Source organism: Musca autumnalis, unplaced genomic scaffold (assembly GCF_047663935.1).
Source record: "Musca autumnalis isolate F117 unplaced genomic scaffold, ASM4766393v1 scaffold_2, whole genome shotgun sequence".
In the NCBI taxonomy this organism is placed as follows: Eukaryota; Metazoa; Arthropoda; class Insecta; order Diptera; family Muscidae; genus Musca; species Musca autumnalis.
In genome coordinates, this window is record NW_027411755.1 from 15,777,341 (window position 1) to 15,921,519 (window position 144,179).

Genomic DNA, 144,179 nt, shown 5'->3' on the forward strand with positions numbered 1-144,179 from the left:
AATTCTTCTCGCAAGTCTTCTACTGAAGACCACAAAGTTCTCTCATAGAAGATCACAATGATTTCTTTCCATAGAAGACCAAAATATCGTTCTTTCCATTGAGGGGGTTGTGGGTGCGTATACGTAGTGTCGCAACGTATACGTCATCAGGTTATATGTCATTCGTTTTTAATGCTCCATTTCCTTTAATGCAGTCGAAGAAATACATCTACTTTTAAGTCGTTTACCTATTGTCACTTAGAATCTACCCAAGTCGATAACTAATTGACCACCGATTGTTCTAGTTGCGTATAAGTATTGTAATCAATCATACGCTCCTAAGCGCTAATAATCACTCAGAGGCAGTGTGAAATATGTTGCAGGTTCTAAAAACGATTAAAAAAAAAAAAACAAAATATTTCTATTGTGATATGGCCCCTGAAAAATATTTTTTTTTTTCAAAATCTCCATATTCAAGGGAAGACCACAATGATCACAAGCAACGCATCTCACACATAACATCAATTTTTCCAGATAACTGATAACAGAAAACCCACACGATTTTCTCAGATAATGCTACGAGAGGAGTTTTATTGTAAGACAACAGAATATTCATATAGAAGACCACAAGGAAATCCAATAGAAGACTTGGAACACTTCCAAATGGATCACCCTTAAGAGTTCTTATTCATACAGAAGAGCATTACATTTCCCTGTAAAAGGCGTTGATGTCTTTTCATTGTTGGTCACTAGGAATTCTCATAGAATATCTAAAGGTCTTCGCATTACAGACCCTATGACCTCGACCGAGAAGACAACAGGGTCTTAGAATGGTTGATCATGAAGTATCATAATATAAAACCACGCGTTCTTCCCATAAAAGACCATAATAAGATTAGGCATTTTTTTAAATGCTTGGATAATTGTCTAATGTATAAAAGGGAGAACTTCTTATAAAATACCCAAACTTTTTCCCATAGACGGCTACAAGAGATTTTTTTTAAAACGCAAGTCTTGACGGATTCGAATGCCTATTGGGTGCGTATAAGTATTATCGATACGCCATAAATATGAACTTGGTGGAGTTGACGACTTAAACCAGGTAATTTTGGGTGATAGGAGGTCATTGTATGGACTATTATTATACCCTCAGCCTTTAGGTATATACACCTCGATCAAAAATGTGGCTCATGGAAATAATGGTTTCGGACCCCAAGAACGTTTCGACCAAATCACTTTTAGACAATTTGGAATCGATTTATCTCTGTCCACCCGTCCGTTTCTATGGCTGGTTCGCGCGTAAACTCTCGAACGAATGACGTAATTTGGCCCACGCTAATATTTTATCCTTGAAGATAGGCCATATCGGTCGTCTTTTTCGCCCACATCCCCCAGAAATGTTAAAAAAATTCGCTAAAATGATACGCACCCTCTCAAAGAGGGGTCTGTTTATAGCAAACCATTCGAAAGGGGCTTATATCTGTAGATGACCCTTTCAAAAGGCCTTCTACCTACAGAAGACCCCTTGAAAGCTATGAAAGACCCTTTTAAAGGAGCTTCTGGGTATGGAAGATCTCTCGAAAGAGGCTTCTACCTATAGAATACCCCTTGAAACGATCTTCCATCTAAAATGTCCCTTGGACGGGATTTCCATGTATAGAAGACCCCTTGAAAGGGACTTCAATTTATAGAAGAAACTTTTTAAGCGGCTTCTGTCTATATAGAAGACTCCTTAAAAGGGAACTTTCTATAGAATATCCCTTGAAGGGTGTCTCTACATATAGAACACCCGTTGAAAGAGACTTCTGTCTATAGAATACCCCTTGAATGAGGCTTATGTCTGCAGAAGATCCCTGAAAAGGTTTTTTTATTTATAGAAGACTCCTTGAAATGGTCTTCTATCTATAGAAGATCCTTTGAAAATGGGCATCAGTCTATAGAAGAATCCACGAAATGGGGTTTATACCTATAGAAGACCTCTTAATGGTGTTTCTATCTATAGAAGGGGCTTAGAAGGGGCTTTTATCATTATAACAATAAATTGAAAGTGTCATCTATCTATATAAGACCCTTTATATGTCGTCTATCTATAGAATACCCTTCAAAACTGGCGTTCATCTAAAGAAGATTCCATGAAGACTAAGAAGACTCTAGAGAAGATCACTTGAAAGGGGCAACTTCTATAGTAAACACTTTGAAAGTATGGGAAGACTCCTTTAAAGAGATTTCTATCTATAGAAAATCCCTTGCAAGGACTTATACATATCTGTAGAAGACCTCTTGAAAGGTTTCTATCTTTAGAATACCCTTTGAAAGGGGTTTCCATGTAGAGCAGACTCCTTGTAAGGGCTTTATCCATAGCAGTCCCACTGAAAGGGGTTTATACCTATAGAAGATCCCTTGAGAGGGGTCAATATCGTTATAAGACCCCTTGAAAGAGTCTTCTATCTACAGATAACCTATTGAAAGCGCTTCTCTCTATAGAAGACCCCGTGGAAGGGGCTTCTATCTATACAAGACACCATGGAAGGGGCTTCTATCTATAGAAGATCGCTTGAAAGGGACTTGTATAGAAAGCCCTTTAAAAGGGGCTTTATCTATTGAAGACCCTTATAGGGGGCTTCTGTCTACAGCAGACCCATTAAAAGGGGTTATTATTGAAGATCACAATGATTTCTTTCCATAGAAGTGCATAATATCGTTCTTGCTATGGTGTGTCTATGGATGCGTATACGTAGTGTCGCAACTTATACGTCATCATATAAGACGACTTGAAAAGGGCTTCTATCTATAGAAGATTTCTTGAAAGGGTCTTCTATCTATAGAAGATCCCTTGAAAGGGGCTTCTATCTATAGAAGACCCTTGAGAAGGGTATATATCGATATAAGACCCCTTGAAAGGGACTTCTATCTACAGATAAACCACTGAAAGCGCTTCTATCTATAGAATACCCCTTGAAAGGGGCTTCTGTCTATGGAAGACCAATAGGCGTGGATTTTTAAAAGATTTTTAGGTGACCTCAAAGACACAAACAGGCGAGGATTTTTAAAAGATTTTTAGGTGGCCTCAAAGACACCAATAGGCGTGGATTTTTAAAAGATTTTTAGATGTCCCCAAAGACACCTATAGGCGTGGATTTTTAAAAGATTTTTAGGTGGCTTCAAAGACACCAATAGGCGTGGATTTTTAAAAGATTTTTAGGTGGCTTCAAAGACACCAATAGGCGTGGATTTTTAAAAGATTTTTAGGTGGCTTCAAAGACACCAATAGGCGTGGATTTTAAAAAGATTTTCAGATGTCCCCAAAGGCACCTACCTATAGACGTGGATTTTTAAAAGATGTTTATATGGCCCCAAAGACACCTACCTATAGGCGTGGATTTTTAAAAGATTTTTATATGGCCCCAAAGACACCTATAGGCGTGGATTTTTAAAAGATTTTTAGATGTCTCCAAAGACATCTATAGGCGTGGATTTTTAAAAGATTTTTAGGTGGCCCCAAAGACATCTATAGGCGCGGATTTTTAAAAGATTTTTAGGTGGCCCCAAAGACATCTATAGGCGCGGATTTTTAAAAGATTTGTAGGTGGCCCCAAAGACACCTATAGGCGTGGATTTTTAAAAATTTTTTCAGATGGCCCCAAAGACACCTATAGGCGTGGATTTTTAAAAGATTTTTAGATGGTCCCAAAGACACCTATAGGCGTGGATTTTTAAAAGATTTTTAGATGGTCCCAAAGACACCTATAGGCGTGGATTTCTAAAAGATTTTTAGATGTGTCCAAAGACACCTATAGGCGTGGATTTTTAAAACATTTTCAGATGTCCCCAAAGAAACCTATAGGCGTGGATTTTTAAAAGATTTTTAGATGTGTCCAAAGACACCTATAGGCGTGGATTTTTAAAAGATTTTTAGATGTGTCCAAAGACACCTATAGGCGTGGATTTTTAAAAGAACCCCCTTGAAAGGTTCTACTTTCTGTAGAATACCCTTTGAAGCGGCTTCTATCTAAATAAGTTCCATTTCTTTGGTATTCGTTTTTTTTGCTTGTTCATGACATTGATTGTTCATTGATTAGCAGCTGTCGGTAGTAGCACTCGACAACAGCTTATTGATATGCAATGTCTTTGACTTCTCTCGAAAAAAGAAACACCTAACGGTCTGCGACAAAAAAAAAATATATTTCTAGAATTTATTATTTAAGCAACAACAAATACCCTGCTCGTCGCTAATTTATTTATTATCAACAAACAAATCCGGCGAGAAGAGGTGAATTATTTGTTTGAATTGTTAAAATAATGCTAAAGGTAAATATTTTGGAGACTTTTTCGACTCTTTAGTAAAGAGTAATCAGAAAACTCTTTAGGAGACGTTTTTTAAATAGTGGGGGAGGGGACTTTTGGGGTGATTTATCTTCTCTCTTCGAAAGTGGTACTCATGCTCAGGGGTGCCAAGTTAGTGGTTTTCCCGCTACTTGTGGTGATTTTTGACGTACAAAAACCACTGTTTAAGCAGGAATGTCAACTGTTTTAAGGTAAAAATCGCTACAGACCTATGGTGCGTATGTAGCTGTAGCAGTTTTTACCTCGGAACAGTTGGCATCCCTGCTCATGCTCATGGTAGTTGGTTCTTTGTTCGTTTTGTTTGCGGTAAATAAAGTTCAAATGACTTGGTACAGAGAATATGAGAGAGAAAACTCTCCTTATCTCTTTGTGAGTGAATGACTGGTTGCTTGGTCGGGTTGGGTTGGTTTTGACTGGCTTGTGTGTTATGCCCCTGCCTGTCTTTTTCATTAGTTTACTTATGTATTCAGGGCGAGAGTGAGAGTGTAGTGTGCTTTTTCCTGTTCTTTTTGTGTTTGTTGGTGCCTCCGAACAAAATGTATTTTGCAAAGGCTTGTTGGCTAAAATTGTGAAAACTCAGCCGTCAGTCTACATCAAATGATGAAACTGTGCTCATCTTGCAGAAGCTCTAATCTGCTAAATATTGTGATTGATCAACGTCTTAGAATTGACACCTGTCGATATCTTATCGAGATACTATCGCGTCGCATAACGGGCGAATAAAGCCGACAACTTGACGAAATTTAAGGCACAAAAATACCAAATTTTTTGGCTAATTGAAATTGGTTATCAGCAACAACAACAACACCACGACGAATAGCACAAATCAAACTCAAACACATTCAGCGCAAAACACTTTTGGAATATACCGAAGCAGAAGACGACGAAGAAGAAGTGGCAGCAGCGGAGAAGACGGCCACAACGACCAGTATCGTTTGGAATCAACAGCAACAACAATAAAGTAAAGGAATTGAAAGTATTATTCCACCGTGTATTAGATTGTGAAAAACAAAAAAAGAAGCAACGAAAGAAAAAAAAAATTAAACGGCTAAAGCGCGTTAAGCTAACGAAGACGGGCGACAAGAAGAGAGTGCGTCATATACAACACATACGGCGGCCACCACTTGAATAGAAATGGAATTCTAAGAAAGAAGAAAGAAAAAAAAACGAAAACCATTTGAGCCAAAAAAGAAAAGTGAAATTGAAAGAAAGAAAAATTTAATAATAAAAATTAATTAAAAAAATCTGAAAACAAAAATTTCAAATTAACATAAAATCAAACAAGACAAGAAGTGAACCCCTAAATATCGAAAAAAAAAATTACAACAAAAATAATCCCAAGTGATTTAAAAAATTATTAATAATTAAATAATTTTAATTAAATTAAAATTAAATTAGAAAAAAAAATTAAGTGCACCCTGTAAAAAATTGAAAAAAAAAAATCAAAATTAATTTAAAACTTAAATTATAAAAATAAAATTGTCTCAACAATTTTAAATTAAAAATCTTAAAAAATACACCAACCGGAATTTTAATTAACTTCCTGTTACGTGATTATCATCGCCAATTTTTTGTTTCGTGTTCAATTTTTTTCCTGTTTTATTTTGTTTGGTTTTTTTTTTGTTTTCAACACAAAACAACAAGGTAATTAATTGTTAAAAATCGCTCATTGAAAGTGTGATTTTTCCTCCAAAATGGAGGAAATTCATAAATTAACATCATCATCATCACCACCATCAGCACCCACCATAATTACCTCGCACATGACCGGCCTCCTAATTTTTCATAGACCCCCGGTTTTCAGTTTTTTCTTGTTTTTGTTTTTAGTTTTTTTTCCTCTTCTTCTTTTTCTTTAAAGTGAAAGTTGTAGCATGTTTGCGGTTTTTTTATTTCTTTTCTTTGCTTTTATTTAAACATACAACATTTGGGTTTTTTTCGCAAACAATTTTCATTTTTTGTTTTTCTTTCGAACAAGATTTTCAATTTCCTGTTTCCAAGGGAGTGTGTGAACCTTAATGTTGGAATAACGACTACAAAACCGAAATTCATGTTGGCCAAAAAATAATTTTATACAAATCGGTAACTCTCTTCGGGAGATATCTGGCGCCCTAGTTGATTTTTGAAAGTTGATGGCTGAATGTTTTTTTTGCAGCTTTAGGGTAGTTATTTCAGGAAGTATGGACTTGCCTCCGAACAAAATTATACCGTCGCAATAGAGGGCTACGTGTTGTAGCCGAGTGTTACTGTTAGCTATAGTTTTGCGAAAAAAAAACAGTAAGGAAAGGATCAAAGTCTGGCGGGGCCGACTATATTATATCCTACATCACTGGAAAATATATATGGGAGCTATATCCAGATCTTAACCGATTTCAATATAATTTGGCACATTTATTTCCAGACCGAATTCAGTCACACATTCCAAATATCATTGAAATCCGACTTATATAACGTGTTTGGTGCAGAAAATACGCGAAATCGGGCGAAAATATATATGGGAGCTATATCCAAATCTGAACCGATTTCGATATAATTTGGCACATTTATTTCTAGGCCGAATTCAGTCAAACGTTCCAAATTTCATCAAAATCGGACATATCTAGCGTGTTTGGTGCAGAAAATACGTGAAATCGGCCGAAAATATATATGGGAGCTATATCCAAATCTGAACCGATTTCGATATAATTTGGCACACTTATTTCTAGACCGAATTCAGTCACACATTCCAAATATTATTGAAATCCGACTTATATAACGTGTTTGGTGCAGCAAATACGTCAAATCGGCCGAAAATATATATGGGAGCTGTATCCAAATCTGAACCGATTTTCCCCAAAAGCAATAGCGTTCTTCCTATGGCTAAAAAAATCGTAGACCCCAATTTTCAGCTGAATCGAACAAAAAATGCGACCTGTACGTTGCGAACAAAAATACATGGACAGACGGACGGACATGCATAAATCGACTCAGAAAGTGATTATATGTATATCCCCAAAAGGAACTATGGGTCTATTTCGTTTCCTTTAGTATGTTACATACAAATGCACAAAGACATAATACTCCTTACCACAGTGTGGTGTAGGGTATAATTAAATGTTGTGTGGGAGGTACTCGGAGAAGTCGAGCGAAATAGGTTACTCCTTATGAGAGATAAGAAACGATTTCAAAGGAGTTTTCTCTAGATGGAAGACCCTTTGTTGGGGTCTTCTGTAGATATACGCCCCTTTTAAGGGAATTTCTAATGATAGATGCCACTTACAGGGGGTCTTGAATAGATAGTAACGCTTTACAAGGGTTCTTCTACAGGTAGAAGCCTCATTCAATTGGTATTCCATAAATATTAGCCCCTTTTTATGCCGTCGTTACAGGGTTTGTTTTATAAATGGACGTCCATTTTGAGGTTTACTCTATAGATAGACACCTCTTTCAAGGGGTCTTTTATTGATAGATGCTCCTTTCAAAGGACTTCTATTGATAGAATCACCTTTAAAGGGGTCTTCTATAGATATAAACACTCCTCAATGGGTCTTCTATAGATATAAACACTCCTCAAGGGGTCTTCTATTTATAGAAAGTCCTTTCAAGTGGCTTCTATTGATAGAAGGCCCTTTCAAGGGGTTTTCTATAGATCTTTTCGAGGCGTCATCTAAAGATGGAACCCCCTTTTGAGGTGTCTCCTATTCATAGAAGCCCCATTTTAACGAAAACCTTTGTCGGGGATGTTTCGAAGGAGTGGACGGTTATGGACCATCTTCGAATTTTATACAATTTTGAACAAAATATTATACAAGGGGTCTTCTATTGATAGAAGCACCTTTCAAGAGGTCTTCTCTAGATAGAATCCCCTTTTGGGCGGTCCTCTCTAAATATAAACCCCTTGAAACCCTACGAAAGAGAAGCCCCTTTCGAGGGTATTCCATTGACAGAAGCACCTTTCAAGGGGTTTTCTATATAAACAAAACTCTATTCAAGGTGTCTTCTGAAGAAAAAGCTCGTTTCAAGGTGTCTTCTATAGATAGAAGCCCCTTTTAAGAGATTTTCTAAGGATAGAATCACCTTTTAAGGCGTCTTCTATTGATATAAGCACTTTACAAATGTGTATTCTTTAGATAGACGCTTCTTTCAAGGGGTCTTCTATTGATAGATGCCCCTTTTAGGGGGTATTCTATTAATAGAAGCTCCTTTGAAGAGGCTTCTTTTGATAGAACACCTTTCAAGGGGTCTTCTATAGATGGAAGCGCCTTTCAAGGGAACTTCTATTGATAGAAGCACCTTTCAAGGGTCTTTTATTGATAGAAGACCCTTTGAGGGGGATTCCCTAGATCAGAGCTCAGAATACTCGCTCTAGTTCGCTCGAATTCCACTCGTGAATTTTAGCAAGTTGAGGGGGGCAAATTGCCCCCCACACACAACAACACACACAACCTCCCCCCAAATTTTCACTCGCGAGCAAATCGGAGCTCGGAGAACCGCCTATAGATAGAAGCCACTTTCGAAATGCCTTCTATAGATAGAAACACCTTTCAAGGGGTCTTCTCTAGACAGAAGCCCCTTTCGAGCGGTCTTCTATAGGAAGAAACACCTTCCAAGTGGTCTTCTATAGATAAAAACTCCTCTCAAGGGGTCTTCTATAAATAGAAACACCTTTCAGGGGATCTTCTATTGAGAGAAGCACCTTTCAAGGTGTGTTCCATAAATAGAACTCCGAACTTACTTGGGTTCAATACCATTATTTGCATAAGGTAAATTGTTGGTCCTATCAGGGTGTAGATACTCTCTTCGTTAGACTAAAATCTGAAAGTTTAAGAAATTTTTTACCTACTAATATTAGGGATAATTTTGTAATATGGGCCCACGTTGGGTCATCTATACAATATTAAGCCTCATTTGAGCCCTTCTATTCGATATGAGGTCTCATAAGTAATTCTATTTAATACGACACCTACTCTTTGTTTAGCATGAAAATTCAAGGAAGGTTTCATAAGACAGCTTCTTTGGAGTACAAGGGCTTCTAGAAGCCCTACATTAAATACCAGTACCTCACACTTGGTCTTTAAATTTCCCTCATATGGTCCACGTTGATTATTCAATTGAATATGAAGCTACATTTTAGCGCTTCAATTCGATATGAGGTCTCATAAGATTTGCTATTTTATAAGCCAGCTCACTACGAGGTCTCTGTTTGGAGTTGTAAGGCCTCATAAAGGTGCAAGGCCTCATAGGACGAAATATGAGATAGAAGCTAGAGAATGGTAGGTCCTACAGAATAGAGATATATCCTTTGGAGTATGGGATCTTATATGACTTTTTATTCGGAATATGAGACCTCATACGACGTCTTATATGGAATATGAGGTATAATATGACGTTCATATGTGGCCTTATATGGTATATGCGGCCCCATATGAGGTCTTATTTGGTATATAAAGTTTCTTGTGAGGTCTCATGTGGAATATGAGCCCTCGAAAACCTTGTAATGATTAGGAGACCTCATACGAGGCCTTTAAAACTATACACGTGTTTCATGGCATATGACACCATATCGGAGGTATTCTATGGAATAGTAGGCCTCATTGGAAATGTTCTGTAGAATAGATAATCACAGAAAGCGTATTCCAGTAAACCGAAAAGCCAAAATAAGTTATTCTTTAACATATGAGGTATGATAAGAGGTTCTATCTGAAATATGATTCCTCGGAAAACGTTTCTATCGAATAGGAGACCTCATACGAGGTCTATTGGAGCTATTCAATGGAATAGAAGACCTCATGTAGGCCTTGGAAGAGCATTCTATGAAATATGTTACGAGTACTTTTAGGCATGCGAGAAGACTTAAGATTGGATGACCTTGAACAGACCCTTCTATGGAATACGAGCCCTTTTAACACGTTTCTAATCGATAGGGGACGGCATACGAGGCCTTAAATGCATAGCAGAAAATTGTAGACGTATTTCGTAGCATATGACACCTTATAGGAGGCATTCTATGGAATATAAGGCATCATAGATGACTTTGGAAGTGCCCTTCTATGGAATACGTGCCCTCGAAAGACCTTCATATGAAAGATAGTACAAGACTTTAGGCCGTTTTAAAGAGTATGACATATTATAGGAAATATTTTATAGAATAGAAGGCCTCATATCTGACTCTTCTATGGAATAAATGTGTCATTGTAAAATTTTCTAATGAATATGAGACCTCATTAAACTCTTTTTGAATAGGAGACCTCATAGAAAGACGTGTTTCATTGCCTATGACATCTCATAGGACATCTTACATTTTACAAAATAGGGGGTCTCGTATGTGTCTCTAGGTGTTGTGTCGAAAAGGAAACCACATACAACATATTCGATTGATTCAAAGGTCCTATAATTGTTCTTCTTCGCAATATGAAATCTCATAAGACGTCTTTTTAGGAAGATTGGGCCTAAAAATGCCGTAGGTCTTTGAATAGCTAACATATAATAAGTTTTATACAAAAAAGTAGTGAATTATAAAAGTCCTCTTTGCACTACACTGTGCTACCTCAAAATTGGAATGTTAGGTTTCATTAGAGCTCTGCTCTATAACAGCCACTTTCTTTCAAGTCTTCCCTTGATTCTATAAAAGTTTTTCTTTGGAATATGTAGACTCATAAGCTACCTATTAGAAAAATTTGGTCTAAAAAGAGGTCTTCTATGGAATGTAAGGTCTTTCATAGACTTGAGAACTCAAAAAGAGCTTTAATATGTATTAAGTTATTATAAAGGGCCCTTCTATCCATTATGAGGCTTCATAAGACCATCTGCTGAATGACATGCTACCTCATAACATGTGGCCCTACGATGTACTTTGCAATAGTAAATCCCTATAATTTTTTTAGCAATAAGATTTATTTTCGGAAAATGGGACCTAAAAAGAAGCCTTGAAATCGTTAAAAGATTTTTCTACATTACCATGTGGCTTATAAGATCTTCCTAAGAATTGTTTGAATATTTTTCTGGAATGAGAATTTTTAATTTTTTTAATATTTATTTTTTTTTATTGAAAAAGAGCAAATTTTGAACAAATTCTGTACAAACTTTGAACGAATTAATGGAAAATTCTGCATGAAAACTCCCCGTGAATTTTGTCTTTCTAGAGAGAAAGACTTTCTTAACGGAGAGAGTGAGAAAACTCACGGGAGTTTTCATCTAGAAAAAACCCTATTAGCTTTGGTTTTGATGGAATTCTGGTGCTGTTGCCGACTTTTGTTCGAAATTTCGTTGCAAATTCTGAAGTCATGTCAACATACATTTTCCAATTTACTCCAATTAATTTGTATAAAAATACGGAGCGAATGGTCGGTGGGAAATCGGATATTTTGCTGGAATTTCTCAATTCTGAACGAAATGATTAAACAATTTCGAATGAATATTAATTACACTTCTTATTACAATTGCCGACTTTTGTAAGAAATTCGGTGAGAAGTCTGTAGTGATGTCGTATATATTTGGGATATTTTGCCGAAATGTCATATTTTGCAAGTAATGAAAATTCCGAATGGAAATTATACTTGTCATTTCGATGGAATTCCGATGTATTTGACGACTTTTGTGCAAAATTCTGAAGTTATGTCATCATAAATTATTAAATTCATGTCTCCGGCAAGTCTTATGTTTTGCCGATATTTAGACTCAATTCTAAATGAAATTTGTCATTTTGATTTGCCGGCTTTTGTAAGAAATTCATTTCATTTTTTTCATTTATTCCTTTACTAACAATAATCAATAAGCCTTTAAAGGCCAAACAGGATTACAGAGATTTATTTCTGTGCGAATTCTGAAGTATTCTCGTTCAGATATCTTTCCTTAATGAGAATTTTCATGTGGAATATATAAAAATAATTCGTAATTCCAGTTTTTTAATTCATTTTTAGTATTAATTATTGTTATTGATTGAAAAAGTGCAAAGAATTGAATAATTTAGAGCAAATGCCGTTTTGATGAAATTTCAATGTTTTTGCCGACTTTCTTACGAAATTCGGTACAAATTCTGAAGTGAAGTCAACATACATTTTTGAATTTATTCAAAGTATTTATTCAAAGTATATAGACCGAAAGACAGTAGAGTTGGGCAATCTAGTTCCCGGAGCGGATCGATCTTTTTAGTTCCTTTTCCCAAAAGGAACTAGTTCTTTAAAGTGGTTCCATAGTTCCGAGATCGATATAGTTCAACGAATCTTTCTCTTTCTTCGTTCTTTTCATTCCAAATAGTTCCGAGACCGAAATAGTTCAACGAATCTTTCTCTCTCATCGTTCTTTTCGTTCCAAATAGTTCCGTGACCGAAATACTTCAACGAATCTTTCTCTTTCGTCGCTCTTTTTGTTTTTTTTTTCATTCCGAGTTCCGAGACCGAAATGTTGTCATTGTTTGGTGGATGAATTGACATAAAAATAAATAAATTGCAGCGAACAAACAGCAACAACGAAAGATCGACGTAGGCGTTAAATTGAAGGAACGAGAAAAACGAAAGGAACTATATGAACTAAAGGAACTATAAAAACGCAAGAGCTGGATATAGTTCCAATAGTTCCTTGTCCGGAATAGTTCCTTGGAACTAGTTCGTTTCGGAACTACACAACTCTAAAAGACAGTGGAACAGTCAGATATTTTGCCGGCAGTCGGAACCAATTCTGAACGGAATTTATAAAAAGTCCGAATGAATACTATAGCTTCTTTTGGTGCGAAAAGAAGTAGTCTCGCAAATAATTCGGATATTTTTTTCCTTGACCAGAAATTCATGCCGATAGTTAAAGAATTTTAATTTCAACTTTTTTATTTAAACTTTTAATATTAAAGAATGAATATTTGCCGACATTTTTACGAAATTCGTTCTGAATTCTGAAGACATGTCTACAGGACTTATCAAACCATGTATAATTTATCTGTATGTTTATATAAATTATATATGGTTTGATAACTTCTGTAGACATCACTTCAGAATTTAGAAAGAATTTCGTAAAAATGTCGGCAAATATATAATAAATACTAATATTGAAAAATGGGGAGGCTGTTAGTGAAATATTTTCTGAATGACATTCTGACTTAATTATAAACAAAATTTATAAAAAAAACCATTGAAAATTATAGTTGCCGTTTTGATTTCCGACTTTTGTACGAAATTCTGTGCAAATTCTGTAATATTATCTTAAATAACTCAGATATCTTTCCTGAATGCGATTTTTTATGACGAATATATCGTCACCTGAAATGCCCAAAGACGTAACCCTCAACGTAACGTAATTTGTAACAAATTCCGTACGAATTCTGAACGAAATTGATATAAAATTCAGAATGAAAAAAATAGTTGTCATTTCGATTGAATACATTGCAGACTTTTGTCCGAAATTCGGTGCAAATTCTGAAGTTAGGTCAACATAAATTATCAAGCCATATAAGCATGTTATTAACCATTAGACTCAAAGGATATGGGTAGGCAGATATATTGGCGAAATTCAGAGAATTTTTAAAATTATATAGTTGTAATTTCGATTGCCGACTTTTGTACGAAACTTGGTTTGAATTCTGAAGTGATATCGTATAATTTTAATGGACATAACCATGGAATTACATCAGTCGGAGCAAGTTATGTAGGAACTAAGAATGGAATTAAAGCTAAATAAATTCAGAATTGTAATTATAGTTTTGTCGTTTTTATGGAATTTCAATTTCTTTGCCGACTTTCTTACGAAATTCGGTAAAAATTCTGAAGTGATTAAAATATTTTTCTTGAATATTTAATTTCTCTTCGGAAGAAATAGTGAAATTATTGAAAATTAATGATAACTTATTGAAATTTTTTCTACAAATTTTTCGTCTAATGCAATGTCCGTCCTGCTTCTGGTAGTGGGTTCAAACCAGACATTTTCTGTGATGGTTTGCAAAATTTATTTTTTTTTGAAGTGATTAAAATATTGTTCTTGAATATTAAGTTTTTCTTCGAAAGAGATTGTGAAATTATTAAAAATTAATGATAACTTATTGAAATTTGTTTCTACAAATTTTCGTCTAATGCAATGTCCGTCTTGCTTGTAGTGGGTTCGAACCAGGCATTTTCTGTGATGGTTTGCAAAATTTATTTTTTTAGCGATGTGATACTATGTTTTCTCGTCTATAAGAAGATGCTATAGCATTGAATTAAAAATACTTTTTGAGAGAAATTTCACTCCGGATATTTGTGGGAATGTCCGTGTTAATGTCTGTATGTAACGTAGGAACCAAAGGTCATTGTTTTGCTGCGCATTGGGTGTAAATAAATATTTTTTTTTGTATTTTCGTTCCATATTTAAACTAAATACACAAAAAAACCTCACACCCACTCAAAATTTCAAGTCTTAATAAACAACATAATTTTTTTTTAAATTATTTTACAAACTTTAATTTCCATATAATATCTTCCAAACAACCACCACGAAGAAAATAAAAAATACAAAAAAAATGCAAAATAATGAATGAATGGAGGAAAAGGTCATTTACTTGAACTTGAGGCGGGTAATTTCAATGGACAGAAAAAAAAGAAAACCAAAATGAACAAAAAACTTTTTAAAATAGTTCATGTAAGCAATTGTGCTAACACAACAAATGCAAATTATAGAGAAAATTAAAAAAAAAAAAACTAGAGAGAAATAATAAAAAACTCATCGATTCATATGTAAATAATTTGTTCGACGTCGAAAGAACACCAACATCCACAACAACACAATTTACGCTTTAACGTTAAAATTAATATAAATTAATTGATAACGCGTTTCAGTTGTTCCTACCCCTCGCTACAATAGGTGGTTGTCTCTGTTTTGTTACGCTTCTAACCGCGCTCACCCTGTTCTAGTTGGCCGGGCGATCGGCACAATTGTGAAAAAAAAGATGAGAATCCAAGTCATTGTTCGTTTGTTCGTTCACAGACATGAAAAAATGATTTCATTTTAATGGAAATCATATGATTCTGGAAAAAAAGTTGATATTCATAGAGGAAAAATACAATTTCATAATAACAAATATATGTCATATTTGCAAAAAAATAAAGAAAAAAATAATAATAAGAAAATAAAACAAGAAATGACTATAAATATGGGAAAGAGGAAAAAATTGGGAACACAGGATTTTGATATAAATTTAGGTTGTGTCTTGCAGAAATTTATTTATCGGTCCTAAATTCCAAATTTCTGCAATGAAACATTGCCAGTATTTGCATAACTGAAAGTGACCCCAATGACCTTATTAGCTTGTACGTCATATATCGATAGGCCGTTTGAATTTCGCCTATGGGACTCCTCAATTGGTTCATCCATAAATATAAGAGATTTTGCAAACCATAAATGTACCCAAAATTTCTGTTACATTGGCCTAAGAATAATACATTTTTAAAAGCAATGTCGAAGGACCAAAACAGATATTATCAGTCAGATTTTCGACACAACACCTCGAGACACATACGAGACCCCCTATTCCGTAAAATCTAAGATGTCCTATGTGATGTCATAGGCAATGAAACACGTCCTTGTATGAGGTCTCTTATTTAAAACGAATTTTATGAAGTCTCATATTCTTAGAAAGTTTTACAATGATACATAATAAATAGAAGGGTCAGATGCGAGGCCTTCTATTTTATAAAATATTTCCTATAATATGTCATACGCATTAAAACGGTCTAAAGTCTTGTGCTATCCTTCGTATGAAGGTCTTTCGAGGGCACGTATTCCATAAAAGAGCACTTCTAACGTCATCTATGAGGCCTTATATTCCATAGAATACCTTCTATAAGATATCAAATGCTACGAAACACATCTAAAATGTTCTGCTATGCGTTTAAGGTCTCGTATGCCGTCCCCATTCGATATCCATAGAAGGGTCCTTCAAGTTCATCCAATCTTAAGTCTCCTCGCATGTCTATAAGGACTCGTAATAGTTCTCCTATTCAATAGAAACGTCTTCATTGAAAGATCTTTCGAGGTAACATATTTCATAGAATGCACTTTCAAGGCCTGCATGAGGTCTTCTATTCCATTGAATAGCTCCTTTAGACCTCGTAAGAAGTCTCCTATTCAATAGAAACGATTTCCAAGGAATCATATTTCACATAGAACCTCTTATAAGACCTCATATGTTAAAGAATAACTTGTTTAGGCTTTCCGGTTTACTGGAATACGCTTTCTGTGATTTCCTATTCAACAGAACATCTCCAATGAGGCCTTCTATTCCATAGAATACCTCCGATATGGTGTCATATGCAATGAAACACGTGTATAGTCTTAAAGACCTCGTATGAGGTCTCCTAATCATTACAAGGTTGTCGAGGGTTCATATTCCATATAAGACTTCATATGAGGTCTCATATTCCATATAGGACCTCACATGAAACCCAAATAAGAACTCATATGGGGCCGCATATATCATATAAGGCCTCATATGAACGTCATATTACACCTCATATTCCACATAAGACGTCGTATGAGGCCTCATATTCCGAATTTGAACTCATATGAGATCTCATACTCCATATTTCAAAAAACAAGTAAAAAGACGATAAGTTCGGCCGGACCGAACTTTTTATACCCTCCACCATAAAATAGTCTTTATTAAAATGGAATAATTAGGGTCCTTTCACAATTTTAGGTGGAACAACTTTTCGACAATGGATAGACTCCTACTGCCTCCCACTATAACGCTAATTCCTGATGGCCCACAGGGTCGCTAACAAAAATTTCATCACGCCATAACGCGAAAGTTCGACTCACGGCGGATCTGTCCTTCGGGGTTCATAATATACTCACCAAGGCCTTTCTTCCCCTAGAGGAATTTTCTGTGCCCCAGACTTTCACCTCCATTTTGTTGCACAGTGTTATCTAATCTAATCTAAAAAAATGTGTTCAGCTAGGTGAAAGGTACCACCTACGGTGCTATATCAAAGAGTCAACCTATCTTTAAATTTTTTGGCGGAAAAGTTTTATAGCTGCAGGGAACTTCAAGAGTCAAATTGAGGGTGGTTTCATCAAAACAATGTAGACCCTCAAAAATGGACCCATGTTGACGAATTTTAGTGAAGAAATTTCGTGACCACTGAGAATTCCCGAAAATCGGGAGGTACAGTTATATGGGGGCTATACCAAAACATGAACCTATGTTGACGATGTTTCGTTGGAGATGTTTTATGACCACTGAGAACCTCAAACGGCAAATTACAGGTAGTTCGGTTAAAAATTGTAGCTAAAATTCTCAATATTCCGAAAATCGGGAGGTACCGATATATGTGGGCTATACCAAAACATGGACCTATGTTGACGATGTTTCGTGGAGATGTTTCATAACCACTGAGAACCTCAAATGTCACATTACAGCTAGTTCGGTTAAACATTGTAACTAAAATGCTCAAAATACCGAAAATCGGGAGGTACGGTAATAAGGGGGCCATAGCAAAAGATGGACCTATGTTGACGATGTTTGGTGGAGATGTTTCATGACCATTGAGAACCTCAAATGTCAAATTGCAGATAGTTCGGTTACAAATTGTGGCTACAATTCTCAAAATACCGAAAATCGGGAGGTACCGTTATATGGGGGCTATACCAAAACATGGACCTATGTTGACGATGTTTGGTGGAGATATTTCATGACCACTGAGAACGTCAAATGGCAAATTACAGCTAGTTCGGTTAAAAATTGTAGCTAAAATTCTCAAAATACCGAAAATCTGGAGGTACCGATATATGGGGGCTATATACCAAAACATGGACCTATGTTGACGATGTTTGGTGGAGATATTTCATGACCACTGAGAACCTCAAATGTCAAATTGCAGATAGTTCGGTTAAAACTTGTGGCTAAAATTCTCAAAATACCGAAAATCGGGAGGTACGGTTATAAGGGGGCCATAGCAAAACATGGACCTATGCCCATATCCTTTGGGATATAAGTTTGTTGATCACTAGGAAATCTAAGTGCCAAATTATAGCTAATTCGGTACGCAAATGTGGCGAAGAACGTCAAAATACCTCAAATCCGGAGGTACCGTTATATGGGGGCTATACCAAAGAGTGGACCGATATAGCCCATCTTCGAACTTGACCTGCCTATGGAAAAGAGACCCTCGTGTGCAAAATTTCAGCACTCTATATCAATTATTGCGGACGCTAGAGTGATTACAACAGACGGACATGGCTAGATCGTCTTAGAATTTTATCCTGATCAAGAATATATATACTTTATAGGGTCGCAAATGATTAGTTCGATGTGTTACAAACGGAATGACAAACTTAATATACCCTCCATACTATGGTGGAGGGTATAAAAAAAAATTAAACATTAAACATTATTATTTATTTTAGTTATTCTTCTTCTTTGAAATTTATTTTATTATTAAATGACGTGACGTAAATTTGAGTAACAATTTTTAAACAATCTCCTTGACCTTTTTATTCCATAATAGAAATTATCATACTTAGCGAAGAGACAATTTATCAAAGACACACATGGAAAGGGTTTGTCTTTGATAAATGGTGTCTTTGATAAATATGAGAATCTCTCTTTTGGTCCTTCGATATAGCATTTCAATACTTTTAAACTTTACTTTTAATATTTTTGTAATTTAATTTTTTTTTTTGTTTTTATACGACCTAAGTAAATTTTAGTTATTTTTTTAATTTCTGTGACCTTTTAATTAGTTTTTTTCTAATTACCACACCACAACAAAAACATAATTAAAAATACAAATGTTTACGTTACAATTTTCCATTGAAAAAAAAAAAAGAAAAATAAAAACAAAAACATATTTTGTTTTCAATTCAATTTTATGAGTTTTTTTTTTCTTCCACAGAAAAGTAAACCCCCTCTAACAAGGAACTAAATTCCCCCCCGTCTAACAAAGTTTATGATTTGGCAACAAACAAATAAATTTGTAAACAAAACAAACAGTGTTTAAATATTTAATTAAAAATCCCCAAAAAGAAAACAACAAAAAATCACAACAAAATTACAAAAAAGAAAATCAAAATTATTGAGAAAAAAATTTTTGAAATTTGTCTAATATACTATTCAAAAAATAGTGGGAGAGAATTTTACAAAAAAGACTGATTTGTGTGTATGTTTGTATTTTTTTTTATAAAGAAAATTCAAAAAAATTACAATTTTGCAATCAAAATATTTGCTGGTTATAAAAGTGCAAAGCAAAAGTAAAAAAAAAAAAACATTTTTCTTTTGTTTCTTTTGTAAATAAAGAAACTATTATTTCGTTGTGTAACAAATGTGTAAATAACAATAAAAAATACACAATTAAAGTGACAAACCATAAACTAAAACCTCAAATCCGAGTAACAACCTCCGTTTATTTAACTCAGGGTTTTTTTTCTTTTTGGGTGAATATATCCCAAACCATATAACTTGTTAAGCTGCCTTTGTGCGATAATGGAAAGGTAAGAAATAATTTCCTTCCTTTCTTTCCTTTTTTCTTCTTTTGATAGTTTTTTCTTTAACATGTCCTAAAAGTATGCAACAATAAACCACAGATTCAAGGGGTCTTTTATAGATAGACCCATTGAGAGCACTTCCATCTTTAAATGGCGCCTTGAAATAGCCTTCTATCAACAAAATATCCCTGATAATGGGCTTCTATTTAAAGAAGGGACCTTCTTTATATGTAGAAGGCCACCCCTAAGGGATTCTTTATAGGTGGAAGACCATTTTATAAGGCCTTCTATACACAGAAGCCCTCTCAAGAGCCTTCTATACATAGAAGCCCACAAAAGGGCCTTCTATAAATCAAAGAACTATCTATAAATATATTCCTCCTCACCGCGAACTTCTGTATATAGGAAACTCTTTCAGGGCGCCTTCTGTAATTGAAAATCTATTTAATGGTACCTTTTCTAGATAGAAGCCCATTGCAAAGGGTCAAAAAGCCTTCAAAAGATCGAGCCCCTTTCAACACATCTACTATAGACAGAAGGAGCATTGAAAGGACTTCCATCATTAAATAGCTTTTTGAAAAAACCTTGCATCAACAAAATATTCCAGGGAATGGGCTTCTATTTATAGAAGGTCCCTGGAAAGGGTCGTTATGTGTAGAAGGCCAGCCTTAAGAAGTCCTTTCGTAAGGCCTTCTATACTCAGAATCCCTCTCAAGAACCTTCTATAAATAGAAGCCATCTCAAGAACCTTCTATAAATAGAAGCCCTATCAAAGGCCTTCTATGGATCGAAGTCACTTTCAAAGGACTATCTATAAATAGAAGCCACCTCCCCGTCCACTTCTGTAGATAGAAACATCTTTCAAGGAGCCTTCTATAAATATAAATCAATTTTTGTGGGACCTTCTATAGATTGAGTAGTCCATTGGAAAGGGTCAAGAAGCCTTTAAATGATTTAGCCCCATTCAAGACATCTTCTGTAGACAGAAGGACATTCTGTAAATCGAAGTCCCCTTTTATTGGTAGAAGTGCCTATTAAGAGGGTTTCTATAAATAAAATCCTCCTTCAAGGAGGTTTCTATAGATAGAGTTTCCTTTTAAGGGACCTTCTATATATGTATAAAAGCCCCATTCAGTCGGCCTTCTATAGATATTGGGCCCTTTCAAGAGATGTGCTATAATAAAAGCCCCTTTCAAGGGGTCCTTTATAGACAGTGGATCTTCTATATACAGAAACCCCTTTCAAGAAATCTTTTATAGATAGAATCCTCTTTTAAAGAGCTATAGAGGAAAAGCCTTTCGAGAAACTTATAAGATATATACAGAAACACCTTCCAAGGGGTCTTCTATATTCAGGAACCCCTTTCAAGGAGTCTCTATAAACAGAAACCCCTTTCAAGGAGTCTTCTATAGGCAGAAGCTCCCTTCAAGATGTCTTTTAGGGAGCTATAGAGGAAAAGCCTTTCGAGAAACTTATAAGATATATACAGAAACACCTTCCAAGGGGTCTTCTATATTCAGGAACCCCTTTCAAGGGGTCTTCTATACACAGAAGCCCCTTTCAAGAGGTCTTCTATAGGCAGAAGTTCGCTTCAAGATGTCTTTTAGGGAGAGAGAGAGAAGCCCCTTCCGAGGGGTCTTCTTTAGACAGAACCGCCTTTCAACGGTCTTCTAAAGGTTGAAGCCCCTTTTGAGAGGCATTGCATAGATAGAAGTCCATTTCAAAAGGGCGTCTATAGTAGGGCGTTCTAGTGTTTTTTTTTTTATAGTTACAAGCCACTTTCAAATGATCTTCTATAGAGAGAACTCCATTCCAAGAGGCCTGCTATATACGGAATCCCCGTTCTGCAGACAGAAGACACTTTCAGGGGGGTCTTCTGTAGATAGAAGACACTTTCATGTGTTTTCTGTAGACAAAAGTTCCTCTCAAGAAGAATTCTGTTGACAGAAGTCCTTTTCAAGGGATCTGTTATATATAGAAGCCCCTTTGAAGCGGCCTTCTATTGATAAAAGGCCCTTTCAAAAGGCCTTCTATAAATATAAGCCCATTCCAAGTACCTTATATACGTAGAAGCCTCTTTTAAGGGACCTTCAATACATAGGACTCCCTGCTATATATAAATATGTACATATGTATATAGAAACCCCTTTATACCCCTTTCATGGGGCCTTCTATACATAGAAGACCCTTTCAAAGGGTCTACTTCATGTAGAAGACTTCTATAAATAAAAGCCACTTTAAAGAGCTCTACTATAGGAGCCTTCTGTAGCTATTATCCAATTCGAAGGGGTCTTATGAAGCCAGAAGGCCATTTGAAGTGATTTCAGTTGCCAGAAGTCTCTCTTAAGGGATCTTCCGTAGCAAAAATCCCCTTTTCAAGTGGTCTCCTGTAGCTAGAAGTTCTAGAAGTCCATATTCAAGTCGTCTTCTGTAGCTAGAGACCCTTTCAAAGGGTTCTTCTATAGCTAGAAGACCCTCTCAAGTAGTCCTCTGTAGCTAGAAATCCCTCTCAATGGGTCGTCTACAGGAAAAAGCGCTTTCAAGGGGTTTTCTAGAGATAGAAGTCACTTTTAAAGGTGTGCCATTGGTAGAAGCCCTTTGAAGAGGTTTTCTGTAGCTAGGATCCCATTTCAAGTGGTTTTCTGAGGTTTGAAGACCTTTTCAAGCGGTCTTCTATATCTAAAAGCCACTTTCAAACGGTCTTCTGTAGCTATAAACCGTTTTTAGTGGTCTTCTCTGGCTAGAAGGTTCCTTCAACGGGTCTTCTGTAGCTAGTAAAAGATTATTTGTAGCTAGAAAGCCTTTTCAAGTGGCCTTCTGTAGCTACAAGGTCTTCTGTAACTAGAAGCCCCTTTCAAGCATTCTTATGTAGCAAGAAAAATCATTCTGCCCTTTTTACGGGGGAATTCTGTGTCTAGAAAGATCAAATGGTCTTCTGTAGCTAGAAGCCCTGTACCTACAAGCCCTTTCAATCGCCTTCTGTACCTTAAAGCTCCTTTTAAGAAGTCTTCTGCAGCTAGTAATCTCTTCCAAAGGGTCTTCTGTAACTGAAAGTTCATTCGAAATTGTCTCTGTGACTAGAACTCCCTTCCAAGGGGCCTTCTATTGATAGTAGCCCTTTTCAAGGGATATAAAGTTTTTTCAAGAGGTCTTTTTTTACGCAGAAAACCCTTACAAGAGGCATTTTGTACATAGCAGTCACTTTAAAGCAGTGACGACCATAGAAAACCAACAAAACGAAAGCATGTGTGAATGTATGAGTGAAAAAAGCAACAACCAAATGATGTTTTTTGTTTGTTTTTGTTCACGCACAGCTTACGGGAAGGAGAGAAGCAAATACAAATACAACTCAGTGGGATCACTGAGTATAATGTCATTGAAAAGAAGGGCATCCCTGCTTAAAAACGATATTCTATAGATAGAGCCACCCTTCAACGGTCTTCAATAAAGAGCAACCCCTTTTAATGGAATTTTTTATATGCAGAATCCCTTTTAAGGGACGTTCGATAGTCAGAAACTCCTTTCAAGGGGCCTTATATTGATAAAACCTCTTTTGAAGGAGTCATTTATAGCTGGATGTCCCTTTCATTCAGCCTTTCCACAGATACGATTCCCTTCCAAAGGTAACAAAATCGGTGTTTTTTCATTTCGTAACAAATTGAAGGCTTCGTATTTTATTCTCATCGTTGGTTCTTGAAATATTCAACTTACATTTTTTTATCGCATTTGGCGCTTGGTTTCGAAATTAGGACGATATAATATTTTTTGGTGAATGGAAGGTTCATATCTACGGAGATAATGGATCCGTGGGATTCCAAAATTCTGAGTTTATCTGAAGATTTTTAAGGGAATGAAATAATTATGCCCAGCCGTCATTGGTTGAGCTGTGAGTATATTTTTGTCGACAAAATTTACTGATATTTCGAAAAGTCACTTAATTCCATCTAAGTAGATGATTGGTCTCAGGTCGTCCTGTGTGATGGGATTCCCAGCTATCGTTGAGCAATGGTGTGAGTCCTTGATAGAGGTTTTGTTGTGCCATTTACCACTAGATGGCTCTAGCTACTGCCATTCATGTTTATGCTGAAGTCTGGTATTAAATCCCGAGGTTTTTTTAGAATGCCGGGGAACTTTGTAAACCCCGATAAAAGATTTCTTCTTCATCACCAAGGGTATGTTTTTGTCACTTCCGGCAAAACCGACTTATAGTTCCAAAAGTCACGTTCACAGCAGACCAATCATCTACTTAGATGCAAAGTAGCCTATCGTAGGCATTATGTGGATGCCATCTATCGGCTTAACAACATAACAAGATGGGACAGTTCCATCCCTACTATACATCGGCAGATGGCGCTGGAGGTCTAACATAATGTTAATTTACAATATGGTGACATGAATTTATGTTATTCTTGTTTTTGTTGCCGGCGTGTTCTGTTAGTTGTCTGTTATGCACAAACACCCTCTATGGTTTAATTGTAAAATTGAACAGCATCATGCATCTTGTCCAATCTTTACCATTTTATGTCTTTCACAACATCTCCCTGTATTTTTGTACAGTGGTGAAAGTCCTTGCTATTTTAATGCAACCATTTACCGTTAGGTGACGCTAGTTCCTGACCTTCATGTGAGGTGACCAACCATAGGACCACTATGGTTTTAATACCGAGGTTTTTGCAGAATATGAAGGAGTTGGGATGTATTAAATGTGATGTCTCCTTTCTGAATTTCACTAATAAGGCGTGGTCGTTTATTGTACTTGGAGCTTATCTTTCTTAGTATCCTCGAATTACGGTGAAGTGTTTCTCTTTACAGTTGTGTAATGTCATTATCATACCAGCAGATATTGGTTTCCATGTCTGAAGCAAGTTTTAATTGTGTTTGAACATTGTAATTAATCCTAGCTCCGCTTTCTCCACCCTTTAGGTGATGCGGTGCCATCTGTCATTGCCTAGAAACAATGTCAAGTACATAATAATATAACAACATGGGACATTTCCATTGCTACTATACATCGGCAGATAGCGCTATGTTACAATATTGTGACATGGAATTATCCCATCAAAATGTTCGAGTCCAAAGATGTCATTCAATCATGGGTGAAAGTTATCTGGCATGTCATCTTTTTAGCATCTTCATTGATGAATTTTATATGAGCGTGGACCCCAAAAGATGCTATTCATTTTTGGATCCAAAGCATGTCATTTACACCAATGCTTTGACATGTCATTTTCGCCAATGCTTTGGCATGTCATTTCCACCAATGCTTTGGCATGTCATTTTCACCAACCCTTTGCAATGACATTATCATTAAGACGAGAGTTTTAACAACGTTGGTTGTGTTTTCGAGTCTCCGACAACATCAAGCATATTGTAAATAATTTATCTTATATATTTAGAAAATTGTTTATAAATAAAAACACAAAATTCATCTCCATTGGATCGATGGAATGCGTTCAAATGCTGATGAAAAGATCGGATCTTTCACGACTTCCTTTGCCTTGGTTCAAACGCTAATGAAAAGATCGGATCTTTCACGACTTCGTTTGAACCAATGCAAAAAATGCCATGAAATCACGTCATCGCATGGAACCCCTTCCTTCAAATTTTGCTGGGATTGTATGTATGTCTTTGACAATGTTTCCTTATTCATTTGTGTAGTGGTGGATTTCCTTGCTTCTTTAGTGTTGTCCATTACCTCCGGAGATGGTGTAAGTTCCTGACATTAAAGTTTGTTTTTCCTCTGGTGGTAATATTAATGACGAGGATTTTTAAAATATCGAAGGAAAGGATTGATTATTTTGAGTATTTGTTGAAGGACTTGTTTTAATCGTGAGATTTAATTTTTTTAAGATTGTAGTAAATTCCTACCACATACTTTAAGGCTCTTGAAATAATAAAACACTATAGTATATTTAAGGGGATTCAACTAAAAATTATTAATTAATAAACTGAAACAATCCATAGTTCAGCAATTACAGTTTCACGACCTCTACATTTCAATAATAACATATTTAATAGTTTTGTATCTTTGTCATTGTGAGTTTGTAAATATTCCACTTTCCCATTGTGAATGATTCATTCAATCAAAGACGTAAAATAGAACAAGATGTGACATTTCCATTGCAACTATACATCGGCAGATGGCGCTGGAGGTATAACATAATGTTATGTTGCAATACGGTGACATGAATTTATGTTATACTTGTTTTTGTTGCCGTTGTGTTCTGTTAGTTATCTTTTATACACAAACACCATCTATGGTTTAATAGTAAAATTGAACTACATTATGCACTTTGTCCAATCTTTACAGTTCTATGTCTTTGATTCAATTTTAAAGTTAACTGACTAAATGCAACCCTGTAAATATTTTAATCTACTACTCTTGTAAACCAACTCATTATTGTTAATTACTTCTAAACTACATACATAACTCTGTACTAGCGACTTATACGTGCTTCTCATACTCAGTACCTAACTAGAAGAAAATTTAATAAATTCGCTCAGTTTGTGATTTACAATCTAACGCGTTACATAACCATCAGATAAGATCACAAGGGGTGCTCTCCATTATAACACATTATGTTACAATCAGATAAAATCGCAATGAGACAAAGTGCTCCTCCGGCAGTTACATCAATCTTCACTTGGGTTTTCCTGAACAACCTTCCCCAGATTATTATAAAACATAATTTGATAATCCAAACTATTTTCCCCCAAGATAAAAACCCACATATACTGCTGTCATAACATAATATCCTTTACAATAAATCCGAAAAGAAAGCCATCAGTAAATCTGTATTTCTGTGTGAGGTAGTAGATAGAATAGAAAACAATAAAATTTGTTATAAATTATTTTGTTATCGGTTTGTCTGCAAGCAATTTATTGTACATGTGACTACAGTACAAATCGCATGATGACGTTAAGGAATTTGTGGGGAGTCTTATACAATGACAGACAAACACACTGATATTCGATTAGAAAACGAGAATAAGACTATGGAATAGTTAACCCCCATAAAAGTGGTTCAAGTTTAGGGTACACGTGATATGTCAATAAATTTAAAAGAGGGGAATAAGAAGTGGAATTGCTAAGGCAACTAGTGGCTTTATCAATACGAGTACCTGGCAATTTTTGCTACCATCAAGCAAAGCGCTTGACATGTTAATGGCTTTTATGTGCCACCTAAAATGAGATATGCGCTTCTTTGTCGAACAATGTAATAAATTATGATACTAACAAAGAAATATTGGCTGCAGTTATTTTCCTTTGTTTCACATAAATCTCATTTCTACTTAGAAAAAGACGACGAAAATATATTTTTTCTTTAAAGGAAGAAAAACTAATTGCTTACATTTAAACTTGTTAATAGTTTCAGTCTGTTGGGCTATTAATAATTTCATATTTTCAAAATGGTATAGATGAAGACAAGTACCGATTTTTATGGCATCACATCACATTTATTTTGAAAAACAAAATACCCATCCGCCCGCCATATGAAATATTGTACAATTATGGCATATTCTTAATAATTCGCCATAAATTTTGCAATTGCTATTTGTATTTGCGAAATGTTGTAAGAAGAAGTTCCGTGCCATTTATAGATTTATATTTATTTTGAAATAAAAACAAAAATAATTGACAAACATGATTTTTGTGTTCAATGGATGACACATGTCAACGTTTTTATTATTTATTGCAAGTGACAATATTTGTCTTTTTCAAGGACGATTTTGTTGTGCACATTTCCTGAATAATAGTTGCAATTTGTTTTCCCGGCGGCTAAAAATATTATTTCAGCGTAGATTTGTGAGAAAAAAATCAATAAAAAATCGAAGGGGGATAATATTAAAGCCAGATATGAATGTCAGGAACTAGCGCCACCTAAATATAAATGGTAACACTAAAAAAAAGCAGGGACAGCCACCACTGTTCTAAAATGCAGGAATTTGTTGCAAAGACATAAAATGGTAAAGATTGGACATAGTGCATAATGCAGTTAAATTTTACTATTAAATCATAGATGGTGTTTGTGTATAACAGACAACTAGCAGAACACGACGGCAACAAAATCAAGAATAACATAAATTCATGTCACCATACTCATGTCACCTCCAGCGCCATCTGCCGATGTATAGTAGCAATGGAAATGTCGACACCGTAACGAAATCAGAATAAAATTCGGACGTACGTCCGATATGATCCGAAATCGTAACGATATCTTAACGAAAGTTTTATGAAGTGGTTGACATAATTTCGGAACGAAATGTCGGAGCGGCATCGGATCGATTTCGTAACGAAATCTGAAGAAAATCCTTGGGAAATTCGGAAAGGAAATTTTTTTCGACATTCGTTCCGATTTCGGTACAAAATCTGAACTATTTCCCCTCAGAAAACTCGTTTAGAAATCGGAACGAAATCTGAACGACTTTGTTTCCGAAATTGTTCAGACGTGTCGGACGTCAGACATTTGGTTTCTGGGATAATCCAGCGCCATCTGCCGATGTATAGTAGCAATGGAAATGTTTCATCTTGTTATGTTATATAGTACCTTTGGAGTTACAAAGACATACAATGGTAAAGATTGGACATCATTCATAATGGAGTTCAATTTAAACATTCAAGCATAGAGTGCGTTTATGTATAACAGACAATTAACAGAAACAAAAGCGTACACCAATGTGAACTATGTTAAATATAACATAATTCATGTCACAATATTTTAACAGACCACCGGCGCCATCTGCCGATGTATAGTAGCAATGGAAATGTCCCATCTTGTAATATTGTATGTCTTTGGGAGTTATTTCAAATCAACGATAGATGGCAATCACATCGCCTAGAACAACAATACCGGAACAATTGTTTTTGCTGATAACAAAATATATCCTCAACTTATTCAATACTCTAGAAGACCCCTGAAAGGGCTTCTGTCTATGAAAGACCCATTGGAAGTTACTTCAATGTATAGAAGGCCCCTTTAAAAGGGTTTTCCCTCTATAAGGGGTCGCTTGTAAGGACCTTTTGTCTACAGAAGACCCCCCTTGAAAGCGGATACTATCCATATAAGGACCCTTGAAAAGCCTTCTGTCTAAAAGGCCCCTTGAAAGGGACTACTTATCGAAAGAAGTTCCCTTGAAAGGCCCTTATATTTACAGGATATTCCTATTAAGGGGCTTCTACTTATAGAATGCCTCTTGTAAGGGTATTCTAGCTACACATGACTCCCTGAAAGTGGCTTCTAGCTATAGACGACCTCTTGAAATGGGTTTCTACCAATGGGAGACCCCCAGAAAGATGGTGCTATTATTAAACATCACAGAAAAAGGCTTTTATTCGTAGAAGGCACATTGAAAGGGCCATTTATTCATAGAAGGCCCCTTTAAACGGTCATTTATGAGGCTTATTTATATCTATAAACGAGACCTGAAGGGAATTTTATCTACAGAAGACCCCTTATAAATTTTTTTTCTGAAGCTGGCCCTTGAAAAGGACTTCTATCTATAGAAGGCTCCGTGAAAGGTGATTCTATCCATAGAAGGACCCTTGAAATCTATGTGTAGAATGACCCTTAGAAATTGTTTTTGCTGATAACAAAATATATCCTCAACTTATTCAATACTCTAGAAGGCCCTTGAAAGGGCTTCTGTCTATGAAAGGCCCATTGGAAGTGACTTCAATGTATAGAAAAAGGGGTTTCTCTCTATTGGGGTCGCTTGTAAGGACCTTTCGTCTACAGTAGACCCCCTTGAAAGGAGATTCTATACAAATAAGGACTCTTGAAAAGGCTTCTGTCTAAAAGGCCCCTTGAAAGTGACTACTTATCGAAAGAAGGTCCCTTGAAAGGGCCTTATATTTACAGGATATTCCTTTTAAGGGGCCTCTACTTATAGAATGTCCCTTGTAAGGGTATTCTACCTACACACGACTCCTTGAAAGTGGCTTCAAGCTGTAGACGACCTCTTGAAAGGGTCTTCTACCAATAAGAGACCCCCCAGAAAGATGGTGTTATTATTTAAATATAAAAGGCTTTTATCCGTAGAAGGACCATTGAAAGGGCCATTTGTTCATAGAAGGTCCCTTTAAATGGTCCTTTATCTATAGAAGGCCCTTGATAGAGGCTTTTATCTACAAACGACACCTTGAAGGGAATTCTATCTACAGAACACCCCTTATACATTTTTTTCTGAAACAGGCCCTTGAAAAGGCCCATTGAAAGTGACTTCAATGTATAGAAAAAGGGGTTTCTCTCTATAGGGCGTCGCTTTTAAGGAACTTTTGTCTACAGAAGACCCCTTTAAAAGGGATTCTATCCATATAAGGACGCTTGAAAAGGCTTCTGTCTAAAATGACCCTTGAAAGGGACTACTTATCGAAAGAAGGTCCCTTGAAAGGGCCTTATATTTACAGGATAGCCCTTTTAAGGGACTTCTGCTTACAGAAAGCCTCTTGTAAGGGTATTCTAGCTAGCTAGCTAGCTACGACTCCTTGAAAGTGGCTTCCAGCTATAGACGACCTCTTGAAAGGAGCTTCTACCAATTGAAGACCCCCAGAAAGATGGCGCTATTATTAAACACCACAGAAACAGGCTTTTATTCGTAGAAGGCCCAATGAAAGGGTAGAAGGCCCCTTTAAATGGCCCTTTATTTATAGAAGGCCCCTTTAAATGGTCCTTTATCTATAGAAGGCCCTTGAAAGAGGCTTCTATTTATAAACGACACCTTGAAGCGAATTCTATTTACAGAAGACCCCTTCTACATTTCTTTTCTTAAGCAGGCCCTTGAAAAGGACTTCTATCTATAGAAGGCTCCGTGAAAGCTCCCATAAAGTGGCTTCTAGATATAGAAGGCTCCTTAAAAGGGGTTTTATGTAAAAAGAAGACCCTTTGAAGCGGTTCCTATGCATAGAAGGTATCATGATAGGGGCTTCTACGTATAGAAGACCTTTCGAAAGGTATTTCCATGTATAGGAGGCCCTTGAAATATGCTTATATCTATAAATGGTCCCCTGAAAAGGCTTCTATCTATAGCAGAGCACTGCAAAGTGGCATCTATCTATAGGAGGCCCATAGAAAGTGGCTCCTATCTGCAGAAGGCTCCTTGAAAGACGTTTATATCTAAGAAAGCCTCTTTCTAGTGGCTTATATAAATAAAATACATCTTTAAAGGGGCATCTATCTTCATAAGGCCCCTTGAAAAGGAACTGCCTTTAATTGAAAACCATATAACGTGGCTTATAAATATAGAAGGCTCCTTAAAAATCGGCTTATGACGAAAATTAATAAAACACCCTTATATTTTCGGTACATTGACAGATTTTCAGCGACTCTTAATTTTTTTTGTGGGATTTTCTATAGAACACCAGAAGGTATTTTTTTATAGAACACTCCCCATAGTACACCATACTGGTTTCCTATAGTGCTAACGAAACGCCACCTACTGGGGGGAAATTGAATTCACAGACCCACACCTCTTTAAAGCTAACGGGTGGCACTGTTTCGTTGCGACAATATGCTCACTTTAGCCATGAAAAAACTTCTTTAGTGCATGATCGCTTCATTACGAAGAACATGTTTAATATACCCTTCCGTTTTTCGAACCATATACAGATTTTCTGAATGACTTTTTATAGATGCCCAGGATACCTTATTTTAGAAGATCATGCTTTAATGGTTTATACGAAAGTAGATGAATCGTAGGAATGGAGATAGATTGACCTTACCTGCACAAAAAATGTCCTAAAGATAACCAGTATGACACTTGAGTAGAAAAAAATAAAAAAAATGGACTTTGCAAATAGTCTATTGTAGATCAGAGGGCCTTCTATAGAAACACACAAGTTTTTATTGTAAATTTCCTAGAGGAGGCCGTACGATTTTATTATAGCAAAGTCCCAAACCACGCCATAACTAATGGGTGAGACTGTTTCGTTGCGGTAATACAAAGCACAGGGTAACATAATGGACAATTTGCCCATTTTAGCCAAAAAAAAAAAAACTGACGTCGATCATAATGATCGCTTCATTATGACAGACAATTTATAAAAACCCTTAAATGTATAAACCATTTCCAGTTTTTCTGCGACTCTTCAATTTTGAAATAGAATATTTTTTTCAAGAAATCCAGTGGACCACAAAAAATGCAAGACTCCCAAAAAGTCTATTTGTAGAAAATCCGCAGTTTTTTATAGAAAGTTCCCAATAGAAGACCATACAGTTTTCTTATTGTCCTAAAGAAACGCCTCCTATTGGGTGAAATTCAATTCGCTGGCACTAGTAAAGACCCAAACCGTTCTATAACTAATGGGTGACACTGTTGAGTTGCTTTAATTAGTCGCACCGGGTAACATAATGGATAATTTGCTCACTTTAGCAAAAAAAAAAAAAAAAAAACTCTTCGATCATAATGATCGCTTCATTATGAAGACAATTAATAAAAACCCCTTAAATGTTTAAGTCATTTCCAGATTTTCTGCGACTTTTCAATTTTGAAAGAGAATAGTTTTTCAAGAAATCCAGTGGACGACAAAAAATGCAAGACTCCCAAAAAGTCTATTTGTAGAAAATCCGCAGTTTTTTATAGAAAGTTCCCAATAGAAGACCATAAGGTTCTCTTATTGTCTTGAATAAACGCCGCCTATCGGGGAAAATTCAATTCGCTGGCACTAGTAAAGACCCAAACCGCGCCATAACTAATGGGTGACACTGTTTCGTTGCTTTAATTAGTCGCACAGGGTAACACAATGGACAATATGTTCACTTTAGACAAGAACAACTTCGTTGGAGAAGAAAGAATCTTCTTAATTCTTCAAACCATTTTCTGCGATTTTGATTTGAAGGACTTTCTATAGAAAAGGGCTAAAAATTAAGCAATCTTTATCTTTTAGAAGATTGAATGAAAGACATTTCTTGGGAAAATCAGAAGATCTTCGTGTAAAACAGTATGATGTTTCTTATAGAATCTCAGCAGATTTTTCCTCCTAGATGTTTTAGAAAATCTCTCTTGAGTAGAAGCCTCTAGCATCACGACATCGATAACCAAAAAAAAAAAAAAAAAACACCAGGCGAAAATCCATACCACTTCCAAGAGTAGAAAAGAACACAACCTCCCAGAGGATTTTTGAAATATATTTTTAAACTCATCTCCAATTATAGTTTTTTTGTGCTTTAAAAAATTTACAAACATTTAAAATTATCCTTCAAATAGTTTACTTAATTATTCTTGAAAATTCCATGGTTTGGTAATTTTGAAATTTGTTCTTGTTTACCTTAAATATTTATCAATATTTGGTTTCCTTCTCTTCCTCCACACAGCATTATTTTGGCATATTTTCCATTTCAAAAACATCTGTTTTTTTTTAAATGTTTTTTTTTTGTTGATGGACATATTTTTTCGAAAACAAATTAAAGAAATTGCTCATAAACGATTTAAAAATTCTACATTTTTAAATCTAAATACAGTTTGCCATAAAAGATTTTTTACAGGGACTCTTATGTGACATGAGGCGAACTTCTCTGAAGAAACTAAGTCTTGTGACTTTATAAAAACATATATGACTATACAAATCTAAATAGGCCAAAGATCTTGGACATTTCTCTAGAAATATCTTTCTTCTTCTGAAATTATATGTGTCTATTGGGCAAACACTTTTTTGATCCACTGTATTGACATATATTTTTTGTCCTCGTTAATGTTGTTGTTTTTCTTCTTTGTGGCTATTTTTAAGACATTTTCCACAGATTTTTTTTTCGTGTTTGCATTTTAAATGAGGAAAAAATACAGCTTTTTACCTATTATTGCGCGTTTATCATGAAAGCAGATTTTCTTATTTAAAGTCTAAAATTAGTTGAACGTTGTTTCTTATTTTTGCCTGAAATTCATGCTTGTGCAATTTTTGTCGAACATCAGCAGATTTCTTCTACTTTAAATGGATCATAAATTGTGATTTCTTTTATTGATAGCCATAATTGCAATTTATTTTGTCATAATTGTTGTTTTGGCTTTACTAATTTGTTTTAATTTTTGTTCTCTTTTTTTCTTGCAGCTGGTTCGACCTGTTCCTACATCTATGGAGTTTCATCTAGACAGTGCAGAATACTGCCAGGCACAGCACAAATAAAAAGTAAGTAGTAAAGAAATGTGGCAATAGAAATGTGGACTCAAAGACCCTGGGGAAATTGGAATATAAAAATACCAAGAAAAGTTTCGAGGCGTTTCTCCAACTCGGTGAATATTTGAGAAACGCCACCTATAGGGAGAAATGTAATTCACTAGTACCAGCAAATACCCAAACCGCTCTATAACCAATGGGTGACACGGTTTCTTTGGATTCATTCTGTTAGAAAAACTTGTGGATCCAAAGCCTAGAATGAAAAATGGAAATAAAAAATCACAAGAAAATCTTTCAGGAGTTTCTCAGTCATTAAATAATGGCAGTGATGCTACCTTAGTCTATAAATAAATATGAAGTTTGTTTTGACGTGTTTTTTGCGATTTGTATTATCCTGAAGATGCAATTTATCGAAAAATAAAGAACTAATTAAGTAAAAATTGACCTCGAACTTGAAAAATCCAATGAAAAGTTTCCAAGGAGTTTTTCCATCATCGAATGTCACTTGGTGAATAGTCAGGAAACGTCACCTACTGGGAGAAATGTAATTCACTATAACTAGCAAAGACCCCAACCGCTCCATAACTAATGGGTGACACTGTTGCTCTCCATTATTAAGTAGCACAGGGTCACACAATGAACTCACTTGAACAAACAATAACTCCCTTAGCATCCGACCTTTTCATTATGCCGGAAAAGGATTTCTAACCAATTACAGATTTTTTTCTGAAGATGCAATTCATCGATTTATGAAATATCGAAAAATAAAGAACTAATTAAATAAAAACTGACCTCGAGCTTGAAAAAATCGCATGAAAAGTTTCAAGGAGTTTTTCCATAATAGAATGTCACTTGGTGAAAAGTCAGGAATAGGAGAAATGTAATTCACTATAACTAGCAAAGGCCCAAACCTCTCCATAATTAATGGGTGACACTGTTGCTTTGCATTAATAAGTAGCACAGGGCTACACAATGAACTCACTTGAATAAAAAATAACTCCCTTACCATTTGACATTTTCATTATGCCGGAAAAGGATTTAAGACAGACACACAAAAATTTCTAACCAATTACAGATTTTTTTCCTGAAGATACAATTCATCGATTTGTGAAATATCGAAAAATAAAGAACTAATTAAATAAAAACTGACCGCAAGCTTGAAAAATCCCATGAAAAGTTTCAAGGAGTTTTTCCATCATAGAATGCCACTTGGTGAATAGTCAGGAAATGTCATCTACTGGCAGGAATTTAGTTCACTAGCACCAACAAAGACCTAAACCGGACTATAACTAATGGGTGACATGATGTATACAAGCATTCTTTTAAAAGAATTGCGGATACAAAACCCAGAATGGAAAAAATTCCAGAAAAAGTTTAAAAGAGTTTCTTCATCATTAAATACATATCGGTGAATAACCAAGATGCGTCACTTATTGGGTGACATTTAATACACTATAACTAGCAAAGACTCAAACCGATCCATAGCTAATGGGTGACACGGTTTTTTTGCATTCATTCTGTTAAAAGAATTATGGACCTAAAGCCTAGAGGAAAAAATAGGAACAAACAAGTTTCGAGGAGTTTCTCCGTCATTTAACTCGTGATTAGGAAACGCCACCTATTGGGTGAAATGTAATAAACTATAACTAGCAAAGACCCAAACCGTACTATAACTAATGGGTGACTCGGTTTCGTTGCATTTATTATGTTAAAAGAAATGTTTACCAAAAGCTGAGAACAAGAGGTAAGAATAAAAAATGCCTAAGAAAGTTTCAAGGAGTTTTTCCATCATACTACTCGGTGAATAATCAGAAAATGCCATCTACGGTGAGAAATATAATTCAGTAGGACTGGCAAAAATCCAAACCATTCCATAACTAATGGGTGAGATGGTTTCGTTGCATAATTAAGTAGCCCAAGGTAACACAATAGACAATATGCCTACTTCAGCAATAAATATTTCCGTAATGTCAACTCGTTTCATTAAAGACTAGTGGGAACTACGGGAACAACAACATTTTCGAGGAGTTTATCCGTCATTAAACTCGTGAATAATTAGAAAACGCCACCTACTGGGTGAAATGTATTACACTATAACTAGCAAAGACCCAAACCGTACTATAACTAATGGGTGTCTCGGTTTCGTTGCTGAAAAGAAAAGATGTGCTGAAAAGAAAAGATAGAAAAAAGAGACAAAAAATAAAAAGGAAGCTATGAAAGTATAAAAGAATTAATTCAGTAGAAAATTTTAGAATGGAAAAATAGTTTTAAAGAAGTAGAAAAAGTTTGGTTGGTGATGGTTGGTAGAATATTTGAAATATGGTTCACGTGTTCTGGTTGCGCAGTCTCAGCCACTTCAGATTTCTGACGATGTTGTAGATTACAGCAGGTTCCACAGTTGAATAGAAGGTTAGACACGGTGGAAATTGAACACCCACTAATCTATGGCGCCTACGAGCCAGGGCTGGACACCGACACAGGAGGTACTCGATCGTCTCCATCTGCTCCCCATCCTCACAGAGTCTGCAATAGTCAGTAACATCCTCATCCCATTTAATGGTAAAGGCCCTGATATAGCAGTGCCTAGTGATAACTCCCGTCATTACTTTAACTTCAGCTTTACTCAGGTTCAACAGAGAACTCGTCCTTTTGACTGACAGAGACGGCCAAACAGATCTAGACACAAAACACCTAGGTTCATTATGCCATAATTCACTGGCTCTTTCGTCAGAGAACGTTTCGATTCTTTGGAAAAAGTGACAAATGGATGGTTTGATGGAGTCGGCGATTGCTAGATCTGTAGACTGTGATCCTCGTGTAACTAATTCATCTGCTCTTTCATTACCCATATAGTCGCGGTGTCGTTGTACCCAGCATAGCCGATAGCCGTTAGTTTACGTTTCCAAGGCTGTTCTACACTTAACGACGACATCGGACTTCATGTTGCAGGATTTGATGGCTTTAAGAGCCGCTTGACTATCCACAAAGATAGTCGCCGATTCAAAGATTTCTGCATCCAAACTTTTTATCAATTCCGCTGCCTTCCAAATCGCGAAGATTTCAGCCTGGAAAACACTACAGTTGCTATCTAGGCTGTAAGCGTACTCAAGAGATAGCCTTTCACAGTAGACGCCAACCCCCGTACCTTCCTCCACCTTGGAACCGTCTGTATAAAAAGCCAGAGCGTCGAGTGGGCCTATTCTGTAACTTTTATCGATTGAAAAGTTGTTAAAATTTCTTTTGTTTTTGTAACAACTACAAAACAAACAAATGAAATTGTTGTAAAATAAACAATGAGTAAAGTTGTTAAAAAGTTACAGAATAGGCCCCCAGAGGTTGGTTACTGTGGTTCCAGTCGTCTCTACTAGGTATAACGACATCTGTATCGTCAAATCTCAGGACTGGTGATAAGGAAACGCCACCTGCTGGTAGGAACTGACTTGCCTAGAACTAGCAAAGACTCAAACCACTACATAACTATTGAATGACACTGTTTCGTTGCTGTAATAAGTAGCACAGGGTAACACAATGGACAATGTCTGATCGTTTTATCATACCGGAAAAGGATATACGGCCCTGTAATATTTTTAACCAATTACAGATTTTCTGCGACTCTTCAATATTTTTATTTTGATTTTTGTGCTTAATTTAGTATTTGATGTTGAGGTTTTTTTTAAGTTCTTTCTATTCATTGTCACTAACAATTTTCGCCGTTCTGGCATTTGGTGTTGTTGTCAAAAAAATAGCCGAAAAGAAAACAAGCATTGTGTCATGATTATGTGTCGCACAAAATTCATCCATTTAAAATACACCAAGCGCACATCCATCCAACCATCCCAACACCCACCATCATGACAGATATCTACGACATTGTTGGGCATTGGTAGATTGGCGGTTCATTATGGTCCTCTCGTTTAGTTCCAATAATGATTTGTGGCACTTATCTTTAAGGCACAAAAAAAAAAAAAAAAAAAAAAACAAAACAAATGAGATGGGATCGACCCTCCTTGTTTTGGTTGGTGGTTAATATAATTTACATTTAAATGGCGCACACAGAGTCGAAATATTCATTCAATATGTTTTCTTAGGTTTTTATTTTCTTTTCACCTCCTTCTCCCTCCCACTCACTGTCCTCTGAACTTTTTGCCACAAGAAACGTAAAACAAATGTTGCGAGTCTATGAAATGAGCAGTAGTAGGTATCACCAGTGGTCGTAGTAGCCATCCTCTTCGTCGTATGTTTCTTTCTATTCATTTATTATTCAAAAGGTTTGGCAATTTACCAAAATATTAGGAGATTTGTGATAATCAAAACAAAGAATATTATATATGCAGGTAAATAGCCATAGTAGGGTGAGGCGGAGGAGGATGGTGAGGTATACTGCCATCAAAAAAGAAACAAAACAATTGACAGCAAGCCACATACATATATAATACATATGGAAGAACATCAGGCAAATGCTAATCATACTTTAGTTGTTGTTCTTTTCTTTCGTCTCTTTTGTTTGGCGGGTGCTGTCAAACCCGCACAGAGTTATATTTGGCCATTCCCAAAACTATTTTGTTAATGTAATTAACATTTTGTCTAATATTTTGGATTGATTTTTGATTAGTCAATGGACTTTTTTGAATTGTATAGTGGAGTTTAATTGTTTGTTTTGTCTTAAGAAGTTACAAACGATCGCGGGGTATATCTCCAGGTGCGTACCTGAAATTCTACACATAACAAGAATGTCGCTTTAAGTAATGGGTGTTATTCTGAACGAAAATTCTCCGTGAGTTTTTGTTTTTTCGCCGTTTCAACTTAAGGGAGAAAGTGAAAAACTTCGCGGAGAATTTTTGTTTAGAATAACTCCAAATATTTGATAACCTAGTGTCATCTATCGTTTCATTTAAACATCGTCAGCCTGTAATTTCAAAATGGTGAGAAGCTTTGCTAATCCTCGCACCATAATTGCACCCTATAAATGTCTTCCAGTAGGTGTTGTTACATATTCATTCACCGATTTTTTTTAATAACAAAAAACCTCCTACATTATTCTAAAATAAAATCAAATGTGCCGCACTGTCCACAGATTAATTTATATTTTGTGTTCAAATTCGCAAAAAGACTTCTGAGGGTATATAACAAGAACTCCAAGTATCTTCAAGACTTTACAAAAGAAATCCTGATATCTTATAAGTTAATATTCTTGTCTTTTAAATAAGAATGGCGATTTAAGTAGTTTACGCTTACTTGATACCCTAGTGACATCTATTGTTGCACCTAAACGTTGTCACCCTGTGGTTCTGAAGCGGTGAGTATCTTTGCTAATAATTTCATCCTGTAGATGGCGTTCTCTTGATTACGCGTTATGTAGAATTTGAAATGTAAAAACCCTATTTTACGTTTAGAATCCTATCTATGTCGACCAATATCGGCCAAAAAATTAGAGGAAGCCTTCTAATTAAATTCTGGTCTCATAGAAGACCATAAGGCTTTATCATAGAAAGCCAAAAGGTCTCATAACGTATAAAAATGTAATCTAACGGAAGACCGATGGATCATCTCATAGAAAGCCAGAAGGTCTTCTCATAACATATTAAAAAGGAAACCAAAAAAAAAAAAAAAAAAAAAACGCGATGGACCATCTCACAAAAAGGCAGAAAGTTTTCTAAGTCTGTGTTTAGACACACAAATTTCTCGGGAAAGTAAATTGAGTTTTTTGGGAGAGAGCGGAGATGAAAGAGCTCCTCAATACTCTTCCCTATCCCCTATTGCCTAAAAACTGAATTTATTTTCCCGAGAAATTTGTGTGTCTAAACACGGACTAATGGAAATACAAAATGACTTTTAACATAAGGCCAAAACGTCTCTTAATGGAGTATCAGATGGACAGAACGGGTTTCTAAGGAAGACCCGTTGGCCTTCTAATAGAAGCCTAGAAGGCCTTCCCATAGAAGGCCACAAGGTCTTCTAATAGTAGAGGACCAGAATGTCATATCTGACCTTCTATTAGAAGGTGGAACGGTCTGCCATTAGAAGACCAGAAGGCTTTCTAATAGAATACCAAAAGGTCTTCTCCTAGAAGGTCTTCTAATGGAGGACCAGAGTAACACCTGCGGCGTTCTCATAGAATTCCAAAAGTTCTTCCCCTGCAATGTTTTCTACAGAAAGTCCAGAAGAATTTCTAAAAGAAGACCCGAAGATTTTTTAATGGGCAGACGACCTTCTCGAGTTGACAGAAGACCTTTAAAGGTCTTCTATAGTAGACAGAATATCTTCTATGATCTTCCCTAGTAGACAGACTACATTTTAAGGTCTTCTATAGTAGACAGAAGTCCTTTCGAGGTATTCTCTAGTAGACAGGATACCTTGTAAGATCTTCTTTAGTAGACACAAGTCTGCTTAAGGTCTTCCATAGTACACAGAAGGCCTTTTAAGGTCTTCTTTAGTACACAAAAGACCTTTTATCGTCTTCCCTAGTAGACAGCAGACCTTTTAAGGTCTTCTATAGTAGACAGAAGACCTTTTAGGTGCTTCTATAGTAGACAGAAGACCTATTAAGGTCTTCTATAGTAGGCAGAAGACCATTTAAGGTCTTCTATAGTATACAGACGACCTTTTATGGTCTTCTTTAGTAGACAGAAGACCTTTTAAGGTCTTCTTTAGTACTCAGTAGACCTTTTATGGTCTTCCCTAGTAGACAGAAGACCTTTTAAGGTCTTCTATAGTAGACAGAAAACCTTTTAAAGTCTTCTCTTGCAGTCAGAAAACCTTTAGTAGAAAAATAGACCTTTTAAGGGCTTCTCTTGTAGACAGACTACCTTTTCAGATATTATCTAGTAGAATGGAGACCTTGTAAGGTCTTCTAAGTAGACAGAAGACTTTTTAAGGTCATCTTTAGTACTCAGAAGACCTTTTATGGTCTTCCCTAGTAGACAGAAGACCTTTTAAGGTTTTCTATAGTCGACAGAAGACCTTTTAAAGTCTTCTCTTGCAGTCAGAAAACCTTTAGTAGAAAAATAGACCTTTTAAGGTCTTCTTTTGTAGTCAGAAGGTCTTTTACAGCAGACAGAAAGTCTTTTACAGCAGACAGAAGACTTTTGAGATCTTCTATAGTAGACAGGTGACCTTGTAAGATCTTCTTTAGTAGACAGAAGACTTTTTAAGGTCTTCTATAGTACACAGAAGCCATTTAAAGGTCTTCTTTGGTAAACAGAAGACCTTTTAAAGTATTCCTTAGTACCTTTTAAAGCCGTCTCTAGTACATAGAAAGCTTCAAAGGCCTTATATAGTAGACAGAAGACCTTCTAAAGTGTTCTCTAGTAGACAGAAATGCTTTTTTAAGGTCTTATTTAGTACTCAGAAGACCTTTTAAGGCCTTCTCTAGTTGGCATAAGACCTTACGGTGTTCTTTAGTACACAAAAGAACTTTAAGGTTCTCCCCAGTATACAGAAGGTCTTCTATAGTAGACAGAAAAACTTTAAAATCTTCTCTAGAAGACAGAAGACCTTTTTAGGCATTTTCTAGTTGACAGAAGACGTTTTACAGTCCTTCCTATTTTTGTTTTAAGGTATTTTATAGTAGACAGAATTCGTTTTAAGGTCTTCTATTCCTTAGTACCTTTTAAAGCCGTCTCTAGTACATAGAAAGCTTCAAAGGCCTTATATAGTAGACAGAAGACCTTCTAAAGTGTTCTCTAGTAGACAGAAATGCTTTTTTAAGGTCTTATTTAGTACTCAGAAGACCTTTTAAGGCCTTCTCTAGTTGGCATAAGACCTTACGGTGTTCTTTAGTACACAAAAGAACTTTAAGGTTCTCCCCAGTATACAGAAGGTCTTCTATAGTAGACAGAAAAACTTTAAAATCTTCTCTAGAAGACAGAAGACCTTTTTAGGCATTTTCTAGTTGACAGAAGACGTTTTACAGTCCTTCCTATTTTTGTTTTAAGGTATTTTATAGTAGACAGAATTCGTTTTAAGGTCTTCTATAGTAGACAGAAGACCTTTTTGCTAGTCCAATCAATTGGTAATTGTTAGAAATTATTTTGGCTTGTTTTACGGTCTCTGGCACCCACCTATCATCCCATAAAAACTGTGTCTCCCTGTGCTTTGGAAGTAGTGACGATCTTTGCTAATTTAAGTTAAATTAGTTTCAGCCTTTTAAGGAATCTATTGTCATCTAGAGTGTAAATTCTTTAGAAGTTCCATTTGGAGCTTTACAGTTTCATTGTTCGTTTACACTGAAGATAGTGAACCCATTCAGCCCAACCTTATCATGTTAAGGAATTTCCTTCACTTGCTTTAACTTCTTCTCAGAGATTAACATATTCATACTAAAGTATAAATGCTTAACCAGGAGCTGTTCCCAGAGAGTAAAAGTTCAACTAAAAACGATTCGTATATATAGGGTTCTTATAGCGTCTCTGGAAAAATGATGCCACCTATCCTTGCATTAAAAGTGTGTCTCCCTGTGCTTTGGGAGTGGTGACGATCTTTGCTAATTTCATTAGAATAAGTTTTAGTCATTGTTATCTACCACGATAGAATCTGAAGACCCAATTCTGGCTGTGAATTTTTCAAAATTACTTTCCGACATAATGAAAATGACGCTAAGGGATTCATTGTAGTTAAAGAGATAACATGGTGTCATCTATCATCTAATTAAAAATGTATCAAAGATATATAATACAATAAGATGGGACATTTCCATTGCTACTATACATCGGCAGATGGCGCTGGTGGTCTAACATAATGTGATTTTACAATAGTGTTACATGAAATTATGTTATATTTAACATAGTTCACATTGGTGTACGCTTTTGTTTACGTTGTGTTCTGTTAATTGTCTGTTATACATAAACGCCATCTATGCTTGAATATTAAAATTTGCTGTCCAATCTTTACCATTGTATGTCTTTGAATGTATCATCCTGTGGTTCGGGATTGGTGATGATCTTTACTAACCTTAGTACAGTAATTTTCAGCCATTTATTTTCACATGGAATTTTAGACCACTGGCGCCATCTGCCGATGTAGAGTACCAATGGAGATGCTCCTTCTTATTGTATTACATATCTTTGGCTTTACTCACTCCTGTCCAGAAGATGGCGTTTTTCCTCTATTTCAATAGCCTACTATTTTTAGCTTAAAATTCGATATTATAGATCATCTCAGAAAATTTCTTTGGATAATTGTCAACAAATTCTGATTCAAACAAAATTCCCCTTCCCCTCCATTACAATGTAATTATTTACCATTAAAATTAAGTAAAGTTATTCTTTACGGAATGGAGCAAATGAAAGATAAAAACTGCAGTATATTCATTGCCCGGAAATTTAATGTTCGAAGGCAGTCATTAAAAGTGAAAACAAAAGACTACAAAAATGAAATCATTTACACTTGGATGCCCTCAATTGCTGATTAAATCAGACATTACTTGGCATTACACATGGATGGCAGCAATAAACATGTAACCACCACAGTATGTGGAACAACAACAAAACAAAAAGAAAAACAATAATAAACTTCTATAGAGGCCAATTATTAACCACGGAACAAAGTGCAGACAGTGAATACTGTGAACTGGGAATATTGAATATAATTAAAATTATCATCACCTTCCTTTAAGGCAATTCGTAGGGAACAATGAAGTTTATCATCACCCTCTTTTAAGACAAACGATATTGAAGAATTCTTAAGTCCCATTCGATTCCTCATATCCACTTGCAACTGTACATTGGCCATGTGATTAAAAAACGAGGTCAAAGTACCCACATACCCATCAGCAAGCTGGCTGGCTGACTCATACCAACAATACCCCGCAATCATTCAATCCAAAGTCTAGTGAGTAGGGACCCAAAGTATACCACAAAAAAAAGGAAGAAGAACAAAACATATTCACCACATGCTTGCTCACTTGTCGCCACGTTCAAAGTTCATTGAAACTTAGCGTTCCACATGCTTCTGAGATTTTGTGGTTTCTCTTGTTTTCTTCGTTTACTTGTTTCCTTTCATCAAGAAGTCTTCGATCATGGCCACTAGCGGTCACAAAAGGTTATTAAACGACGCAAATTGTAATTTTTTCTACAATAAAAAGCTATTTGTAAAAGTTATCGATCGTTTCCACGAAAGGGAGACGATTGATAGACAAATGGTTTATTTTTATATTTTAGAAATAAAAAAACGATCACCTGCAGCATTTGCATTGTCATTAGTAAGACTATAAAAATAGTTCCCAGAACCCCAAACAGAAAAATTAATTACCAAATTAGAAAAAGAAATAGCAAGGGGAGAGTGATTAATAGATCAAAAAATTACAAGAAGCATTACAAAAGGTAAAAGGTGTTACTGGTGTTCTTAAGGAACAAATCAACGAAATGGGGGCACTAAAAGTCGCTCAATTGGTATTATCCAAGGCCAATTTAAACTATTTGTGTAGTTGCTGAGATTCGATGCAACAGTGGAATAAGAATGAATCGGTCTCGCTCTAAGCGTGTACAAAAAAAAAAAAATAAATAAATAAAATGTCAATTGTTAGGAATTATATAGGGCTCTCATACCGTCTCTGCCAAAATGAAATCAAAGATCATCACCACTTCCGACCACTGCACGATGGGGCCAACGACAGGTTTTCGAGGCAACAAATCACTGGGGCAAGCTAGACCTTCCAAATTTTGTACAGATGTTTATAATTGGCTTAGAAACTAATATGCCAAATATGGTTCATATCGGTTCATATATACATATAGCTGCCGTATATATGTTCGCCCGATTTCAAGCAATTGATGGACCAAACACGCAAATTCTGCCCAATTTTTATGCGATTTTGAAAATACCACGGAATTAGGACTACAAATAAGTTTGCCAAGTTATATTGAAATCGGTTCAGATTTTGATATTGCTACCATATATATTTTCGCCCGATTTTAGGTATTTGGTGAACCAATCCAGCTATGTATGTCCAATCTTGATGAAATTTGGAATGTGTGACGGATTTTGGTCTAGAAACATTTTTGGCAAATCATATTGAAATCGGTTCAGAATTGGATATAGCTCCCATATATATGTTCGCCCGATTTCAGGAAACTGATTGACCAAGCATGCAAATTCCATCAAATTACAATAAAATTTGGAAAATGTTACGGAATTCAGACTACAAATAAGTTTGTCAAGTTATATTAAAATCGGTTCAGATATAGAAGTAGCTCCCCTATATACATATGTTCAAATTTCATGGTTTTGTCTGTGGTTTGTTATAAGTTAATAAAAAAAGGTTCCAAATTTAGTAAAAATCGGCTAAGATTCCGCCTCAAAGGCCAAAGTTTGTCTGCGATATCTTTGAAATTATATATTATTATTATATACGTCTATTAAATTTTTCCGAAATCCAATTGGTAACATTAATGGGTTTCCGATTATTCGCCAACCAAAACAAAAAAATTTCCGTATTTTTAAGTATTACGACATCTGAAATCAGATTTTTATGAAAAGGCGCAGATAGGCGCAGCTAATTTTTTCACAAAATGATAGTACACATTAATACCTTTCACCACATATATATAATATCCTAGATCTACCTAGATCTCAAAAGTTATACTCCAGAGAACACATGGATAACAAAGCAAAATACTCCAAAAAAGACATAACACCTTAACTCAAAAATACATATACCACACATAACATTTTTATTATTTGTTAACACTATCTTATTTTATATACCCATTGAAGAGCTTTCCATGTTTAAAAAATATAAAAATGTTGAAATGTTCTTTTTGGCGCCTAAAATGGTTTCACTACTTATTTATAATGAATCTCGGAAAATGATGCATAAGAAAATATGTCACCATTGCCAGATCAGTATGTCGCTATGTGATGTTACCAGATTGATTTATTTTTTTATTTTTAGTGATTCAGAGTGTTGGCAATCGAAATCCGTTATTATTTTTTTCAAATTGTTCACTTCAAAAATTGACTTTTTGCCTCGAAAACCTGCTATTGGCCCCATCGTGCACTGGGTGACACTGCTTTCTTGCGACAATATGAATACCCTATTATCGCATGAAAACAGTGTCACCCAGTGGACGGAAATGGTGGTTGTATATAATAGCTTTAATAAAATAACTTTCAGGCATCTATTTTCGTCTAGCGTGTTACCTGGCGTTTACAAATGACAGTTTTCGGCAGGCAATAGAAAATATTCAAACTTGTTTCAGCAATACATTCATAATTTTTTTAAATATACATATATTGAGAAATGTGTTAATGTATTGATGGGAAAGGTTTGTGTCTTTGCTATTGTCTGAATGTAAACATCAGTAGTCAGATGAAGTATTAAAGAAAGCAACTAAGATTTCTCAGATTAACTATGTACAAATCAGGTCCAAATCATTTTGCTTCAAGTCTAGTATCGAATCACAGCAAGTACTGAAATCTTAACATAGCATTGGAAAATTTAAATCTAAAGGCCTGGGTACATAAGCCGCTCGGCTTTCTTGCTTAATTCATTTCTTGTAAAAGACCAAAGACCAATAGTGAAAGTCTTGACTAACGTTTGTGTTGTTATTTTGTCCAATAGAGGGTGTTTTATCTACCATTGTTTTCTGGTGGATCGGTTAAAAGAGTGGGGTCAGATAATCCTTCGTTCCATGTTGATGATACATTTATTTTATTCCACAATTATAGCAGTTTACTAGTCAAGATCCTTCTGTGACCATCGTTATATACGGTTTAAAGTATTACAACCACTACCGAACGACATCTACGAGGGAACGGCAAAAATTACCAAAGACATTTACCATAAGTATTACAATCAGCCTGTATTATAGTGTGGTGTGGGTCTCGGAAATGATGAACATTTTCTAGCAGTAGGTGGCGTTCTTTGTGGATGAGGATATTGATAAGGGAGCTTGCAAGTTGTGCAGAAGCAATATTAAATAGGCAAATTAATCCAGAGGTATAAGACCGTGCTAAAGATGAATCGAATGTTATAATTGATTAAGATTTCTTGATGTGCAATATTGCAACACCCTTCACAGATATTGATACTACGTCTAATATTACGATTACACTAGAGTTTTTTGCCGGGTTAACCCAATTCATGAGGATTTATTTGACGTTTGCGCTATGGAATTGACATTTGAAACTCAAACCGACAGGTTTTATCCGGTTAAGTGTAAGCGGGGTGTTAAGGCTACCTTCAGAGCTCATCTGTTACTATTCTTGAATGGAAATCACCGTGACCTTCAGGGACGTACGCAGGATTTCATTTCGGGGGGGGCCCACCTTGACCAAAAGGATTCTTATTTTAAAGGATTCTTAGTTGATTTAATATGAAATAATGACACAAAGTGTATAATTTCAATAGAGAGAGTTTACAATATTTTAGATATAACTTTGAAATTTGGAACAGAGTATTATAAATTAGACTTTGGATGTTTAGAATTGAAATGAACCATATCAGAACACGTTCAGTATAGTCCCTTTACAAAAATTTCGCCTGGTATTTTGATGTTTTTAACCAAATTATCGTACAGAATTGACGTAATAACTAAAAAATCTTTCAAATGAATATTACCCATGTAGGTTTACGTTTTAATATATCCCAGAATTTTTAACCACAGTAGCCCATATTTGGCATTTTCGATTCTATTTCAAAGATTTTCAGTATATCTTCCTCTTTAAAGTACATATCCATATATAACACATTAACTTCAGTCCCATTAAAAAAGTTTTGTCTTATTTTTGCCTTATTAAGCTATCAATTCAACATATTTTTACCGCGAGGACTGATTCTGATAAGAAGATCTATCTAAAAACCCTATTAATGTTGTTTGTATACCAATAATTAATTGAAATAAATAACTCCAAAAAAAGAATAACTCGAATCCGCGGGTGAAGATTGGACTTGTACCGAACTATTGTAAGATAATAATATTCTTTTATGTCATAAAAACACCAAAACTTTACTATTTTACCAGAAGTGATAGAGTCCATGCAACTAAAAAATTCAGAAAATTACATTTATGGTCTGCTCCAGTACTGCAAGAATCTACACATTTTTAATAGTAAAAATGTGTAGATTCTTGCAGGTTCTGGAACAGACATTTAGAAAAAACAGAAAACATTTTTATCAGGAGTCGGGCGATACCAACTACGACTTATAGACTCCGAATTCTACTCGCAGTACTGTTTGAGACTACGAAATCCACATTAGGTCTCGGCAAAATTTTAGCTAAGTCCTGACAAAATATGTTAAGTCGAACAACTCCATTCTATCTTAATTGTTTATGAACTCGATGACATTTAAAACTTTCCAAGGACTATGACTTCTGTCGGCACAGCGGAGACAAACTTATGAAAATTCATAACTTTTGTTTTCTCGAAAACAAGTTAAAAAGTATCAGTCGGGTTTGCCGACATAGATATAACCTCAGCCTGTGTGAGTTGAGACTTTAATCTATAGACAGATCGAATACGGGCTTCATAACCAAAATCTGTCTTAAAAATTGTGTAGTCAGCGAGTTTCAGAATTTCATGGCCTTTTTTGAACGTATAAACTTTCCGACAAAAATATCGAAACATTTGGGTATAAAACTTCACAATTGTGGGCGTTGCGAATAAATGCTTATGTTGAGCTCATAAATTTGACTTCAATAAGAGCGCAAAAGTTTTGCTCTTTTGTGGAGAAGATACCTAAAATAATAGTCCATTTTGGAAGTGGACCTAATTTTGGAAGTCATTCCTTTTGAAACAAAAACAGTGTCTGAGAGTGGACGAAGTAAACTCTGTTGCGGTGCAGCGGCGTAAAAATTGAAATTTTGGGTGTAAACTTTATGCTGATAAATTAGTTCTAGTTATTTCATGAATTAGTTTGAGTTAATAAAGAGTTTGATTTGTCATGAAAATCATATTTAAATACAGAATTTTCCATTTTCCAAACAAGACATGATAATGTCATGCCAAAGGGTAGGTGTAAATGACATGTCAAAGCATTGGTCAAAATGACATGCTTAGGATCCGACAATGAATGTCATCTTAAGATCCGAAAATGAATGTCATCTTATGGTGGTCACGCTCATATAAAATTCATGAGTGAAAATGCTAAAAAGATGACACGCCAGATCACTTGCACCCATGATTCAATAGCATCCTTGGCATCGAAGATTTTGCTGGGAACATATAAGAAGTCAAAGGCCATTATTTCGATGAGGTACATTTTTATCGTTAGCCTAAACGCCGAAATTACAGCAGATTTTAATGCCATTTAACCAATGATTGAGCATTAATTTCGTTTACGGTTGCTTTCAGCTACAACTTCGTTAATGATAGGAAAAAAATTCTGGTGGGTATGCTACTTATAGCAGATACTAGCACAACAATAAATTTTTCTCCATTAAATAAATAATAAAAAAATTAAGGTAGTAAAACAATTTTCTAATTGGTTTTAGAGATATACTCCACGGAAAACACTTGATATATCGAACATTTTGTCCAGTAAACATGTCTTTTCATGCACTTCCAATCCGCACAATACTAAACTCGTCATTTTTTGAATACAGAATGATTTTAAAGCCTCAAGACCTTTATATTCATTACAAAATTCCTCGAGCCTTTATTATTTGATTATGAAATTACATGAAATATAGAAGTAATTCAGATTTTACTGGAAGTTTTTCTCAAAAAGAGTATTCAAACAAAAAATTTTTAAATATTTCTTAGACAACTTGTTCATAAACTACATTTTTAGTACATAACCTTTAGAAGTTTTCTTTTCAAAATTCCAAAAATAAAAATTATTTTAGAGAAAAAAACGTAATAATTTGTTAAAGTAGCTCAAAAAATTGCAGTCGACCAAACCATTTCGGGGGGGGCCCGGGCCCCCAGTGCCCCCCCCCCCCTGCGTACGTCCCTGGTTACCTTCATTACGGATATTGGAAATCCAAGTCTTTCACTTTCTAAAGACTAAAGGCCGATAATTGATTTTTCTTTTCTTTGAAACTCTTAGAAAGGATGGTGGACCTAGAAATCAGAACAGTCTATCAACTACACCAAAGCAAAATCAGTGGACGTAGTGAGAGACTAAATTGTTGGAGTTATAAAGAAGTAATTTCAATTGGTCCAATCTAAACTTTTTTGGTTTTAATTAGAAGAATTTTGACGGTGTCGAATTTGGAGGGTATCTTCAGAGTTTTATTACAGGGCTGCTCAGAATTGTATTTAAGAGAAGTCTATATTTTCGTTTTTCATGAGTTATCATTAAAAATGTAAAATTTGTTAAACATAATAGTAACTCTAAAAAAATTCTAAGATGAATAAATTCAAATATACCTTAAAATAACTTCTGTCTAATAGGAAAGACTTTAAAAAGTCTTCTATCTACTATAGAAGTTCTTAAAAGGTCTTCTGCGTACTAAAGAAGACCTTAAAACATCTTCTGTCAACTAGAAAATACCTTAAAAGGTCTTCTGTCTTCTAGAGAAGATGTTAAACGGTTTTCTGTCTACTATAGAAAACCTTATAGGTCTTCTGTCTACCAGGGAGGACCCTACAGTTTTTTTGTGTGCTAAAGAAGACCGTAAAGTCTGATGACCACCAGAAAATACCTTAAAAGGTCATCTGAGTACTAAATAAGATCTTAAAAGCATTTTTGTCTACTAGAGAACACTTTAACAGGTCTTCTGTCTACTAGGAAAGACCATAAAAGGTCTTCCGTGTACTAAAGAAGACATTTAAAGGTCTTCTGTGTACTATAGAAGACCTTAAAAAGACTTCTGTCAACTAAAGAAGACCTTACAAGGTCTCCTGTCTACTAGAGAATACCTTCAAAAGGTCTTCTGTCTACTAGAGAATACCTTAAAAAGGTCTCCTGTCTGCTAGAGAAGACCTTAAAAGGTCTTCTATCTACTATAGATTTTCTTAAAAGATCTTCTGTCTACTAGGGAAGACCTTAAAAGGTCTTCTGTGTACTATAGAAGACCTTAAAAAGACTTCTGTCTACTAAAAAAGACCTTATAAGGTCTCCCGTCTGCTAGAGAATATCTGAAAAGGTCTTCTGTGTAATAAAGAAGACCTTTTAAGGTCTTCTGTCTACTATTGAAGACCTTAAAAGGTCTTCTGTCTACTATTGAAGACCTTAAAAGGTCTTCTGTCAACTAGATAATACCTCAAAAGGACTTCTGTCTACTATAGAAGACCTTAAAAGGTCTTCTTTCTACTAGGGAAGATCATAAAAGATCATCTGTCTACTAAAGAAGACATTTAAAGGTCTTATGTGTACTATAGAAGACCTTAAAAAGACTTCTGTCTGCTAAAGAAGACCTTACAAGGTCTCCTGTCTACTAGAGAATACCTTAAAAAGGTCTCCTGTCTACTAGAGATTTTCTTAGAAGGTCTTTTCTACTAGGGAAGACCTTAAAGGTCTTCTGTGTACTATAGAAGACCTTAAAAAGACTTATGTCTACTAAAGAAGACCTTATAAGGTCCCCTGTCTACTGCTGCTCAGAATTGTATTTAAGAGAAGTCTATATTTTCGTTTTTCATGAGTTATAATTAAAAATGTAAAATTTGTTAAACATAATAGTAATTCTAAAAAAAAGATTCTAAGATGAATTAATTCAAATATTAAAACAAACGTCGATGTGTTGTTGGATTAACAACACTTAAGAGAATTTTGCATTTACGGTAGCGTGAAGGCGCGAGCACCAATGTTTTACTATATCTATGGTAAAACTCCGGCTCTGAGGATGAAGATCACAATGACCTACATTCTCGAAGAATGGATATGCCGATAATTCTAGCGACCTTTTCTTTGAAACCATACTTTTTCTATCAATTTCCTCTGATTTATGCTCATTTTCCGTATTCAGGACAAATGCAAATATTTATAAGGCCTCTCTTCCAGTGGAGCAACTTTACATGTCAATCACCCTATTCCTATCCTAAGCATTTAAATAATGCTATGATTTAATAATTTTTGTCGTGTATAGATCCACTGGTCCTTCGATTTAAAGTTCGTTCCAAAGACATACAACTGTAAAGATTGGACATAATACATAATGCAGTTAAATTTTACTATTAAACTCTAGGTGACGCTTGTGGATAACAGAAACAGAACAGAACTCAATAGAATAAATGTAAACTATAGCATAACTTTGTCACAATATTGTAACATAATCCAACGCCATCTGCCGATGTATAGTAGCAATGGAAATATCCCATCTTGTGCTTGGTTTACAACCGTCAATTCCATTGCATAAACATCAAAAAAAATCCAATGGATTTCGGATGAGTTTTCATTTTACGTATACGCAAAGGATTGACAGTTGAAATCGAGTGGACTTCATAAATGTAAAAGTAGTATTATTCTGTTATATATATATATATATATATATATATATATATATATATATATATATATATATATATATATATATATATATATCATTCTTCGTATCAATTCGTATTCGGTATACCCAGTAGGTGGCGTTTCAAACATTGATGTGTTGTTATTCTTTGTAGGTGTTTACGACGGGCAATTAGACTATACAACGTTTCAGCTGAGTTTCTCTGGAGGAAAGTTGAAACTTTCTGTTCTAAATTAAATTGCCTAGCCACTCACATCTGCTATGGCTGATGACCTGAACATACAACATCGAAACGATGGTAACATATTGATAGAATATGTGGGACTTCGCTAGATATAATTTTTCAATACAGTACTTTTAGGTCGCGATTGCTAAATTAATTGAATGAATTAAAAATTGGTTTCGGTATATCTTCATAGTGTCTCTATCCCCAAGGTCCAACAAATTTAAAATTCGATAGGAGAACTAAATTTAATCAGGTAATAGTGTGACATCTGTGATCGCATAGTAAAAATACTATTGGTAATCTTCTTCTTTATTTGCAAATCCGTTATCCGGATATAAGCGATCATACTATTGGTAATAGTCTTTGCTAATCCCATAGTTAAAATTTTCGCTGTTTGAAGTCTTCGAAACCTCCAGATTTCAATTGTTTGGATTTGAATATGCTGAATATTGTGCATGATGTCCAATCTTTACCAGTGTATGTCTTTGAACTTCGTCACCCAGTAGTTCGAAAGGGGGTCTTTGCTAATTTTAGTAGAATAAATTTCAGCAATTTATTGTCATCTAGGACATACAATTTATTGCTCATTTTTTCAATCTGTCCTGGAAGATGGCGTTTTCGAATTATGTCAGCTATACTTACTTCAATTTGCTCCTGTCCTAGAGAAAAATGTAATTATACTGAAATTATAGTCATTGCCACCGTTGTGCAATGGTATGCACTCCCGCCTTGCATGCTGAAGGTCGTGGTTTCCACTCCCCGGTCAGGTAACATCAAAACTTGCATGGGTACATAAGCCGCTCGGCTTTCTTGCTTAATTCATTTCTGGTAAAGAAATAAAGAAATGTCAGAACCACATTTCAATTAGGTCGAACTTGGTCTTTGGTCTTTTACCAGAAATGAATTAAGCAAGAAAGCCGAGCGGCTTATGTACCTATGCCTTAAAAGCTAGTGTATGGCTATAATAATAATAATTGTTCCACAAACATCCCAGAAGGGACAAGGGAGACTTCTGTCATATCAATGAGTGCACCCCGATTAATATCTTCTCAATGATATGGGACCTACTGTTTATCGCCGAGTCCGAACGGCGTGTCTCAAGACACCACTTGTGGAGAAGTTTTTCAAGGCTGAAATACTCAGAAAATGTCGCCAACATTACTGAGGGGTATTTTGCCACCGTTGAAAAATGTTTGATGTTGCCTGGCCGGGGAATCGAACCCGCGACCTTCTGCATGCAAGGCGGGCGTGCATACCATTGCACCACGGTGGCACCCTAGTGCATTTAACTAGAAAGGTTTTAATTCTATAAAAAATCATCAAAAGGATCCTCAGACATCCTCAAAATACTTACTTAGCTGGCCCATTACAGAACATTTGTTCCATAGGCCGAACTAAGAAAAGATCTCCATTTCTCTCTATTTGTTGTTTCGCACTCTGGAGAGCGTTATTTTTGTTTGACGAGATGTGGCTTTGTTTTTAAACTGCTTACTTAAACCAAAGTAGCATCTGTTGGCCAATACAATTCTTTTTATTTCACAACTGATGTCGTTTGTTGTGTTTACGGAGGTGCCGAGGTAGACGAAGTCGTTTACTACCTCAATATTATAGTAAACAACTTCCACAGTTGGTCCGAGCTCAATGGTCGCATTGCGCGTCGACACCATCACCTTAGTCTTCTCGCCGTTTTCCGCCAGACCCACTTTAGCAGATTCTCCTTCGACCTTCATAAAGATATCAGTTACTTATTTTACTGATCGGCCCATGATGTCTATATCATCAGCATAAGCAAGTAACATGTGGCTATTGGTGTAGATTGTGCCACTTCTTTTGACGTTTGCCTCTCGTATAACCTTTTCCAGCAGGATGTTGAAGAGATCACACGAAAGGCTGTCTCCTTGTCTGAAACCTCTTTTGGCATAAAACTCTTTGAAGAGGTTCTTTCCTATTTTAACTAAGGATCTCGTGTCAGTTAAAGTCATTTTACAAAGCCGGAAGAGCTTTGTGGGGATACCAAATTCAGACATGGCTTGGAATACCTTCGAACGCAGCGGGCTGTCGAAGGCTGCTTTATAATCGACAAAAAGGTGGTAGGTGTCGATCTGCATCTCTTGGGTCTTCTCCAGGATTTGCCGCAGGGTAAATATCTGGTCAATGGTGGACTTGTCAGGTCTAAACCCGCATTGGTATGGCCCAATTATCTTGTTGACCATAGGCTTTAGTCGTTCGCACAATATCCCTGACACGATCTTGTAGGCAATCGGGAGTAGACTTATGCCCCTATAGTTAGAGCATACAGTCTTATCTCCCTTCTTGTGGACGGGGCACAGGATACACAGGTTCCAATCGTCGGGTACTCGTTCTTCCTGCCAGATGATGCTAACTAGCTGATGAATACACCTTATCAGCGTGTCGCCTCCGGTTTTAAACAGCGCGGCTGGTAGGCCATCAGCTCCTGCTGCCTTATTATTCTTCAGCCGGTTTATTGCTGTCTTTACCTCATCTTGGCCGGGTGGTATACATTCAATACCATCTTCTGGGATTGGATCTGTGGTATCTTCGTCGTCTTCGCTGCTATTGGATACCAACAGTTTTGAAAAATGTTCTTTCCGTATCCTGAGTACATTATCTGTATCAGTTACCAAATTACCTTGCTGGTCTCTACAGGAGGATGTGCCTGTACCAAAGCCATCAGTTTGATGCTTGACTCTTTGGTAGAATTTTCAGACTTCATTCTGGCTCCTGTACATCTCTATTTTTTCACACTCCCTTTTTTCCATCTCTCTCTTTTTCCTGCGGAAAAGACGTTTCTCCTCTCTCCTTTTCTCCCGACATCTCTCTCGTGCGCTACGCGTTGCTACGGATTGTAAAGTAGCCCCATATGCCGCATTTTCCTCTTCGGTGGCAGCACGACACTCCTGATCATACCATGGATTCCTTGGTGGAGGTCTCTGGTATCCAAGTATGGATTTTGCGGCTGTTTGCATGGACTGGGCAATGATTCGCCATTGCTCTGACATGTTATCGGGATGAGGAGTGTTTTGATTAAGCAATTGGGCTAGTTGAGTGGAATATGCTGTGGCTATCTGTTGTGATTGCAGCTTACCGATGTCTAACTTTCGTGTTGTGTCTGTTCGTACTTTGTTTGCTACGTTTAACCGGGTGCGTACCTTTGCTGCAACAAGGTAGTGGTCCGAATCAATGTTTGCTCCTCGGAACGAACGCACATCCAACACGATCTATGAATGTCTTCCATCTCTCACAACGTGATCCAATTTGATTTCTTGTTCTTTGATCTGGCGATAGCCAGGTGCCCTTATGAATATCGAGATGCTTAAATCTGGTACTACTAACTACCATGTTTCTTGCAGCTGCAAAGTCTATCAGCCTCATACCATTGTCAAATGTTTCACTGTGGAGACTGAATTTCCCGACTGTTGGGCCAAAGATATTCTCCTATCCAATTTTGGCATTAAAATCGCCTAGTATAATTTTAATGTCATGGGCAGGGCAACGGTCATATGTTTCTTCTAAGCGCTCATAAAATATATCTTTGGTCTGTTCGTCTTTTTCTTCAGTGGGAGCATGAGCGCAAATAAAGCTGATGTTGAAGAATTTTGCTTTTATTCGAATTGTAGCATGTCTTTCATTCACTGGTGTGAATTTGGAGACCAGGTGTTTTAACCTCCGACCAACTACAAATCCGCAACCAAACTCATGCTTTACGTCATGGCAGCTATAATACAGTGCGTCACCTTAAGGTGTTGTTGTGACGCCTTTCCCGTTCCATCGTATTTCCTGTCGGTACTTGTACTCTTCAAGTACATCTGCCAATGCGTAAACTGCACCTTCTCTATAAAGAGTGCGAACATTCAAGGTGCAGATTCGCAGATCATGGTCCTTAAAACGTTTGCGAGGGTCGTCAACTTTAGAGGGGTTTGTTTTTCTTTTCCTTTCTTTTGTTTTTTTCTAGGGGAGGGTTACTAACCCTGCGCCCATACCCAATTTTTTAACGTTCTTATGGGTGAACGCGCGGCACATTTTAGCTCACTACCTTTAACGGGTGTTAAAGGCAGCTACCCCAGGTGACACCCCGGGGAGGTCAGTGTCCACTTGAGACGAAAAAGGGACCAAGATAAATCCTGGACTTTGCCATGTTAAAGCCGGTCAGGACCGTTCCTTGGTATCTTTCATCCCCAACGTCACCCAATATCCTCAAAATACCAAGGGTAAATTCTAAGCATTGGAGTCGAATTATGAAATACAAAAAAAATTCGTTGTGGCAGAGTCTAATCGGCTGAAAAATAAAGTTCTAGAAATAAACAAAAGTTGTGAATTATACCTATGAAAGATCGAACGCCCTCTACTGGGCAAAATGACATCACTAACGTTAGCCAAGACTTTCACTATTTTGCAGTTTCTTAAATGACTAATGACTCGGCCCGAATTCGTGTGGACAATAGAAGTAAGTGACCACAATTTTCCTCTGAATTGTTAAGAGTTTTGATATAAAGTGTCGAGCATTTAAAATGGAACCTATAATTTTTAGGTTCAAGTTGTGATAACCTAAAACAAACTTCTAATGTTAGCGAGAAAGTTTTTATTCAGTGTATTTAACTAGAAAGGATTCGAATTCCCCAAAAAAGGATCATCCTCATACATTAAAAAATGGGGACTATGAAGCTTTATGTGAAGGAATACATTTCATTATGGCAGTCGATTTAATTTGTGGCGGCGTTCAAACCCGCCAACAATTAAATTAAAATCAATTGTCTGGTGAAATTAGCTCTGGAGACAAATAACACCCTCTATTGGGCAAAATGCCAAAGCTAAAGTTAGCCAAGACTCACACCATTGAACAAATTAATAAATGAGTTTAACTATACAACGCTAGATGTCACTGTGTAACATTACACTGCCCAATATTCCTTAGTATGAATTCAAGCGGACACAAAGATGATTAGAAGCAACTTGAAACAACTTCTAATGTTAGAGAGAAAGTTTTTATTCAGTGTATTTAACTAGAAAGGATTCGAATTCCCTCAAAAAGGATCCTCAGACATTGAAAAATGGGGACCATGAAGCTTTATATGAAGGATTAAATTTCAATATGGTAGTCAAATTATTTTGTGGCGGTGTTCAAATCCGCTAACAATTAAATTAAAATCAATTGTTTGCTGAAATTAGCTCTAGAGAAAAATAACAACCTCTATTGGGCAAAATGCCAACGCTAAAGTTAGCCAAGACTAACACCATTGCACAAAATAATAAAGGGATTTAACTATACGACGCTAGATGTCACCGTGTGGTATCACCATGTCTAATATTCAATAGTACGAATTCGGGCGGACACTAAACTGATTAGAAGCGACTTGCCACAAGAACATCATAAAAATTTTTCACCTCACTGTCAGTTAAGCAGATATTTAAGAACATTTGGTGGATTTAGTCCCGGGGTTTTTGTATAGCTCCATTTTACTCGCCTTCTTCTGCAGTTGAACAATTTTTAATTAATGAATTTTATTCTAATTTGTGTTACTAATTTTCCTCTCTCCTTTTTGTTTTTTTTTTTTTTTTTTTCCAGGGGGAAAAAGTCCGTAGCGAAGGTTTGAAAAGGAAATCAAAACGTTCGCGAAGGCGTTTAAAAGTCAGACGAAGAAACTGCAAGTTTAAGAAGGAAAACTATAAGAAAAAAAACAACATCAAACATAAAAGAAGGACAACATCCATCATCTGAGGGAAAAAGTATAGATAACTAACGTATTTGGAAGATACGTAGAAAACTCAACTACAGCAAAAGAAAAAGAGGATAAGAAAATCCACAACATTATTTAAATCCATATCAGCAGAAGCAGCAGCAGTTTTCAAAGCAAAAAAGAAAACGAAAACGCCAACGAAAATCCATCACTCCTTTGCGTCGTGTAATTATCCTTTAATCCTCCTCATCAATAAAAACAACAACAACAACCACATTACAAAAACATAGAACAGGGATCTTAATTGTAAAGAAGAGAAAAACAAAAAACGGAAAAGTGAATATTTTTTGAAATAATTTTTTTCTAAAAAAACCAACAACAAGATAAAATTGTCTTAAAATTTTTTTGTGATAATTTTTAAGCTTAAAAACAAAAACCAGAAAAAACAACAAGTTTAACTTATCCTAACACACACATACGAACTTAAAAACCAATTAGAAATCAAGTACTTAAGGAAAAATTTGCTTAAAAAAATATTTGTAAAAACGCTTTATCATTATATTTTCAAATTTTGTAAAAAAAAGAAAACTGAATTGAAAGCAAGATTGCCGTATAGAAAAAAATCTTCCGTTAGTTTTTAGAAAGACCATCTTTAAAAGCAAAAAAAAAAAAATTATAAACACATTCAAAATCTTAAAATTGTCATTAACTTTCTTTTTTTGCTAAAATTATATAAACGGAAAACTGATATAACCTCATTTTTCTAAAAACAAAAAAAAACCAAAACATATTTTCAAAACAAAAGACAACTCTAAACTAAAAACGCTACAAACCTCTTTTAAAGCAATTTTTTTAAGTTTCCGTTTTTTTGTAATTCAATTTAAAAGAAGTAAAAAAGAGTCAAGTCTTTAAAAAAACAATACTTAATTAATTATTAACAAATTTCTACTATACGAATTATATACTTACTTACTTACCTATCTATAGGAGAAAACGAGAGACAGCAATTTATAAAAATCATAACAAGTCCAATTTTTTCCGTGTATTTGTATAGAATTCTATTGAAGTAAAACCAACAACAACAACAGCAAATAAGTTTGTAAAAGTTTACATATTTTATTATTACAAAAAAAAACATTTTTATTTGTTTATTATTATTGTATAAGTAAAAACAAATTGTATTTTGATATTAATGAGCAACATGCGTCAAAAGGATTTACGCCCCGCACCAGCTCTTATTGAGTTTAAGGGAATGAAGTTCCTAATCACTGATCGGCCATCAGATGTTACCATACATCATTATATTATGGTAAGTGTAAAAACGTTAATTTTTATACCCTCCACCATAGTATGGAGGGTATATTAAGTTTGTCATTCTGTTTGTAACACATCGAACTAATCATTTGCGACCCTATAAAGTATATATATTCTTGATCAGGATAAAATTCTAAGACGATCTAGCCATGTCCGTCTGTCTGTCCGTCTGTTGTAATCACTCTAGCGTCCGAAATAATTGAGATAGAGTGCTAAAATTTTGCACCCGAGGGTCTTTTTTCCATAGGCAGGTCAAGTTCGAAGATGGGCTATATCGGTCCACTCTTTGGTATAGCCCCCATATAACGGTACCTCCGGATTTGAGGTATTTTGACGTTCTTCGCCACATTTGCAGACCGAATTAGCTATAATTTGGCACTTAGGGTTCCTAGTGATCAACAAACTTATATCCCAAAGGATATGGGCATAGGTCCATGTTTTGGTATAGTCCCCATATAACGGTACCTCCCGATTTTCGGTATTTAGAGAATTTTAGCCACAATTTTTAACCGAACTATCTGCAATTTGACATTTGAGGTTCTCAGTGGTCATGAAACATCTCCACGAAACAACGTCAACATAGGTCCATGTTTTGGTATAGCCCCCATATAACGGTACCTCCGGATTTGAGGTATTTTGAAAATTTTAGCTACAATTTTTAACCGAACTAGCTGTAATTTGACATTTGAGGTTCTCAGTGGTCATGAAATATCTCCACCAAGCATCGTCAACATAGGTCCATGTTTTGGTATAGCCGCCATATAACGGTACCTCCCGATTTTCGGTATTTTGAGAATTTTAGCCACAATTTCTAACCGAACTATCTGCAATTTGACATTTGAGGTTCTCAGTGGTCATGAAACATCTCCACCAAACATTGTCAACATAGGTCCATGTTTTGGTATAGCCCCCATATAACTGTACCTTCCGATTTTCGGTATTTTGAGCATTTTAGTTACAATTTTTAACCGAACTAGCTGTAATTTGCCATTTGAGGTTCTCAGTGGTCATGAAACATCCTCACCCAACATCGTCAACATAGGTCCATGTTTTGGTATAGCCGCCATATAACGGTACCTCCCGATTTTCGGTATTTTGAGAATTTTAGCCACAATTTCTAACCGAAATATCTGCAATTTGACATTTGAGGTTCTCAGTGGTCATGAAACATCTCCACCAAACATTGTCAACATAGGTCCATGTTTTGGTATAGCCTCCATATAACTGTACCTTCCGATTTTCGGTATTTTGAGCATTTTAGTTACAATTTTTAACCGAACTAGCTGTAATTTGCCATTTGAGGTTCTCAGTGGTCATGAAACATCCTCACCCAACATCGTCAACATAGGTCCATGTTTTGGTATATCCCCCTATATAACTGTACCTCCCGATTTTCGGGAATTTTCAGTGGTCACGAAATTTCTTCACTAAAATTCGTCAACATGGGTCCATTGTTGAGGGTCTACATTGTTTTGATGAAACTACCCTTAATTTGACTCTTGAAGTTCCCTGCAGCTATAAAACTTTTCCGCCAAAAAATTTAAAGATAGGTTGACTCTTTGATATAGCCCCGTAGGTGGTACCTTTCACCTAGCTGAACACATTTTTTTAGATTAGATATGGTGGAGGGTATAAAAAGTTCGGCCCGGCCGAACTTAACGACTTTTTACTTGTTAATTATCAAAATTAGAATTAATCACAAATCGAAAGAACAAATCATTCACTTGGCCTGGCCTTTCAACCTCTGACAAGTTGCCACCAAAGATGCACAAGTTTTGCTCATTTTAGAATTTCCATTCTAACTTTAGTAATAAAATTTCACTTATGGCTAATGAAGGCCCCCACGCAGCCAGGGGGTCTGCCCAGGGCTAATTTCCACCACCTCACGTACAAAATTGTTATAGAGTCCAAACAAAGAAAGCTACCTCTAGAATACACATCATATCTATGATAGATTTTCAACCTACATATATTGGACAAAAAAATTAACACTTATCTTAGCCAAGACTCGAACCATTTAACTACCTGAAGAGATAAGTCTATACGACTCTATACAAGCGATTAAATTTTGACAGAGTCTGACTTTGAAAATTGTTCAAAAAAATTCTCATCTATGGGCCAGAGTCTGGGATTCAATATTTCTTTAAAAGATCTAAGTCTATGGACCAGAATCTGGCCTCCAAAATTGTTGGCCTTAACAATTTCTTTAAAAAAATCCATTTCTATGGCCAGACTAAGGCCTTCAAATTTTCTTTAGAAATTACGTCTATGGACCAGACTATGGCTTTCATTTTTATACCCTCAGCATTTATGCTAACGAGGGTATATACACTTTCATACGGGCAAAACGTGCCTCATCGAAATAATGGTTTTAGACCCCAAGTCACCAAGTGGGTGACGTAGGGGATGGAAGATACCAAGCAACGGTCCTGACCGGTTTTAACATGGCAAAGCCCAGTATTTATCTTGGTCCCGCTTTCATCCCAAGTGGACACTGACCTCCCCGTGATGTCACCTGGGGAACTGCCTTTAACACCCGTTAAAGGTAGTGAGCTAACATGTGCCGCGCGTTCACCCATAAGAACGTTAAAAACTTGGGTTAGTAACCCTCCCCTAGAAAAAACAGCCTACGAAAGAAAAGAAAAACAAACCCCTCTAAAGTTGACGAACCCCACAAACGTTTTAAGGACCATGATCTGCGAATCTGCACCTGGAATGTTCGCACTCTTTATAGAGAAGGTGCAGTCTTCGCATTGGCAGACGTACTTGAAAGGTACAAGGCCGATATTACTGCCATACAGGAAATACGATGGATTGGGAAAGGCGTCACAACAACACCTTAAGGTGACGCACTGTATTATAGCTGCCATGACGTAAAACATGAGTTTGTTTGCGGATTCGTAGCTAGTCGGAGACTAAAACATCTTGTATCCAGCTTCACCCCAGTGAATGAAAGACTTGCTGCAATTCGAAGAAAAGCAAAATTCTTCAACATTAGCTTTATTTGCGCTCATGCTCCCACTGAAGAAAAAGACGAACAGACCAAAGATATATTTTACGAGCGCTTAGAAGAAACATATGACCGTTGCCCTGCTCATGACATTAAAATTATACTAGGCGATTTTAATGCCAAAATTGGAAAGGAGAATATCTTTGGCCCAACAGTCTGGAAATTCAGTCTCCACAGTGAAACATCTGAAAATGGTATGAGGCTGATAGTCTTTGCAGCTGCAAAAAACATGGTGGTTAGCAGTACCAGATCTAATCATCTCGATATTCATAAGGGCACCTGGCTGTCTCTAGATCAGAAAACAAGAAATCAAATTGATCATGTTGTGATACATGGAAGACATTCATCGAGCGTGTTGGATGTACGATCGTTCCGAGGCGCAAACATTGATTCGGACCACTACCTTGTTGCAGCAAAGATACGCACCCGCTTCAACGCAGCAAAGTACGAACAGACCCAACACGAAAGTTAGACATCGGTAAGCTGCAATCACAACAGATAGCCACAGCATATTCCACTCAACTAGCCCAATTGCTTAATCAAAGCACTCCTCATCCCGATAACATATCAGCGCAATGGCAAAGCATTGCCCACTCCATGCAAACAGCCGCAAAATCCATACTTGGATACCAGAGACCTCCACCAAGCAATCCATGGTATGTTCAGGAGTGTCGTGCTGCCACCGAAGAGAAAAATGCAGCATATAGGGCTACTTTACAATCCGTAGCAACGCGTAGCGCACGAGAGAGATACAGGGAGAAAAGGAGAGAGAGGAGAAACGTCTTTTCCGCAGGAAAAAGAGAGAGACGGAAAAGCGGGAGTGTGAAAAAATCGAAATGTACAGGAGCCAGAATGAAGTCCGAAAATTCTAACATCAAACAGATGGCTTTGGTACAGGCACATCCTCCTGTAGAGACCAGCAAGGTAATTTGGTAACTGATACAGATAGTGTACTCAGGATATGGAAAGAACATTTTTCAAATCTGTTGGTATCCAATAGCAGCGAAGACGACGAAGATACCACAGTGCCAATCCCAGAAGATGGTATTGAATGTACACCGCCCTGCCAAGATGATGTAAGGACAGCAATAAATCGGCTGAAGAATAATAAGGCAGCAGGGGCCGATGGCTTACCAGCCGAGCTGTTCAAAACCGGAGGCGACACGCTGATAAGGTGTATTCATCAGCTAGTTAGCACCATCTGGCAGGAAGAACGAGTACCCAACGATTGGAACCTGAGTATCCTGTGCCCCGTCCACAAGAAGGTGTCATGGATATTGTGCGAACGACTAAAGCTATGGTCAACGAGATAATTGGACCATACCAATGCGGCTTTAGACCTGGCAAGTCCACCATTGACCAGATATTTACCCTGCGGCAAATCCTGGAGAAGACCCAAGAGATGCAGATCGACACCTACCACCTTTTTGTCGATTATAAAGCAGCCTTCGACAGCCCGCTGCGTTCAAAGGTATTCCAAGCCATGTCTGAATTTGGTATCCCCGCAAAGCTCATCCGGCTTTGTAAAATGACTTTGACTGACACGAGGTCCTCAGTTAAAATAGGAAAGAACATCTCCGAAGAGTTTGGCACCAAAAGAGGTTTCAGACAAGGAGACAGCCTTTCGTGTGATCTCTTCAACATCCTGCTGGAAAAGATTATACGAGAGGCAAACGTCAAAAGAAGTGGCACAATCTACACCAATAGTCGTTACTTGCTTATGCTGATGATATAGACATCATGGGCCGATCAGTAAAAGAAGTAACTGATACCTTTATAAAGGACGAAGGAGAATCTTCTAAAGTGGGTCTGACGGTAAACGGTGAGAAGACCAAGTTGATGGTGTCGAAGCGCAATGCGTCCATTGAGCTCGGACCGAATGTGGAAGTTGGTTCCTATAATATTGAGGTAGTAAAAGACTTTGTCTACCTCGGCACCTCCGTAAACACAACAAACGACATCAGTTGTGAAATAAAAAGAAGAATTGTATTGGCTAACAGATGCTACTTTGGTTTAAGTAAGCAGTTTAAAAACAAAGCCACATCTCGTCAAACAAAAATAACGCTCTACAAAATACAGATACTACCCGTGCTGATGTATGGCTCCGAAGCCTGGGTACTTGCGCAAGCAGACATGTCAGTGCTTGGTGTGTTTGAGAGAAAAATTCTTCGAAAGATCTACGGACCAATTTGCGTTGACGATGAATATCGACGTCGCATGAACCACGAAATGTATCTGCTATACAACGACATCAATATTGTTAAACGTATCGAGATGCAGCGATTGAGTTGGCTAGGCCATATCATAAGAATGAGCGATGATGAACCCGCTAAAAAGGCGTATAAATACGGACCGCTTGGCGGTGCACGCAGAATTGGCAGGCCAAGGAATAGATGGCGCAAACAAGTGGATGATGAGATGAAAAGGCGCGGTATTCCAGAGTGCGAAGCAACAAATAGAGAGGAATGGAGATCTTGTCTTAGTTCGGCCTATGGAAAAAAATGTTCTGTAATGGGCCAGCTAAGTAAGTAAGTAAGACCCCAAGTATGTTTGGACGAAATGTGTTTCAGACAATTTGGAGTCGATTGAGCAATGTCCGTCCGTCTGTCTGTCTGGCTGGCTGGAGCGCACGGTAACTCTCAAACGGATGAGCCGATTCGGTTCAAATTTTGGCTTTCGTAATATTTTGCTCAAACTTAGTTCAATTTCGAAAATGGGCTTTATCGGTCCACCCCTTCTGGTACCTCCCACACAAAAGTTCGAAAATGTTCTGAAAATTTGTGCGCACGATAACTCTTGAAGGGAGTAACAGATTTGGTCCATTTTTTGCAAATCCTAAAATGTATACCAGACTTAGATAAGGTTTCAATATGGACTCAATCGGTCCACTCCTTCGGGTACCTCCCACACAAAATTTCGGTAAAGTTCAGTTTAGGTCCAGCTCTCGAATAGCTTTGGTTTTTGTTTTAGCAACTTGTGTTTACTGCCCCCCATACGACGGTACAAGTTTCATTAGGGGCAAGTCCATACTTCCTGAGAAAATAGCATGAAAGTTGCAAAAACCCCTATGACACCGTGTGAGGTGGTTGGAGCGCAAGATAACTCTTGAACGGATCTGCCGATTGGGTCCAAAATTTGGTCTTAGTAATATTTTGTCAAAACATAGTTTAAGTTCGAAGATAAGCCATATCGGTCCACTCCTTCAAGTACCTCCCCCACAAAATTTCAAAAATGTTCGTACGGTAGCTTTTGAAGGGAGTGGCCGAATTGGTCCATACTTTACACATCCTAATATATCTACCAGATATAAATCAGGTTCAAATATGGACTATATTTGTCCACTTCACCCAGTACCTCCCAAACAAAATTTCGGATAAGTTCACTTTAAGACCTGCTATCGAATCACTATGGTTTTTGTTGAAGCAAATGGCATTCGCTGCCTCAATTACGAAGGTAAAAGTTTTTTCAGGGGCAAATCCACACTTCTTGAGCAAACAGCCCGAAGGGTGTAAAAACCCCCTATGGCACCATATGTAGTGGCTGGAGATCCACTTCCATAATGGTCAATGTCGATGCATTCCTTTAAGTATCTCCTCCCAAAACTTTTGCTCTTTAATCCTAATCAACATTTTTGTCGGTTTTATACGCCGAAAATTTTTGAAACCCCCTATATACATACGTTTTTTGGGAAAAAATTGTTTCAATATACACAGGCTGAGGGTATATCTCTGTCGGCCAAACCGACTGATACTTTTTTTTACTTGTTTTTTAAATCCACGTCTACAGTCTAGACTCGGGCCTTCAAAATTTCTTTAAAAATTCACTATGAGGTTTTATACGAAGGATAAATTTTCAATATTGTAGTTGAATTAAGTTGGGGCTGTGCTCAAATCAATTGCCTGTTAAGAAAAGACAGAAGGGTCTACTTCTAGTATAGACCAAGATCCAAGGGCTTTCTTCTAGCAAAGAACTCCTTTCACGTCGTCAGAAACACTCCCTGTTGGTCCTCTATAAAGACTTCCTTTTGGTCGTCCATAAAATACAACTTCCAAACCATCTATAAAGACTCCTTTTAGGTCGTCTATAAAGACCCCCTTATAAAGTGTCCTATTTGGTTGCCCACAAAAACTTCATTCTGATCGTCTAGATACTCCTTCCTGGTCGTCTGTAAAGATCCCTTTAGGTCGTCTATAAGAAGTTTCTTCAGGTCGTCTATAAAGACTCTTTATATGGTCTCCCTCTTTCAAGTCGTCCATAAACCCGCAGGTCGTATATAAAATCTGCATTCCGCTTCTTCATAGAAGATTTTCTTCTGGTCATCTATAAAGACTCCCTTCTGGACGCCTATAAAGACTCCCTTCTGGTCGTCTATAAAGACTCCCTTCTGGTCGCCTATAAAGACTCCCTTCTGGTCTTGTAGAAAAACTTCTGGACGTCTATAAAGATGTCCTTCTTATCGTCTACAAATGCCCCCTCCTTTCGTCTAGAAATATTTTCTTCGGGTCGTGTATAAGGACTCCCCTCCTGGTGGTCTATAGAAATTCCTTTCTGGTCATCTATAGAAACTAACTATTGGACGTCTGTCTATAAAGACTCCCATTATTTTCTCTAGAAACACTCCAATCCGATCGTCTATGAATACTCTCGCATGGTCGCCTATAAAGTTTTCCTTCTTCTGGGCAATAAAATTATCCTTATTTCGCCATTAAATCTTTCTTTTAATCGTCTATAAATATTCTTCTAGTCGCCTACAGAAGTTCTTCTCTGGCCGTAATTAAAGACTCTCTTTTGGTCGTATGTAAAGCCTTTTTTGACGTCGTCAAAAAACTCCCCCCTTCTAGTCGTTTACAAAGACTCCTTCAGGTTATCTATAAACACTTTCTTCTAGTTGTCCACACAAATTTGCTTCTGCTCTCCTACAAATACTCGCTCACTTTCGCTCTTAAAGTGTCCCTTCTGGCCGTCTATAAAGACTATTATCTGATTTCTTTCCGATCGTTTATAAGGAATCCCTTCTTGCCGTCTACAAAAGTCACCCATTCACTGATTTTCAGTTTGGAATCAACTTTATTAATGATTGGGACCCTTGCTAAGACATTCGCGTTAAGTGCCACCTATATTTTACAAAGGCTGTTGCATTGGGTTTAAGTCTTTGATTAATGTATATCACATCATAGCTGCGCCACCTGTGGCATAAAATAGTTTAGCAAAGACACTCACCTAAAGACTCTAAGGTGGTCGAAAATACTATTTAACTTCAATTCGTTTATTGAATCCTCATTGGTATCACCTTCATCCCATTCCGAATTGTCTTTAATAAACGTTCGACCTTCTTTCGGCTCCAAAGGATAGCAAAAATTCTCTGTTGGTCGGTCGTATTTTTCGTTTAAAATGACTTTCTTCTTATAGTACACTTGTATGTCACACAATCCAGCTCGATAGACCAAATCTTAATAAGAAAAGAAGCAAACGTGTTATCTTGGTTGAGAGCCTATTTGTTTTAATCCATCCGGCTCGAAGAATCAAATATTCGAGTGCTTGTAAAGAACTGAATTAAAACAAAAATACCGAAGACCTACCTTAGATAATTTTATTTAATATAACACAGCCCAGAAATTATGCTATTCTTAGTGGCTAAAAGTACTTTCTATTGGTAGTTATAAATATAGCCAGCCTTGAAGAATTTATCTTGATAAAGAGAGAAATGCCCTTCTGGTCTCTGTATGGCTTCCTCTTCTTTATAATACCTGCAGTTGACTTTTTAAATAGACTTAGTTTAGGTTTATGATCTTTGAAGACGTCTAAATGCTTAAATGTGTTAAATCCGTTCCTAAAATATCGTAAGAATTGATCAGTGTCATATAATTGTTGCAATGAAATGTCCCGTTTTATTACTTTTTATGTCATATGGGCAAATCCCAGAAACAGTCTACCAGCCAAACATTTTTTTATTTTATCCAAATTAATTTATTTTTTCACAGAAGATTAGACTGGATATCTAATTTTAGAAATATGTTAAAAACTTTTTTTTCTATCATTATTAACACAAAAATTATTACAAAATTCTACCCTACCTCAGGTTTTTTAATTTTATGCAAAAATTGTACATTTTTTACATGTTTATATTATTACTTTAGTTTTAACATAAGTGGTAAACTCAAAAGCTATATTTTTATTCACTCAATTCTCTTAGATTTTGACAGAAAATATTATCTTTTACTATTTTGGAAAAAGTGAAATTAGGTATGAAAAGACAGATCCAAGTGGTGTAGCGTTCGTCACGAAAAATTATGTTTTTTTTATACTGTGGGCAGAAATTTCTTTTTTTTTTAAATTCATCTATAAATTTAAATTAAATTAATATCCTGCTTTTAAGGAAATAGAAAAAAAATTTACAATAATAAAAAATAAAAAAATTACAGTGCATTAATTTCTGTAGCGTTCGTCACGATTTGAGTTCTCCCAAAAAATAAAAAAAAAAATTTTGCCTTTTAATTCTGTTTTCACTTTCTCTTGTATTCTATTTTTGTTTTATTCTGTTTTCGTAGCGATTTGAGTTCAGTTAATTGTTAAGAAATTAAAAAAATGAAATGATATTTCAAAGTTATATTTATTTTCTGATGGATGTGCAAGTCGATTTAAAAACAAATTCATTTTAAGTAGTATACACTTTTTCAAAGAAAAATTTGAGTGGAATTTTTTGCAACTGCTCACGGAAAGGGTGCAGTAGACGGAATCGGAGCTGTAGTAAAGAAAAAAAATTGGAAAATGGTAAAAGCTCCGAATATTGTTCTTAATAACGCCCATGATTTTTTTTAAATTGACAAAAATGAATACAAATGGTATTTTCATTTTATATATAAGCAGAAGTTATATACAGAAATCAGCTGGAATTCTTTCGGAGAGATGGGCTAACGTTAAGAGCATTCCCGGAATTAAAAGCAAACATTATTTTTCGTCATATAACAAAAATGTGCTCAAAATCGCACTAACGTCAGATTCATTAAAACATAAAATTAATTTATAGACATATACGCATTAATAAACTTATTTATGAACATAAAATATGACTTAAATAACGTTATTTACAAGAAATATACATTGTTTCGTTAAAATAAATACACTGGTTTTTATCTACTATATACTGGAAAAAATGTAGCGTGCATCACGTAGCGTGCGTCACATTAGGTTCGCTGATTTTGGAAAAAAAATACAAAATTGTTTGCCTATAAATTAATTTTTTTAGAATTCTCTTATATTCGTCTTTCTTTTAAAATTTTCATTTTGTGTGCTTTACTATGCAAAATTTGCTAAAAATTATGAAAACATAGCACAAGGTCGGAAGCTACTTCCACTTTTTGTGGCGTGCGTCACAATAACTTATAATCAATTTTTTCCGCTAATTATACTTGTTAAAAAAAATTGTTTTATGGCATTTGAAAGTGCTCTCAAATTCTATTAAATACCATGTATAGATTCAATGCATCTATCTGGAAAGTTCAAAAAATGTTAATATTTTTGCCCGAAAACGCGTACAAATGTAGCGTTCGTCACGCAGGATTTACCCATATTGCAAATAATGGCACTTGGCGCCACCTATAGGGTAAATTCTTTTAGCAAAGACACTCACCCCTTCCAAATACTGACATATTTGTAGATGGCACAACATGTGTATTCCGACTTTCATCACATACTCGTATACATACATACATAATCCAAACAAACCTTTACCACTTTTTTTTCTTATAACATTCTAATCATACAATTTTCTCTTGTTTTCCAGGAATTAAAGAAAAACAATGTGAATACTGTGGTTCGCGTATGCGAGCCCAGTTATAACACTGAAGAATTGGAAGCACAAGGCATCACCGTTAAAGATTTAGCATTCGAAGATGGTACTTTCCCGCCGCAGAATGTTGTTGACGAATGGTTTGAGATTTTAAAACAAAAGTAAGTATTAAAAATGTTTCGTTTTTTTTTTCTTTTTTTCAATTTCCTTTCCTATAAATTGTGTGCAAAATATTGGCTTTATTTTCCAAAAACAACTGCTTGTAATTTTTTCTTCTCCCTTTTGTTGTTATTTATGTTTATTTAAACAAATTTTCAAAGTCATGAATGGGGGGTCTTTGTCTATGCCAATGTTCCACTCCGTTCTTCTTTGTATTATTATTTTTAAAAAATTATTTCCATCAAATTGTGTTCTTGTAAATAGTTTTTTTTGTATTTATATTTTTGTAAATAACCCCTGAAACTGCAAATTGTGCGGACATCAATTACTTTAGTCCCGGGCCACACTAGAATAATTTCACTGAAATTTTAACATGAAATTTTGAGTCTCTCGATTGAGTTCCATAGTAGAGTAAAATCATGAAATTGCTGTAATGGGGAATTCGGCCTAAGAACACCTAATTTCATGAACTTTTTTAATGAAATTTACTCTAGTGTGGACCGGGACTTATCACGACTAAATGGGGGTAACTTTATTACTATATTTATTAATATGGCTTATGTTATCATAAACAATAATATAGGCACTAACATTTATTTTTTATGCTCTGAAATTTGGAGTCTTGAGATTTCTACTCCATTTGTAAATTAGAAACGTCTAATCTTGGCGAGCGCTTGTAAGGCACTACGTTCGAAGGACCAAATGAAAATAAAAAAGACGAGAATGTCTCGAAGGCACTCCGTTCGAAGGACCAAATGAAAATAAAAAAGACGATAATGTCCCGAAGGACCAAATGTTAATAAAAAATACTGGAACGTTTAATCTTGATTGAGTGCTTACAGTACTCTCAACCCGGATCGGAAGGCCAAATGTAAAGTAGAAAAGATGGGAATGTCTATGGTTCTAATGCATTCGATTAATACAAATAGTGTGGAAAACCTTTTCTTTGAGATGTTTTTGTGACATTCGTTCCGCCTTAAAGACCAAATGTAAATAAAAAAGTACCCTATTCGACTGCTTGGTAGAATTTAAGGGTCTTTCTAAAAACTGTTGGGTCTTCCTTTTGTAAAGATGAAGACCCTTGGGTTTTCCTACAGCATAGATGAAGTGCCAAGCTTCATTTTCTAATCCAGATAAAGACCCAAGGGTCTTCCGCTTTTCCATATGTAGACCGAACAGCCTTTTTCTAGTTCAGATGAACATCCAATGACCTTCTCTCTCTTCTTAGTCTAGATGAGAACGCAGTATCTTTTATTCCAAATGAAGACCGAAGGGTCTTCTTCTAGACCAGATGAAGACCAAAGGGCCTTCTTCTAGTTCAGACGAATACCGAATGGTCTCCTTCTAGTTCAGACGAATACCGAAGGGTCTTTTTCTAGTTCAGACGAATACCGAAGGGTCTTTTTCTAGTTCAGACGAAGATGGATGTGTCTTCCAGTCCAGCTGAAGAGGCAAGGTTCTTCTTCTACTCCATATGAAGGCCCAAGGGGTCTCTTGTCTTAATGAAGAACCAAGTGAAGACTCAAGGGTATTCTTCTAGTTCAAATGAAGACACAGGTCCTTATTTTAGTGCCAGCGAAGACCAAAGAGTCTTCTTCTAGTCCAGATGAAGGTCTGAGGTTCTTCTTTTAGTCCAGATGAAGACCAAGGGATTCTCTTCTATTAAATGGAAGACCGAATAGTCTTATTCCAGATGAAAACCAAAGATTCTACTTTTAGTCCAGATGAAGACCGAAGGGTCTTCTTCTAGCCTAGATGAAGACCAAATGGTAGTCTTCTTGTCCGGATGAATACCGAAGGGTCTTCTAGTCCAGATAAATACTCTGCTCCATAAAAATATTCTAGTCCATATGAAGACGTAGCGGTCTTCTTCTAAAGAGATGAAGACCTTAGGGTATTTTTCTAGTTCAAAGATGAAGACCGAATTGGTTTCTTCTAATCCAGATGAGGACCTTAGGGTCTTCTTCTATTTCAGATGAACACCAAAAGATCTTTTTCTAGTCCAGATGAAGACCCAAGGGTCTTCTTCTAGTCCAGATGAAGACCCAAGGCTTTTTTTCTAGTCCATGATATTTTTCTAGTCCAGATGAACACCGAAAGGTCCTTATCTAGTCCAGATGCAGACCCTTGGGTCTGCTTCTAGTCCAGATGAAGACCCAAGGATCTTCTCCTAGTATAGATGAAGACACAAGGGTCTTCTTCTCGTATGGATGACGACCCAAGGGTATATTTCTGGTATGGATGAAGACCCAAGGGTCTTCTTCTGGTATAGATGAAGATCCAAGGGTCTTCTTCTGGTATAGATGAAGATCCAAGGGTCTTCTTCTGGTATAGATGAAGATCCAAGTGTCTTCTGGTATAGATGAAAATCCAAGGTTCTTCTTCTAGTATAGATTAAGACCCCAAACGTCTTTTCTAGTATAGATGAAGACCCAAGGGTCTTCTTCTAGTCCAGATGAAGACCCAAGGGTATTTTTCTAGTATAGATGAAAACCCGAGGGTCTTCTTCTAGTCCAGATGAAGACCTAAGGGTCTTCCTCTAGTCCAGATAAAGACCCAAGGGTCTTCTTCTGGTTGACATGAAGACCCAAATGTATTCTTCTAGTCCAGATGAAGACCCAAGGGTATTCTTCTACTCCAGATGAAGACACAGGGGTATTCTTCTAGTCCAGATAAAGACCGAAGGGTCATTTTCTAGTCCAGATGAAGACCCAAGGGCCTTCTTCTAATATAGGTGAAGACCCAATTGTCTTCTTCTGGTATAGATGAAGAACCAAGGGTCTTCTTCTGGTATAGGTATATAGGGGTCTTCTTCTAGTATAGACGAAGACTCAAGGGGTCTTCTTCTAGTATAGATGAAGGCCCAAGGGGTCTTCTTCTAGTATAGATGAAGGCCCAAGGGGTCTTCTTCTAGTATGGATGAAGACCCAAGGGGTCTTCTAGTATGGATGAAGACCCAAGGGTATAGATGAAGACCCAAGGGGTCCACGGGAATACCCCTGAGTCTTCATCTGGAAAGAAAAATACCCTTGGGTCTTCATCTATACTAGAAGAAGACCCCTTGGGTCTTCATCTATACTAGAAGAAGACCCCTTGGGTCTTCATCTATACTAGAAGAAGACCCCTTGGGTCTTCATCTATACTAGAAGAAGACCCCTTGGGTCTTCATCTATACTAGAAGAAGACCCCTTGGGTCTTCATCTATACTAGAAGAAGACCCCTTGGGTCTTCATCTATACTAGAAGAAGACCCCTTGGGTCTTCATCTATACTAGAAGAAGACCCCTTGGGTCTTCATCTATACTAGAAGAAGACCCCTTGGGTCTTCATCTATACTAGAAGAAGACCCCTTGGGTCTTCATCTATACTAGTAGAAGACCCCTTGGGTATTCATCTATACTAGAAGAAGACCCCTTGGGTATTCATCTATACTAGTAGAAGACCCCTTGGGTATTCATCTATACTAGAAGAAGACCCCTTGGGTATTCATCTATACTAGAAGAAGACCCCTTGGGTATTCATCTATACTAGAAGAAGACCCCTTGGGTCTTCATCTATACTAGAAGAAGACCCCTTGGGTCTTCATCTATACTAGAAGAAGACCCCTTGGGTCTTCATCTATACTAGAAGAAGACCCCTTGGGTCTTCATCTATACTAGAAGAAGACCCCTTGGGTCTTCATCTATACTAGAAGAAGACCCCTTGGGTCTTCATCTATACTAGAAGAAGACCCCTTGGGTCTTCATCTATACTAGAAGAAGACCCCTTGGGTCTTCATCTATACTAGAAGAAGACCCCTTGGGTCTTCATCTGTACTAGAAGAAGACCCCATGGGTCTTCATCTGTACTAGAAGAAGACCCCTTGGGTCTTCATCTGTACTAGAAGAAGACCCCATGGGTCTTCATCTGTACTAGAAGAAGACCCCTTGCATTAGAAGAACACCCCTTGGGTCTTCATCTATACTAGAAGAACACCCCTTGGGTCTTCATCTATACTAGAAGAACACCCCTTGGGTCTTCATCTATACTAGAAGAACACCCCTTGGGTCTTCATCTATACTAGAAGAACACCCCTTGGGTCTTCATCTATACTAGAAGAAGACCCCTTGGGTCTTCATCTATACTAGAAGAAGACCCCTTGGGTCTTCATCTATACTAGAAGAAGACCCCTTGGGTCTTCATCTACACCAAAAGAAGACTCTAAAGTCTTCATCTATACTAGAAGAAGACTCCTTGGGTCTTCATCTATACTAGAAGAAGACCCCTTGGGTCTTCATCTATACTAGAAGAAGACCCCTTGGGTCTTCATCTATACTAGAAGAAGACCCCTTGGGTCTTCATCTATACTAGAAGAAGACCCCTTGGGTCTTCATCTATACTAGAAGAAGACCCCTTGGGTCTTCATCTATACTAGAAGAAGACCCCTTGGGTCTTCATCTATACTAGAAGAAGACCCCTTGGGTCTTCATCTATACTAGAAGAAGACCCTCGGTCCTTCATCTATACTAGAAGAAGACCCTCGGTCCTTCATCTATACTAGAAGAAGGCCCTTGGGCCTCGGGTCTTCATCTGTACTAGAAGAAGACCCCTTGGGTCTTCATCTGTACTACAAGAAGACCCCTTGGGTCTTCATCTGTACTAGAAGAAGACCCCTTGGGTCTTCATCTATACTAGAAGAAGACCCCTTGGGTCTTCATCTATACTAGAAGAAGACCCCTTGGGTATTCATCTATACTAGAAGAAGACCCCTTGGGTCTTCATCTATACTAGAAGAAGACCCCTTGGGTCTTCATCTATACTAGAAGAAGACCCCTTGGGTCTTCATCTATACTAGAAGAAGACCCTCGGTCCTTCATCTATACTAGAAGAAGACCCTCGGTCCTTCATCTATACTAGAAGAAGGCCCTTGGGCCTCGGGTCTTCATCTGTACTAGAAGAAGACCCCTTGGGTCTTCATCTGTACTAGAAGAAGACCCTCGGTCCTTCATCTATACTAGAAGAAGGCCCTTGGGCCTCGGGTCTTCATCTGTACTAGAAGAAGACCCCTTGGGTCTTCATCTGTACTAGAAGAAGACCCCTTGGGTCTTCATCTGTACTAGAAGAAGACCCCTTGGGTCTTCATCTATACTAGAAGAAGACCCCTTGGGTCTTCATCTATACTAGAAGAAGACCCCTTGGGTATTCATCTATACTAGAAGAAGACCCCTTGGGTCTTCATCTATACTAGAAGAAGACCCCTTGGGTATTCATCTATACTAGAAGAAGACCCCTTGGGTATTCATCTATACTAGAAGAAGACCCCTTGGGTCTTCATCTATACTAGAAGAAGACCCCTTGGGTATTCATCTATACTAGAAGAAGACCCCTTGGGTATTCATCTATACTAGAAGAAGACCCCTTGGGTATTCATCTATACTAGAAGAAGACCCCTTGGGTATTCATCTATACTAGAAGAAGACCCCTTGGGTATTCATCTATACTAGAAGAAGACCCCTTGGGTATTCATCTATACTAGAAGAAGACCCCTTGGGTATTCATCTATACTAGAAGAAGACCCCTTGGGTATTCATCTATACTAGAAGAAGACCCCTTGGGTATTCATCTATACTAGAAGAAGACCCCTTGGGTCTTCATCTATACTAGAAGAAGACCCCTTGGGTCTTCGTCTATACTAGAAGAAGACCCCTTGGGTCTTCATCTATACTAGAAGAAGACCCCTGGGTCTTCATCTATACTAGAAGAAGACCCTTGGGTCCTAATCTGTACTAGAAGAAGACCCTTGGGTCTTCATCTGTACTAGAAGAAGACCCTTGGGGGTTCATCTGTACTAGAAGAAGACCCTTGGGTCTTCATCTGCACTAGAAGAAGACCCTTGGGGGTTCATCTGTACTAGAAGAAGACTCTTGGGTCTTCATCTGTACTAGAAGAAGACCCTTGGGTCTTCATCTGTACTAGAAGAAGACCCTTGGGTCTTCATCTGTACTAGAAGAAGACCCCATGGGTCTTCATCTATACTAGAAGAAGACCCCTTGGGTCTTCATCTGTACTAGAAGAAGACCCCATGGGTCTTCATCTGTACTAGAAGAAGACCCCATGGGTCTTCATCTATACTAGAAGAAGACCCCTTGGGTCTTCATCTGTACTAGAAGAAGACCCCATGGTTCTCCATCTATACTAGAAGACGACCCTTGGGTCTTCATCTATACTAGAAGACGACCCTTGGGTCTTCATCTGTACTAGAAGAAGACCGCTTGGGTCTTCATCTGTACTAGAAGAAGACCGCTTGGGTCTTCATCTGTACTAGAAGAAGACCGCTTGGGTCTTCATCTGTACTAGAAGAAGACCGCTTGGGTCTTCATCTGTACTAGAAGAAGACCGCTTGGGTCTTCATCTGTACTAGAAGAAGACCGCTTGGGTCTTCATCTGTACTAGAAGAAGACCGCTTGGGTCTTCATCTGTACTAGAAGAAGACCGCTTGGGTCTTCATCTGTACTAGAAGAAGACCGCTTGGGTCTTCATCTGTACTAGAAGAAGACCGCTTGGGTCTTCATCTGTACTAGAAGAAGACCGCTTGGGTCTTCATCTGTACTAGAAGAAGACCGCTAGGGTCTTCATCTATACTAGAAGAAGACCGCTTGGGTCTTCATCTATACTAGAAGAAGACCGCTTGGGTCTTCATCTATACTAGAAGAAGACCCTTGGGTCTTCATCTATACTAGAAGAAGACCCCTTGGGTCTTCATCTATACTAGAAGAAGACCCCTTGGGTCTTCATCTATACTAGAAGAAGACCCCTTGGGTCTTCATCTATACTAGAAGAAGACCCCTTGGGTCTTCATCTATACTAGAAGAAGACCCCTTGCATTAGAAGAACACCCCTTGGGTCTTCATCTATACTAGAAGAACACCCCTTGGGTCTTCATCTATACTAGAAGAACACCCCTTGGGTCTTCATCTATACTAGAAGAAGACCCCTTGGGTCTTCATCTATACTAGAAGAAGACCCCTTGGGTCTTCATCTACACCAAAAGAAGACTCTAAAGTCTTCATCTATACTAGAAGAAGACTCCTTGGGTCTTCATCTATACTAGAAGAAGACCCCTTGGGTCTTCATCTATACTAGAAGAAGACCCCTTGGGTCTTCATCTATACTAGAAGAAGACCCCTTGGGTCTTCATCTATACTAGAAGAAGACCCCTTGGGTCTTCATCTATACTAGAAGAAGACCCCTTGGGTCTTCATCTATACTAGAAGAAGACCCCTTGGGTCTTCATCTATACTAGAAGAAGACCCCTTGGGTCTTCATCTATACTAGAAGAAGACCCCTGGGGTCTTCATCTATACTAGAAGAAGACCCCTTGGGTCTTCATCTATACTAGAAGAAGACCCTCGGTCCTTCATCTATACTAGAAGAAGACCCTCGGTCCTTCATCTGTACTAGAAGAAGACCCCTTGGGTCTTCATCTGTACTAGAAGAAGACCCCTTGGGTCTTCATCTGTACTAGAAGAAGACCCTCGGTCCTTCATCTATACTAGAAGAAGGCCCTTGGGCCTCGGGTCTTCATCTGTACTAGAAGAAGACCCCTTGGGTCTTCATCTATACTAGAAGAAGACCCCTTGGGTCTTCATCTATACTAGAAGAAGACCCCTTGGGTCTTCATCTATACTAGAAGAAGACCCCTTGGGTCTTCATCTATACTAGAAGAAGACCCCTTGACGCAGGGGTATTCAAATAAAGATAAAGACCCAAGGGTCTTCTTCTGGTATAGATGAAGATCCAAGGGTCTTCTGGTATAGATAAAGGACTGATATGACAACTCCCAATGTAGATTCTATAAAAAACAAATCATATTTAACCTCCAATTACCTATCAAATATGTCATCAGTGATCGACACTCCTCTCTTTACGTTTAATAAATCTTGACATATTTTACAGTTAGTTATTTGAAATGATAATTGAGTAAAATCACCAAATTGCTATAAAAATCCCTTTATATATTTTTCTAAAAAAATATCTGCTGTTACTAAGTGCCGGAAACAATCTCTAGAGGCGATTTTATTCTGTTTTATTAACAAAAAACATACTTGTATTTCTTTCTGTTTTACGTGCCCTTATCTGTATCGTCACCATCGCAAGTACTACTAAAACCCAAACCCTACACCTTTAGAGTCTAAAGTTTAGACCTTGTTATGTTGGTATTTAGATAACGTCGTCGTTGTCTCAACCACCGGACATATCTATCTCCCGGATACAATCACTTTAAGTCTTACGAAAATAATTTTTTATTAAACTTTTTTTTTATTTTTTGATAAGATAGAAATATTTGAAGAGTTAGATTAGCATTTTAAAGGCTTTGCTGTGAAGTGTAAATGACGCACATTAAGAAATATTTTAAAATGTGAACTGAATATTGCTTGAATTTATACAGGTGACTCTTAGCGATTGAGGTCTTTATTAAATGGTGATCAGAATCAAAATTTGATAAAATTTATAGGGCGCTCTTGATACCAAGATTTTCTTCTGTTGACATTGCGCTTCGAGATTCGGTATCGAAATTGTAATTTATGTTAAAATAGGTCCCCACTTTTTATTTTTTCTTCTCACGCTTTATGATGCGCTGGTAAAAACTCCATAATTTCGAAATTCGTAACTGCAAGTTTTGGAATTTTTTGCACTGTTCAAAATGTTTTCCTTGCTGTTCCGCTTTTCCAAAGGGTCATAGAATTTTTTTTATCAAAAATTGTTGTTAGAAGGAAACCTCTTTTCATATTGTCCTGCTTCTAACCCCTTCTCTAACAACTCTTTTAATTTTTCCATGATCGATTATTTATTTATTTTTTTTGTTCTAACCACCCGTTTTTATTTAATTTGCTTAATTTGTTAATACACCAACACAAAAATTTACTAAACAAATAACCATTTGCAACTCCTTTTTTCGTCCTGTATCTTTTTTATTTTTCTTGGTCTCGGCTGTTTGTTGTTGTTCGTTTGTTCCAATTTCAATTGAATTTTTTCTTTTTTTACCTTAACACCCAATTCTTCTTCTATTTTTTTTTCTCTTATTCTTCTTCTTTTGTAGTTTTAGTAAGAAATCCTCTTCCTCTCGTGCATCCTTTATGAGAAACAAACGTTTCTCGCTACGGCATTCGTTCCGATTCCATAAATCCGCAGTTACCAATAACAACACCACTACTACTACAACAACAAATGACACCAACAACACCACCACTACCAAGAATTCCTTCTCTTGCTCTTCTTCTTCTAATCAAACATCATTGACAACAACACCAAGTCCAACATCAACAACAACCTACAACACAATTAACAATATGCAATATCAAAATTTAAATACCCTAAACGCGGATGATAATCGAAATACAGCTAAGAATTGTAGGAGGTAAGGTTTATCGTTTTGCGTTTTCTTCGTTTGCGTTGTAGACCTCTTTCTGTTGGTTCCATTTTTGTTTTTTTAATAAATTTTTCCTTTTGTCGTTGTTGTGGATTTTTTTTTAATTTGTTCTTAAATGTCTATCTCTAAGCGAAAAACAAACAATTCTAACAAACATGCAAACCATTGTGACAATTCTTTTTGTTTGAAATTAAATCTTTAAATATTTATGTATGTTTAAAAACATTTGTACTCCACGATTTAAAAACACTTTCGAAAAATCGATATGTATGTTTGTTGTTTATTTTCATATTGGGATTGTAGTCAACAGAGCCTCTTAGCAGCCCTTCCAATTTTCTAATTGGTTATTTGTGCTGCTACAACTCTTCCCCACAAGTTTTAATGTGTCCTCCTTACCCTTATATTTCAATCTTAGTTTCCTCCATTCATTTCTCCGTAGACCTTCAGCAGCTTAGAAACGCTGCGAATTATGGCATCTGTTCTAAACTCACATAAAGTTCCAAAATCCTCGTGAAAGGTGTCTTTAGAATCACCCTTTCCTCGAGAAATACGGTTTAGAAGCATCCTTTCCTCGAAAAAGAGGGTTTAGAAGCATCCTTTCCTCGGGAAACGGTCTTAGAAGCACCCTTTCCTCTGGGAAGCGTCTTTAGAATCACCATTTTCTCTGGAAAGGGTCTATATAAGCACCCTTTCCTCTGTAAATGGTCTTTAGAAGCACCCTTTCAACAGGCAATTGTCGGTAGAGGCACCGTTTTCACTGGAAAGTGTCGGTAGAGGCACCTATTCCACTTGAAAGGGTCTGTAGAAGCACCCCCTCTTAGGAAAGGGGCCTATAGAAGCACCCTTTTCGCAGGAAAAAGGGGTCTTTAGAAGCACCATTTCCCCTGGAAAGGGTCTTCAGAAGCACCACAGGAAAGGGGTCTATAGAAGAACCATATCCTCGAAAAATGGTATACAGAAGCACCTTTCCTCAGGAAATGTCTTTAGAATCACCCTTTCTCTCTTTAGAAGCAGTCTTTCACAGGAAAAAGGGTCTTTAGAAGCACCATTTCATCGGAAAAGGGTCATTAGAAGCCCCCTTTCGATTGGAATGGGTCTTTAGAACCACCATTTCATCGGAAAAGGGTCATTAGAAGCCCCCTTTCGATTGGAATGGGTCTTTAGAACCACCATTTCATCGGAAAAGGGTCATTAGAAGCCCCCTTTCGACTGGAGAGGGTCTTTAGAAGCACCCTTCCGACTAGAGAGGGTCTTTAGAAGCACCCTTCCGACTGGAAAGTGTCTTTAGAAGCATCCTTTCGACTGGAAAGGGTCTTTAGAAGCATCTTTCGACTGGAGAGGGTCCTTAGAAACACCCTTTCGACTGGAAACGGTCTTTAGAAGCACCCTTTCTTCGGGAAAAAGTCTTTAGAAGCATCCTTTCGACTGGAAAGAGTCTTTAGAAACATCCTTTCGACTGTAAAGGGTCTTTAGAAGCACCCTTTCTCCGAGAAAGTGTCTTTAGAAGCACCCTTTCCCCGAGAAAGTGTCTTTAGAAGCACCCTTTCCTCGGGAAAAGTTCTTTAGAAGCACCCTTTCCTCGGGAAAAGGTCTTTAGAAGCACTCTTTCCTCGGGAAAAGGTCTTTAGAAGCACCCTTTCCCCGAGAAAGTGTCTTTAGAAGCACCATTTCCTCGGGAAAGGGTCTTTAGAAGCACCCTTTCCACAGGAAATTGTCGGTAGAGGCACCTATTCCACTTGTAAGGGTCTTTAGAAGCACCATTTCATCGGAAAAGGGTCATTAGAAGCCCAATTTCGACTGGAGAGGGTCTTTAGAAGCACCCTACTGACTGGAGAGGGTCTTTAGAAGCACCCTTCCGACTGGAAAGTGTCTTTATAAGCATCCTTTCGACTAGAATGGGTCTTTAGAAGCACCCTTCCGACTGGAAAGTGTCTTTAGAAGCATCCTTTCGACTAGAAAGGGTCTTTAGAAGCACCCTTTGCTCGGGAAAAGGTGTTTAGGTCCTGTCCCTTTCCCGAGGAAAGGGTTCTTCGTTTCTAGAAGCACCCTTTCGACTGGAAAGGGTCTTTAGAAGCACTCTTTCGACTGGAAAGAATCTTTAGAAGCACCCTTTCCTCGGGAAAGGGACTTTAGAAGCACCTTTTCCACTGGAAGGGGTCTTTATAAGCACCATTTTCTCGGCAAAGGGTCTTTAGAAGCACCCTTTCTTCGGCAAAGGGTCTTTAGAAGCTCTCTTTCCTCTGGAAAGGGTCTTCAGAAGTACCCTTTCCTCTGGAAAGTGTCTTTAGAAGCACCCTTTCTTCGGCAAAGGGTCTTTAGAAGCACCCTTTCTTCGGCAAAGGGTCTTTAGAAGCGCCCTTTTGAGTGGAAAGAATCTTTAGAAGCACCCTTTCCTCGGGAAAGGGTCTTTAGAAGTACACTTTCCTCGGGAAAGGGTCTTTAGGAGCACCCTTTCCCCGAGAAAGAGTCTTTAGAAGCACCCTTTCCTCGGGAAAGGGTCATTAGAAGCATACTTTGCTCGGGAAAAGGTCTTTAGGTCCTGTCCCTATCCCGAGGAAAGGGTGCTTCGTTTCTAGAAGCACTCTTTCGACTGGAAAGAATCTTTAGAAGCACCCTTTCCTCGGGAAAGAATTTTTAGAAGCACCCTTTCCTCGGGAAAGAATCTTTAGAAGCACCCTTTCCTCGGGAAAGAATCTTTAGAAGCACCCTTTCCTCGGGAAAGGGACTTTAGAAGCACCCTTTCCACTGGAAGGGGTCTTTATAAGCACCATTTTCTCGGCAAAGGGTCTTTAGAAGCACGCTTTCTTCGGCAAAGGGTCTTTAGAAGCACCCTTTCTTCGGCAAAGGGTCTTTAGAAGCACCCTTTCCTCGGAAAAAGGGCTCCAACATTTCCTCGGGAAAGGGTCCTTAGAAGCACCCTCCCTCGGGAAAGGTTCCTTAGAAGCACCCACTTCCTCGTTAAAGGGAAAGAGTGACTCGTCTTTAGAAACACCTTTTCCTGCGGGAAGCACCCTTTCCACTGGAAAGGTTCTTTAGAAGAAACCTTCCCTCGCGAAAGATTCCTTAGAAGCACCCACTTCCTCATTAAATGGAAAGGGTTCTTCTTCTTAAGAAACACCCTTTCCACTGCCAAGGGTCTTCAGAAGCACCCTTTCCACTGCCAAGGGCCTTTAGAAGCACCCTTTCCACTGCAAAGGGTCTTTAGAAGTACCGTTTTCACTGGAAAGGGTCTTTGGAAGAACCCTTTCCACTGGAAAGTGTCTTTGGAAGGACACTTTCCACTAGAAAGGGTCTTAGGAAGAACCCTTTCCAGTGGGAAATGTCTTTAGAATCACCCTTTTCATAAGAAAGGTTCTTTCGAAGCACCCTTTTCACTGAAAAGGGTCTTTAGAAGCACCCTTTCCACTGGAAAGGGTCTGTAGAAGCACCCTTTCCTCTGGAAAAGGTCTTTATACAGAAAAGGGTCGTAAGATGTACCTTTTAAACTAGCAAGGATCTTCAGAAGCCCCCTTCGAACTGGAAGGGATCTTTAGATGCACCCTTTTAACTAGAAAGGGCCTTTAGAAGCCCCCTTTGAACTGAAAGGGATCTTTAGATGCACCCTTTAAACTAGAAAGGGTCTTTAGAAGCCCCCTTTGAACTGGAAATGGTAGTTAGACGCACTCTTTCCACTGGAAAGGTTCTTTAGAAGAAACCTTCCCTCGCGAAAGATTCCTTAGAAGCACCCACTTCCTCATTAAATGGAAAGGGTTCTTCTTCTTAAGAAACACCCTTTCCACTGCCAAGGGTCTTCAGAAGCACCCTTTCCACTGCCAAGGGTCTTCAGAAGCACCCTTTCCACTGCCAAGGGTCTTTAGAAGCACCCTTTCCACTGCAAAGGGTCTTTAGAAGTACCGTTTTCACTGGAAAGGGTCTTTGGAAGAACCCTTTCCACTGGAAAGTGTCTTTGGAAGGACACTTTCCACTAGAAAGGGTCTTAGGAAGAACCCTTTCCAGTGGGAAATGTCTTTAGAATCACCCTTTTCATAAGAAAGGTTCTTTCACTGAAAAGGGTTTTTAGAAGCACCCTTCCCTCGGGAAAGGTTCCTTAGAAGCACTCATTTCCTCGTTAAAGGGTGCTTCGTCTTTAGAAACACTCTTTCCTGGGAGAAGCACCTTTTCCACTGGAAAGGGCCTTTAGAATCGCCCTTTACTCGGGAAATGGTATTTAGAAGCACCCTTTCCTCGGAAAAGGGTCTTTAGAAGCACCCTTTCCTCGGGAAAGGGTCTTTAGAAGCACCCTTTCCTCGGAAAAGGGTCTTTAGAAGCACCCTTTCCTCGGAAAAGGGTCTTTAGAAACACCCTTTCCTCGGGAAAAGGTCTTTAGAAGCACGCTTTCCTCGGGAAAAGGTCTTTAGAAGCACCCTTTCCACAGGAAATTGTCGGTAGAGGCACCGTTTTCACTGGAAAGTGTCGGTAGAGGCACCTATTCCACTTGAAATGGTCTTCAGAAGCACCACCTCTTAGGAAAAGGGTCTATAGAAGCACCCTTTTCACACGAAAAAACGGCTCTTTAGAAGCACCATTTCATCGGAAAAGGGTCATTAGAAGCCCCCTTTCGACTGCAGAGGGTCTTTAGAAGCACCCTGCCGACTGGAGAGGGTCTTTAGAAGCACCCTTCCGACTGGAAAGTGTCTTTTGAAGCACCCTTTCCTCGGGAAAGAGTCTTTAGAAGCAACCTTTCTTCGGGAAATGGTCATTACCTCGGGATAGGGTCTTTAGAAGCACCCTTTCCTCGGGAAAGAGTCTTTAGAAGCAACCTTTCTTCGGGAAATGGTCATTACCTCGGGATAGGGTCTTTAGAAGCACCATTTCATCGGGAAAGGGTCATTAGAAGCACCATTTCATCGGGAAAGGGTCATTAGAAGCACCCTTTCGACTGGAAAGGGTCTTTAGAAGCACCCTTTCGACTGGAAAGGGTCTTTAGAAGCCCCTTTCCTCGGGAAAGGGTCTTTAGAAGCACCCTTTCCCCGAGAAAAGGTCTTTAGAAGCACCCCTTCCTCGGAAAAGGGTCCTATTAGAAGAGAGGTCTAATAGAAGACCTCTCTTCTAATAGCATCATTAGGTATTCTCATAAAGCACACTATGTCTTCTCATAGAAATCAAAAAGTCTACTAATATAAGACCATTTGGTCTTCTTATAGAGGACCATTTTTGTGTAATTACTTCCCAGTATCGCTGCTCAACCTTGAAAAATCTTTCCATCAAAAAATTTATTTTCTGTTTCGTGTTTTAATTGTAAACCCGCTGCTCCCTTGAATGTATCATTATTCCAATTTCATACAATTATCTAAAATTCCCCACTTCTTGGGTTTTTCTCTTGCCATTCCAGATATCAACAGAATCCTGAAGCTTGTGTTGCTGTGCACTGTGTCGCTGGTCTCGGCCGTGCACCCGTTTTGGTGGCATTGGCACTCATTGAATTGGGTCTGAAATATGAGGCAGCTGTAGAAATGATAAGGGAGTGAGTACCACAATAACATTTATTTATCTTTATAGGCATAGTAATGTTCCTCTTTTCTCTCCATTTTTACAGCAAGCGACGAGGAGCCATCAATGCCAAACAGTTATCATATTTGGAACGCTACAAGCCCAAGGCAAGGCTAAAGCACAAAAATGGCCATAAAAATTCATGTTGCGTGCAATAGATTTCCAAAATAATAAGAAAATATAAAATGAAAATGAAACAAAATAAAACAAAAAATAATAACCATATATTAAAAACAAGAAAAAAAAATAAATTCCCACCAGTTGAAAAGTGTTCATTTTTTTAATTTAAAACAAAAACAAACAACTACAACAACCAGAAGAAGAGAACGGAAACAATTGAAAAATACCATTCAATTCCACAGCAGCAGCAGTAACCAGGAAATCGCATATATTGGCAATAAAAGGAACAACAAGCAACAGGAATAATAAAGCCCCCTCCCAACAGCAACAGCAGCACCCGCCACCGCAGGAAGTTTGATCAACAACAATAGCAATAAAAACAAACATTATTGAAGCTCCCCTTTTATACCTTACTTCCACTTTCATAAGCTACCACGACAACGATATTGATGAAGCTATAACTACCCTAAGCTAAAATTGAAAATTTGCTGTTCTCTATGATTCTGTAGATGATGCAGTTTTGTAATATGACCAAACAAAATGATTGGAAATCCTTAGCCACTTCTTGTTCTGAGTCCCTTTCTTCTCTGCCACCAAGAAATAAGCTGGCCCAATAAAGTCTTGACCAATTGACAACAACTTTCTTATCTAGGACATGGGAAAAATTCGATTTTTTCACTTCTCTTCCTCTTCCCAATTGGACTTTTCACAATGCTGACTACTTTATGAAAAATAACGGGATAACAATCACACCACAAAAGGCAATATTACTACATAAAAACCATTTTAAGATTTTTTGAAACTTTTCCAACTTGGTTTCCCCTCATTTTTAATTGAAACGGCTTCAGCCCTCCACAGCTGCCATTCCTACACTCTTTAGACAGCATCAGGGCCTATAAGCGAAGCATATAAAGAAAATGCAACACGTCTGCTCCTCCTCCCCCTCTTTACACACACCATCCCCTTCTATGCAATGTGAATGAAGAAGCAGAAAAAAATATGCAAATAATTTCGATATTTTTTAAATAATTATAAATATAATTCTTTTTTATTAATTTGCAAAAAAATAAGAAGAAGCAACATTAAACAACATAAATGTCTTTGTAGTCCATAATTAATTTTATTTTGTTAATTGATTTTTTATTTTAATTTTTTTTTAATATTTTATTTTGCAAAAAAACATAGTTAATAATAATTTTGAATGATGATGATAATGATGATGATAATAAGCTAATAAATAATATCCATACAGTATAAATATGAAAACAACCACAAACAAGAAAAATAACAATAAAAATTTTAAAATAATTACATTGTATTGATTCTAATTCGAGTAGGGAGTTCTTTTGCGATAGATTTTGGAGGTTAGGAAATTTTAATAAAGATTAGGGAGTTGTTTAATGTCTATTCCAAATCCATTTGATGTCTTTGAAGATTGGGGATTAGTTGTGGGATATATATATATATATATATATATATATATATATATATATATATATTCCAGAAGGAGTTGGAATCGCCTTATTACTTAATATGCCTGTTGCAGAGCTGCTAAAAACCTTTTTATACCCTCCACCATATGGAGGGTATAATTAAATTTGTCATTCCGTTTGTAACACATCGAAATATTCGTTGGAGACCCTATAAAGTATATATATTATTGATCAGCATAAAATTCTATGTCGATTTGATCATGTCCGTCCGTCCGTCCGTCGGTCTGTCTGTTGAATTAAAGATAGAGAGTCAAAATTTGGTACAGAAGTTTTTATTACTTGCAGGATGGTTGGTATTGAAAATGGGATATATCGGTCCACGTTTTGATATAGCCCCCATAGAACGGTACCTCCCGATTTTCGGTATTTTTAAGGTTTTAGCTTCATTATCCTACCAAAATGGCTGAAATTTGGTACGTAGTCTTCTGTAGGGGTATAAAACTTTCCCCTAGAAATTTGTCGGTATTGGTCCACACCTTCTTATAGCCCCCATAGAACGGTACCTCCCGATTTTCGGTATTTTTAAGGTTTTAGCTTCATTATCCTACCAAAATGGCTGAAATTTGGTACGTAGTCTTCTTTATGGGTATAAAACTTTCCCCCAGAAATTTGTCGGTATCGGTCCACACCTTCATATAGCCCCCATAGAACGGTACCTCCCGATTTTCGGTATTTTGAAGGTTTTAGCTTCATTATCCTACAAAAATGGCTGAAATTTGGTACGTAGTCTTCTTTAGGGGTATAAAACTTTCCTCCAGAATTTTGTCGGTATCGGTCCACACCTTCATATACCCCCCATATAACGGTACCTCCCGATTTTCGGTATTTTGAAGGTTTTAGCTTCATTATCCTACCAAAATGGCTGAAATTAGGTACGTAGTCTTCTTTAGGGGTATAAAACTTTCCCCCAGAATTTTGTCGGTATCGGTCCATGCCTTCATGGCTGAAATTTGTTATTTAGACTTCGTTGGGGGTACTCAAACTTCCCCTTTAAATTTTTTGGTATAGGTCCAAGCCTTCATATAGCCCCCATGGAAAAGTACCTCCCGATTTTTCGTATTTTGAAGGTTGTGTCTTCAATATTCCACCAAAATGGCTGAAATTTGGTATTTAGTCTTCAATGTGATATAAAACTGTTTGCCACAAATATGTCTGTACAGGTCCACGCTTTCATATTGCCCCATTTCTGACTAAAATTCGTCGGTATAGGTCCACGTTTCGATATAGCCCCCATAGAACGGTTCCTCCGGATTTTCGTAATACTGATGATTGTGACGTCAGTATCCAACCGAAATGGCTGTAATTCGTTATTTCGTCTTCCAAGAGTTATAAAATATTCCAGAAGAGTATTATCAGTATAGGTCCACGTCTTTCTATATCCCCATAGAAGCTTACTTCTTGATTTTCGGAATTTTTTAGTTTTAGCCACATTCTCTTACCGAAATATAGGAAATTTCGTATTTAGTCTTCTTTGAGCCTAAAAACTTTCCGTCATAAATTTGTCGGTATAGATCGATGTTTTGAAATAGCAACCATAGAATGGTGCCTCACGTTGTTTTACCGAATTTGCTGAAATTTAGTATTAAGTCTTCTTCATACACGAAAGGAAACTAATTATTCCATTTTACTTCAATACAACTTGTGGTGGAGGGTGTAACAAGTTCGGCCCGGCCGAACTTAACGCCGTTCTTACTTGTTTTCCAAAAAAAACGTATGAATTTAGGGGGGTTTCGACAAAAATATGTATAGGATTAAAGCTCAAAAATTTGAGGGGATATCTATAGATAGAGCTTTTTTATCACACTAGCCTACGAACAATATAGTATCGCTGTAAACAGAGGCACTAGGAAAACCGTCGGTAAAAATGGCCAGAGGATCCTCGAAGAAGACCCCTAAGCACACAAAAATGTTGAACATTTGTGTGAGTGTTGCCCCAAGGATTTGAACATAAACCAATTTTCGACAATATTTAGAGATCCAAAATTTGGACCAAATCGGTTGCTACGTCTATGAGAAATCGCGCGTACCATTTTAGCGAATATTTTCGAACTTTTGTGGGGAAGAAGGTACCGGAAGGAGTGGTCCTATAAGCACCACCTTCGAATTTCATCTAATATTCGAAGAAATATTACAATATCCAAAGTGTAGATGAACGCAGTTTTCGGTCCGAGCTCTCCAGCCACTACATATGGTGCCATAGGAGTTTTTTTTTTTACAACTTTCGGGCTGTTTTCTCAAGAAGTCTGGGGGGTTACTCTGTATTGCGATGCGTTTGCGTTTGGTATTTTGTTAACGCAAGATATTTGCATTAACGAACGATTTTGACATACGCTTTTGTATTACAGATTGCGGCGATGCCTTAAAGGAAAAAGGAACAAAAATAGTTGCGAATTAGAGACGCATTTAATTTCCTTACGCATCGCAATACAGAGTAACCCCCCTGGACTTGCCCCGGAAAAAACTTTTACTGTCGTAATTGAGGCAGCGAATGCAAGTTGCTTCAACAAAAACGAAAGTGATTCGAGAGCAGGTCTTAAAGTGAATTTATCCGAAATTTTGTGTGGGAGGTAGCCAAAGGAGTGGACAAATATAGTCCATATTCGAACATGAGGGGTTACTCTGAATTGCGATGCGTAAGAAAAATGCGATGCGTAAGGAAATTAAATGCGTCTCTAATTCGCAACTATTTTTGTTCCTTTTTACTTTATGGCATCGCCGCAATCTGTAATACAAAAGCGTATGTCAAAATCGTGCGTTAATGCAAATATCTTGCGTTAACAAAATACCAAACGCAAACGCATCGCAATACAGAGTAACCCCCATGATATATATATCTGGTAGATATATTACAACATTTGGAACATCATCTTAGTCTGATAAAAATTTCACGATGTCCAAAGTATGAACCATCGGTTAATTCCTTAAAGAGTTATCGTGCGCACAAATTTGTTCAACATTTCCGAACTTTTGTGGGGGAGGTACCGAAAGGAGTGGACCGATATAACCAACTTCGAACTTAAACTAAGTTTGGACAAAATATTACGAAAGCCAAATTTTGGACCGAATCGGTTGATCCGTTCGAGAGTTATAGTGCGCTCCAGCCAAACAGACAGACAGACGGACGGACATGGCTAAATCAACTCCAAATTGTCTGAAACACATTTCGTCCAAACATACTTGCCGGTATGAAAGTGTATTTACTCTCGTTAACTTTGACCGCCATTTATTTAAAAAGCGCTCCGATAATTTTTTTTTTATACCCTCAGCATTTAGAATAAAAAAATCATCGGAGCGCTTTTTAAATAAATGGCGGTCAAAGTTCACATTTTTAGGTTTTCACGATTTTGCTGGAAACTACAAGCCCTAACAAAATGGAACTAAAGAAAATGTTGTAGCAGTGAAAATGCTCTACAAGATTGTGCTTTATGATATTTTCGTACGTTTATCATTTTTTATAAAACAATGTCAATGTTTTCACTGATTTTCTTAGAGATTAATGTCGGTAACGACCAAAATTAATGCAACATATTGTCGGAGAAATTAATGTAGGAAAATCGGAGAAAATAACCGCGAAAACATGTCGCAAGATGGTGGAACTGGTGCCGAAACGGTTGTAGAATGTGCTTATCTCCAACGGTTACTATAAAAATCTTTAGCGTGTAACAAAAATGCCATTTTCTCAAAAAATATGTAAAAGGCAAAATACTTTTTATACCCTCCACCATAGTATGGAGGGTATATTAAGTTTGTCATTCCGTTTGTAACACATCGAACTAATCATTTGCGACCCTATAAAGGATATATATTCTTGATCAGGATAAAATTCTAAGACGATCTAGCCATGTCCGTCTGTCCGTCCGTCTGTTGTAATCACTCTAGCGTCCGCAATAATTGAGATAGAGTGCTGAAATTTTGCATCCGAGGGTATTTTTTCCATAGGCAGGTCAAGTTCGAAGATGGGCTATATCGGTCCACTCTTTATTATAGCCCCCATATAACGGTACCTCCGGATTTGAGGTATTTTGACGTTCTTCGCCACATTTGCAGACTGAATTAGCTATAATTTGGCACTTAGGGTTCCTAGTGATCAACAAACTTGTATCCCAAAGGATATGGGCATAGGTCCATGTTTTGGTATAGTCCCCATATAACGGTACCTCCCGATTTTCGGTATTTTGAGAATTTTAGCCACAATTTTTAACCGAACCAGCTGTAATTTGCCAATTGAGGTTCTCAGTGGTCATGAAATATATCCACCAAACATCGTCAACATAGGTCCATGTTTTGGTATGGCCCCCTTATAACCGTACCTCCCGATTTTCGGTATTTTAAGCATTTTGGCTACAATTTTTAACCGAACTAGCTGTAATTTGCCATTTGAGGTTCTCAGTGGTCATGAAATATCTCCACCAAACATCGTCAACATAGGTCCATGTTTTGGTATAGCCCCATATAACGGTACCTCCCGATTTTCGGTATTTTGAGAATTTTAGCTACAATTTTTAACCGAAATAGCTGTAATGTGACATTTGAAGTTCTCACTGGTCATAAAACATCTCCAACGAAACATCGTCAACATAGGTCCATGTTTTGGTATAGCCCCCATATAACGGTATCTCCCGATTTTCGGTATTTTGCGAATTTTAGCTGCAATTTTTAACCGAAATAGCTGTAATGTGACATTTGAAGTTCTCACTGGTCATAAAACATCTCCAACGAAACATCGTCAACATAGGTCCATGTTTTGGTATAGCCCCCATATAACGGTATCTCCCGATTTTCGGTATTTTGCGAATTTTAGCTGCAATTTTTAACCGAAATAGCTGTAATGTGACATTTGAAGTTCTCACTGGTCATAAAACATCTCCAACGAAACATCGTCAACATAGGTCCATGTTTTGGTATAGCCCCCATATAACGGTATCTCCCGATTTTCGGTATTTTGCGAATTTTAGCTGCAATTTTTAACCGAAATAGCTGTAATGTGACATTTGAAGTTCTCACTGGTCATAAAACATCTCCAACGAAACATCGTCAACATAGGTCCATGTTTTGGTATAGCCCCCATATAACGGTATCTCCCGATTTTCGGTATTTTGAGAATTTTAGCTACAATTTTGTCTATTCAAAAATAATCGTCAATATAGCTCCATGTTTTGGTATACCCCCCCATATGACTGTACCTCCCGATTTTCGGGAATTTTCAGTGGTCACGAAATTTCTTCACTAAAATTCGTCAACATGGGTCAATTTTTGAGGGTCTACATTGTTTTGATGAAACTACCCTCAATTTGACTCTTGAAGTTCCTGCAACTATCAGGTATGTGATGAAAATCGATTTCGAGCTCAGAACGAGTCAAAAACGACTGTAGGTGTGATGCATGTACATTTTCCGACATCGAATTGTTTTCGATATCGGTTTCATATTCCATTGTGTTCTATGGAAAAATTGATCAAAAAGACGTGTGATGCAATTCGATAATCGTTTATTTTTCTCGGTTTGAAAACGGTCATATTTTTGTGGTCGATTTATAAACGATGTAATGAATTTTGATATTTTTTTAGGAAAAAAAAGCTTGAAATTTAAACACGGATATAGAATAGATAAATTTACATTTATTTGCTTATATCTATATATATAAAAATGGTGTAAAAAATGTATAGTAATTCATAAAATGAGAACGGCTAGGCCGATTTCTGTAAAATTTTTTGTCAGTTATTCGTATTTTCGAGGAGAAGGTCTTTACGGAAGAAAATTTTGGAAAATCTCTCTGGAAAAGTCGGAAAATTGGAAAAATCGAAAATTGAGTTTTTGTATGAAATTTTATTCCTTAGTAGCGAGACGAAGTTCGCCGGGTCCGCTAGTTTAGTATATTTTGTTAAGAAAATATTTGAAATTTCGATAAAAAAACACGGATCAAAAAATCTACTTTGAAAATGTTTCTTTCCTCTAGATTAGTGAAGACATCCGCTTAATATGTTGTTTGCAATGTTTGTAAAGTTCTCCTCATAAACTTCCATATAGGCCAATTTAAACAAGAACACAAATTTATGTTATTTGCTATTACATTTTTTCGGCTTTTGCCATCGCCAAGACTAAAAAAGTGTTTTTTTCTTTCTATTTTTCTTCTTTTAACTCCAGAATAGGGATCAACAGTCCGTTTTTTGTTGGTGGGAATTTAATGGAATTGAAACAACGTGGAATTGAAATTCGATTCGGATCACATCACATCCAAAACCAATTCACTCGTTTTGGGCAAATCGTTTTCATTGCAAATCGATTCGAAATTCATCACATACCTGTATAAAGCTTTTCCGCCAAAAAAAAATTAAAGATAGGCTGACTCTTTGATATAGCCCCGTAGGTGGTACCTTTCACCTAGCTGAACACATTTTTTTTAGAATAGATTAGATAACACTGTGCAACAAAATGGAGGTGAAAGTCTGGGGCACGGAAAATTCATCTTGGGGAAGAAAGGCCTTGGTGAGTATATTATGAACCCCGAAGGACAGATCCGCCGTGAGTCGATTTCCGCGTTATGGCGTAATGACATTTTTGTTAGAGACCCTGTGGGCCATAAGGAATTAGCGTTATATCTTTGTTCACTGTTGCTTAAGTGCTCTACAAAAACAACAAACAAAGATATAATGCTAATTCATGATGGCTTACAGGGTCTCTTGCAAAAACTTCATCACGCCATAACGCGGAAGTTCGACTCACGGCGCATCTGTCCTTCGGGGTTTTTAATATACACACACCAAGGGCTTTCATCTCCAAAAGGAATTATCTCTGCCCCAACAATTGTGTTCACAGTGTAATTTAAGCAATAGTGGAAGGCAGTAGGAGTCTATCCATTGTCGAAAAGTGGTTCCACCTAAAATTTTGAAAGGACCCTAATTATTCCATTTTAATTTAGACTATTTTATGGTGGAGGGTATAAAAAGTTCGGCCCGGCCGAACTTAACGACTTTTTACTTGTTTGAGGTAAAATAGTTTGTGTTGTTATAGATGTTTGTGTTGTTTTCGCATCGGTTCTTGCAGATATCGGATCTTAAACTATTCACAAACATACTACATACAAATATTCCACTTTTTGACTTCTAATTTGATGGTTTTAAACGAATTTATTAAAATTTGTTCAATTTTCTAAATAGGCAAAATACTTAATTTTTGAAATTTTACAACCTAGGGAAAAATTACCAAAGCCAATCTTGTAAAGAATTTTCACAACTATAAAGTTTTCTCTAGTCCCATTTCGATAAGACTTACCATTTTCAAGAAAATCGTGAAACCTAAACAAAAAACCTAAAAATTTGACCTAAACTATTTCTAATTTTTAAGAAACAGCCCCTTTTTGTCTATTTTCTTACTAATTTTATTAGAAAAAGTCATTAGTATGTTTTCCTTTAGTTTTATTGCAAAATCTTCCATCTTCCAGCTTGTTAAATTATGCCATTGTTATATAAGACCCATGTTTCTGTAGCATACCTTGTGTCAAGGTCAACAAAGATGTGTTTGTTGTGAAGTAAGTATCGCCTTAGAAATTTCTTTTACCAACTAGAGTTGGGTTGCTATCTATCATCATGCTGAACTGTATAGGACAGTCGTTATATGGTAGGTATCAATCTATTTATATTGAGCCTTCTTTATACCCTCAGCCTTTAGGCCAGAAAGGGTATATACACTATGATACGACCAAAAATGTGCATCACCGAAATAATGGTTGTATACCCCAAGTTTGTTTGGAAGAAATTCGTTTCAGACAATTTGGAGTCGATATAGCCATGTCCGTCCGTCTGTCTGGCTGGCTAGTGCACTTTCGAACGGATCAACCGAGTCGAACCAAATTTTGGGTATCGTAATATTTTGTCAAAACTTAGTTTAAGTTCGAAGATGGGCCATATCAGTTAAGCGGGGTACACACTATCAGTTTTGACTGTCGATTTTTCGGAAATATCGATAAATGTCAAACTGTCCAGCAACCACAAAATATTTTGTATATATATATTTGCAAGCAACCGATTATTTGAGCAAAACTGACAGTCAAAACTGATCGTGTGTACCCCGCTTTAGGGATACGCAGTGAAATACAATAATCGGTTTTTGGATTATACGGTTTTCGTCGAAAACCTAAAACTCGATTTTCGGTTATTCGATTATTTGAGAGTGTACTAAAGGTGAGTACACACTAACAGTCAAAACTGACAGTCAACGTACTTTAAGGACAATTTTCCGGCAAATAACAACTTTTATTTAGCTAAAAACGTTTGAAATACAATACCTACGATATTCAGGTATGTGATGAAAATCGATTTCGATTTCAAAACGAGTCGAAAACGATTGTAGGTGTGATGCATGTACATTTTTCGATCTCGAATTGTTTTCGATATCGGTTTCATATTCAATTGTGTTCTATGGAAATTTGATCAAAAAAGGGTGTGATGCAATCCGATAATCGTTTGTTTTTCTCGTTTTGAAAACGGTCATATTTTTCTGGTCGATTTATAAACGATGTAATGAATTTTGAGAGATTTTTAGGAGAAAAGGATTGAAATGTAAGCTCGCTTAGAGAATAGATAAATTTCGATTTATTTTCCCTACTTTTGGCATATTTTGTTGAGAACATTTTTGATATTTTGATAAAAAAAAGCATAGAACAAAAATGTACTTTTAACATCTGTGCTTTCTCCAAATTGGTGAATGCACCCGCTTAATATGTTGTTATGCACTGTTTGTAGTTCTCATCATGTAATAGCACAAGAATTCCCTCACTAAGCTTCCATATAGGCCCCTTTAATTAAGAACACACATTTATCTTATTTTTCAGTCAATTTATTTCGGTTTTTGCTTTCGCCACAACAAAAAAATTGTATGCCGCTTTCATCTGAGGATTTGGGGTCACTAGTCTGTTTTTTGTTTGGGGGAATTTAATGAAATTGAAACAACGTGGAATTGAAATTCGATGCGGTTTCCGTCACATCTAAATACGATTCACTCGTTTTGGGCAAATCGTTTTTATCCCAAATCGATTCGGAATTCATCACATACCTGATTATTTAGAGATTATAAAAGAAAATTTTCAATTAGGCTTTGATATTCACGAAATAGACCTCGATGACTGTCAGTTTTGCTTGTCAATGTGTACTATACTTAAAAGTCGAGTTTCGATTATTCGTTAACCGCGGAAAACCGATCATAATCGAATATAATTGAACATTTTCGTTGATGCAATCTGTGATGTACATATATACAAAAAAGTACCGTCCATTACGCGGTTTTAGCACACCCAATAGTCAACTACGACTAATAGTCGTCCACGATTAATAGTAGACTTCGAATAATAATAGGCTACGACAATGGTCGACTACGAATAATAGTTGACTCCGACTTTCGAAAGTCGATTAAGAATAATCGGTTATACGGTTTTCGCACAGTCAATAGTCGACTACGATTTTTCGGCTAATAACCGATTAATCGTTTAACCGAAATCGGTTTTACGACGTATCCCTGATATCGGTAAACTCCTTCGGGTACCTCCACCACAAAAGTTCAAAATCGATTTGCTCCAAACTTTGCACATGCTATTATTCCTTCCAGATATACGGGTATGTTCTGAGACACACTTCACCTCTCACTTTACTCCTCCAGCACTTTGTTCATCCCATTTTCTTCTATTTTGTGCGAATTTCTTAAGGCTATGATACACTAGGGAGTACACTATGATAAAAGAAGAGTACATCCTAGTCCGTCCAAAAAATATTCGAAAAATAAGCGTAAATGGGGTGAACAAAATGCTTGAGGTGTGAAGTGAGACGTGAAGTGTGTCTCAGAACATACCCGATAGATCGGTTTCGTGTACCTCCCACACAAAATTCGGATAAAGTGAAGTTTAAGAGCTCCTCTCGGATCGTTTTGAAATTGATTTCACTAAATTGTACTTGCGGCTCCATTTACGACGGTACAATTGTTTTCTTGCGCAAGTCCATCTTATTGGTCTATCTTATTGACCTAAAAGTTCCAAGAAACCCTGACGGCACCAAACAAAATGGCAAATCCGCAAATTAATTCTCGCAGGGAGTTTCTGATTGGTGCAGATTTTGCACATCATATTATTTCATCCAGTCATGTATCAGGTTGGAATATGCAATATATCGGTCCACTCCTTTGGGTACCTCCCACACAAAATTCGGATAATGTGAAGTTTAAGAGCTCCTCTCGGATCGTCTTGAAATTTTTTTTCAGCAGGTTGTCCTTGCGGCTTCCCTTTTGTTTGCCTGAAGTTTCCTAAGAAATTCGAAAAACGAACAAGAGAAGACGAATCGTTCTGCATCATGACATCGATTCAAACCAGCACCTGTTTGACCGGATAAAACGTGGAATTGATGGGTCATGCGCCGTACTGCCATGACTGGGGATCCAATGACTTCTTTTGATTCCAGCACAACAAGAAAAAAGGCATACTTACTTACTTTGATGGCTTTTGTATTAAACAGAACGTCTTGTTCCATAAGCCGAACTAAGATTAGATTTCCAAACGCACCGATCTTTTACTTTACTTCTCCAATTTTGGATGCCATGTTCTGTGATATCTTCTTCAACTTGGTCCTTCCATCGGAGTTTTGGCCTTCCCTTGGGGCGTATACCGTCGAGTGGCTCGTATTCAAATGCCTTTTTGGCGGGGGCATCTTTATCCATCCTGCTGACATGACGTTTTACTATATCGATGTCGGTCGGCTGGTATAGCTCGTGGTTCATACGACGTCGGTATTCACCGTCAACGCATATTGGTCCATAAATCGTTCGAAGAATTTTTCTCTCAAACACACCAAGTTCTGCCTCATCTGCTTTCGCAAGTACCCATGCTTCAGATCCATACATAAGTACGGGTAGTATCAGTGTCTGGTAGAGCGTAAGTTTTGTTTGACGAGAGGTAGTTTTACTTTTAAACGGTTTACTTAGACCATAGTAGCATCTGTTGGCCAATATTATTCTTCTTTTGATTTCAAAACTGATGTTGTTCGTTTTATTTATGGCGGTACCGAGGTAAATAAAGTCATTTACTACCTCAAAATTGTAGTTCTGAACATCAACAGTTGGTCCGAGTCTACTGGACGTCTTGCGTGTTGATACCATAAACTTTGTCTTATCGCCGTTGACTGCCAGACCCACTTTGGCAGACTCTTTTTCAATTTTCGCAAAGGTGGATGTTACGGATCGAGTTGATCGACCTATTATATCAATATCGTCTGCGTAGGCCAGTAGCATTATATCCTTATTGTATATAGTGCTATTTTTATCTCTATCGGTATATACATTCGATTCTCGTATGACCTTTTCCAATAGATACGATAGGCTGTCACCTTGCCTGAAACCTCGTTTCAAAAGGTTCCGAGAGGTTCTTTCCTACTTCAACAGTTGATATTGTATTAGCCAATGTCATCCTGCATAATCGTATAAGTTTTGCAGGGATACCGAACCCAGACATGGCTTGAAACACCTTTGATCTAATTGGGCTGTAGAAGGCGGCCTTATAGTCGACGAACAGGTGGTATGTGTCGATCTGTTTTTCGTGGGTCTTCTCCAGTATTTGGCGCAGTGTGAAGATTTGGTCAATTGTCCATTTACCAGGTATAAAACCGCTCTGGTATAACCCGATTATGTTATTGACCATGGGTTTTAAACGTTCACACAGCACACTCGACAGCACTTTGTATGCGATTGGGAGCAGACTTATGCCTCTGTAGTTTGTACACACCGTCTTGTCTCCTTTCTTGTGTACGGGACATAGGAGACTGAGGTTCCAATCGTTGGGTATGCTCTCTTCCTGCCAAATTTCGGTTATTAACTGATGCATACTCCTTATCAACATTTCGCCACCGGTCTTGAATAGTTCGGCGGGCAGCCCATCAGCTCCTGCTGCTTTATTGTTTTTCAGCCGATTAATTGCTGTCATGACCTCGCTTTGGCTAGGTGGAAGACATTCAACGTCGTCGTTTGCGATTGGTTCTGGTGTATCTTCATCGCCGCCCATATTCGATACTAAGAGCTTCATGAAATGCTCCTTCCAGATCCTCAGTACGCTATCTGTATCAGTTACCAGATTCCCTTCATGATCTTTGCAGGAGAATGTGCCTGCACCATGCCCTTCAGTCTGGTGTTTTACACTCTGGTAAAATTTGCGGACTTCATTCATTCTCGAGTTTCTCACCCTCACGTTTTTCTTGCTCTTTCTTTTTTCTTCTGAAAATACGCTTCTCCTCTTCTCTTCTCCCGATATTTTTTTTCGCGCTTCGTGTTGCTACTATGCAGGGTTGCTCTGTATGCCGCGTTCTTTTCTTCAGTAGCCTTACGGCACTCCTGATCGTACCATAGATTTTTTGGTGGTGGTTTTTGGTACCCAAGCACAGATTTTGCGGCAGTTTGAAGTGAGTGGGATATTCTTTGCCACCGCGCTTCTACATTATCGGGACAAGCAGTTCCGTCTTCCAGCATGTGAGTCAGTTGAGCGGAATAGGCTTGTGCTATCTGTTGTGTTTGCAGCTTCTCGACATCCAGCTTCCGTCCTGTGTTAGATCGCACTTTTGCCGCAACATTAAGGCGAGTGCGTACCTTTGCTGCTACAACGAAATGGTCCGAATCGATGTTCGCTCCTCGAATCGATCGGACATCTAACACACTGGACGAGTGTCTTCCGTCTATTACAACATGATCAATCTGGTTTCTTGTTTTCCCATCTGGGGATATCCACGTGGCCTTGTGTATGTCGAGGTGTTGCAATCTGGTACTGCTCACTACCATATTTTTTGCCGCTGCAAAATCGATCAGACTCATTCCGTTGTCGGATGTTACCTCATGGAGGCTGAAATTTTCGATCGTGGGACCAAAGATATTTTCTCTCCCAATTTTAGCATTAAAATCTCCTAGAACAATCTTATGGGCCGATTCCGTACAGCGAGGCGAGTCATGTCGCGTCGTCTATCGTTTCTGTGACAAAATTTAAAAAATGCACTACGTACAGAGATAGAAAATAATCGTCGATAACAAGTTATTTTTTTTTTTTATTTTATTTTTATTCGTTAGTAAAAATGAACGGCGACAGCTTATTTGTTGTCGCCGGAAAATGAACATTACGGCGACAAAATTTGACAGCGTCAGGCGAATATTGCCGTACGGAATCTAAAAATTGCATTTGGCAACGCGACACGACTCGCCTCGCTGTACGGAATCGGCCCATTAATATCATGGCCAGGGCAGCGGTCATATGCTCTCTCTAGGCGCTCGTAGAATATATCCTTCGTCTGTTCATCTTTCTCTTCGGTCGGGGCATGGGCGCAGATGAGACTGATGTTAAAAAACTTTGCTTTTATTCGGATTGTGGCAATTCTCTCATCAACAGGAGTGAAGCTAGAGACGAGATTTTTAAGCCCCGAGACGAGATTTTTAAGCCTCAAAAAGGCATGGTCGACGATTTTCGCCGCCAGAAGATGCTGTAAAAGCGTTCAAAAACCATGTTTTGGAGGTGTCTCGATCAAGGCACTGTAAACAACCCAACACATGGTCATATGCCAAACTGTCCTGATTACGCTTAGGCTAAAAACTTTCAAAACTGTCCAACAAAAATGTCAAAGACGTCTGGCGACACTGCGTGTTGCCCCTAGGCCAGAAGGTTTTCTAGTGCCCCTCGTATTGGGAGCTATACCAAAACATGGACCTACATATGTACCTATTTTAGTAAGGTGTACCTATTTTAGTAGGAGAATCAAATTTTATTATAATATATCCTTTCAAAAGTTAACGATTTTGGTCAGTAAAAGAAAAAAATTATGTCCGTATTTACCTTCCGAAAAGATTTTATTATCATCCACCCGATTTAAGGTATTAACCACATTTATCAATAATAGAATTTTGCCCAATGATAGCTGTTTGAGGTCTTTAAGAGATAGAAAACCTCCCTACCTCCGATACAACTGTAATTAGTGGGCTCTGAGAGGTTGGAAAATTTCAATGCAACTTTTTGCTAGCACCTATATAAGTGAACCGCAACAGTTCCATCGAGCTTAGCTATATTTAAGATTGCAGCTACATTTGGCAACAGGTTTGCTTGCAATTTTCCAATTTGTGTTCTCAGAGCACAAAATACCGCATCGTACTGGCATATGTTCAAAGTTTGTCGCATGGTGGAGGATATTAAAAGATATGACCATCCAAACATAACCTCATTTTTATACCCTCCACCTTAATATGGAGGGTATAATTAAATTTGTAATTTGGTATAGACGTTTCTATTACTACTAGGATGTTTGGTATTGCAAATGGGCTATATCGGTCCACGTTTTGATATAGCTCCCATAGAACGGTACCACCCGATTTTCGGTATTTTGAAGGTTTTAGCCGCATTATCACAACGAAATAGCTGAAATTTGGTACTTAGTCTTCGTTGGGGGTACAAAACTTTCCCCCAGAAATTTGGTGGTATAGTTCCACCCACGCCTTCATATAGCCCCCATAGAACGGTACCTCCCGTTTTTCGGTATTTTGAAGGTTGTGGCCACAATAATCCACCGAAATGATTGAAATTTGGCATTTGGTTTTCATTTGGGGTATTAAACGTTCCATATGAAATTTATCGGTATAGGTACACATTTTGATGGGGCCCCCATAGGACGGTACCACCCGATTTTCGGTTTTTGAAGGTTTTAGCCTCATTATCACAGCGAAATAGCTGAAATTTTGTACTTAGTATACGTTGGGGGTACAAAACTTTCCCCCAGAAATTTGTTGGTATAGGTCCACGCCTTTATATAGCCCCCATAGAACGGTACCTCCCGATTTTCGGTATTTTGAAGGTTGTGACCAGAATAATCCACCGAAATGGCTGAAATTTGGCATTTTTTTTCATTTGGGGTATTAAACGTTCCAAATGAAATTTGTCGGTATAGGTCCACGTTTTGATATAGCCCCCATAGGACGGTACCACCCGATTTTCGGTATTTTTAAGGTTTTAGCCTCATTATCACAGCTAAATAGCTGCAATTTGGTACTTAGTCTTCGTTGGGGATACAAAACTTTCCCCCAGAAATTTGTCGGTATAGGTCCACGCCTTCATATAGCCCCCATAGAACGGTACCTCCAGCTTTTCGGTATTTTGAAGGTTGTGACCACAATAATCCACCGAAATTATTGAAATTTGACATTTGGTTTTCATTTGGGGTATTAAACGTTCCATATGAAATTTGTCGGTATAGGTCCACGTTTTGATAGGGCCCCCATAGGACGGTACCACCCGATTTTCGGTATTTTGAAGGTTTTAGCCGGCTTAAATGTCGTTTAGGGGCACCTCTCGGGTTGCCACCGTGGTGCAATGGTATGCACACCCGCCTTGCACGCTAAAGGTCGTGGGTTCGATTCCCCGGCCAGTCAACATCAAACACTTTTCAGCGGTGGCAAAATACCCCTCAGTAATGTTGGCGACATTTTCTGAGTATTTCAGCCATGTACAACTTCTTTACAAGTGGTGTCTTAGACACGCCGTTCGGACTCGGCGATAAACAGTAAGTCCCATATCATTGAGCTAATATGAATCGGGGTGCACTCATTGATGTGAGAGAAGTCTCCCCTGTCCCGCCTGAGATGTTTGTGGAACAATTATAATTATATAGGGGCACATCTCGGATCGGGCTGAAAATTTTACAGTAGATAGTCCTTGGCATCCTGAATACAACGATATATAATTTTCCGGGCGGAAGTCTATACTTCCCGAGATATGGGTCTTGACATTTTACAATTCTAACGTGGGCAATATGGGCGTCGTTTTAAAGCTTATGGAGAGTACTTTTATGCACGCGACCTATTTTTACACCTGTTTATAGGAGAATGTATTAAATTTCTGTTCAAAGCCGGCTACTTAGGAAACTTTCAATTTAAAAGAGAGTTTTGATCGCCTAGCCCACCTTTGACCCTGTCCATAGGAGAAAGTCTTAAATCCCCGGCCGAAGGCCGGCTACTTAAGAACACTTTCAATTTAAAAGAGAGTTTTGATCGCCTTGCCCACCTTTGACCCTGTCCATAGGAGAAAGTCTTAACCCCGGCCGAAGGCCGGCTACTTCAGTACACTTTCAATTTAAAAGAAAGGATGTTGACGTATGATAACTTATTAAATTATTATTGGAAAATCTAACTACCATTATTAATTATTGGCGGCATTTGAAAGTACTCTTCGTGAGCTTTAAAACGAGTCCCATATTGCGTAGGTTTAAAAAAAAATAAAATATTTAAAAATAATAATAAAAGTAAAAAAGTCAAGACCCATATCTCGGTAAGTACGGACTTCCCCACGGAAAGCTATATATCGTTGTGTTCAGTGTGCCAAGGGCTATCTACTGTAAAAATTTCAGCCCGATCCCAGAGGTGCCCCTAAACAACCTACGAGTAAAGGTGTGAAAGTACGAAATTTCCCAAATGTCAAGACCCATATCTCGGGAAGTATGGACTTCCCCACGGAAAGCTATATATCGTTGTGTTCAGTGTGCCAAGGGCTATCTACTGTAAAAATTTCAGCCCGATCCCAGAGGTGCCCCTAAACAACCTAAAGGTGTGAAAGTACGAAATTTCCCAAATGTCATGACCCATATCTCGGGAAGTATGGACTTCCCCCGGACAATGATATATCGTTGGAATCAGGGTCCCAAGGGCTACCTATGGTAAAAATTTCGGAGCGATCCGAGAGGTGCCCATAAACGACACTTGTTCTCTATTTGCTCCATTTTAATTCAATACAACTCGTGGTGGAGGGTATAACAAGTTCCGTCTGGCCGAACTTAACGCCGTTTTTATTTGTTATTTGTTACTTGTTATAATATTAAATTTTCCTCATGGTGGCGTCAAGAACGAAATTGTTGTTATTTCTTATATATAAGAATGGTGATATGGGGTAAGTAACAGGGAAATTCTAGATAATTTTTGAAGAGAAGTGAACTTCTGATTACCTTTGTGCGTCATTGAAGGACATGCAACAAAAAACAAATAACTTTTTATTTCGAACCGTTTGAAAGAAGACATGACCGATTTTCCAGTGGACTGCAACTTTTGCTGTGAAGTTATCTATTCATAATTTAGCCATCACTTTTTGATTGGAAAAAATTAAGCTGAAATCCCAAAATCCGGTCCATGTTTAATAGTGGGAAATGAAGATTTTATGTATAGCTTTTCTAAAATTGATTGTCAATTCAAGCTGTTGATGTGGTAAAATTTAATTTTTATTCGCACATTAAATTTTGTCTTGAGACACTCTTTACAAACATTAATGGTATGTTTCTGTAAGACGATTTGAATTCAAATTCGTTCGAATTACTACCAAACTCCTGTTGTAGCAGACAATTTTCATTTGATTAAAAACACTAATAAAACAAATATTTTTCAAAAACAGGGCTTTAGTCTTCTGTTGAATTTCTCTAAACTTGATTGTCTTATTAAATTGGTGAAATATTGTAAAATGAATTAAAAGTAAACCAAACAACAACAAAACTAAACATTACACAATTAAACTATTTCGTAATAAATTTTATGTTTTTTTTATGATGAAATCAACTGGTTTTTAGCAAACAATAAAAACATGACAAACAAAAAAGAACTTCAGAATAACACAATAATAAAGTCGCACACCATCAAATCAATCATTCATCGCATTTCGATTTCATTTCTCCCACTATCATTGAAAATCCTTCATTCATTCCTGTCATTGCTCTTTATGATCAATCATTTACTCTCATTTAAATTCGATTTTGTAAAATGTATTGATCCTCCATCCTCCCAACATTTTTATTATATAAGGTAACAAATAAATATACATAACCTATAAAAATAATAAAAACAACAACAACAACTGTATGAAATATGACAAGTAAATATGTATGAAATAAATAACGAAAAAATACAAAAGAAATCTAAAAACACATACTTTAGGAATGCAATTGTCAAAGAAATTGACAAGACTTGTTTTGTGGTTAGGAAGAAATGTTGATCCAAGATCAGATTTGTTTTCTCAACCCAAAAATTCCAAATAATGAAAATGTTGCAAAACAAAATAAAGTTTATATAAAATTATGAAGAAAAAATAAATAAAAAAAAACAACTATAAAGTACTGTGTATGTTTTAGTATCATACCAATAACATGCAACAACAAAACAACAACATGTAGTTTTATAAATAAATAATAAAATAAAGACGAAAAACATTTAAAAAATGAAAAAAAAAAATAATAAGAATTTTGTGTTTTATTAACTACGAAAGGGAAGGTTGGATTTATTATCCAAAATTGTAAGAAACTACAATACAGAAACTGGGAATCACAAGAAACCAATTTGAGCACGTTATGGTAGATGGAAGACTCATGAAGAAATTACAATAACACTGTGCAACATTTTTAAGGTGATCTTGTGCAAACAATTCGAACTGAGGATTTTTTGAAAGTACAGACCCAAACGACAGGAAACCCTGGTTGGGTTTTGTTGTGTCAGATCCAGCTCGGATTTTATGGCCCCATCTAAACATGGTTAAATTATGAGTTTTTAAAGAAATTCGGGGCTATATCTCTGAAACCAATGTAGATAAGGACAAGAATAAAATATTTGTAGAAATAATGAACTCGAAAAACTACATTTATTGCCTCAAATTTCAAAATATATGCAAAAATTCCACAATTTTTATACATATCGCACCGTATCTCCACAACCGTTAATTTTTTCTGAATATTTTAAAAATATTCTCTGGAATTAAATACACAACTCTTCGGAACATGCCATTGTTGTAAAATGCCTCTATGCCGTTGTTTTCAGTACATTTTTCAACGATGATTTAATAAAAATGTCAATAATGTTGTGAAATCCGAAATGCGAGAATAAACTGTTGGTGTGAACTGTGTTTGAAATACGTGTTGTAAAAGAAATGATGCAAAATGCCGCTGAAACAACATGAAGTAAGCATTTTAGAGTTTCAGAATGTTCTAAAGAATTGTTGAGAACTTTATTTCGAAGATTTTTGCAAAAGGTTGCTTGGTTCAACTCCCAATAGTTTAGCCGATACTGACCAGAATTTCAGCAATTATGTAAAATTTTCTATATTTTATAGATTTTGGTGCCCTAGATGGAGTTTTTCTTATGAGGTTTTTTTCAAAAGAAAAGTTCTACTAGTTTAGGGCTACAATATTGCTAAAGACAGCAAGGCCAAATTCCTATTCCTTTCTGAGACAAAGGCCTGATAAATGCAAAAAAGTGCAGATTTAGCCCGGTTTAGCTGATGCCATAAAATCCGAACTGGATCTGACAGGACAAAACCCTACTAGGGTTTTTGTAGTCTAAATATGTACTTTCAAAAAATGCATACTAGAAGTTGTTTGCATTTTCAATGTTGCATAGTGTAATCAATCAATTGGTCTGCTCATCTCAACATTAGCCCGCTTTTTTATACCCTCAGCCTTTAGGCTGTGAAGGGTATATACACTTTCATACGGGCAAAATGTGCCTCATCGAAATAATGGTTTTAGACCCCAAGTATGTTTGGACGAAATGTGTTTCAGACAATTTGGAGTCGATTGAGCAATGTCCGTCCGTCTGTCTGTCTGTCTGGCTGGCTGGAGCGCACGATAACTCTCGAAGGGATGAACCGATTCGGTTCAAATTTTGGCTTTCGTAATATTTTGTCCAAACTTAGTTTAAGTTCGAAGATGAGCTATATCGGTCCACTCCTTCCGGTACCTCCCCCACAAAAGTTCGAAAATGTTCGGAAAATTTGTACGCACGATAACTCTTGAAGGGCTTAACCGATTTGGTCCATACTTTGCCCATCGTGGAGCGTGTACCAGACTTAGATCAGGCTTTAATATGGACTCAATCGGTCCACTCCGTCGGGTACCTCCCACACAAAATTTTGGAAAAGTTCAGTTCAGGAACATCTCTCGAATCGCTTTGATTTTTGCTTTAGCAACTTGTATTCACTGCCCTCCATACGACGGTATAAGTTTCATCAGGGGCAAGTCCATACTTCCTGAGAAAATAGCCTGAAAGTTGCAAAAAAAAAACCCCTATGACACCGTGTGAGGAGGTTGGAGGGCAAAATAACTCTCGAACAGGTCAGCCGATTCGGTCCAAAGTTTGGCCTTAGTAATATTTTGTCCAAACATAGTTTAAGTTCGAAGATAAGCCATATCGGTCAACTCCTTCAGGTACCTCCCCCACAAAAGTTCAAAAATGTTCGGAAAAATTGTGCGTACGATAACTCTTGAAGAGAGTGGCCGAATTGGTCCATACTTTACACATCCTAATATATCTACCAGATATAGATCAGGTTCAAATATGGACTATATTTGTCCACTCCATCCGGTACCTCCCACTCAAAATTTCGGATACATGTTCACTTTAAGACCTGCTTTCGAATCACTTTGATTTTTGTTGAAGCAACTTGCATTGCTGCCTCAATTGCGATGGTAAAAGTTGTTTCAGGGGCAAGTTCATACTTCTTGAGCAAACATCCCTGAAGTTCTAAAAAACCCCTATGGTACCATATGTAGTGGCTGGAGATCCATTCTTTTTAGTATCTCCTCCGCAAAACTTTTGATATTAATCAACATTTTTGTCAGTTCAAACGCCCAAAATTTTTAAAACTCCCTAAATACATGCGTTTTTTTGGAAAAAAATTGTTTCAATATACACAGGCTGAGGGTATATCTCTGTCGGCAAAGCCGACTGATACTTTTTTACTTGTTATTATCCTAATCTACTGGTCTTAGGGGACCCTAAAGCACCCTTTCCATTGGAAACGGCCTTACGAAGCACCCTTTCCATTGGAAAGGTTCTTACGAAGCACCCTTTCCATTGGAAAGGTTCTTACGAAGCACCCTTTCCATTGGAAAGGTTCTTACGAAGCACCCTTTCCATTGGAAAGGTTCTTACGAAGCACCCTTTCCATTGGAAAGGTTCTTACAAAGCACCCTTTCCATTGGAAAGGTTCTTATGAAGCATCCTTTCCATTGGAAAGGTTCTTACGAAGCACCCTTTCCATTGGAAAGGTTCTTACGAAGCACCCTTTCCATTGGAAAGGTTCTTACGAAGCACCCTTTCCATTGGAAAGGCTCTTACGAAGCACCCTTTGCATTGGAAAGGTTCTTACGAAGCACCATTTGCATTGGAAAGGTTCTTACGAAGCACCCTTTCCATTGGAAAGGTTCTTACGAAGCAACCTTTCCATTGGAAAGGTTCCTACGAAGCTCCCTTTCCATTGGAAAGGACCTTACGAAGCGCCTTTTCCATTGGAAAGGACCTTACGAAACACCTTTTCCATTGGAAAGGACCTTACGAAGCACCCTTTCCATTGGAAAGGTTCTTACGAAGCACCCTTTCCATTGGAAAGGTTCTTACGAAGCACCCTTTCCATTGGAAAGGTTCTTACGAAGCACCCTTTCCATTGGATAGGTTCTTACGAAGCACCCTTTCCATTGGAAAGGACCCTACGAATAGCCCTTTTCATGGGAAAGGACCTTAGGAAGCACCCTTTCCATTGGAAAGGGAAAGGACCTTAGGATGCACCCTTTCCATTGGAAAGGGAAAGGACCTTAGGATGCACCCTTTCCATTGGAAAGGGAAAGGACCTTAGGAAGCACCCTTTCTATTGGAAAGGGAAAGGAAGCACCATTTTCATTAGAAAGGACCTTACGAAGCACCCTTTCCATTGGAAAGGACCCTACGAAGCACCCTACGACCTTACGAAACACTCCACGTTTGTTAAATATTTGGAAAATTGTTTTTTTTTTTTAACTCCACGTTTGTTTAATATTTGGAAAATTGTTTTTTTTTAACTCCACGTTTGTTAAATATTTGGAAAATTGTTTTTTTTTTAACTCCACGTTTGTTAAATATTTGAAAAAGTGTTTTTTTTAACTCCACGTTTGTTAAATATTTGAAAAAGTGTTTTTTTTTAACTCCACGTTTGTTAAATATTGGAAAAAATGTTTTTTTAAAAAATCCACGTTTGTTAAATATTTGAAAAAATGTTTTTTAAAAAATCCACGTTTGTTAAATATTTGAAAAAATGTTTTTTAAAAAATGTTTTTTAAAATATCCACGTTTGTTAAATATTTGAAAAAATGTTTTTTAAAAAATCCACGCTTGCTAAATATTTGAAAAAATGTTTTTTAAAAAATCCACGTTTGTTAAATATTTGAAAAAATGGTTTTTAAAAAATCCACGTTTGTTAAATATTTGAAAAAATGTTTTTTAAAAAATCCACGTTTGTTAAATATTTGAAAAAATGTTTTTTTAAAAAATCCACGTTTGTTAAATATTTGAAAAAATGTTTTTTAAAAAATCCACGTTTGTTAAATATTTGAAAAAATGTTTTTTAAAAAATCCACGTTTGTTAAAAATTTGAAAAAATATTTTTTAAAAAATCCACGTTTGTTAAGTGGTTGAAAAAATATTTTTTAAAAAATCCACGTTTGTTAAGTGGTTGAAAAAATGTTTTTAAGAAATCCACGTTTGTTAAATATTTGAAAAAATATTTTTAAAAAATCCACGTTTGTTAAATATTTGAAAAAAATGTTTTTAAAAAAATCCACGTTTGTTAAATATTTGAAAAAATGTTTTTTAAAAAATCCACGTTTGTTAAATATTTGAAAAAATGTTTTTTAAAAAATCCACGTTTGTTAAATATTTGAAAAAATGTTTTTTAAAATATCCACGTTTGTTAAATATTTGAAAAAATGTTTTTTAAAAAATCCACGCTTGCTAAATATTTGAAAAAAAGTTTTTTAAAAAATCCACGTTTGTTAAATATTTGAAAAAATGTTTTTTAAAATATCCACGTTTGTTAAATATTTGAAAAAATGTTTTTTTAAAAAATCCACGTTTGTTAAATATTTGAAAAAATGTTTTTTAAAAACATCCACGTTCGATAAATATTTGAAAAAATGTTTTTTAAAAAATCCACGATCGTTAAATATTTGAAAAATGTTTTTTAAAAAATCCACGTTTGTTAAATATTTGAAAAATGTTTTTTTTGTTAAAAATCCACGTTTGTTAAATATTTGAAAAAATGTTTTTTACAAAATCCACGTTTGTTAAAAATTTGAAAAAATATTTTTAAAAAATCCACGTTTGTTAAAAATTTGAACAAATATTTTTTAAAAAATTCACGTTTGTTAAATTTTTGAAAAATATTTTTTTTAAAAAATCTACGTTTGTTAAATATTTGAAAAAATGTTTCTGTTTTTAAAATTCACGTTTGTTAAATATTCAACAAAAGATATTTTTTAAAATCCACGTTTGTTAAATATTTAAAAGAAAAACTAAAAAACTAGTATATTCTTGCACGTTGTGGAACAGAGCTTATCACATTTTGTTTGGTTGACTTTTGGCAAAATTTTGTATCAGCTTCTAATAGAGTTTTTTCATCAGTGTAGTTAATGTTTGTATTCATGCCACATTTAGTACAAATGTCTCAGACACCAACCAACAATGTGTTCTAAAATATAACAGTCACTGGTAATGTTATACACATCAGCCCCAAAGTATGCAATGCATTGAATAACATATAACAAACTATGTACAGGGTTGCATTCTATTATGTGGTTGAATGTTGTTTAGGCGGAATTAGCTTTTCATTTTGGTCTCTTAATAGGAGGAAGAGTAGAGAATGGATATTTTAAAAATCACTCTACAGGTTTGACTTTGAAATTTATTTTTTAAAGGTCCGAGTTTATTAAAAATATTGGCTTTGGGGAAAATAATAAATTAAAAAATCAAATAGTATTAAAAAAATAAAATAAAACACATCCTTCAAAAATCTGATTTCTTGGCCCTTCAAACAATTGCTAATGCTCCTTGAGCAATTTTTACATGGTTTTTAAACCACCTTGTTCATTTATTGCATTTATGTACCTGATTGTCCTGCAAAGTATGAGCATCGTCTTCATCCAAAAGATGTCGTGAATAATTAAAACGCGTATTGATTTTCGTTCATTTGATATGAACCAAGGATATCAAACACATTCCCAGCAAATTATAGCCAAAAACACTTACGCACTAGGATGCGAGTGTGGGTATTTCCACCCACACTATTGTCATAGTCAGCCACTGGTATCACACAAAAAGGACATACATCTACCGACTCTCACACAAAATAAGGACCTGCTGCATGTGAGAATAAACTAGTGTTAATATTCACACATCTACAGACAAACCCGTATAAATGTCAAGAGATGAATTGTACAAGTGTGCGCTTTCGCTCAGCATATTCACCAGGCGAACATAATTTGTAATTATGTACGCAGGATACGCAGGACCAAGTGCTGCCTGATATTTGCGCCTTTGATAACAAACCACCAACGCATCAATGAAATGTGTCGGTGTGTAAAGTGAAATACACGTGTAAGGGAAATGATGTTTCACCATCAAATGAAATGAATTGGTACACGCATAGAATATGGCGGAACTTTAGTTGTGTTTTATGGGAAACTGTGTGCGTGAAAGGCACAATGGGATTGAAAATAAAAAAGTAGAACAGCTGAAATCAGCTTACCAGGAGATGAGCGTGGTCTACGCACTTTGCAAACGTACAAAAAACTATCAAACGTCGTTAAAAAATATTTTTTCAAATATTTAACAAACGTGGATTTTTTAAAAAATATTTTTTCAAATATATAAGAAACGTGGATATTTTAAAAAACTTGAATTTTTAAAAACATTTCCCAAATTTTTAACCGACGTGGATTTTTTAAAAAATATTTTTTCAAATATTTAACAAACGTGGATTTTTTAAAAAAATTTTTTCAAAGATTTAACAGACATGGATTTTTTAAAAATATTTTTCCAATATCTAACAAACGTAGATTTTTTAAAAAAATATTTTTTCAAATATTTAACAAACGTGGATTTTTTAAAAAATATTTTTTCAAATATTTAACAAACGTGGATTTTTTAAAAAATATTTTTTTCAAATATCTAACAAACGTGGATTTTTTAAAAAATATTTTTTTCAAATATTTAACAAACGTGGATTTTTTAAACAATATTTTTTCAAATATTTAACAAACGTGGATTTTTTAAAAAATATTTTTTCAAATATTTAACAAACGTGGATTTTTTAAAAAATATTTTTTCAAATATTTAACAAACGTGGATTTTTTAAAAAATATTTTTTCAAATATTTAACAAACGTGGATTTTTTAAAAAATATTTTTTCAAAATTTAACAAACGTGGATTTTTTAAAAAATATTTTTTCAAATATTTAACAAACGTGGATTTTTTAAAAAATATTTTTTCAAATATTTAACAAACGTGGATTTTTTAAAAAATATTTTTTCAAATATTTAACAAACGTGGATTTTTTAAAAAATATTTTTTCAAATATTTAACAAACGTGGGTGTTTTAAAAAATATTTTTTCAAATATTTAACAAACGTGGATTTTTCAAAAAATATTTTTTCAAATATTTAACAAACGTGGATTTTTTAAAAAATATTTTTTCAAATATTTAACAAACGTGGATTTTTTAAAAAATATTTTTTCAAATATTTAACAAACGTGGATTTTTTAAAAAATATTTTTTCAAATATTTAACAAACGTGGATTTTTTACAAAATGTTTTTTCAAATATTTAACAAACGTGGATTTTTTAAAAAATATTTTTTCAAATATTTAACAAACGTGGATTTTTTAAAAAATATTTTTTTAAATATTTAACAAACGTGGATTTTTTAAAAAATATTTTTTCAAATATTTAACAAACGTGGATTTTTTAAATTTTTTTTTTTAAATATTTAACAAACGTTGATTTTTTAAAAAATATTTTTTCAAATATTTAACAAACGTGGATTTTTTAAAAAATATTTTTTCAAATATTTAACAGACGTGGATTTTTTAAAAAATATTTTTTCAAATATTTAACAAACGTGGATTTTTTAAAATATATTTTTCAAATATTTAACAAACGTGGATTTTTTAAACATTTTTTTTTAAATATTTAACAAACTTGGATTTTTTAAAAAATATTTTTTCAAATATTTAACAAACGTGGATTTTTTAACAAATATTTTTTCAAATATTTAACAAACGTGGATTTTTTAACAAATATTTTTTCAAATATTTAACAAACGTGGATTTTCTAAAAAAATATTTTTTCAAATATTTAACAAACGTGGATTTTTTAACAAATATTTTTTCAAATATTTAACAAACGTGGATTTTTTAAAAAATATTTTTTCAAATATTTAACAAACGTGGATTTTTTAAAAAATATTTTTTCAAATATTTAACAAACGTGGATTTTTTAAAAAAATATTTTTTCAAATATTTAACAAACGTGGATTTTTTAAAAAACTATTTTTTCAAATATTTAACAAACGTGGATTTTTTAAAAAATATTTTTTCAAATATTTAACAAACGTGGATTTTTTAAAAAATATTTTTTCAAATATTTAACAAACGTGGATTTTTTAAAAAATATTTTTTCAAATATTTAACAAACGTGGATTTTTTAAAAAATATTTTTTCAAATATTTAACAAACGTGGATTTTTTAAAAAATCTTTTTTCAAATATTTAACAAACGTGGATTTTTTAAAAAATATTTTTTCAAATATTTAACAAACGTGGATTTTTTAAAAAATATTTTTTCAAATATTTAACAAACGTGGATTTTTTAAAAAATATTTTTTCAAATATTTAACAAACGTGGATTTTTTAAAAAATATTTTTTCAAATATTTAACAAACGTGGATTTTTTAAAAAATATTTTTTCAAATATTTAACAAACGTGGATTTTTTAAAAAATATTTTTTCAAATATTTAACAAACGTGGATTTTTTAAAAAATATTTTTTCAAATATTTAACAAACGTGGATTTTTTAAAAAATATTTTTTCAAATATTTAACAATCGTGGATTTTTTAAAAAATATTTTTTCAAATATTTAACAAACGTGAATTTTTTAAAAAATATTTTTTCAAATATTTAACAAACGTGGATTTTTTAAAAAATATTTTTTCAAATATTTAACAATCGTGGATTTTTTAAAAAATATTTTTTCAAATATTTAACAAACGTGAATTTTTTAAAAAATATTTTTTCAAATATTTAACAAAGGTGGATTTTTTTTAAATATTTAACAAAAATGGCTTTTTAAATTTTTTTTTCAAATATTTAACAAACGTGGATTTTTTAAAAAATATTTTTTCAAATATTTAACAAACGTGGATTTTTTAAAAAATATTTTTTCAAATATTTAAAAAACGTGGATTTTTTAAAAAATATTTTTTCAAATATTTAACAAACGTGGATTTTTTAAAAAATATTTTTCAAATATTTAACAAACGTGGATTTTTTAAAAAATATTTTTTCAATTATTTAACAAACGTGGATTTTTTAAAAAATATTTTTTCAAATATTTAACAAACGTGGATTTTTTAAAAAGTATTTTTTTCAAATATCTAACAAACGTGGATTTTTTAAAAAATATTTTTTTCAAAAATCTAACCAACGTGGATTTTTTAAAAAGTATTTTTTTCAAATATCTAACAAACGTGGATTTTTTAAAAAATATTTTTTTCAAATATCTAACCAACGTGGATTTTTTAAAAAATATTTTTTTCAAATATCTAACCAACGTGGATTTTTTAAAAAATATTTTTTTCAAATATCTAACCAACGTGGATTTTTTAAAAAATATTTTTTTCAAATATCTAACCAGCGTGGATTTTTTAAAAAAATATTTTTTTCAAATATTTCACAATCGTGGATTTTTTAAAAAATATTTTTTCAAATATTTAACAAACGTGGATTTTTTAAAAAAATATTTTTTCAAATATTTAACAAACGTGGATTTTTTACAAAATATTTTTTCAAATATTTTACAAACGTAGATTTTTTAAAAAATATTTTTTCAAATATTTAACAAAGGTGGATTTTTTAAAAAATATTTTTTCAAATATTTAACAAACGTGGATTTTTTAAAAAATATTTTTTCAAATATTTAACAAACGTGGATTTTTTAAAAAATATTTTTTCAAATATTTAAAAAACGTGGATTTTTTAAAAAATATTTTTTCAAATATTTAACAAACGTGGATTTTTTAAAAAATATTTTTTCAAATATTTAACAAACGTGGATTTTTTAAAAAATATTTTTTCAAATATTTAACAAACGTGGATTTTTTAAAAAATATTTTTTCAAATATTTAACAAAGGTGGATTTTTTTAAATATTTAACAAAAATGGCTTTTTAAATTTTTTTTCAAATATTTAACAAACGTGGATTTGTTTAAAATTATTTTTTTCATATATTTAACAAACGTGGATTTTTTAAAAATTATTTTTTCAAATATTTAACAATCGTGGATTTTTTTAAAAATTATTTTTTTCCAACAGAATCGTCCCACTGTGCGGTCTTCAACTACTTCTAGTTTGTTTTATATATTTTTGTTTCCTGTTTTCGAGTATAATTCTGGTGTTAATGTATGTGAGTGTTGGGCACACTCTTTCATTGTTTTTGAGCTTGTGTTTTTTATAATAATAGTGGTAGCCTCTATAGCTTTATGGTGCTTGTTGTGGTAGGTTTTGTGTGTGTGCTTTTCGGTGGCTGCGTGTTTTCCGCAGAGATTTGTGTACATCCCTACAAACATCAATGCTGAGGTAGGGGCTTTTGCTAGTGTTTTTTATTCTTGTTTCTGAGCTTAGAGTTTTTGTCCCATTCTCAAGTGACATCAGACCTCTCTTGTGTACAGCTTTGGACACATATACATCAACGTGTTTCATATTTGAAGTGTTGAGTGTGTGTTTAAATTCGACAATTGTTTGTTCACATGACTTTTGATGTTCTTCAATTCTTATGTTTTTTTTGTTTGAAGAGTCCTTCAAAGAAAAGTATACTTTGATGTTGTTTTCTTTCAAGTCCTTTTCCACTCAAGCAAAGAAAATGAATAAATTTTCTATTGGATTGTGGGGGTGTAGGCTTTGAGGTGTGTGGGTGGGTGTCTTGCTTATTGTTGGTGAATGTGGGATTAAGGGGTGTGTGTTAAGTAGGTACACATGTATATTAATTTTCTTTTGTGTGTGTGTGATGATGATATTATGTTGTGGTACTAGGATAACATAAATTTTAGGAAGACATTTGGAAAAACATTTCCTATTATTTCTACTCACCCTGACCCTACTGGATAACACTATAACTCTCGTAATGTTTCTTTGAAGAAGGTCTATATCGTTCGTGTCCTGCCTCCACATGCCCCCAAAAAAAGTAAAAAAAATGGTTATTAAGTCCTTCTTGTCCTGACTACAATTATATAATGTTTATCGTAGAGATAATTGCCCAAAGCTTTAAAAATTCCCACGAAGACCAAATTAAATAGCCACTGGACTCGATAACTGTTTAATGTAGTGACTGACATTGGTCCATGTTTGGCACATCGTAATAATTTCCTCCAACTTACTTATATCAGTCCACTGCTTTTGGTACCTCCTCCACAATAGTGCTTTTTTATACCCTCAGCATTTATGCTAACGAGGGCATATACACTTTCGTACGGGCAAAATGTGCCTCATCGAAATAATGGTTTTAGACCCCAAGCATGCTTGGACGAAATGTGTTTCAGACAATTTGAAGTTGATTTAACCATGTCCGACCACGATAACTCTCGAACAGATCAACCGATTCGGTCCAAAATTTGGCTTTCGTAATATTTTGTCCAAACTTAGTTTAAGTCCGAAGATGGGTTATATCGATCCACTCATACCGGTACCACCCCCACAAAAGTTCGGAAATGTTCGGAAAATTTGTGCGCACGATAACTCTTGAATGAAGTAACCGATTTGGTCCATACTTTGCCCGTCGTGAAATGTGTACCAGACTTAGATGAGGTTCTAATATGGACTCAATCGGCCCACTCCTTCGGGTACCTCTCACACAAAATTTCGGAAAAGTTCAGTTTAGGACCTGTTCAAGAATCGCTTTGATTTTTGTTGTAGCAACTTGTATTCACTGTCCCCCATATAACGGTATAAGTTTATTCAGGGGCAAGTCCATACTTCCTGACAAAATAGCCTGAAAGGTACAAAAAAACCTATGACACCGTGTGACACCGGATCTGCCGATTCTGTCCACAATTTGGTCTTCGTAACATTTTGTGCAAACTTAATTTAAGTTCGAAGATAAGCCATATCGGTCCACTCCTTCAGGTACCTCCCCCACAAAAGCTCAAAAATGTTCGGAAAAATTGTGCGCACGATAACTCTTGATTTGGTCCATACTTTACACATCCTAATATATCTACCAGATATAGATCAGGTTCGAATATGGACTATATTTGTACACTCCTACGGGTACCTCCCATACAAAATTTTGGATAAATTCACTTTAAGACCTGCTTTCGAATCACTTTGATTTTTGTTAAAGCAACTTGCATTCCCCGCCTCAATTACGACAGTAAAATTTTTTTCAGGGGCAAGTCCATATGGTACCATATATAGTGGCTGGAATGCTCGAACCGAATACTGCGTTCGTCCACACTTTGGATATCGTAATATTTCTTCGAATATTATATGAAATTCGAAGGTGGTGCTTATAGGTCCACTCCTTCCGTTACCTCCCCCACAAAAGTTCGAAAATATTCGCTAAAATGGTACGCGCGATTTCTCATAGACGTAGAAACCGATTTGGTCCAAACTTTGGATCTCTGAATATTGTCAAAACTTAGTGTATGTTCAAATTGGGGCCCTATCTGTCCAATCCTTGTGGTACCACCCACACAAATGTTCAACATTTTTGTGCGGTTAAGGGTCTGTTCGAGGATCCCTTGGATATTTTTACCGAAGGCTTTCCTAGTGGCCCTGTTTACAGCGATATTATGTTTTTCGTAAGCTAGTGTGATAAAAAGCCCTATCTATCCTTACTTACTTACTTACTTAGCTGGCCTTTTACAGAACATTTGTTCCATAAGCCGAACTAAGAAAAAATCTCCAATCCTCTCTGTTTGCTGCTGTATTTTCCCAATCTGGGATATGTAGCTTTGTGATATCTCGTTTCACTTGTTCGCTCCAACGAAGCTTTGGCCTTCCAGATCTGCGAGAACCTCCATGCGGCCCGTATTTATACGCCTTTTTAGCGGGTTCATCATCACTCATTCTTATAACATGGCCTAGCCATCGCAATCGTTGTATCTCGATTCGTTCAACTATATTGATGTCATTGTATAGTTGATACAGCTCGATGTTCATACGACGCCGATATTCGCCGTCAACACAGATTGGCCCGTAGATCTTTCGAAGAATTTTTCTCTCAAACACACAAAGCACTGCCTTATCTGCTTGAGCAAGTACCCATGCTTCGGAACCATACATTAGCACGGGTAGTATCAGTGTTTTGTACAGTGTTATTTTTGTTTGACGAGAGGTGGCTTTATTCCTAAACTGCTTACTCAGCCCAAAGTAGCATCTGTTAGCCAACACTATTCTTCTTCGTATTTCACAACTGATGTTATTTGTTGTGTTTATGGCGGTGCCGAGGTAGACGAAGTCCTTTACTACCTCAAAATTATAGGTACCAACATTCACAGATGGTGCGGTGTTTATGGACATATTACGCGTCGATACCATCAACTTGGTTTTTACGCCGTTTACTGCCAGACCAACTTTAGCAGATTCTCTTTCGACTTTTGCAAAGGTGTCAGTTACTTCCTTTACCGATCGACCCATGATGTCAATGTCGTCGGCATAAGCCAGTAACATGTGGCTGTTCGTGTATATCGTTCCATTTCTTTTGACCTTCGCGTCTCGTATCTATCCTTATCCCCGCAAATTTTTTAGCTTTAATCCTATCCATAATTTTGTCGTAAATACATACTTTTTTTTTTGGGAAAAACTATTTCACAGTTTGAAAACTATTCACACAGGTTGAAGGCCAGAACAGAATCAATCGTCGCTTGCTTACTTGCTTCCCCAAATGTCAAATTATAAAGGAATGCCAGAGCCTCTTTGCAAATCCGCCTGCGTTCTGCTTTAGGAGGCTCTGACATTCCTTTATAATTTGATATTTGGGAAGCAAGCGACGATTGATTCTGTTCTGGCCTTGAGGGTATATCTCTATCGGCAAAGCCGACTGATACTTTCCTACTTGTTTCAAATTTATTTATTATTTTTTTCTGCATAACCGTAAAAAAACACATCTTTGTAATGTAGGCGAACTTACGTGAGAATATCAGCTAGGTAAAATATTTCTAAAATGGTGTCGCTATTTTTAATTAGGGATATGTGCATTGGAAATTTTCAGATCATCGCATTCGAACTAATTTAAACTAAAATATTTATGACCAAAAATTCCAGGTATAAGTACAAGGAAATGGGCTTTTGTACTTACTTACTTAGCTGGCCCATTACAGAACATTTGTTCCATAGACCGAACTAAGAAAAGATCTCCAATTCTCTCTGTTTTTCGCTTCGCTTTCTGGAATACCGCGCGTTGTCATCCCTTCATCAACTTGTTTGCGCCATGTGGCAAGTATTCATACGCCTTTTTAGCGGGTTCACCATCGCTCATTCCTATGATATGGCCTAGCCAACGCAATCGTTGCATCTCGATACGTTTAACTATATTAATGTCTTTGTATAGCTGATATAGCTCGTGGTTCATACGACGTCGATATTCACCGTCAAGGCAAATCGGCCCGTAGATCTTTCGAAGAATTTTCCTCTTAAACACACCAAGCACTGCCTTATCTGCTTGTGCAAGTACCCATTCTTCGGAGCCATACATTAGCACGGGTAGTATCAGCGTTTTGTACAGTATTATTTTTGTTTGACGAGATGTGGCTTTGTTTTTAAATTGCTTACTTAAACCATAGTACAAGCATGGTCACATTTGGCACGGCGGTGCCGCTGATTTTCGGCAATTTACACGCACACGACCCGAATGCACAGAAAGAGCGTACAAAAGAGAACAAATGTTTTGATTTGTTATTGTTTTATAGCTTGCGTGAATACAAACTTACTAACACACTGTTATAAGTTGCCAATATTTTGAATACATTCACATTTTCTCCGTTCTCTTTTTGGTCATGCCTGCCATAGTAGCATCTGTTGGCCAATACAATTCTTCTTCATATTTCACAACTGATGTTGTTTGTTGTGTTCATGGCAGTGCCGAGGTAGACGAAGTCTTTAACTACCCCAAAATTATATGTAGGTACCAACTTCCACAGTTGGTCCGAGCTCTATGGGCGCTTTGGGCGTCGACACCATCAATTTGGTCTTTTCGCCGTTTACCGCCAGACCACCTTTCGCAGATTCTCCTTCGACCTTCCTATAGGTATCAGTTACTTCCATTACTGATCGTCCTATGATGTATATGTCATGAGCATAAGCAAGTAACGTGTGCCTATTGGTGTAAATTGTGCCATTTCTTTTGACATTTGCATCTCGTATTACCTTTTCCAGCAAAATGTTGAATAGGTCATACGAAAGGCTGTCTCCTTGTCTGAAACCTCTTTTGGTACTGAACTGTTCGGAGAGGTTCTTTCCAATTTTAACTGATGACCTAGTGTCACTTAAAGTCATCTTAAAAAGCCGGATGAGCTTTGCGGGGATACCAAATTCAGACATTGCATGGAATACCATTGATCAGAGGGGACTTTTGGAAGTTGCTTTATAATCGACAAAAAGGTGGTAGGTGTAGATCTGCATCTATTGGGTCTTCTCCAGGAATTGCCGCAGGGTAAATATTTGGTCAATGGAGGACTTGACAGGTCTAAAGCCGCATTTGTATGGTCCAATTATTTCGTTGAACATGGGCTTTAGTCGTTCGCACATTATCTCTGACACTATCTTGTAGGCGATAGGGAGAAGACTTATGCCCCTATAGTTGGAGCATAAAGTCTTATCTCCTTTCTTGTGGACGGGGCACAGGATACTCAGGTTCCAATCGTCGGGTACGCGTTCTTCCTGTCAGATGATGCTAACTAGCTGATGCATACACCTTATCAGCGCGTCGCCTCCGGTTTTAAACAGCTCGACTGGTAAGCCATCTGCTCCTGCTGCTTTATTATTCTTCAGCCGGTTGATTGCTGTTTTTACCTCATCTTGGCCGGGCGGTATACATTCTATACCATCTTCTGGGATTGGATCTGTGGTATCATCGTCTTCGCTACTATTGGATACCAGCAGATTGGAGAAATGTTCCTTCCATATCCTGAGCACGCTATCTGTATCTGTTACCAGATTACCTTGCTGGTCTCTACAGGAGGATGTGCCTGTACCAAAGACATCTGCTTGATGTTTCACTCTTTGGTAGAATTTTCGGACTTCATTCTGGCTCCTGTACATCTCGATTTTTTCACACTCCCGCTTTTCCATTTCTCTCTTTTTCTTGCGGAAAAGACGTTTCTCTTCTATCCTTTTCTCCCGATATCTCTCTCGTGCGCTACGCGTTGCTACTGATTGTAAAGTAGCTCTATATGCCGCATTTTCTCTTCGGTAGCAGCGCGACACTCCTGGTTATACCATGAATTTCTTTGTGGAGGTCTCTGGAATCCAAGTATGGATTTTGCGACTGTTTGCATGGAGTGGGCAATATTTTGCCATTGTGTTGTAATGTTATCGGGACAAGGAGTGCTCTCATTAAGCAATTGGGCTAGTTGAGTGGAATATGCTGTGGCTATCTGTTGTGTTTGCAGCCTATCGATGTCCAACTTCCGCGTTGTGTCTGTTCGTGTTTTATTTGCAACGTTTAGACGGGTACGTACCTTTGCTGCAACAAGGTAGTGGTCCGAATCAATGTTTGCGCCTCGGAACGATCGTACATCCAACACGCTCGATGAATGCCTTCCATCTATCACAACATGATCAATTTGATTACTTGTTCTTTGATCTGGAGACAGCCAGGTGCCCTTATGAATATCGAGATGTTTTTGCAGCTGAAAAGTCTATCAGCCTCATACCATTGTCAGATGTTTCACTGTGGAGACTGAATTTCCCGACTGTTGGGCCAAAGATATTCTCCTTTCCAATTTTGGCATTAAAATCGCCTAGAATGATTTTAATGTCATGGGCAGGGCAACGGTCATATGTTTCTTCTAAGCGCTCGTAAAATATATCTTTGGTCTGTTAGTCCTTTTCTTCAGTGGGACCATGAGCGCAAATAAAGCTGATGTTGAAGAATTTAGCTTTTATTCGAATTGCAGCAAGTCTTTCATTCACTGGGGTAAAGCTGGATACCAGATGTTTTAGTCTCCGACTAACTACAAATCCGCAACCAAACTCATGCTTTACGTCATGGCAGCTATAATACAGTGCGTCACCTTTAGGTGTTGTTCTGACGCCTTTCCCAATCCATCGTATTTCCTGTATGGCAGTAATATCGGCCTTGTACTTTTCAAGTACGTCTGCCAATGCGAAGACTGCACCTTCTCTATAAAGAGTGCGAACATTCCAGGTGCAGATTCGCAGATCATGGTCCTTAAAACGTTTGCGGGGTTCGTCAACTTAGAGGGGTTTGTTTTTCTTATCTTTCGTTTTTTCATAGTAGGCTGTTTTTTCTAGGAGAGGGTTACTAACCCGATGCCCAAACCCAAGTTTTTAACGTTCTTACGGGTGAACGCGCGGCACATGTTAGCTCACTACCTTTAACGGCTGTTAAAGGCAGTTCCCCAGGTGACACCACGGGGAGGTCAGTGTCCACTTGAGATGAAAGAGGGACCAATATAAAACCTGGGCTTTGCCACGTTAAAACCGGTCAGGACTGTTCCTTGGTATCTTCCATCCCCTACGTCACTCGATGTAAAAAAAACATCTTTGTAATGTAGGTGAATTTACGTGAGAATATCAGCTAGGTAAAATTTTTCTAAAATGGTGTCGCTATTTTTAAGTAGGGATATGTGCATTGGAAATTTTCCGATCATCGTCCTGCACCAAATGCTGACTTACTCTCCTAACGCAATCGAGCTAATTTAAACTACAATATTTATGACCAACAATTTCAGGTATAAGTATAAGCAAGTGGGCTTTTGTATAGAAATTAATTTTGGAGACGAAATATCTCTCCTTTTAGAAACGGTTAAATGTTCGAATTACATTACAGATGTGTTGGGTAAATACGAGCATGCATTTTTCCCCAAATGCAATCCACACAATTTCTTCCCCAATAGTTATAACAATTCGTTTACATTTCCAGCGGTAGGAGTAAAATTTAGTTCGAATTTAAAAGTTTTGTACTTTTACAAATTTCCTTTTGTAAAATTGAAAAGTTTTACCGCTTGTTATATACCGAAGCACACACACACACAATAAGATAATGAATGAGCTTTTCATAAAGCACACCGTTTTATTTCCCTACTGTTAAGGCTAATATTGGAGAAAGCAAGGAATATCCTTTACATATCGTAATTTCTGTTCATTGAAATGTTTCTCCTACAGTGAACTTTCGTGGAATTCGAGAAATAACATGATATGTTAGATTATAGCTTTTGTGGAGGAGATATGTTCTCGTTATGATAAGAATAGGGGAAATTATCTAGGAAGTTCAGGAAATAGGGGAGCGTATTATTCTTATTATAATTTTTTCAAGAAATTTGAATAATACGCTCCGATGTTCGAACATTAAAAATATTAAATATTACAGAAACCTATCCGAAAATCTGTTGTACCATTCTATTGAGGCTGTAAAAAACGTTGAGCTGTAGCAAAAAATTTCTGGATAAAAGTTTTGTAACTCCAACGAAGACTAAATACAAATTTCAGGAGTCATTTTGGTTGGAAATTTAAGCCAAAAGTGTCAAAATATCGAAAATTATGAGTGACCTTACTATATGAAGTCGTGGAGCAATACCGACAAATTTCAGGTAGAAAGTTTAATTCCTCTAATGAAGTCATAATGTCAAATTTCAGGACACCCCTTCTTCCAATGCGGCAACGTCGCAGCCCTCAAAGAAGGCTGAGAAGAAGCCAAAAAGGAAGAAGAAGTTGTCCAAATCATCTGGGAAGGTATCGACTGATTCTGTAGCTGGCCCAACTTCTAAACCCCAACAAAGGGTGATAGAGGTGAGTCGACTGATGAAACAGAAGATACCATCCGACACAAGTGGTAACACGAGCGGGCGGAAAAGTGATGGGTCAGTGACGGCATTGGCTTCCTCCAAGGAAAGTGGACCTCGGTCGACCGATCCAAAATCACAACCAGTGGTTGTGAAGAGGATGAGGTCTTCCGAGGAACAACCTCCTTCAGCGAAGAAGTCTACGTTGACACGGCCGGTCTATCCGTCGGCATCGTTTGCTTCGGTGACGAGGAAGGCTAGTGAGGGGATCACTACTGAAGAGGTTAAAGCCTCTTCATCAAGTGCTTCCTCTCTTAAGCCTTGTACGTCTAGAAAGGTGAGTAAGGATACCGCGGAAAGGCGAGCGAGGATAAGGCGAAACCTAGTGCTCTGCAGACTTCCCGCTCGCCCACAAAGGCGAGTAGGAACAACGCGGAAACTAGTGTTTTGCAGAATCCAAGCTTGTCCGTGAAGACGGGTAAGGAAAGTCCCGGACCTAGCGGTCTGGAGATTCCCTGCTCGTCCACGAAGGTGAGCAAGGACAACGCGAAGCCTACAGCTCTGCAGATTCCTTGCTTGTCAAACCCGAAGCAGGATGACATCGCTGCTCAACGGATTGTCCCGGGTGATATCCGGCTGGTAATCATAGACAGGGCTTACCCCAATGGCCGCATCAGTGACTGTCATTGGTTGCTAGTTGAGGGTCGTCTTCGGGACATCCTCCTCTCGGTAGAACAGGCAAATGTACGGCTAGGACAGTCTGCTCTTTACAAGGGAGCCAAGGTAATTAGCTGTGAGAACAAGGAATCGGCAGATTTCCTTGTCGAAACAGTTAATGACATTGGCTCTCTTTGTAAAGGTAGCAATCTCGCAGTTGTACCTTTGTCTGAGATAGCATGTGGGATGATAACTTCAGTATGGGTCCCTCCTCCTTCAATGGAGTTAGGACGAATACTGAAGTTGGTTGAGAAGCAGAACGTGGGTCTTCATATGGGAAACTGGAGGATTCTCGGTTCCTTTAACGACGGACTGGTCATAAAATTCGCCACTGACAAGTCAGGGGAGGAATTTCTAAGGAGTCGAGGAGTGGAGCTGAACTTTGGATTAGGTACCCTCTCGACTCAAGACATCGATATCGCCCTAGTCCAGGAATCTTATTTATATAAAAATGAGGTGAGTGGGCTTAGTGGCAAGAACTATACTGTTTTCGCAGCCTCAAATGGGGACAAGGTGAGGACATGTATAGTTGCTAAAAAGAATCTAAACCTAATCCTTCTGTCCAATTACAGTAGAGGTGATATAGCCACGGTACGGATGGAAGAAGGTCGAAGCAAACCCTTGTTTTTGTCTTCGATTTACCTGCCTTTTGAAGACCCCGAACCACCAGGCAAGGTCGCTCAGGATCTAGTGGATGATAGGGAGCATAGGCTGGATCGTCCTTGGATGTGATGCCAATGCCCACCACTTTCACTGGGGAAGCACTGACACAAATGACAGAGGTGAGAACATTTTTAATTTTATATTAAACAATAATTTAAGAATTTGTAATAGGGGTAACACTCCCACTTTTCAAAATAGATTAAGGGGGGAAGTCATTGACATAACCCTGACCAACATGGACGACTCCGATGTAGAGAATTGGAAAGTATCAGAAATGTGCTCCTTTTCGGATCACAAGATGATACTATTTCAAATCTCTATACTTGGGGTAACACAGAACCCTCATAGAAATCCCTGGAGAACGGATTGGGGTAAATTCGAAGCTCTGACGGCTTCAAGATTGTATGGAAGTGGAAGTAACACCCTCCATACTGTTGAGGAGGTCGAGAGAGCTGTGGATTCCCTAACAAAACCCTCCTAGTGAGCTATGAGGACTCTTGTCCAATCACCTATCCGGGGAAGAAATCCCAACCGGTGTGGTGGACTAAACAATTAGCCAAGCTGCGTAAAGCAGCCAGGAAATCCTACAATAAAGCCAGTAAGACTAAACTCAGTACGGATTGGGATGACTAATAAGTACAAGAGTGAAATCAAGAAAGCTAAACGAAATTCTTGGGTTAGTTTCAGTGAGTCGATAGAAGGAGTTAGTGAAGCTGCCAGGTTCCGTAAGATACTATCTAAGGACCCAAAAACCATAGGTAGTATCAAACGGAGCGATGGTTCTTGGACTAACTCCGTTCTAGAGACTTTGGATCTGCTGTAAGGGGCTCATTTTCCCGGTTGTGCTGACTTTGACGGAGCCTTGCCAAGAGCAAACCTCAGTCGAGTCCGAACCGTCGAGGATGAACAGCTGATTGACAGAATAACTAATCACACAAGAATTCGGTGGGCGATCAACAGTTTCCAGCCTTATAAATCACCGGGACCGGATGGTATAATACCGGCAATGCTACAGAATGTCGCTGAGCCGCTATCAATCCTGGTAGAAATTTTCAAGGCTTGTTTATTGTTATCGTACATACCTGGTCTGTGGAAGGAGGTTAAGGTGACTTACATCCCCAAAGCGGGGAAGCCAAGTCATACTTTGCCAAAAGACTACAGACCAATTAATCTTTCTTCCTTTCTTTTGAAAATTCAGGCTTCACGCTGGCGGCCTTCCTTGATATAGAGGGGGCTTTCAATAACGTGAAGCTTGAATCAATCCACAATGCACTCAGCAACGCAGGTATTTCCTCCATCCTTGTGGAATGGATTGATGAGATGCTGAAAGTAGAATCATCAACTCATCCATAGGAGAGAGTTCCGTGAGGAAATCTGTTAACAGAGGCACTCCGCAGGGAGGAGTTCTCTCACCTCTGCTATGGCTTCTGGTAATAAATGAAATACTTGTGTGCTTCGATCGGCTGAAGATCAAGGTGGTCGCCTACGCTGATGATGTGGTTGTGCTGATAAGTGGCAAATTCTTGCCAACCCTGTCTTGCAAAGAGCATTAGTACAACTCGCAAACTGGGCCCAGAACAATGGTCTGGGAGTAAACCCGGAGAGAACCGAGCTTGTACTATTCACTAAGAAACCCAAAGTTCCCAATTTCGAGCCTCCAGTTTTGGACGGGGTGGCCTTGGAACTTTCTACGGAAGCTAAATACCTCGGCACTATTCTGGACCATCGCTTGTCATGGAAAAGAAATGTAGAGGAGCGAACGAAGAAAGGACTCATGGCACTCTATTCCTGTAAGAACTCCATTGGGAAAAGCTGGGGATTGAGACCACAGATCATACACTGGCTGTATGTAACCGTGGTCCTGCCCATACTTACCTATGGTGGACTGGTCTGGTGGCAAGCTCTTGGGAACAAAGCGTTACTCTCCACATTATCGATTGTACAAAGAACCGCGTCACTGCTGATTGTCCTAAAACTAGTTGATAGTCGACTTGAGTTAGGTGACAATGGTTGCGTAAGCGACTATATGCCTACCTCATTCAAGTTTGAGTCCTTAACTGTTATCTTCCCAAGCAGAGACGGTCTGACAATTTACACAGACGGGTCCAAGATATAAATAATAAAAAAAAGATATAAATAATAAAAAACTCATATAAGCTTGACGCTAACTGTAGTAAGAAAAGCAGAAAGCAGCTGAATTGTTGAAATGGCTTGAAGGCCGTTTTACAGGACCGGTGACTATATATGTCGATAGTCAAGCGGCCCTCAAGGCTCTCACGGATCATAAATTCAAGAGCTATTCTTGATTGTAGGAGAGCTCTGCAGGATATACACGATATCCTAAAGCTATGTTGGGTTCCGGGTCATAGCAACATCATGGGAAACGAAGTAGCAGATGAACTGGCTCGAGGTGGCTCTAGGTCTATCGACTTATCAGTTGATGAAACCGTCCGGCAAACTTCGGGAGATCTTCAATGAGAAAGCACATCAAAGATGGCTATTGGAACCTGGTTGCAGGGTATCCAAGGCAATCTGGCCTGCGGTTTCTCGTCGAAGAACGGCTTCCCTACTCTCACTTGATAAGTTAGGGATAAAAATCGCGGTGGGACTACTCAACTTTGCCAGACATCTAGCATGGCTTGGCAAAGGCCCTTAACAACCCTTAATAATCATATTATTTTCACCTTTCCAGATAACTCCTTGGCGTCAATCTTTACATCTCCCACACTCACCATCATCTCTATCCTATCATCCTCATCTCATCAAGCTGCATCAACACTCTACCCTCTCCTTCAACAACACATCTCCATCAACATCTTTAAATCATCATTTTCATCATCTTTAAATAGCCTACACTGGATGAACACAATGGACCAACGGTCTCCGAGTGAAGCAGTCACCTATTCTAATAGAGGGCTGCGCATCCTTAAACCTAACCTATCAGTCGGCCTTGTCGACAGAGATCTACCCTCAGGCTGTGCGAGTTCAAACCTTCATCTATGGACGATATAGAATCGAATACCGGCTACGCAACCAAAATCCTTAGAGGTTTTGGACCAGTATGTGAGGAAGTATGGACTTGCCCACGAAAAACATAATATCGCTATAAAGAAGACCACAAGGAGTAATATCGGTATAATTTTCCAAAGGATCTTCGAATAATTCCTTAAATGCACTTAAATAAAAATATTGAACTTTTGTGGGGGAGACCTATATCGACCATTTTCGAAGTTAAACTGCAATTGGACAAAATATTACGAAGGCCAAATCTTGGAGTGAATCGGCAGATCCGTTCGAGAATTATTGTGCGCTCCAGCATCTACACGTTGCACCGTAGGGGTTTTTTTACACCTTTTGGGTCATTTTCTCAGGAAGTTTGGACTAGCCCCTGAAAAAATGTGTACCATCGTGATGGGGGCAGAGTATTAAATTGGCTTAACCCAGATATACCGAAGGCTTGATAATGATCATTTTCTAGACGTTTTTGGTATATTTTACTCACAAAAATTTAAATTTTGTGTTCTGGTCACCTCCGATACGGTGTCGAGATGTATTTCCAGCTGTATCCTTGATGTCAATAATAAAAACGTTACTTTGATAAAGCAGATGTAACATGAAAACAAGTAAGCAAAGGCTATAGTCGGACAGGGCCGACCATACGATACCCTACACCACTACCCTGCGAGTTAGCTTTCGGCAAATCAAAGTTTCTTTTGAACAAATAAACTCATTGTAAGAAATACATTTTTGGAGTCTGCAACCTTAGCACATTAAGTTTAAATAACAATATAATAATTGTTCCACAAACATCATAGAAGGGACAGGGCGTGCACCACGATTCATATTACAGCAATAGTATGGGGCCTACTGTTTATCGCCGATTCCGAAAGGCATGTCTTAAAACACCACAGTTATACATGGTTGAAATACTAGAAAATGTACTGAGGGCTATTTTGCCATCGTTGGAAATTTTATGTTATGCCGGGAATCGAACGCTCGACCTCCAGCATGCAAGGCGGGTGTGCAAACAATTGTACCATGGTTGCACCAATAAGTAATTTTAGAACGGACATTTAGTCTGGACCTAATTTTTTGCATATTTTGACATATTTGCTAAACCATATGCAAGACTTTGTGCCCTAAATATCCCATCGAATTGGCTGAAAGTTTGTATTAAGTATTCGTTCATCACAATTTTCGACCTGAAATTTATCGGTATAGGTCCAGGTCTTCATATAGCTCCCATAGAACCGTACCTCCCGATATCCGGTATTTTGAAGGTTGTGACATTTTGTATTCAGTCTTCGTTGGAGGTAAAAAAACTTTTCACCTGAAATTTTTAGTTATATGTCCACTAGGGTTATGACTTTTTTACAACCTCATATCCCTGTATCATAGCGTGATGAGTTTTGCCATAAGATTACATAAAATCTTAATTATAAGGTGATTCGGCGAAAAAACCTCACGCACAAAATGATTTTAAAATTTGAATTTATCAAAATTATGGAAAATTTTTTGAAGTCACTGAAAACAGATATGTAATTGAAAATAAAATTTAGAGCCACATGAGATAATTAAAATGACATAAAATTTATTTCTCACTATTTTTCTTCAATTCTGAGAATCGTAAAAATGTCGTAAACGCTTTTATTCAAAAATATAATTTTTTAACAAAAAACAAAAAATTTAAAATTTTTTCAAAGTTACTTTTTTCGCGACTTTTTTAATATTTGAATGAAATAAACGTTATTATAGTTATTAGTAGGCTTATATTTATTCATTCGTGCAACAAAAAATAATTTTTTGAAAAAAAAATTTTTTCATTTCATATATTTTTTCAAAAAAATATTTTTTTAAAATCGATTTGTGCGTGAACTTTTTTTATATTTCAATGGAATAAACGATAGCATAGTGATTAATAGGCAAAAGTTCATTCATCCCTGCTACAGGAAATCATTTTTGAGGAAAAATGTCGAAAAGTCATAACCCTAATGTCCACGTCTTCATATAGCACCCATAACCAGAACATACCGATTTTCTGTACTTAGAAGGTTATGGTCTCAATATCCCTCCGAATTGGCTAAAATTTGTTATTAAGTCTTCATTGGGGGTATTAAACTTTCCATCTAAAATTTGTCGGTATAGATCTAGGCGTTCATATAGCTCCCATACAACGAAAGCTCCCCATTTTCGACATTTTGAAGATTGTGGATGTGGTTTTAAATTTCTCTATTTTATTGACTTGTCTGAAGTGAATTTCAAACAGAAAAATGTACACATAAACATTTTAGAAGATATATATGTAGCATACGAAAATATGTGCAAAAATAATATTTGCATATGCATAATTTATACATTTCGCATATTTTTGCATATGTGATATATTTCGATTGGAATTTAATTAGAAGCCAAAAATATGCAAATTTTACAAAAATAGGTGTCGCATAAAATTCCGCTGTCTACATATCATTGAGCTGATATTAATCGGGGTGCTCTCATTGATATGAGAGAAGGCTCCCTTGTCCCTACTGGGATGCTTGTGGAACAATTATATACAGTACAATTTAAGAAATATTCTTAAATTTGAAAATTGGCGTTGTTTAGCAATTTCTGCTACATCTTTAAATTTTGAAAAAATTGGACAGGTAATATCGACACCTCCAAATAATAGTATGCTAAGTCTAAAAAGTGAGTTTTGCAGGAGAAGCTTTCAAAGTTTGGAAATTTTTTTGAACTTCAGTACTATGCTAAGTCAATATTTGTTTATAACTTCTGTTCGGATTGACCGATCACTACCAAAATTAGACTGAATTTAAGTTAAAGGACGTTCGACACCTCCAAATAATAGTTTGCTAATTCTGAAAAGCGAGTTTTGCAGGAGAAGCTCTCAAAGTTTGGAAATTTTTTTGAACTTCAGTACTATGCTAAGTAAATATTTGTTTATAACTTCTGTTCGGATTGTCCGATCATTACCAAAATTTGACAGAATTTAAGTTAAAGGACGTTAAATATAAAAATGTAAAGAACTTGAAAACATGCTAAGTCGACTTAGCATACTATTGTTTGGAGGCGTCGATATGATAGGGTTCCACGCAATTTGTAAGAACTGGGAATTTGTCTGCCATGATAGAGACAATTTGTAGCATGGGAGGAAGATGTGGTTCTCTTCACAAAACTCATTATATCTTAGGTCCATTACCAGGCACACATATTATTGCAATTTTCATCAGAGGAAAGATCGGTAGTTAATTTTTCATATATAGGCGACTTTGCCGGTATATGGCCTCCAGGGATTCAAATATGGACCAAAAATAAAATTTTTTTATTTAGCATACAAAAGTAATGGTCCATTGCACCCGCTAAATAATATCAGATCATCATCAAAAATTGTAGGCATCTTCTTCGACCTAAACCCGTACCTCCTGCCAAATTTCGTGACTATTGATCTATAATTGCGACCTCTAGTATGCTTTTGATTCCATTACAAGCAAAACACTGGATTTATTAGGCTGTAGCTCTGTAAATCAACATAATTGGCATTAATTGAAAGGGCAAGAGTTGTCCTTCCAAATATTATTTATGAGGGCGGATTGTGTGGTCCAGGAATAAAGATATTACCGGTATATTAAAAATTTTCACAATTTTCACACAAAAGTTGTGGTCCATTTAACCCTCTAAACATCATCCGATCACCATCTCAAATTGCAAGCTTCATCTTTGTCATATAATCTTACATTGTTTAAAATTTCGAGGCGATCGGACTATAATTGCGACATACAGAGCCGCTACAAAATCGGAAAAAAATGTAGTTTTTGGTCCATTTCACCCGCTAAATATTTCTCGATCATCACCAATAAGAATAGGGATCTATTCTGGCCTGAACCCGACCTACATACAAAATTTCGTGACGATCGGTCCATAATTGCGGCCTGGAGCGTGTTTACAATTTATAATGGACAGACGGACGGACGGACGGACGGACGGACAGACACACATCTCAAAATCGCTTTATCTCGTCGAGATATGAAGATTGGTATACCACATTGGGGGTCTCCGACGAATATTTCGCGGTGTTACATGAATTTTTACCAAAACAAACTTATAATACCCTTTTCCACATTGTGGTATAGGGTATAACAAGAGTTTTGTGTGTCATATATAGGACATTGGGCATATTTGGGTTAAAAATAAATCAAACCGATTTGTGAGCAGCTCTTAAACTGCACTAGTCCGAAATTTTGTGTGACATGTACCCGATGTAGTGGACCAGTATAGTCCATATTAGAACCTAATCTATGTCTCGAAGAAATATGTATTACGATGTGCAAATCATAGACTAAAACGAGCACTGCCTTCGAGAGTTATCGTGCGCACAATTTTAGCGAAAAGTGTTGAACTTTTGTGGGGGAGGTACCCAAAGGAGTAAGCCGATATGACCCATCTTTGAAATTAAACTAAGTTTGGTCAAAATATTACGAAGTCAAAATTTTGAACATAATCGGTTGATCCGTTCGAAAGTATCGTGCGCGCGCAATCCCACTGCAGCGGGTTCTTTCGTAGCGGATTGACCCGGAACAACACAAAATCATCGTTCCGGCCAGCGGCTGCCACCAAATTGTACATATGTTTGCATTGTGTGTTGCAAGCAGCATATCCCCGAATGCCTGCTCCGAATTCTTTTGGTCCGGGCCGGGACGGAGGAATACCCAGGGCCAATATATCTGTGCTCAGTTTGTCACATCCGCATCTTCACCCACATCCAAGCTTCGGTGAGATGCAATAGATGTCAGGAGTGGGTGCATCTAAGGAGTTGCTCTGGACTTGTCCACGTGAGGGACTACGCCAGGGACTATGTTGCTGCATGCTGCGTGAACACAGTCCCCAGTGAGTCGTCGTCGGATTACGAAACTCCCTCGTCGTCTGACTACGAAACTCCCCCGCAGTCCCCTCGACAACAACCGCACACGCAGCCTTTAACACCAGCCGTTGTTGCCCCAATCCCTGAGAATGCATCCTTTTTGCAATTTAATTGCAATGGACTCCGAGGTAGGATCGAGGAAATAGTAGATTTCATAAGTCGGAAGAACATCAAGGTCGCTGCGGTGCAAGAAACCAAGCTCAACAACAACTGTAGCTTACAACATTGTGATGGTTACAATGTGCTAAGGAAAGATCGCACCAGAAGTGGAGGCGGGGGATTAGCTTTCCTATTGCACCAGTCTGTCCAATACGGACCTATCTACATAGCTTGAGCCTGTCTCTAATGACCCGTACATGGAATGTATGGGGGTAGCAGTCAGGCGTGGAACTGCCGAGATAGAGTTGCTGTACGTATACATCCCGCCGAGAAATAGCTGTATCTCAGATTACGTGCATAATATTAGCACGCTTTTGGAAGGCCATAATCGTCTGGTCCTGGGGGACTTTAATGCGCATCATGAGATGTGGCATTCGGCCGCGCTGGCTGAGCAGATTGACAGCTCTACGTTTTGCACGGTCAATGAGGACGCCCCTACCAGAATTAGAGGAGAGTGTCACAGCTCGCCAGACATAACCATCGTGTCACCTGGTCTGACAAACGACGTTACCTGGCAACCCGTCATTTCCCTTGGATCGGACCATCTCCCCATAATTATCTCCATTAGCAGACCACCCGATTTCATTACCTCTGAACGCCGCACATACGTCAATCATAAGAAAGCTGATTGGCCGGATTGAAGAGTGTTCACCAATCACAGCTTCAGAGAACTGCCCAATCCTTCGGAAAGGACGTTCCGAGACATCATCACTGCTGCAGCCGCTCGCCATATCCCTGCTGGTCGAATACCCGAAGTAAGACCAAACTTCCCAGCAGAGGCGACGGGATTAGCAGATGAGCGTGATGAGCTTCGCCGAACCAACACCAATGACCCCAGAGTCAGGGAGCTGACACTGGAAGTTAACAGGCTGGTCGGCGAGCATAAGCGGAACAAGCGGTTAAATCATCAAAAGAGTTGTAACATTGGAGCCGATATAGGTGAATTGTGGGCAACGGTTAAGTCACTCTCGAACCCTGGAAGAAGGGAAGATAGAACCTCAGTCACGTTTGGCGATGTTACGTTGACTGACCCGTAGAGGTGCGCAAGTTATTTCAAACGACAGTTTGTCGAGCACCCCGAGAGTGACAGGGCGAAGAGAAGAGTATTACGTCGCATCAGATCTCTTCCTGCCGAGGAGGAACCACCACAGTTTACAATAGATGATGTTGCCAATGCCATCACCAACGCTAAATCATCCAACGCGTTGGGCCCTGATGGAATCTCCATGGTAATGCTGAAGCAGCTGGATGAGCCGGGAGTGGATTATCTCACTAAAGTTCTCAACTTGTCGCTATCCACCCTCATTGTTCCCGAAGTTTGGAAAATGGGCAGGGTGGTCCCACTACGGAAGCCCGGCAAGGATGCCAGCAAAAGTGAATCGTACAGGCCGATTTCGCTTTTGTCGCCCGTAGCAAAGACCCTTGAGGCCTTAGTCCTCCCCAGTATCAGAAACAGCTATCAAGTTGCCGATCATCAGCATGTATTCCGTAAGCAGCACAGGACGACAACTGCGCTGCACGCCATTACCACACATATTTGTCAAGGACTCAACCAGAGACGGCCGTGCGATAGAACAGTGATGGTGGCGCTTGACTTATCAAAAGCCTTTGATACAGTCAGGCACTCCACGCTGTTTGAGGACATTGAGCAGAAAACCCTCCGACCAAGCTTGAAACGTTGGATAGTCAATTATATGTGTGGACGCCAATCGTACGTGGTATTCAGGAACAAGAAGTCCAAACTCCGTAGAGTGAAATTTTAGGGGTCACATTCGACACTACTTTCACGTCGTACGCGCACGCCACTGCTATCTGCGACAAACTGAAAAGTAGGAACAAGGTCCTCAAGTCCCTAGCCGGCAGCACTTGGGGTGCAGATAAAGAAATCTTGTTGACCACATATAACGCGATAGGTCGGTCTGTGGTAAGCTATGCGGCGCCAGTCTGTTCCTCGAGATTATGTGATACGAATTGGTAAAAAATTCAAACTTGCCAGAATGCCGCCCTGAGAACAGCAACAGGTTGCCTCCTCAAATCTTCATGAGGAGGCAAAGATCCTTCCAGTAAAGCAACACAATGAGATGCTTTCGTTGCAGTACCTGCTTGGATGTTACCGTGTGAGTCATCCCAATCACCTTATTGTGGGTAGGCCCGACACAGGATATCCATGCTCTAGAGGGAGAGGTCCAACGATACAGGAGAGAACCCCTAGATGAACAAGCGTATCAAGCAGGTTTAAATAGTATTCACACGGTATAGTGTGAATAAAGTCCTCAAAATACATCCCCCATCTATTGCAGCTGAGGAGCGCCAGCTGTCACGACATACTAGAGTAGTTTTGGCTCAACTACGCTCGGGATATTGCAGTCGCCTAAATTCTTATTGGGCGGAAATCGACCGCGCCGTGCAAGACATCTGCCCAGTATGTGGCATGGGCCCGCACGACACAAAACACATTTTCAACTGCCCAGCCAAACCTACGCGTAGGAGTGGCCATATTTGAATCTCATCTATGTCTGGTAGAAGTTTCTCTATGTGCAAAGCAGGGTTTTTGAGTCGGAGTCTGGAGTCGGGTACCTGGAAGGCACCGGAAAAAGTGGATCAATATGGCCTATCTTCGAACTTAAACTAAGTTTGGACAACATATTACGATACCCAAAATGTGCTTCGAATCGGTTGATCGGATCGACAGCTATCGAGCGCACCAGCCAGTCAGACAGACCGACGGACGGACATGGCTAAATCGACTCCAAATTGCATAAAACGAATTTCGTCCAAACAAACTTGGAGTCTAAAACCGTTATTTCGATGATTCACATTTTTGCTGCGGGTATAAAAATTGAGAGGAGTGGACACCTATTCTTAGTTGGGTTTATAGCTCAAATATGTTGTGGTGCGAAACCTGACTAAGTCGTATTGCTTATTTTTTAAGCGCCAGTGACTCGCATCTTCGATCAAGCCACTCGGAGAACCTTATTATTAATTTGATTCGCAGTCATCTAATAAATTAACTGGGCACTCCTTCTCTGAAAATAGACCTACAAAATTCTTAACAAAGCCAACAAAGCTTTCCACATAAATCCCCACCTCCGGTATCATCAAATGATTTATTCATGTTCAACCTTATCATCTGTAAACAATTTTCCCTGACATTCAAGTAAACCATATGCCCGAAAGGTAAAACAAAAAGAAAGAAATCCAAGAAAAAACTACGAATGCAAAAAAGCTAAATAACCAGCATCGATGTAGTGGAAGTAACACCGAACAAACATATTTCATAAAAAATAATTTGTAAACGTTGCCGATACTCTTTCACAGCAACGACAACAACATGAAAAAAGGTATTCAATACCATTTACCAAATTGACCAAATAAACCATCATAAATTCTGGAATTGCTGGGAAAAAGTAAGGAAGGAGAATGTGTGAGAGAGAGAGAGAGGAAACGACAGAAGTTTACGTGTTCCATTATGCATTTCCGTTAGTTAGATTTTCACTATTCAATCGCTTCAATTACCTTTAGCTTTTGGATGGTTTCTATTTTCCGGATTTTCGTTGAGTCTTTTTTTCTTCGTTTTTTTATTCACATAGCAGTGGCATATGACTTTTACTGCATGTGACTCCATATAGCAACAGCAACGGCTGCAGAACGGCACTTCCGTTCTGTATCGAATCAATGAATGAATGACTGAATGAACAACGAACGATACAATAAACGGAATGATGAAGAGGAGTTTGGAATAAAAATTCACAATTTTTTGCTGTAGTTGCCAGTTGAGTAAAATTTATTTACATTGCAACCACAAAAATATCAAAAGTTATTACCCTCACCATTGCTCCGGTGGGTAAGGTTGGTGATCTTTAGGGTTTTCTTTACTCCTTGTGGTCCTTGTGAAATAGTTATTGAACTCCACATAGAAATGTAAAAAGGTCTTTGGAGGTAGGTGTAGGTAAGTTAACAGCTTGCATTTTCTGCCCGGTGCCAGTATTTTTTCAGGCACCTACAGATAAAGGTTTTCATCTCAGCAGTATGTGTGGTCCAGCTTCTTGGGATATTTTACGTGCAACTCGTATCTGTTTCGTATTTTCCTTGTGCTTCCAGACGGACGACTATGGACATGTATTGGCATTAAATCAAAATATGGTAATTTTGTGTTAAATTCGAACACATTCTCAGCTGAACAATGCTGACCATATAAATACCTACATACATATGTACACATGTGTATATGTGAATGCTGAGATAGGGGAAATAATTTTGGATTTTGTTGTTGGTTAAATGCATGCTGTGGGAGGGTTGCGAACATGGGGTTCACAATTTTTTGATTTTAGTAAATTAACACTAAGAAAGGGCCATTCCTTTCGAAAAAGTCTCCAAAGGCAACTTTTACATTGGAAATGCTCTTTAGAAGCCCTCATTCTACTTGAAAGGGTCGTTAGAAGCACTCTTTGGACAGGAAAGGGTCAACAGAAGCACCGTCCCCTCTGGGAAAGGGTTAATAGAAGCACCCTTTCCTCAGGGAAGAGTCTTTAGAACCACCCTTTCATTTGGAAAGGATCGAAAGAACCATCCTATAAGCACCCTTTCCTCAGGAAAGTGTCAATAGAAACACCATTTCCTCAGGAAAAGGTCTATAGAGGCACCCTTTCCTCAGGAAACGGTCTATAGAGGCACCATTTCCTCAGGAAAAGGTCAATAGAGGCACCCTTTCCTCAAGAAACGGTCAATTGAAGCACCCTATCTTCAGAAAAGGGTCAATAGAAGCACCCTTTCCTTTGGAAAGGGTTTATAGAAGAAGTTTATAGAAAGGGACTACGGAAGCACACCTTCCTTTGGAAAGGGTCTTTAGAAGCACCCCTTCCTCTGAAAATGGTCTTTAGACGCACCTTTCCCTCTGGAGAGGATCTATATTAGCACCCTTTCCTCGGAAGATCGTCTTGAGAAAGGGTCTTTAGTATCACACTTTCCTCAAGAAAAGGCCAATAGAAGCACCCTATCCTCAGAAAAGGGTCAATAGAAGCTTTCCTCAAGAAAAGGCCAATAGAAGCACCCTATCCTCAGAAAAGGGTCAATAGAAGCACCCTATCCTCAGGAAAGGGTCAATAGAAGCACCCTTTCCTCGGAAAAGGGTCTTTAGAAGCACACCTTCCTCAGGAAAGGGTCTTTAGAAGCACACCTTCCTCAGGAAAGGGTATTTAGAAGCACACCTTCCTCAGGAAAGGGTCTTTAAAAGCACACCTTCCTCAGGAAAGGGCCTTTAGAAGCACACCTTCCTCGGAAAAGTGTTTTTAGAAGCACCCTTTCCTCGGAAAAGTGTTTTTAGAAGCACCCTTTTCTCAAGAAAGCGTTTTTAGAAGCACCCCTTTCTCAGAAAAGAGTTTTTAGCAACACCCTTTTCTCAGAAAAGAGTTTTTAGCAGCACCCTTTTCTCAGAAAAGGGTTTTTAGAAGCACCCTTTTCTCAGAAAAGGGTCTTAGAAGCATCATTTCTTTGGAAAAAGGTATTCAGAAGCACCCTCTCCCAGGTGAAGGGTCGTTAGAAGCACCCCTTCCCTGGTGAAGGGTCGTTAGAAGCACCCTTTTCTCACAAAAGGGGCTGCGGAAGCACCTCTTCCTCTGGAAAGGGTCTACGGAAGCACCCCTTCTATAGAAGCACCCCTTCTATAGAAGCACCCCTTCTATAGAAGCACCCCTTCTATAGAAGCACCCCTTCTATAGAAGCACCCCTTCTATAGAAGCACCCCTTCTATAGAAGCACCCCTTCTATAGAAGCACCCCTTCTATAGAAGCACCCCTTCTATAGAAGCACCCCTTCTATAGAAGCACCCCTTCTATAGAAGCACCCCTTCCTCTGGAAAGGGTCTATAGAAGCACCCCTTCCTCTGGAAAGGGTCTATAGAAGCACCCCTTCCTCTGGAAAGGGTCTATAGAAGCACCCCATCCTCTGGAAAGGGTCTATAGAAGCACCCCATCCTCTGGAAAGGGTCTATAGAAGCACCCCTTCCTCTGGAAAGGGTCTATAGAAGCACCCCTTCCTCTGGAAAGGGTCTATAGAAGCACCCCTTCCTCTGGAAAGGGTCTATAGAAGCACCCTTTCCTCGGAAAAGGGTCTTTAGAAGCACACCTTCCTCAGGAAAGGGTCTTTAGAAGCACACCTTCCTCAGGAAAGGGTATTTAGAAGCACACCTTCCTCAGGAAAGGGTCTTTAAAAGCACACCTTCCTCAGGAAAGGGCCTTTAGAAGCACACCTTCCTCGGAAAAGTGTTTTTAGCAACACCCTTTTCTCAGAAAAGAGTTTTTAGCAGCACCCTTTTCTCAGAAAAGGGTTTTTAGAAGCACCCTTTTCTCAGAAAAGGGCCTTAGAAGCATCATTTCTTTGGAAAAAGGTATTCAGAAGCACCCTTTCCCAGGTGAAGGGTCGTTAGAAGCACCCCTTCCCTGGTGAAGGGTCGTTAGAAGCACCCTTTTCTCACAAAAGGGGCTGCGGAAGCACCTCTTCCTCTGGAAAGGGTCTACGGAAGCACCTCTTCCTCTGGAAAGGGTCTACGGAAGCACCTCTTCCTCTGGAAAGGGTCTACGGAAGCACCTCTTCCTCTGGAAAGGGTCTACGGAAGCACATCTTCCTCTGGGAAGGGTCTATAGAAGCACCCCTTCCTCTGGAAAGGGTCTATAGAAGCACCCTTTCTATAGAAGCACCCCTTCTATAGAAGCACCCCTTCTATAGAAGCACCCCTTCTATAGAAGCACCCCTTCTATAGAAGCACCCCTTCTATAGAAGCACCCCTTCTATAGAAGCACCCCTTCTATAGAAGCACCCCTTCTATAGAAGCACCCCTTCTATAGAAGCACCCCTTCTATAGAAGCACCCCTTCTATAGAAGCACCCCTTCTATAGAAGCACCCCTTCTATAGAAGCACCCCTTCTATAGAAGCACCCCTTCTATAGAAGCACCCCTTCTATAGAAGCACCCCTTCTATAGAAGCACCCCTTCTATAGAAGCACCCCTTCTATAGAAGCACCCCTTCTATAGAAGCACCCCTTCTATAGAAGCACCCCTTCTATAGAAGCACCCCTTCTATAGAAGCACCCCTTCTATAGAAGCTCCCCTTCTATAGAAGCACCCCTTCTATAGAAGCACCCCTTCTATAGAAGCACACCTTCTATAGAAGCACCCCTTCTATAGAAGCACCCCCTCTATAGAAGCACACCTTCTATAGAAGCACCCCTTCTATAGAAGCACCCCTTCTATAGAAGCACCCCTTCTATAGAAGCACCCCTTCTATAGAAGCACCCCTTCTATAGAAGCACCCCTTCTATAGAAGCACCCCTTCTATAGAAGCACCCCTTCTATAGAAGCACCCCTTCTATAGAAGCACCCCTTCTATAGAAGCACCCCTTCTATAGAAGCACCCCTTCTATAGAAGCACCCCTTCTATAGAAGCACCCCTTCTATAGAAGCACCCCTTCTATAGAAGCTCCTCTTCTATAGAAGCACCCCTTCTATAGAAGCACACCTTCTATAGAAGCACCCCTTCTATAGAAGCACCCCTTCTATAGAAGCACACCTTCTATAGAAGCACCCCTTCTATAGAAGCACCCCTTCTATAGAAGCACCCCTTCTATAGAAGCACCCCTTCTATAGAAGCACCCCTTCCTCTGGAAAGGGTCTATAGAAGCACCCCTTCCTCTGGAAAGGGTCTATAGAAGCACCCCTTCCTCTGGAAAGGGTCTATAGAAGCACCCCTTCCTCTGGAAAGGGTCTATAGAAGCACCCCTTCCTCTGGAAAGGGTCTATAGAAGCACCCCTTCCTCTGGAAAGGGTCTATAGAAGCACCCCTTCCTCTGGAAAGGGTCTATAGAAGCACCCCTTCCTCTGGAAAGGGTCTATAGAAGCACCCCTTCCTCTGGAAAGGGTCTATAGAAGCACCCCTTCCTCTGGAAAGGGTCTATAGAAGCACCCCTTCCTCTGGAAAGGGTCTATAGAAGCACCCCTTCCTCTGGAAAGGGTCTATAGAAGCACCCCTTCCTCTGGAAAGGGTCTATAGAAGCACCCCTTCCTCTGGAAAGGGTCTATAGAAGCACCCCTTCCTCTGGAAAGGGTCTATAGAAGCACCCCTTCCTCTGGAAAGGGTCTATAGAAGCACCCCTTCCTCTGGAAAGGGTCTATAGAAGCACCCCTTCCTCTGGAAAGGGTCTATAGAAGCACCCCTTCCTCTGGAAAGGGTCTATAGAAGCACCCCTTCCTCTGGAAAGGGTCTATAGAAGCACCCCTTCCTCTGGAAAGGGTCTATAGAAGCACCCCTTCCTCTGGAAAGGGTCTATAGAAGCACCCCTTCCTCTGGAAAGGGTCTATAGAAGCACCCCTTCCTCTGGAAAGGGTCTATAGAAGCACCCCTTCCTCTGGAAAGGGTCTATAGAAGCACCCCTTCCTCTGGAAAGGGTCTATAGAAGCACCCCTTCCTCTGGAAAGGGTCTATAGAAGCACCCCTTCCTCTGGAAAGGGTCTATAGAAGCACCCCTTCCTCTGGAAAGGGTCTATAGAAGCACCCCTTCCTCTGGAAAGGGTCTATAGAAGCACCCCTTCCTCTGGAAAGGGTCTATAGAAGCACCCCTTCCTCTGGAAAGGGTCTATAGAAGCACCCCTTCCTCTGGAAAGGGTCTATAGAAGCACCCCTTCCGCTGGAAAGGGTCTATAGAAGCACCCCTTCCTCTGGAAAGGGTCTATAGAAGCACCCCTTCCTCTGGAAAGGGTTTATAGAAGCACCCCTTCCTCTGGAAAGGGTTTATAGAAGCACCCCTTCCTTCGGAAAGGGTCTATAGAAGCACCCCTTCCTCTGGAAAGGGTCTATAGAAGCACCCCTTCCTCTGGAAAGGGTCTATAGAAGCACCCCTTCCTCTGGAAAGGGTCTATAAAAGCACCCCTTCCTCTGGAAAGGGTCTATAGAAGCACCCCTTCCTCTGGAAAGGGTCTATAGAACCACCCCTTCCTCTGGAAAGGGTCTATAGAAGCACCCCTTCCTCTGGAAAGGGTCTATAAAAGCACCCCTTCCTCTGGAAAGGGTCTATAAAAGCACCCCTTCCTCTGGAAAGGGTCTATAGAAGCACCCCTTCCTCTGGAAAGGGTCTATAGAAGCACCCCTTCCTCTGGAAAGGGTCTATAGAAGCACCCCTTCCTCTGGAAAGGGTCTATAGAAGCACCCCTTCCTCTGGAAAGGGTCTATAGAAGCACCCCTTCCGCTGGAATGGGTCTATAGAAGCACCCCTTCCTCTGGAAAGGGTCTATAGAAGCACCCCTTCCTCTGGAAAGGGTCTATAGAAGCACCCCTTCCTCGGGCAAGGGTCTATAGTAGCACCCCTTCCTCTGGAAAGGGTCTATAGAAGCACCCCTTCCTCTGGAAACTGTCTATAGAGGCACCCCTTCCTCTGGAAAGGGTCTATAGAAGCACCCCTTCCTCTGGAAAGGGTCTATAGAAGCACCCCTTCCTCTGGAAAGGGTCTATAGAAGCACCACTTCCTCTGGAAAAGGTCTATAGAAGCACCCTTTCCTCAGGTAAAGGTAATAGAAGCACCCTTTCCTCTGGAAAGGGTCTATAGAAGCACCCCGTCCTCTGGAAAGGGTCTATAGAAGCACCCCTTCCTCTGGAAAGGGTCAATAGAAGCAACCTATCCTCAGGAAAGGGACAATAAAAGCACACTTTTCTTAGGAAATGGTTAACAAAAGAACCTTTTTCTCAGTAAAGGGCCAATAGAAGCTCCCTTGCCTAAGGAAAGGGCCAATAGAAGCTCCCTTTCCTAAGGAAAGGGCCAATAGAAGCACCCTTTCCAGTCTAAATACCCGATGAAATGGTGCTTCTAAAGACCCTTTCCTGAGGAAAGGGTGCTTCTATTACCTTTACCTGAGGAAAGGGTGCTTCTATTGACCCTTTCCTGAGGATAGGGTGCTTCTATTGACCGTTTCCTGAGGATAGGTTGCTTCTATTGCCCCTTTTCTGATAATAGGGTGCTTCTATGGACCCTTTCTTGAGGATAGGGTGCTTCAATTGGCCCTTACTTGAGGATAGGTTGCTTCTCTTGATCCTTTCCTGAGAAAAGGGTGCTTCTAATGACCATTTCCTGGGAGAGGGTGCTTCTAGGGTGCTTTCCTGAGAAAAGGGTGCATCTTTTTTGGGAAGGTATCTTTTGAGCACTCTCCTTTTTTCTCTATTTTAATTTTTTTTAATGCATCCTCAAAAATTGGTCCCCCAATATCGGTTCCTATTATTTCGATTATTTTTGACCATTTGTCTTGTCCAAGTAATATGCCATGCCATGTATTGGTCTTTGTGGTCAATAAATAAGTTTCGAATTTTTCATGTGTTTTGCATTGAGATGTTCTTTTTTACACTCTCCACCACACCACACACATACATACGTACATCAGCAATCACACAGAAACACGCTCACACGATTTTTATGCAAGCTTTTTTTTGTGTGAAATATATGACATCAACCATGGATTTTGACTTTTTGTGTGTGAACGGACAGCAGCGGTTATGTTGAACTGTAGTTCAGCATTTGCAGCAGCCATGCATGCCGATAGTTCTAGAGAATCACTTTTTCCCCTCTCTCCTGCTATTGGCATTTCATTGTAAAAACGTGTCAAATGCAAACTCCACACCGGACAATTTGTGTATGTAAATTATGAATGAAGCTGACACAACAGTTGGCCGGTTCGCTGGCTGGCT

At 37.6% G+C, this 144,179-nt stretch overlaps 2 protein-coding genes across 2 annotated transcripts; both read left to right on the forward strand.

The window, feature by feature from the left end:
• The first annotated feature begins 4,920 nt into the window (after positions 1 to 4,920).
• Positions 4,921 to 59,036, forward strand: LOC141393764 (uncharacterized). Its single transcript, XM_073967216.1, has 3 exons — positions 4,921 to 5,967; positions 33,782 to 33,859; positions 58,005 to 59,036. Exon 1 carries the CDS (start codon positions 4,921 to 4,923, stop codon positions 5,044 to 5,046), a length of 126 nt encoding a protein of 41 aa, XP_073823317.1. The 3' UTR covers positions 5,047 to 5,967; positions 33,782 to 33,859; positions 58,005 to 59,036.
• A 256-nt stretch (positions 59,037 to 59,292) lies between these two features.
• PRL-1 (protein-tyrosine phosphatase 4A family member PRL-1) lies at positions 59,293 to 85,593 on the forward strand. Its single transcript, XM_073967215.1, has 4 exons — positions 59,293 to 59,425; positions 70,224 to 70,390; positions 85,168 to 85,299; positions 85,372 to 85,593. The coding sequence occupies exons 1-4, from the start codon at positions 59,309 to 59,311 to the stop codon at positions 85,481 to 85,483; spliced, it is 528 nt and encodes a 175-aa protein (XP_073823316.1). The 5' UTR covers positions 59,293 to 59,308; the 3' UTR covers positions 85,484 to 85,593.
• Positions 85,594 to 144,179: the final 58,586 nt, after the last annotated feature.

Bases quoted from the DNA above. Each gene is read 5' to 3' on its own strand.
- LOC141393764 (XM_073967216.1), top strand. From the start codon at position 4,921: ATGATGAAACTGTGCTCATCTTGCAGAAGCTCTAATCTGCTAAATATT.
- PRL-1 (XM_073967215.1), top strand. From the start codon at position 59,309: ATGAGCAACATGCGTCAAAAGGATTTACGCCCCGCACCAGCTCTTATT. The intron at 59,426-70,223 runs GTAAGTGTAAAA...CTTGTTTTCCAG, and splicing joins CCATACATCATTATATTATG to GAATTAAAGAAAAACAATGT. The intron at 70,391-85,167 runs GTAAGTATTAAA...TTGCCATTCCAG, and splicing joins TTTGAGATTTTAAAACAAAA to ATATCAACAGAATCCTGAAG.